Source organism: Abramis brama, assembly GCF_963993115.1.
Source record: "Abramis brama genome assembly, chromosome: 5".
NCBI lineage: Eukaryota > Metazoa > Chordata > Actinopteri > Cypriniformes > Leuciscidae > Abramis > Abramis brama.
In genome coordinates this window covers 23,231,037-23,352,932 of record NC_139967.1, presented here as the reverse complement: position 1 = coordinate 23,352,932, position 121,896 = coordinate 23,231,037, and the positions used below count along the sequence as shown (strand labels likewise).

The window sequence follows — 121,896 nt, the reverse complement described above, 5'->3', positions numbered from 1 at the left end:
CACACACACACACACACACACACACACACACACACACACACACACACACACACACACACACACACACACACACACACACACACACACAGACTCATATTAATCTAACTCCAAAATACACAGTTATTTATTGCAATGGCATAACTCTTCTGCTGTGTGTTGTTTGAGTAAAAGTTTTCTATGGAAACCTCTTTAATCTTTCTCTTGCTTTTTTCAGACTTGTCACTCTCATCCAATAATTTGGAAAACAATGAAAGTGGCAGTAAAAAGGAGGATGAAAGTGGTGGGATGGATGGTTTACGAAGAGATTAGCAAGGCTGCAAATGTCTTGCTTTCTTTAGTTTTTTTATTTTATTTGAGTAAACATGGTGCAGTATCATAATCTGAGTCAGCATTACTGCATGCATGCTCAGAGGGAAAGTCTATCTATGGAGCTCAACAATGTAATTCAGAAGAAAAATCCAGTCCAAGAAGGTTTGTGGATGCTATCTGACCTCACTTCATTGCTTTCTCTCTTTCTCTTCCTCTGTTCTCGCTCCACTCACAGCTGTGCTCTGTGTACTGCAGATCCTCTGTGACCTCATAAAGCTGAATCTCTTTAATATGGTTTTATATTAAATCTGGGCCGCTTTTATTCGACTCCAGACTCTTTAATCTTAAATCACTTAAATATTCACAGCTACACTGCTGCTGAATCGATTCAGCGCCACACACACATGCGCACGGTCTATAGCTGTCTCAAACTCAGGCAATGTCCTCTAACAATCCATGATGTATCTCTAAACGCAGACATTACTAAATAATGTAATAAAAGCATCATTACAATAGCGAACCCACCCACAAAGTCTGGAACAAGTTCTAAAAACAGGCACGCATTTACGCGCACGCGCAACAAAAACATTTGCCAAAAACACACGCACGCAGGCGCACACAAACACACAAATGCATTAAAAAAACACTGCAGTGAATATTCAAGTATGGGTCTGAGGCCCTTGGGCAGTTGAAATTAAATTATACAAATTAACTTAACAGAGAATCCAGCCCATACGGAGCCCAGAGAGGCTGGAATCAGGGTGCTAAGAGTTTAAGAAAACAGCAATCACACACACACACACACACACACACACACACACAGACAGAGAGAGAGAGAGAGAGAGAGAGAGAGAGAGAGAGAGAGAGAGAGAGAGAGAGAGAGATTCAAGTCTGTGCTCATGCAGAACATCTCTCTTTAGGAGTTTAGATCGTGGAGAAGATAATTTCAGTGGAAAAAAGGCCCAAAGAAGCGGCAACATGAGAACAGATCTAATGACTTTATCTCTAAGACTTCCACACTCAAAGAAAACTGATGATTTCACTGAGATAAAGGGCTACATCTACAACAAATGGATAAACAAGCCCAGCTCCTTTTTAGTAAATTCTACCCGACGATTAATAACGGCCTGGATAACTGGAGAGAGAGAGAGAGAGAGAGAGAGAGAGAGAGACGGCACTGGAAACTAAATGAGGAACAATTATTATTAGGCTAGTAAGGCTAGTAGCTTACAAAATTCAGCAAACGATATAACAATGGCCATGAAAACATTAGATTAGCTGAATGTTAAAATATGATTGCTTTATTTTAGTGAGTGAGAGAACGTCCCTAAACTATTTTTTTTAATATAGAAGATTAACTAATGATCAACCAATAAAATGTTTCGATTAGTCGCTTGACCTTTTAAAAATAGCTATCCTTTTCACTACAAAAAGTAAGTGGTATTTACAGTATGAAGTAGAGATAGGCCTATAGCCTACAGTGAAAAGTGGGTAAACTGATGTTGATTAATCTGCAAGATACAAGATACATACATTCAAACCCAACACACAATGAGAAAACACTACCTCCTACTGGCCAAAACTATCACCACACAGGCCTATGAGGGATGTGCACTAACATAGTTTACCGGTAAATGAGAGAAAATTATATACACGGCTTATTGGTTTGCCACAGTGCAGTCTCGAAGTCCATACATGGAGAACTTTCATCAGAATCTGAAAGATTCAAGTCTGTGCTCATGCAGAACATCTCTCTTTAGGAGTTTAGATTGTGGAGAAGATAATTTCAGTGGAAAAAAGGCCCAAAGAAGCGGACACATGAGAACAGATCTAGTGACTCAGCTCACAGACTTTATCTCTAAGACTTAATCCCTTAAAAAAAAACTGATGATTTCACTGAGATAAAGGGCTACATCTACAACAAATGGATAAACAAGCCCAGTTGCTTTTTAGTAAATTCTACCTGACGATTAATAACGGCCTGGATAACTGAAAAAATAATAATAATAATAATAATAATTCAGAGACATGAACACTCACATGAGCGGAAGAAACAGTTTGATATGTTTAATCAGCTAATCTATTAGAGTAACCAGACTTCCCCGTTTACCCATTTTTTGGTGTGTTGTGTTGTCCCTGACTAGAGCTGCCCCTGGAAATGTCCCTGTATTACAACATGCATGCAAATACTGAGAAAAGTATTTAGAAAAAAAGCCCAACAAAAAATGGCACTGCAACTACACTGATTACATGAAAAACTTGAAGGTGCAGTAAGCGATTTCTGAGAAACGCTGTTGAACGTGGATCGGACCGAGCACCACAATGCACTTAGCCAATCAGCAGTAGGGGGCGTATACACTCATGATGGGGGAGGAGAGAGTGAGCAAGAGAGAGATTTGAAGAAAGACTGTAGAAAGAGAGATAGCTGAGAGACATTACAAAAGAGAGAAGCTCATTAGAATATCACTGGAAAAAGAAGGGTTATGATCAGACAAGAGCTTTAGAACCCGCGTTAATATTAGAAAAGATTTCCAACGCTGGAGAGACGTTAGAGAGCGGGAAGACCTGGAAACAGACTCCAAGGTTGCATTGTTTCTGCTCCATACATGAATAACACTGGTTTTGCTATGTTTCACAGAACCAAGATATGCTGTTGTAATGTAAGCTATAGTAACAGGACAGTTTTGAGTGTCAGTGTTTGCCTGGAGCTGGTGTGCTGCTGGCGACTAACAATGAACTCTTGCTTGTATAACCTACTCTTGTGTACTGTATGTTCATTTTTTGTTCTTCGTTTGTCATCTTCACTTGCTATGATAAAGAGACATCCACTCTTGCATTGCATGTTTGTGCAATTTGAACGGAAGAGCATCGGGTGCGTTTTTTTGATTGAACGACTCGCTCATGCTTAGTTTCTGAATGAATCTGTTTTTGAATGAATTGTTTAAATTAATAATTTGGTGACTCACCCATAAAGCTGCATCCGAAAACGCATACTTCCCTACTATATAGTAGGCGAAAAACAGCATGTGTCAAAAGATGTCCGAATTCACAGTACTCATAAAAGAGTAGGCAAAAAGTACCGGGATGACCTACTACTTCAGGCGAGATTCTGAAGTGTGCACATGATGGACACTTTACTATCCCATGAGGCCACGGGAGAGGAGTTGTGAATGGCAATGAAGCAACGTAACTGGCACTGGTAGGTCACATGATAAAGACAACATGGCGAATGTAGTACGTCCAGATTACTTTTTTTGCGGTCATAAAGAAATGACTTATCCAAAATAAGTGTCTACTAAAGAGATTATGCGATTTTGGACACAGCCAATCACCTGTTTGATTCCTGAATTAATCCGTTTTTTAATGAATCGTTTGAATGAACAAACCACTGACTCACTCAAAATGACGCCACCTATTAACGTAACGATGCAACCTGGCGACAGAGTCTTAATCCTCATCACTAATGCAGTCAGTCTTTCTGGGACAGCTGATTTTTCTCCCACAACTGCTTCTCAGTCTGACAGCGAGAGCAGAATGAAATATATTCATTCACTAATAAATAAAAAACATTTCACTAACCATTATTTCAAAGTTGTAAGTTCCCAAAACCACCCCGTCTGATTGATGTAATCATTTGAAACTTGTTTTCATGTTGTTACTGAGGAGTTTGTAGAACTGTGACAGACCACATGGAGTAAATTTGTAATGTTTCTGAAGTTTTTCCCACAGTATTTTTTTCAATTAGTGCATTTGAGTTGTTTTGGAAGAAAAGCATCTGCTAAATGGTAACTACCAAAGCCCCTTAACAGCCCGAAACATCAAGACCAACATAAAACCCATGAGTAAATGTGAGAGGCGTTAATAGGTGTTGGCTACGGCAGTGTGTGGAAGCCTTTAAAGAGAAAGAGAGAGAGGAACAGCAATGAACAGAGAAAATAATACTGTTAAAAGACCTACAAAAGAACATGTCATAGAAAATGCCAGCAGAAACCACCCTAAATTCAGATGCAACCATGCTCCTGTAATACTTAAGAGAATCGTAAATATGAAAAATGTCTCCAGTAGAGTTGGTTTTATTAGGGGAGAAATGTAACAATGTCATCCATCCATTCTTCATCCATTCATTTTCGTTTCCATGAATGTTGTCTAAAACAAAATAAGACTGACAATCTTCTTTTGTTTTAGACAACATTCATGAACTGTTTTGTAGCATGTGCAGTTAGTCCTGATAAAACAAAGGGAACACTGAAAAACAGTTAAAAACATTCACTTGCTCAAACAAACACACGCTCAGATCAAGCCAGATGTTCCAACCCTCAAAAAGACAGGCACAGACGCTTCAGCAGTGCTGAGACTTCCTGTGTTTTCCAGGCATTTGGTAAGGTTCGTCTCATGCACAGCAGACAAAAACACTCTCACAGTCTGTGCGTCTTTCAATAGGGGGAGATGTTCCAGTCTCTTACTCCTCCCTCAAGGGAACTTCTTCTAGAGGTACTATTGCCTCCAAGGAGCCAGTGCTGCAATGCTGCAATGTTGTTATGGAGATGACAGTGTGCAGTAAGAAGAGAACAAGCACACACAGTTTCAATTTACTGCCATGAAGACGATTTGTACACGACACTGCTCCTGATGAAAGCCTCCTATGCAAAGAAAATGAGCCTGGGAGGCGTGTCAGAGCACATGCAGCGCCTACAGCGGAGTCACACCCACTCCATCTGACATCACAGCAGTCGGGTCCCTGACTGCTCGAATACTCCTCTTCAAGCCCTGATGAGAAAGAGAGAAACACTGGCTTAGAAAAGGACAGAACACTGTACACAGAGCAAATGGCGCTTAGGAGTCGACTAATTTTTGTGAATCAAAAACAAACATTTCTGAACCAATATCTCCAATAAGCTGGTTCTTCTTCAGAAATCACAAACACTTGCGAATCAGCTGGAGCAGTTTTCCCGACTCACTCAATATTATATACATATTATATATATATATATAATATTATATATATTATATATATATATAATATTATATATATATAGTCACGTGAATGCTTCACTTTGCGTGTCGGAATGTTTGAACCCAGACCACTATTCTACAGGTTTTTGGAAGTTTAATTCCATCTACTAACATTTTTATTTATATAAATAAGCCTATAGCCTATGTTCCATGATCATATATTCTGACACATAAACAGCATAGAAACCATAAAATAATTAGACCAACATTTACTTGCATCAAGCAACTCTGTTGGAATTTTTATAATTAGGATTAATATAATTGTTACATTTAATTTATTGCCACACTTTAATATGGGAATTATATTATCAGAAAACTGAACATTTAGCGTTGTCAGGCTTTTATTTGTGCTTAATGGATAAAACAACGGCGCTGCACACTCAGCTGCTCATAAACATGGCTGCTATAAATTTGACCTGCCACAAGATGGCGCTGTTTTCGACACTCTTGATGCTTAGAATCTTTTCCCGAAACATTCAGGGAAAGCCTCAGTGCTTCATGAGGCTTCATTTGCCCATCCCTAAGGCACGTGCATGACGTAACAGTTTTTACAAATTCCTATTTTTGTTGTTTAAATTGATGATAACAGTATCATTTTCAAAAACGTGCACTTTGAAACCCGATTTTAAAAGCTTCTTGTTTCAGGCCACCAAAACGCTGTTGCCGTGTAAATGAACGGCTAAAACGCATAAAAGTTTATCGTTTTTAGTTGAAAATGGTGTTGGTAAACAGCCCCTTATATAAACAAGATGAAAAGTGGCTAAATGAAGGACAGGTGTAGGTGATATGTTGTCATAGTAACAAACAAGGGTTGCTATGGAAACTAACAAGACAGCCATGGAAACAAGAGAAACAGGAACTGAACATAGGCACAACAAAACAAAAGAATATCAAAATAAAAGTCCATGAAACAGAGATACAGGGAATCATTACACTAACAAGACAATATACATTATATATTTCAAACATACAGTATATTTTGGTGTATATTGTTATCATTAATATTATTATTACTACTAGTACTATTATTCCCCAATATATCATTTAAAAAGGATGTCAATGAATGCCACATAACGAATTTGATTTGACTGGATAGTTAAAATATAATTATCATTAGTTTCCCAAGGAGCACAAAAAGCATGTGAATAGAAATATTTATGAGTGTTAAAGCTCTAGAATTTTGTCATTGAAACTTTGATTATGTAGATTACAAACTGCAGCCAATCAGCAAACAAGAAGCATTCATATTAATTTTTCTAACTGGAAAACAAGAACAAAAAAAGCATATCATATTATATTGTGTCTGAATGCTAGACGCGGCTCGGTGTCTAGTCCTGTGTGCTAACCGGCTTTACAGTACTTGAAATAATAAATCTAAACCAAACTGGACCAAGGACAAAAAAAGCTATTCATTTAGAAGACGAGGGAAAAGACCCAAGCCTGCCGTTATAATCAGTCACTTTTGTGCACAAGACGAAAGCCTGGCATGAGATTATTAATTCAAGCGCACAGTGGAAGTGATGAAAAATATGAAAACGTTGTTGTTCATTTGATTTGATTTTTGACAATACACGCTGTTGCACTCTTCCGCCAGAACTAGACTTGTTACCGAAGCCAGTAATTACAGTTTATAAAATTATAAATATGGATATTTTTCTTACAAAAATGGATCGCTTCGCTTCAGAAGGCCTTTCCCTGGAGCCGTATGGATTACTTTCATGATAGATGAATGCACTTTTTGGGGTTTCAAAATCCATTCACATTACCATTCACTCACATTATGAAGCTTGGAAGAGCCAGGATATTTTTTAAATGTAACTCCAATTGTGTTTGGCTGAAAGAAGAAAGTCATATACATCTGGCTTGAGGGTGAGTAAATTATGGGATCATTTTCATTTTTGGGTGAACTAACCCTTTAAATTAAGGGAAAATACTTAAAGACAGACTTAATGTTCCTTAAGTGGATGGTTAATTTTTCTCTTGCAAGGGTAGGCCTACCCTTAACCTTATAACTTTATCACTTAAGGGCTTTCATGCAACCAAGGACCAGACTGTTGCAACAAAGTTGGAAGCACACAATTCTGTACATTTACTGCAATAGAAGGGGTTGTCCATACAGTTTTGAGCCTTATAGTGCATGTACAGTGTTACCTGCGTTGACTGACGTTTACCTGCACAGAGAAAGCTGGGCAGGCCGGCATACAGCAGACGGTCGTTGTCAGGTAGGATGAAGGGGCAGCTAGCAGTGACCTCGCCACAGTAGCGCCTGCACGGAAGCCACCTTGCACACTGCCGTTGGGGAACCGGAAAATATTCCGCACAAAGCCAGGCTTTATACACTGCCTGAAACACAAATATTATCATGCTCACATTATTTATGCTAAATGTTTCACTCAAGCTTGTGGGTGGTTGGTATCACTACGTGCTTTCTAAAGAGCATTTACATCCATCTACACAACCTCATCCAAAGTGTTGATGGTAGAAACTAAAAGCGCCTCTCACCTGACACAGGTGTGTTTGCGAGCGCACTGAGTAGTCATCCGCCATGTATTTGCGCGTTATTACGTCAAACTCCTCATATTTTTCCTGAGCGTGTTGGTCGAGTCGGATGTACGCGTGAACACAAGCGCTGCACACGTCCCCGTCCTCCGGTCCGCCGCTGAACAGGTCATCAATGACACGCGCCAGGCTGCAGTTGAGCCCGTCCGGACTAGTCATGCTCTCCAGCAGGTCCGCTATTGTGAGCGCGTCGCAAAACGACAAGCTGAAATTCCGGAAGTACTCCAAAAACGCGTGTGGCGACACCGTGGGCACCGGTACAGAATAGGAGGAGCTCACCGAGCCGCTCTTCTGTCGGTAAAGCGTAGAGCACGCGGACTCCAGAGGCGCGCGGCGCCGCGCATCAGCCTCCACGCACTCTGGCCCGGTTTTTGTCAGATTGCTCAAGAGGACCCCGCAGTCCTCATCGCGAAGGCCCGTCTGGGCGTCGTGACTCGCGTTGCTCCACGTCCTCCGGTGAGTCCGGTCTCTCGAGCGGAGCTTGCCTCCCGCGCAGAGCCAGAGGTGATCGGACAGGAGCGCCGTGAAAAAGAGCAGCGATGCGAGGCTCATGCGCCATCTCTGCACCTTCTCCGGCTCACAGCACGGTTTGTCGATGGGTTCGGTCACGCGGCAGATTTCTAACTCAGCGTCAAGTTTCCTTCCACACCGCCAGGCGCCCGTGATCATATTTTAGAGGGGGAGACAAAGCGCGAGCTCACACGGGCGGGTCTCCTCCGCAATATTCCCCACCGCGGCGTTTACATGATGGCTCGAAGCACCCCTTTCACCTGCTGCTCAAAATGAATCTGCACTGCAAACACCTGCGTCTGAATTACCGAGACAGTGCATGATAAAGCACATGCCGCTAGACTCCATCACCTACCCCGCATCTCCTTGACAACACATCGTACGCAGCCGTGTCTTACTTATTCACGGGCATGTCTGAGGCGGCGGGGTGAAGAGCTTGTGCGCGTTTGTCTGTCTGTAGGGAGCTTGTCATCTTTCCGTGGTCTCCTTCACTCTGTCGCCATCTTCGCTCGCACTCAGCCGAACCCTGAGATGTTTTAATTAAACGCGGGGGTGTGGCGCGTGCGCTGTCGCGCGCATCCTTGCCGCCTCCATTGAAACTTCATTCACTATGCGCTCACCATTCAATAGCGCGCATCGTTGCCCACCCCTCGAGGAATCACCCCTCTCGCCTTCCTCGGGCGGACAGACACGGTTATGAGCGCAGAGCATCGTCAAAGCACTGAGGGAATGTGCCTTCTTTTGTCTTCCGGTCATTTTACGCTGTGATTGTGAATACCACTTGGTGTTAGCATTGGAACCATGCATTGTGACATGTTAACCGACACAATTTTTCATTCTTATTTTATAATAGTTTTATTATAATTTATAATTATTGAATATTGTATTAGCATTTTTTTTTTCATTTGGACTGGTAAATCTATTAATCCGTTTAATATTAGGCCTACCTAAATATATTTAGCCCCCCACACATACTGTTCTGATAAAGGAAATAAAACTGGGGTAAAATACTAGAAACTAGGGTAGCAATTTTTCAACATGGCAATAAAACAACAACAGCACTTTCCTCAACCCCGGTAGTAGCCTATACTGTAAAAAATGTTTTGGAGAAGTGTGGATTAATGGATTTCTTTTAAAGGATGTGCAAAGTGAAATAAGCATGAACTCAAATGGTTGCTCTAAGATTTACAGTTTACTTAATGAAAACATAACAAGACAGAAGATGTTAAATATTCTGAAAGTTGATACATTTAACCTGGAAAAGGGACACCTTTTGTCAAAATTCTTTACCTATTCTTTAAAGTGATATTGTGTTCAATATTCCATCAATATTCAATGATTTTTTTTTTCTATCATCATTTCTATAAGGGGGTCTCTCTCTCTCTCTCTCTCTCTCTCTATATATAGAGAGAGATAGATAGATAGATAGATAGATAAGCTTGCACACTTTTCACACTAGATGGCGCTAAACCCAAATAAGAGACTGCAGTGTGAAATTTTACAGCAGTAGAAGAGAAACAAGTGGACTGAGGGCCTCTGAAAAGTGTTGAGAGGAAAGGGTGGGATTTATCATCTGGACTTTTGATACTGTGCTATAATAAGCCTTGAGGGGCTAGGTGTGTTTCTGGGGCAGAGCTCTTTCCAGATCTTTTGCTGGTTTTAAATAAACTCTACATTTGCAAGCCCTGCAGGGCTTATAAAAGAGTTAGTATTCTCCTCAAACAGCATGTGTTTTGAGTGCTTTTGTAAAAGACGGGGGCTCCTCTGACTTCTTTTAAACCGGAAATCAGTGTTGAAGTTTGAGGTCATGTTAGTTAGTAGCAGATGCTAAATAGACTTTATCCAAAGCAAAATACAAAACACTAATTACAGGGAGAGTCCACTTGGAGCAACTTTTTAGGTCTTTCAGATCACGTTATCTTGGTGCAGTGGCCCGCAAACTTTGTCTTTTCACAGAAAAGCAGTTTACATGCCTTTTTTTCTGTATCTCTATAGGCGAATAGGATGTCCCTCTACATTGTGATTGACTTTGATCTATATTCTAGGCATTTTGTAATGGTACATCAAGACTCAGCAGACATCAGGGAAATGCTGCTCTATTGTAAATTTCACAATCAAGCCCACATGAAATCTGTGTGCACTGACATCTATGGAACCTTCTGTGGAATTCATTGTGGCCATATTCCATGTTGTTTTGCTTGTATGGCATCAGAATGCTGGCCATTCAAAAAGTTTTACACATCCCTGCATTCCTTTTTTTTTAATCAAATATCTTTTTATAAATTTTATATTGTTTTCAGCTCCCAATTTATAGTTTTCAGTCATGTGACTGGCGTGGCAAAAAATCCATAAAACTGCAGCACAGGCCTGTCAATTTTTCCACAGTTATTTAACACCTCTCAAAAGAAGAAAAACAAACACGTGAACAAACTAAAAAGCTTAACACATAAAACGCTTAATGTATAAGACAGTGATATTGAAAGTCCAAATTCAGTTAGACACCTTATTGATGATCCATACAAGAAAGCAGATGAACCCAATATAGTCTTTTGCATTAAGCAATATTTAGCATTTTCATTTGAATGGTTTTCTATGGAAAAACACATAATGTGCAATTTAGCACATTACTTTCATATTCTGTTTGCCTGTATATAGTATGCATCATCAATAAGGCGATGGATTGGCCCCCTGTCCAGGATGTTTCCCCGCTTTCATCCTCATATGCTGGGATAGGCTCCAGCCTCCCACGAACCCTAGAGAGGAAAAGTGGTACGGAGAATGAATGAACGGATGGAAGGTGTATGTTGAATTTGGACTTTTAATCAAGTCTATCAATTTTAATCAAGATTGGCTTGGCTTTTCGGAGATGGTGAGAACTGAGGGATTTGAAATGTAAAAGTGACGCTGAGATGGCGTTTTTATTACTCAACAACTCAGTAAGGTATTTTTATTGAACAGATATATTGCCATTGTTCATTTGGGAGTCACATTTGTGTTGTTCATGGTCAAAAGGTCTTGAGTCCCACAGAGGAGCTCCAGAAGGATAAAAGAAGGAATGCCGACAGTGCAAGTCAAGGACCAGGCCTGGACTTTGTTGTTGTTTTGTTTTAGTTTAAGCAGGAGTCATCCGTAAGGGGCTGCTGCATTACTTTCGTTTTGTTAATTATGTTTATTATTATTAAAGATGTTACGTTGATTGTTTGCCGGTTCCCACCTCCTTCCCTAAGCCCTGAACATCGTTACAGATATATATTTAGAAATTCTCAAAGACTGCTTTTTGTCAAGAATTATAATTTTTTTTGTTTGAAATGTTGATTTGAAGTGTCAGTTTTTCCATTCATTGTACTGCAGTCAAGCCTGAATACAGAGAAATACATTTTATTACATTTAACATCAAAATTCAATAAAATGTAAGAAACTGAACAGGAATTCTTTATCAGAATGTAATGCAGTTCGTTGTTATGGGAAGAAGGAGGCGGGAACCAGCGTACATTTACAGACTTTAATAACGTAAAATAAACAAATAAACAAATATAAAACAAAAGTAAAGGCAGATATAGTAAAACAGAAACAAAATACAACATTAAAAGGTCCCGTTCTTCGTGATCCCATGTTTCAAACTTTAGTTAGTGTGTAATGTTGTTGTTAGAGTATAAATAATATCTGTAAAATTATAAAGCTCAAAGTTCAATGCCAAGTGAGATATTTTATTTAACAGAAGTCGCCTACATCGAACGGCCCGTTTGGACTACATCCCTCTACTTCCTTCTTTAATGACGTCAGTAGAACAGTTTTTTGACTAACCTCCGCCCACAGGAATGCTCCCTCAACTCTACCGAAATTCGTTTATGTACTTGCGCACTTCTTATAACTTACTGTGTTTACTCAGCTCTTACGGTGATTTTCTGAAGTAAAACTGACGTTTCATCTTTTGTGTGATGTACAATAAACTTTATTAAACTCATCAGTATATGTTTGATCATCATTCGGACCTGGTCCGAAACAGCAGACTTGTAGGCTATTAATAAATAATGGATACATACAAGCAGATGACAAATACGTTATAATAACCGTAATTAAACTACTAAACTATACCTGTTCCATCTCTATACAGCACTCTGACTCTGTAGGCATTATTGTCCAACTCGAAATGAATACCGTTACTGAGAGTTTCTGATATTATCATCATTCCGTGAGATGAAATTGTACTGAGAGACTGAGCGCGAGCTCATGAAGCTCCGCCCCCTGTGCCGTGCAGCAGCAGCTTATTTGCATTTAAAGGGCACACACTAAAACAGCCTGTTTTTCTGAGCACCAAAAAATGACAATTTAAACATGCTGTAAAAAATGATCTGTTGGGTATTTTGAGCTGAAATTTCACATACACACTCTGGGGACATCAGAGACTTATTTTACATCTTGTGAAAAGGGGCATAATACGGGACCTTTAAGTCCTGGCCTGTCCTCTCTCGTCCTTCACTATCGTCGCTCCTCCTTTTATGCTTCAAATCCTCCATGAGAGATACAAGACCAGTGCGTCACGCAACCAGCTGAGGGACTCACTCGCGGTGCCATGCGATGGTACTGGACATCCGTTGGGGGATGGCTCGACGCTCCTCCGCCCCCTGGGTAGGGTTGCACCAGCAATTCATAAGTTCTTTCTTAAATTGGAACGTAAAGTCCACACTAGAGGCTTAGTAACTACTTAGTTTGTAACTAACTCTGAACTTTATTCTGTTGCACCATTTGTTTGTAAGGCAGAACGTAGCTAGTAGGTCGTAAGCTCTCTGTAAAGTAATGCGTAGTCGCATAATATGACGTTTCGTCATTTCCTCGATGATCCAATAGCAGCCTTCAAATACGTGAGCAGATGTTGTGTTGAAATGCTGTGAATTTCAGTTTATCCTTCATTCTTTTGCCTCACGTTACTAATGGTAAAAATAAGTTTCCATTTAATACGATTCTTGATCATGAATAGCATAAGTGTTTTTATATGTAACTAACATTCAGAAACTGTATTTGAAATGAAATGAATAAGGATCAATCAATAAATAAATATTGATACAAAAAACATAAGAAATTAAGTTTATTGATTATGACTGATATTTGACATGCACAACATGGACCGATGCACACAGCGGCGTGCTGTTTAGGATGGGTTCGTGTTAAAGATAGCCGCTAACAAAGTAATCTTTTCACATAATGTTCTCTCTCTTAAAATGTAAGCGAGTGTAAATGTCAGCATAATCTTATATGTCTAAAGAATTGAAGTCTGTCAGGTAAAAGAGCTTATTGATGCAGTTCAGTCTGTCTGATATTTTATTCCATCCGTTACTCCTGATCGGAGGCTGCCGTAAATATTTAGTTTATACGTAGAGTTACGCTTCAACTAAGTTTAATGGTGCAACGCAAAAATATTTAGAAGTGCGCAAGTCGTAACTTAGTGTCCATTTACGTCAAAACTAGGCTAAGTTATAACTTACTCACAGCTGGTGCAACCGGCCCCTGGTGGACAGCATTGGCTCCTCCGGTCGAGGGCAGCCGGTAGCGAGACCCCCATTCCCTGCTCCATCCCCATCATGGTGGACGGCAGCAGGTTCCAGCCCATGGCGAACGGGAGCGACTCCTCCGCTCCCTCTCGGATGGCAGCCACCTCTCCTCAACCCAGGAGCACGGCAGCGAGCTCTCCGTCTCACTTGCTGTTCAATCACTCCAGCACCACTGCCTCGGCCAGCCATCGGCGGTCACCGCTCCTTTACTGCCAGACCTCCTTTTAGAGACAGGATCACCCTCAGCAGCGATGGCTATCCGACAGCATGTCCCTCCTTCCTCCCGGGTTTCAGTACCAATGTAACGCAGTTCGTTTTTATGGGAAGAAGGAGGCGGGAACTGGCGAACATTTAAAGACTTTTAATAAATAAATAAACAAATACAAAACGAAACTAAAGGCAGCAGCCCCTCACGGATGACTGCTGCCACAAATAATAAAACAGAAACAAAATACAAGTCCACGCCTCTCCTCTCTCGTCCTTCAATGTCGTCGCTCCTCCTTTTGTGCTCCCACTCCTCCGTGAGAGATATAAGACCAGTGCGTAGCGCACGTGTAGCTCATCATCAATCACGCCACCGGCCTTGCGCACATTCGTGTGTGTATAACAGTGTGTCCTAGTGGAGTGAGCCCTCACTCCGAGGGGCACGGCACACCTTGGGATTGGTATGCCAAGGCGATGTCATCCACTATTCAGTGGGCCAACCTCTACTTGGAGACAGCCTTTCCCTTCTGCTGACAAGGAGCTAATGCTGGGCGAGCTTATGCCAAGTTGACAAGTTGTTCTAAAGCTCTGCGTGCAGTCCACATAAATACACAGGGCATGGATGGGACACCGACGCAAGGGCTGGGTCTGCCTCCTCCAGGGGCAACGCTTGCAACTTAACCACCTGGTCCCACTCAAGGCACGATTCGTTGACCGAAAATGCCTGCAGGTCCCCTACCCTCTTAATGGAAGTGAGCATGGTCAGGAGCACTGTTTTTAGAGACAGGATCTTAAGCACAGCTGACTCCAGTAGCTCAAAGGGAGCTCTCTGCAGTCCAGAGAGAGAGATCCCAGGAGGCGCGTTTTGGGAGGATTTAACCTCCTGGCACCTGTCAGGAACCTGATGACCAGGTCGTGCTTTCCCAGTGACCTACCATCAACTGTAACTTGATGTGCCACGATGGCGGCAACATACACCTAGCTCACCCAGTAGAGAGAGCTCTGTCTTGAGGGTTAGTGTCTACCACCGCCGGCTACTTAAGTCCTCCGCGTCCCATCCAGAAGCCACGTGGAAGTCCCAGAGATCTGAACGCGGGTGCAATGTGGTGCCCCCTACCTGAGAAAGAAGGTCCTTCCTCAGGGGAATCCGCCAGGGAGGGCCTCTCACGAAGAGCATCAGGTCCAAGAACCAGGTCCGGATGGGTCAGTAAAGTGCAACCATCAAGACATGTTCCTCTTCCTCCCTGACTTTGCAAAGTGCCTGTGCAAGCAGGCTCAAATGCATAATTACGCAAGCCCTGGAGCCAGCTCTGTGGCATCGTGTCTGTGCCGAGGGGTGCCTCGGTCAGGGAGTAAAAGAGCAGGCAGTGGGAACACTCCTGGGAGGAAAACAGGTCTACCTGTGCATCCCCGAATTGACTCCAGATCAGCTGAGTCTCAATTCTAACGAGAAGTGTGAGCTGTCATGACAGTGCGTCGGCCACACAAGTTGTGACATGCGACGTAGGTGTACACCGCCTTTGTGGTTGATGTACGCAACTATCGCAGTGTTGTCCGTGCGGACCAACACATCCTTGCCCTAAAGCAAGGGCGAGAGCGTAGGGCGAGTGGCAGTTCCAACAACTCTAGGTAATTGATATGCCACTGCAGTCAAGGTCCTGTCCAACAATAACGTGCCTGGACACTTGTTCTAAGGGCACTCTGTACCCTAAGAACCAATCATCTAACTGCGAATGCTCGGGACAAGGTGGAGGGTTCCACTCAAGGCCCATGCCCATGGCGGCTCGGGCAAGCATGGCCGTCAAACTCTGAATCCGATTCAGCATGAGTGACCACCCCAGAAGGGGGAAGCTCAGCTTCATCTTTCTCTCCAGTGGACAATAGCCCACACTCCGATGCAGAAATCGACATCTGGTCCTCACCCGGAGTACCGAATGACACGCTGGATACCCCTGAGAAGGGCCTGCCCCATCATCCGGCAGCTCGATGGCACACAACACACTGGAGGAGCGGGAGGTGCATTGGCCGTTTTTTGAAAACTTTGATTGAGGCAAAGGTGATTGAGGCTCCAAGTGAGACCCCATTTGTCAGTCGACATAACGTTGTAGTGACCGACAGATAGGGAACCATATTCATCTGAAGCAAAATCAAAACAATGTTCTTCCACAAAATTCATGCAGTTTTTTTTAACCACCAGAGGGACAAAAGTTTCATACTGTACCTTTAAAAAATAAATGGTGGGTAGTGGATAAAAGCCTTGTTTTGCCCTCCAGGTGGGTGTTCTAAGAGTGTGACATATCATGAAAACTATGAATAATCTTAGCTTTATTTCACACATTTGACCATGTATATATCCATTTTGCAGAAATTTGAAAGAAGGAAAAAGACACAAAACACACTCTTGCTAGTTATTTATATAAATCTTTTCCTCTGTTTCTCTCTTTTCTTCTCTCTTGATATGCATACTCTTTAGTTTTGTGCTGTGCTGTTGAGAGGCCTGAGAGAACTTTTGTGTGTTCGTTTTGTGAATGAATTACCCGACCCCTCCGCAGCTTTATCCAACATGGGGTCACAGTTGAGAGGGCATAAGTCAAACTTCAAAGATGAGATAAAGATCAATTGAAACGCACACCAACTAAGAACACTTGCTTGCATTTACTTACAAACGGATGCAGAAACCCTTAGTTTCACATGATATGCACAGTTTTAGAAGACGAAAGAGTTCAACTGAATCAATCACACATGGCAATAAAAATCTTATTCTAGTACCCTGAATTTGGAGGAGGATATTAATTGGCTGACACTTGTACACTGTTGTCGTGCCTTTGATTAGGGGTTGAACTGAATGTAAGTGCCCCCCTCTCCCACGCTACTGGGTTACTCATCATGACACCTGACCCTTGAAAGATAAAGGTCAAGTTGGGAATGTGCTGAGGTTTACAGAACACCACTTATCAGAAAGACACAGCTCAATCTGTGTTCATGTATGTCATTCTCAAAAACTAAAAGAATTAAGTGAAATAAGTATTTCTGGATATAAATCAGTGTAAAGTGTACTGTACGTGGTGCAAGTGTGTTGTAAAGAGAGTGGTGAAAGGCTGCAGTTTGTCAGAGTGACAGAAGAGGGCAGCAGAATCTTCATTACATACCTCTGTGTGGAATGTGTGTGTGCGCGTAATGAAATGTGCTGATTGATTTTGTGCTTCGGAATTCTCAGAAATACATCCAACTGCTTCATAAGGAGCCATAGAAACCGCAAATCTGCACCAAAAACACACATAAGTCAAAGCCCTTCAGTTAAACTGTTTCTTATAACAGTATTCGGGTTCCCTTCAGTCAGAACTGATCTCAGTCTGGTCTGTTAACACTTACAGCACATCCAGGAACTATATTTTAAACTGATTCTATTCTGTTGTTTTGCTTTCTCATATTAAAAATACTCCAACTTGACTTTTACCATTTTTGTCTAGCATATAATGTGAAGTAGTGAAGACTGTTTTAACAGTTTATTTACAGATATTAACCGTATTAAATTAGTTGTAGAGATTTATTAACCTTGGATTAATAAAGATGAAAAGCTAAAGGTGAAACTCTCTGTGACCTTCTCTTTCTTCTTGTAATCTCTTCAGATTTGTCCTTCGACAGGCACAGATACATTTGTTTGTTTCTTTGTTGAACACTAACATGATGTCGTGATGTTTATCTTTGGAGAAAAGTCTGCTTATATATCTGTTGTGAAATGAGATACATCAAACTCAATTATGTGAATTAGAAATAGCTTTCCTAATGTTTGAGCTGCTCATATTTTCAGGAAGTGTGTGTGGGTCTTTAAATGCCTGTATTTGTGTAATTCAACAATATATATTCACAAAAGTGTGGGGTCAGAAATATTTTTTATTGGTAACACTTTACAATGTGGTAAAATCTAGTTTTTTTTTCTGTTTTATTTATATATTGTTTTGCTTTCTTATTGTAAAGCACTTTAGATAAACTGTGATTGTTAAATGTTGTCTTTAAGTAAAGTTTGACTTGACTTGACACTTTACAATAAGGTTTCATTTGCAGCACAAATTATTTAAGCATTGATAATAATAAGATTTTATTTTGAGCAGCAAAACATAATTTTAAAATTTGAAAGGACCACATGACTGCCATAAAATAAATTACATTATAAAAGATTACATAGGCTATAATATGTAAATATGACTGGCCTAATAAAAACAATATTGTGACGCCACATTTAGATGTTGGTTGTATCTGAGTGGGCAAGATTTTTTGATAGAAAAAAAAAACTTCATCCATCTATATTATCCACAAAGACAATTGAGCAGGGCCAGTAGAAGCCCCCAATGTCCAAGCCATGAGACCCCACACTGTGATTCACAGATGGAGTTGAGTGATGGGCTGTCACAGTTTTCCCCAGACTCTCTCAGTACCAGCCATATTCATTGCATTAGTCTTTTAGACTTGAATTAATCATGTACATGATGCATGCACTAAAAAGGTGTTCCTGGGTCTGTTGTGTGGCCGTTCGGTGGAATATTCATTGTTTGTTTAGAAAATATATATATTTTTTCTTTTCACAAATTCAAAAAGAACAGACTATAACTGCTCCTTTTGAATATGCAAACTCACACAAACACAAGTGACACCTGTTAATATGTCAGACCCCAGACCTGTAAGACCCAACATGTTGTGTGTGTGTGTTTGTATGAATGAATAACAACAGTGTGTGTGCTTCTCTGGAGAACCGCTGTTCTGAGCTGATGTTTGGAGAGCCCGTATCCGCTCAGCTATACAAATACTGACTCACAATTATATTACAGGCTGTGCGTATGAGTGTATCTGAATGTGTGGTCCACGGCCCTGTACACCTTCCCCCAATGACAGAAAAATTGTCCTCTTTGCCAAGTTACATTAGTGTCAGTGCAAAGAGGAGGTGAGGTAAACCATGTGCAATCACATGGTAGATCAGATTCAGTGTGAGTGTTTGTGTGTGTGTGTGTGTGTGTGTGTGTGTGTGTGTAGGAGTGTGATGGAGAAAGATAAAGTACTTTACAATACAGCATCAGGAAAATTACCACCACATCCTGGTCTCTCTAAATTAAATGAGGTCTGTAATATCTGGAGAAATCCGTTAACATTCCCATTGATCTCAGTGGTAGTCGATGGTTGACAGGACGAAGTAAGCAATCGGCAAGGTGCCATCTTAAGCTTCTTTTTTCCCCAGGTCAATCACCTGAGCTGTAAATGCCATGTGACTAATCATTCTTGAGTTGATTGGCTGATGGCAGCACAAAAGCATGCAATGTCCAAAAACCTTCACTGAGCTGTCAAAGGCAGCAGACAGGCATTTGTCAATTTCATGCTTTTAAGTAACAAAAAGTAAGTAAAAAAAGTTTTCCATTTAATTTATTTTAAAATGTAATTTATGATGGCAAAGTTTTTTCAGCATCATTACTCCAGTCTTCAGTGTCACATGATCCTTCAGAAATTATTCTAATATGCTGATTTGGTGCTCAAGAAACATTTTTTACACAATTTAACATGCTCTTGCTGAATATTTATGAATGATTTAAAAATATAATGAATGATTAATTTCTTAATAAGTAAATACATATATTGCAAAATAAAATGTAAAATTGCTTGCAAAAAATACATAAATGAAGATATTTTTTCTCTTTTTCCCAGAAAAATACAGTAGTTATGGCATTTACCAGCAGAGCTTAACTGCTCATGCTAACTAGCCAACACTTGGATGACTATCAGCCTTTACACACACACACACACACACACACACACACACACACACACACACACACACACACACACACACACACACACACACACACACACACACACAAACACACACACGTATTACTATCGTTTTCAGGACATTTGGTCCCCATAACGTAGTATTTACCAGGACCACACACACACACACACATACTACACACACATCTCAGACAAAAGCAAGTAGTGTATTTAGAATGGTGCACACATGCCAAGAAATTACATTCAATGACACTTTCAATTAACTGTGTGTGTGTGTTTTGTTTTGAACTAGATGGTGTCTGAATTTAGACTCGGAAATGAAATGACACCATGCGTTTGATTTTAGCGTCGTCTTACTTGATCCTGAGCTGTCACATACTATATATCACAGAACTGGCAATTTGCTCAAGATGAAAAAAGAGAGAGACAGAGAGCTGTGCTGGTTGAGTAAACTTACTTTTACAGAAAGATACACAGCACAGACACTGCAGACACTACAGTCTTATTTTCATCTATGTTTCTTGAGGTTGACACACAAACCAAAACAACATTTTAATGGAAAACCATGAAAAAAAAACCCTGGTTTGAATAAGTGAATAAACGTGTGTGTGTGTGTGTATTCTAGAGACACACAACAGAGAACCATCTCAGAGAACACATATCGCTGTATCCTTTCCCACTTGTCTTTCCCTTTGACCCCTCGGTGCTGACAGATTCATCGTAAGCGGTTGCCTTCCTGCTAAGAAAACTTTTAACACCTTCTATTTGCACAGATGTAGGCATGCAATGCTCACCCTAATCGTCTTCTGTAGAAGTGCTGTGGCTTTCACAGCACAGAGATATATGTTACCCAAGATACCTAAATGAACCACATCTAAATATTTAAGACATTTAATACTGAATCATATGATCTGGACAACACCCAGATTTAAGCTCTGCTTTATCCAAAAATCATCCAGTGTGATCAGTCTTATTTTGATGGGAAATCGGGCTGTTTTTGTAATTTGGGGTTGCAGTTCTGACCATATTCTTTCGCAACGTGTCCAAGAGACTGGAGAGAAAAGATGTGGGAGGACAAAAAGACATTGTTATGTGAAACATGTTGATAAAAGACACACAACGGCAGTTTGTGCAAGATTGAGTATGTCTGTATCATCATAGTCTTCTCTCCAGAAATCTTATGAAAGGATCTACCTCAGAGGCTTTACATACTGAAAATCTGAAGGACTTCAAATCCCATGATACTCCACTGAAATAACAAAGGAGAGAGATGATCAACTGGTCCAACATGGAAAAACTCCTGCAGCTGAACGTATTAGAAAGACATAAAAGCTCATCTGTTCTTATCCTGGAACAGAGAAATATATATATGGTAATGAAGTTTCATGGTTTTGTGAGGTGACATTTCTATTAACATTTTTTTTTTAAATAAAGTCAAAATATTATTAAAATTATAACATATATTTTGATAAGTACTAAATTTTGCAATATCAAAAATATTAAAGTTGAGATGAAAAAGACGTAGCGGCAGATCTTTCCTTCCATATTGTGATGTACATCTGAGTGAAACGATTATCAAAAAAATGTTGAAAAAAGTAAAATGCCTTTACAACATAGGGCAATTTTAAAATATCAAGAAAGTATTTGAAATATTATTTAAAAAGTCAAAATGTGAAGTATTTATTTAATACATAAATAATATTTAATAAATAAAACTTTTTTTGTGTTTATAAAATGCATTAAAATATTATATATATATAAAAAAAATTAATCTATAATTTTTTTTTTTATATATTTAATTGAATAAACCTGGAGTTACATGATCAAAAGTAATTTTAAGAGGCAAATCATGTTGAAATAACTACTAACAACTGCACATAAGTGTAATAACGTGAGCTCTTCATGTGAAAAGTACTGTATGTCTAAATCAACACACACACATACACACACGCACGCACACGCACGCACACGCACACGCACACACACACATACACACACGCACGCACGCACGCACGCACATGCACACACACAGGCTATGTAAAATAAACACTGTGACAGATCTAATATCAAAGTATTTCTCATGAGATGAAGCGTAAGCTAAGGAAACCTTTCCGTCTGTTTATCTCGGTTTCCCTGTTTTTCTCGGTTTCTGTCTGACACACATTCCTTTGCATGTCTCAGTCTCTCTCTCCGTCTGTCTCACTCGGCTCTTCTGTGTATGAATGTGAGAGACAGAGTCTCTTTTTGTGTTTCTTTGTCTGTCTTGCTTTGTTAACTTTCTCCTTTTCTCTCACATTCACACACACAAAAAGCGAAGAATCGTGAAGCTCTGACCCACGGAAAAGTCAAAGACGGAATTAGAGGAGACTTCAGGAAGCAGCCGCTTACTTGGGATGCATAAACGCAGTGAAGCCAAAACCCCCCATTCTGGTCAAAACATCCAATTTACTCATCAAAGTGTTTAGGCTGCCGCTATGGCTGCGACAAGGCCAGAGAGGAAGATGACAGCGTTGTGCTTTGACTTCTACAGTGAAGGCTGAGGCTTTATGCATAACACAGCAGATCTCTAATAATGGCAAGCGAGTGGCGTGACGTGATGTGACTGAACCAGAATGCTCAGTGCAATGGTGTCACATCATGCCTAAATAAAGAAAATACATTATGTAAATAAACACTTAATGTAACCAGTTAATTGGGGCATAAATCCTCCAAAATGAGCTCGTTTTAAAGCGACGAAAAACATCTAAATGATACAGTGCAAAGCAAGTGCAATGGTTGATGGATTATACTTTCATATTCATTATATTTCCATACAGTTTTAAGTTGTTGACACATGCAGAGGGTGTTTTTCTACAAAATCACCACAGAACATAACCCATACTTACAGAAAGCAAATTGAGATTAAAAGCAAACTCGCAGTCTCTCTTTCTCATAGCTGGCGGCGTGTATTTGCGGTCCAGCACAAACAATGATCTTAATCCTCGGCTGGTTTTAGGCATGTTTATAGAAGTGAACTGCAGTGGTCTCTCTGTGGTTTGTGAAATGAAGCCTCTCCCTGCACAGGCAAACGCGTTCTGCCGTGAAATCTCTTCTCTTAATCAACCACAGACAACAAGAGAGGAGGGCCGCAAATAATAGTACACGCTGAGCACTGCAAAAACAAACATCCTGTCTATGGAGGACGCACATTCCTCCGTCCCTCATATCTTCCTATTTCTCTTTATCTCTGTCAGTATTTATTTGTCCTGAGACAGTGGAAGCGATGCTGTTTTTCAGCTCTTGTTCTCAGCATGTGCAGATTCAGCCCTTACTGTGCCATTAAAGGTTCAGTCTATAATGTAGCATTAGAGGGTGGAGCATTACCAGTAGCAACCCCTACTGACATAAAAGACCTCAGAAAGCCCCTCTTTTTTACTTAACTGTTTATTTTGCATAACAAAACGTATTAGGAAAGGGGGAAGCTCTACTCTGGGCCTCCATACTGGGGTTTAGTAATGCAGCCTACTTTGAGGAACTGAAGTATTCGTTAAACACTAAAGGCGACTTCATTAATGTTTAAACCAATGTAGGCTTGTTTGAACATAGTGTTCCTGTTCAAAATCATCCAATCAGCATGGTTTCGCGTAGATGTCTGATCAGCCTGATATCATTATTATTCATATGTATCATTTTACATGTACAAACTTACAATACTGAGAGCATCTAAAACATAAAAGTATTCACATATAGACAGCTTCAGACACAAATCATTTTGAGCCCCAAACCCTTACCACTTTTACAACAATATAAAAAAATGTAATAAGCAGATAAATGTACAGTGACAGTGAATTTAATTAAAATACACTATATGTTTTCAACATTATACTTGCATAAAGATTTTAATTATGGCCTTTTCCTCACACTAAGCTATCATTATGGTTTCTGACAACTTGGAATACAGCACACAAGTAAACGGATTACGTTTATGCTCATTTTTTGGTGCCTTTGTCATTTCTATAGCCGCAGCTGTCAAACAAAATGATTATTCAGTGTGACAATTAAATGATGACTGAATTTCCATTCGATATAACATTTTAAAATTTAGGCTTGTGTAGAGTGATAAAATCCTCAGAAATTAGTTGAATATGACAAAACAGAAAGAAACTATTATAATGTCAAATTACGAAAATGCGTTACATAAATGTGATGGTATTAAATATATTTAATGTCATTGTTAAAAAACAATAAATCAGCCTACTAATTCCATGAAATAAATAACCTAAAAGCATTTTTTATGGATTTTTAAAAAATAAATTAATGCTTTTATTTAGCAAGGACACATTAAATTTATCAAAAGTGACAGTAAATAATTTTATTATGTAACAAAAGATTTCTATTTCAAATAAATGCTGTTCTTTTGAACTTTCTATTCATCAAAGAATCTTGAAAAAAAAAAATGCATCATGGTTTTCCACAAAAATATTAGCCAGCACAACTGTTTTCAACATTGATAATAATAAGAAATGTTTCTTGAGCACCAAATCAGCATATTAGAATGATTTCTGAAGGATCATGTGACACTGAAGACTGGAGTTATGATGCTGAAAATTCAGCTTTGACATCACAGGATAAAAGACATTTAAAAAAAATATTCTGATAGAAAACAGGTTTTTAAAATTGTAACAATATTACAGTTTTTACTGTAATTTTGATCAAATAAATTCAGCCGTGGTGAGCATAAGATACTTCTTTCAAAACTTCCTTCCCCCAAGAATCTTTTGAACAATAAATCACAAACTTTTGAACAGTAGTGTACGTTTCAATGTCTATGTAAACATATTCAGTCCAAACAAGGTTTCAACAGAAGTAGGTATACTAATAAACTAGCGTGAGTCTTAGATTAATCCAGTGCTAATGCAACAGCCAACTATTTCAGCAGAGACTACAGCCAGACATGAAGCCAGCGACCAATGCCAACAGGGTTGGGAGCCAAAGCGAGGCCAGGCCCGAGCCCTGTTACAAACCCACACTCAAAGAGCTGGCTTACAATTCCCTACGCTGTCAAGTCCCTGTTGGATGGGGGAGAAAGAGACCCAGGGACAGCGAGACAGCAGCACATGTACGCAAGTGAGAATGGGTATGCTGTGAGAAATATCATTTAGTTTCCAAAGCAAACAGTCATCAAGTTCATGTACGGTTAGAACCAGGCAACACCCACACACACACATACACAAAACACTAAGATGGAGAACTATCTGCGGCCACAAAAACAATATCGTCCGGTATATAATGTGGTTAGCTGACTGAAGGGTTTTTTGTGTCTTTTCACTGTTCACTCAACTGTAAAATGATTTGAAATAAATAGAAAGCAATTCATTTAGCGGTTATTTAGATTCACACAAACAAACTGCTAATCTCTCTCTCTGCTTCCCTCCTCTTGTGTGAAGCTCCAGCTAAAGAGACAGGAGAAGGGTGTGTGAGTCTTTCCCGGAAGTGGTTGGCTGCTGGGTTGTGTCTCTGATTCCAACCCCAAGGAACAATCAGCGGGAACTTTTACACAGACACAGGAAATGAAGGGGTCAGGCAACGCTAACACACACACACACACACACACACACACACACACACACACACACACACACACACACACACACACACACACACACACACACACACACACACACACACGTCATGCAGTACTGCATGCAGCTGTTTGTAATTCACACTCTTGGATAAATAAGAAGGTTGGTTTTGGGATGTTTGGGAAATCTAAAGGAGCAGCTGTATCCTCTCAATATGAACAGAGGAATAAAGGTGCACACACACACACACACACACACACACACAAATGCTTTCTGGGTAATGAATATGAGAAACGTGAAGAATGAAAATGTGTATGTTGCTTTGATGAAAGAATGGAGAAAAACCACCAGATGAAGGAAATGTCCAGTGATGTGTTTTCTTTCTAAATGATCTATTTCATCCCAGCTCTCTTAATGAAGGTCTGAAATATGATTTCATCAGCCACGATAAAGAGAGAGCATTTAGAAATGAGTGCAATGTGTGTGTGTTTGTGGTTATATGAGATGCTCGGAGTGTACGCTGCTCTTGTCTCAGAGCCACTTAGCTCTGAAAACGGAGAAGAAAATCTATCCACCCCTTTTCCCCCTCCAACCCTGAAATCAATCTTTTGTGCAATGAGAAATTTGCATTTATTTGCTTGGTTACCCTCACTACACAAGTCATAGAAAAACATGGGATACTGTTCATGCAAATGCTGAAAGTGTCAACATAAAACATATATCATGTTGATACACTATATGCAAACAGACATTTGGTCACAAACTCTAACCCTGGGGTTTCAGAGATACTGAAAGGCAATGACAGAGTGGTCAGTTCTTATAATCAGACAATTTGATTTATTTTCTGAGTAAAATTCTCAATATTATATATGCTTCTTTTTGTATAATACTATAGCCATAAGAATGTGTGATGAACAGTTTTCAGATACTGAATATAAAGTATAAAGTCAACACATTCACAACATATTTTAACACAGCAGTATACACTACTGTTCGAAAGTCTCTTAATCTCACCAAGTATACAGTTATTTGATCAAAAATACAGTAAAACAGTAATATTGTGAAATATTACTAGAGTGTAAAATAACTGCTTTCTATTTTAATATATTTTGAAATGCAATTTATCCCTGTGATGCAAAGATGAGTCTTGCATTATTACTCCAGTCTTCAGTGTCACATAATCCTTCAGAACTCATTCTAATATGCTGATTTTCAAAAGAACAGCTTTTTCTGAAACAGAAATCTTTTAGTAACATTATAAATGTCTTTACTGTCACTTTAACTTTTCAGATAGCATTCATTTCTTTCAAAAATAATAATAATAATCTTACTCTCCCCAAACTTTTGAATGGTAGTGTATTCCCAGGTGAAACTAAACATTCAGATTTGATCCATTGGGAATAGATTGGATCATGAAATGGGATATAACGTTACATACCGTGACGTAGAAAGACCTGAATGTGGTTCACTGAAGTTTGCAGTTGATTATGGAAGGCACGGTCCATGTGACAGCATCTGAAAAGAAAAGATGTTTCAGAGCATTTTTTAAAAATATATATTTTTACGAAATTAAGACATTTTAAGAAGTTAGGAAATTGAAACTGAGATTTACCCCTAAAATAATCAAGAACTTGGAAGAAAAGAAGCAGCATCTGCATTTGCAGGAATCCCAGCCACGGGACGCACCTTATCAGCTAATGTGTCTGCTGCTTGTTGATTCTCCTGCACGGCCAACACAAAAAAAGACACATGCTGAATGCAACAACGGTGTTAAAGCCCATGACCCTGAAGCACCATTTCATTTACAAAGAATCACTTCAGAACTATTAACAGCCACAAAAGCAAGTGGAAACAGTTCAATGTTCACAAAATGTACAGTTATACTAACATACAAAATGGTCTTAAAAATGAATCCAATGAAGGACCACATTTTATAGCAGAATGAAAAGTGCTCTGCTGTTGCCTTCCAGCCACTGAGATTTCATTTGTGTCCATCTTTGTCATCAGTATCAGTGTCCTTACTGCCATTACACACCATATGGCCTGTGGGATGTTTTCTCCATCAGACTCACAGGTCAAATTATTCCACCATGGGATGAGAGCTACTAAAACAATTATTTATATTTTTCAAATATTAGTTCATTTAAATTCCAGACTGAACTTATTATTTCACGTCCATTCTATTTTAAAGCACATTTTTAAAAAATTACAATCGTGACCCTTTTGCACAATACAAGCAGGAATGTGAATTTTACATTCAAATTGTCTCTGAAGCTTTCATATGGTATGTTGGTAGACTTATTAATAATTAATGCTGAAAATATACTAAAATAAAACACAACTATCCATTTAAAGGTACACCAAATGGCAAATTTAAACTCCATGACTTATTTTTCCAGAATGTGATCTTACAGCTGCTTCTCCATTACTCATCAAACTTATCAGTGGCTCATCGCTCGTTTGAGTGAGTAAATTACAGCGGATATCTGATAGACAGCAAATTCCATTGAAAGACTTATCTGAAAGAGATCATAAGAGTATGTTATGTCTCAAGACAGTCAAGTCACAACCGATTTGAGGTGTGCAAGACTACAAGGGAAATTTACGATCACATGAAATTAACTTAGCCTAACTGCCTTTCCTCTCTAGACACAAACCTCAGTCTCCCTGTTTGGATATGGCTTGATGTTCTCTCTTATTTCCCTGAACAAATCATGGCAGACACACATGGAGGAGATGTCAAACAAGTTAATATCTGAAATCACACGAGTATGCAGGTGGCTAACTGTACATGTTTAACAGGGCTAGAAACTTGTTGTAAGTCATCTCCAGTCTACAATAAGAAACGGCATGTACACACACACACACACACGTCTGGTTCGCTACCTTTGTGGGGACTCTCTATCTCTATATAATTAGATATACTGACAGTATACAGTTCATCACAGTTATTTCTTTTTATGTGGTCTCTTAGACTCCAAAGACTTTTTTTTTTTTTTAGGATGTTTAAAGCATGTTAGCAAGTTGAAATATTGTGTATAATCAGTTCTCATAAGGTTAGAAAGAACCATTAGGCCTAAGTCTCAACTTGATACTTCAATGGTAAGTCAAGTTTTGAGCTATTAAAAGGCCCCATCGGGATCTCTCAAACCCCAAAGAGAAAATGAAGGTTTAGCGGTTTCACAGAAACAATGAAAAGTTTTGTGTTACTGTATCCTTCTTAATAACATTCATAGCTTTTCTAGCTGACTGATATCATCACATATACCGAAATGAAAAGGATCCTGGAGAGCGAATGAGAAGTTATCACTGATCAAATTCATTTAGGCATATATTGTATATATTAAAACCTCTCTTCAGCCAGCAGATCTGGAGTTCCTTGAATTATGTATGTATAAATATGTTTTAAAAGTAAACAGCAGAGGAACCTGAACTGCATGAGAATTTAATCAGTGCGCCAACACCAGTCATATTTCAGACGGAAAAACACGTCTGTTTTTCGGCTAAATATGATCTATTTTGATTAAAAACGGATTTTGATTCCAGATGTGTGCAAGTTCCACTTCACATGCCAGTGCATCCAATAGGCTCCTTGGGAAATTTTCTTAGTAGTTAGTGTCAGACGAATTAGCCTGTCTCATGATATCTGGCTTTGAACTGTAGTGTTTGGAGAGTTGCCCTCATAATTTAGTTAGAGTATAGTGTGTATGAAATATACTAAGCAGACTATTAATACAAAGAATAGATAAATGCTAATGTGAACTCTATGCAACCTCTTTTACACACACACACACACACACACGAAAAAGCTAACACTTCGAATTCATCTTTACTAATTGTGATGTGTTATTTATTAAAAACATAGAAACCCTTGAGTGGCTCATCACTGATGCCTAATGGGATGTACAGCTGCTGGACTGCTACTGAATCTGTGTTTTTAATTTTTTATTTACAGACATTTTTGTCTTTAATGCACAGAACAGGATACAGACAGGAAAGTATAAAGTGAAAGAGTGGAGGAAATGGGATCAGGAAATGGCACAGGCCACACTCAAACTTGTGTCCCCAACGAGAGCGCCACGTGTCACAAACATGCCACCGTTTGCTACTGCTGCATTTCCCAGAAGTCCTGCCATGGATAGGTTGAAGAGCAAGGCTTTGGATAAATCAAGTTGTTTATTCAAGTTTACAACTTGTGCCGTACTTTTATGAGACATTTACTCCACTGCTGGTTTTCAAATAGCCTATATGTATTTATTTCAGACATAAAACTCTCTCATCAGCACAAATCAAGTGGATAACAGCAGACAGAAGCTGAGCAATGAAGGTTTATATATGTGCGTCATGTGTTTTTATGTATGCGTGAGGTTAGTTAATCAGTAACGCTCCATAAACAGATAAGCTTCCACCCTCGGGATCTTAATCTACCTCTGCACCATTCACACAGGGAAATCTCTCAACATTCTCCCCCCAATCACATCTGCCATCCCACTGTGTTATTTAAATCTTTACATTACGTCAGAGATTCTAAAATGCAGAAAACGTCCAACTTAAACAACACAGAGCCAGACAGATGTGTGTGAGCCACAGAACTTGCGGTATTTACTGTTTTTGTACATAATGAGCTTGTCCAAAAGCAAATGTTACTGTCTATGTGAAAAAGACTGTTGATTTTTGAAAACATGATTAAAGACAAGAAAAATTTGGCAGTAAAAGAGATCTTTTTATCTCTCTCTCCTGTCTCCCTCCCTCTCTTTATCTATCTCTCTAATGTTCAGTTATAAATCAAAGCTCATTTGTTCTGATAGCGGTTCAAAATAAATTTAACAGAGCAGATTACATTACATTACATTACACAGATTAAGCATAATCACATGCAGTTGGTTATGTGGTATTTCTTTATACACTGATAAAGCAGATATCAAGCAATCTCTGGCCTTTGTGAGTTTTTGAGAAGAAAAAGGAACCTTACATAGAACCTTAAAGGGTTCTGTTAGGTGTTTCATAAATGGGGTTCCCATCATGGTATCATTTTATGGATTTAGTTTGAATTAATTTTGTTTGGATTGATTTTTATTTTTATTAAATTATATGAATTAAACAGCTCGTAAACATACTAATTTAAATAACCCGCTAATCATGAATTTTCCCCTTGTATTGAACCTTTTTGGCATAAAGGGTTCTTTAAAATTGAGTAAAAAAAACTTGGGTTTTCAAATGTAACATTTTGCTTTTGGAGAGTGTTGTTAATATAAACTACAGCAGTGCTAATTCATTAAATCATTAATCAGATGAACATTCTATAAATACACTAAAACTTAATACTGCCAAAATTTCCAAAACGTCATTCAAATTTGACAAATATTTTCTTATCCCTCATAATGAACATTATGCAGATAAACTGGTTTTAATATGAACTGCATCAATGCTAAATTGCTCATTGCATCATAAATTAACAATAATAACGGATAAGATATGAATCTAAAACTGCTGTCAGTTCCTTTCTGACACATCATTTTATTATATCCACGTATGTGTTTAGAGACATCATATAGAACAGTGAAATTGCTAGAGAAATTATCTATCCTTTTATGCCTTCACTCGAGACGGTGACATTTGAACTCCACTGACACAGTCTTCAATACAATTAGTTGTGGCCCCCACAAGTCACTCTTAATTTGCATAAAGTTAAACAATTCTCAACTTTCTCAAGTTGCTGCATGGAAACACCTACGATCGCTGTCGCACGTGTTGCAGGCAGGCAGGAAGGAAGGAAGGAAGGAAGGAAGGAAGGAAGGAAGGAAGGAAGGAAGGAAGGAAGGAAGGAAGGAAGGAAGGAAGGAAGAAAGAAAGAAAGAAAGAAAGAAAGAAAGAAAGAAAGAAAGAAAGAAAGAAAGAAAGAAAGGAAGGAAGGAAGGAAAGAAGAAAGGAAGGAAGGAAGGAAGGAAGGAAAGAAGAAAGGAAGGAAGGAAGGAAGGAAGGAAGGAAGGAAGGAAGAAAGAAAGAAAGAAAGAAAGAAAGAAAGAAAGAAAGAAAGAAAGAAAGAAAGAAAGAAAGGAAGGAAGGAAGGAAGGAAAGAAGAAAGAAAGGAAGGAAGGAAGGAAGGAAGGAAGGAAGGAAGGAAGGAAGGAAGGAAGGAAGGAAGAAGAAAGAAAGAAAGAAAGAAAGAAAGAAAGAAAGAAAGAAAGAAAGAAAGGAAGGAAGGAAGGAAGGAAGGAAGGAAGGAAAGAAGGAAGGAAGGAAGGAAGGAAGGAAGGAAGGAAGGAAGGAAGGAAGGAAGGAAGGAAGAGAGAAAGAAAGGAAGGAAGGAAGGAAGGAAGGAAAGAAAGAAACAAATAAAGAAAAATACAGAAATAAGACAAAATTGATTAAAATAATAAAAATGATTACATTGAAAAACAAATAATTGTATAGAAATAAATACATATAAAACAGTAGAACCAATAATAAATAAATAAATTGTGAAAATTAAAATAAGCAAGTATATTTAAGCAAGTAAATAAGTAAATAGAAGGAAGTCGGCAACTCTCCACTGAAGAAAGGAAGAAAAAGAAAAGAAAGGTGCGTGCATTAGATTAAATGCAGAATAATGAAACGCTTCCCCAACTGATCTACTGCAGAGAGATCAAAGTTCTGCTCTCCTCTTTCCTCTCTCTCTTTCTCCTCCAGAACAAATGGAATATTGCAGACAGTTTATCATTCCAGCGATGAAAGCTAACCTAAACTCACACAATGACCCCAGACCGACGAAGAGTATATCACTCTGTTTCTCTTCCCCTCTGGAGAGAAGAATCATGCGGCGTGATTTTGGGTCTCCTCCTCGCTGATATCACTCCCCCACCCCCATCATCACCCCTAAACACACACGGCCAGGTTGTTCTCTCATCTCCTGCCAGGTTTTTGTAATAATCCTGCTATTCAAATTTTTGGAATAGAATCTGTGTGTCTTCGTTCGTGTGTACGTGCAGTTACGTGTGGCTTCGCAACATTAAATGAACTCTCCTGAGGAATAAGACTAAGATAAGGTTGTCACAGATTCAGGAGAGAAACTTTTAGTGCATTATTAAATACAACATTCATAAATCATAAGACGTATGTGACACAGCTATGATGGACTATATAATATGCAGATAAATAAGGAGATGAGAAAGTACCTCTTCTAAATGACGGCTGAGATTGGGCTTGAGAGATGAAGTGGTACAGGAAATGAGAAACAAACTGTCTCTATTCAGTGTGGGGGCTATGAAATACTGTCCCATTACAGCGTCTCTGTCTACAGAACACAAGCTCTAATCACTGTCACTCCCTCCTCAATGTCTTAATAAACTGAAGACAGACAGAGAGAGAGGGTCTGCTGGGATTTAACTGAATCTGAAACCTCTCATAAAATATGAAACACCAGAGCTCGCTGCTCCCACTGAAAAATGGAACCGGGCAATTGCAAAAGCTAAAGAAACAAATAGAAGAAGAGAACATTGATAACATAAGGAAAGAAAAGGAAGAATGCTTCTCAGAGAGCATGCTGGGAGCTCTCAGTGGGGGTGTGGGGCCAGCGGAGGGGTGGGGGAAGGGCTTGTTTAATTGATGGATGCTTTGTCAGGGGCTGTGTGCATGATAATGAAGTCAGTTTTCAGAGACCACGTCACGTTGAGGCCTTTATTAAACAGGATTTTTACGGAAAAGTTGGAAACTTATTACTGATTCTATTTACAACTAGAACTGTGCAAATTCAACACACTTAATCTTATCTCTTATCCTGCACCAAAACATCACTCTTGTTCCATATATCGAATGTAACTGGTGTTTGCCTGTTTTTGAATGAGCACTGTGAGTGAGGTGGCCACACATTCTCTCTCTCTCTCTGTGTGTGTGTGTGTGTGTGTTTCAGCATTTTTGCTGGGTCCAGAAGCTGCTTATTTGGTCTTCTTTTAGTGTGGCCAGTATATTTTGGGCTTGTTTTGTCAGACTTTTTCTAGCGAGGTCTGGCAACATTGGCCATTGGACACAAAAGGAGTTTTAAAGTAGGCCTAGATTTTATTGGGGTTTTTTTTTACTCATGAAAATCTACTACAAAATCCAGTTTAAAACAATAATGCTATGATCTGAACAAAGACTAAAATAATCATAAACCATTTTAATATTTATTGTATATGATTTCTACACTCCTGTTCACTACACTCAGCAATGATGCATTAAATTGATCAAAAGTAACAGTAAAAACATTTGTATTATTACAACTTTTTATTGTTTTTACTTAATATTTTCAACACTGATAATAAGAAATGTTTCTTAAGCAGCAAATCATCATATTAGAATGATTTCTGAAGGATCATGTGACACTGAGGACTGGAATAATGATGCTGAAAATTCAGCTTGACCATCAGAGGAATAAATTACATTTTAAAATATATTATAATAGAAAACTGTTATTTTTAAAGTGTAATATTTCACAATGTTACTATTTACTTTAGCCTTATTGAGCATGACTTGTTTCTCTACCGATCCTAAACTCTTAAACTGTAGTGTATGCGTTTGATTTTAATAATTTCAGCTGTCCCACAGTTGTGTGATTTCCACTACAACAAACAATTTTGCAATTAATAAAGTTCCCCCCCAAAATAGTGTTCTTGTTTATAAAAAAGACAGCAGTGTCAGTGAAGATGATCCTTTATTTATGATCCTAAATTAGTCCATTTATAGGACAAATATTTAAAAAAAAAAGACAGTTAAACACATTTCTGCACTTTGCATCATTAAAACACCAGATAATCTGGAGGTGAGAACTGAAGTAAGAATTCCCATATGAATGTTGTTTTGGTGTAACAACATAAGTCGCCAGAGTGACGTTACCCTTATGAAACTAACCATTTGTTTATAAAAATGCTGATTTTTATTATTCAGTTGCTTCAGCTCAATTCTGATTTACATGTTTGCCATTTTTACAATACCAAGAGTCCTCAGTTCAGAAAGAGTGACAGTGGCAAGAAAAAACTCCCTGAGAGCAGGGAAGAGATATGTCTGTTATGCTACAAAGCCACAAATAGTCATTGTTTATGGTCACCTGTCAGAATCACCCTGTCCAAAGTGCCCGTGCATGCCAGTGTCAGTGGGGGATTGTGGGGCTAGAAGGAGGTTGTAAGGGTTTAAACTCATGTTTCACTTTGTGTGTAATCTTGTGTGTGAGTAACGGCTGCATATTTATAAAGTTGTGCTGATTTATTGTGCTGAGAATGTGTACATGTGTGCATGTCTGTATGATTTAGTAGTCAGGTCACGGACAGGTGAGACCCTACTCAGAGTAAGACGGGTCAGACAGGTGCAGTTTGTATAGAGCTGTTGTCTTTGACACAGCAGGGTGTGTGTGTGTGTGTGTGTGTATGCGTGAAACAGAGGAATGTGTTTTGATAAAGATAGCTGTAAACAGTGATAACCTGTCACTTGCCTGTCTACGCACACGCACATACACATCTGGAATGTTTGCAGTTAACCATGTAAATTACATTACAAGGCAAACTTAAAATTACACATTCGGCTAGAAGCTTGACATTAACATAATTATTCCCACGTCTCTTGCAGCACATGCAATACACACACTTGGCCTGCTGGGAGCGATAGACAGACTGAAGTTACAGGATATTTTTGAGGTTTATCGTGTTGCAGCTGTGAGATGACCTTGGTATGTTTTTTTCCAATGTGCATTTGTGTTCTGATTTTAAATCAGTTTATAATGACATAATGGCATAATGACATAATGGAGGTCATACGTTTCCACTGAACAGCCAAGTGACTACAGCCATGCCAGAATTCGCTGCACTCAATAAGCGGTAAACACTTAAGAGTGAGCACGATTAAACCGTATCGTATGAGATTTAAACTTTAGACTACTGTATAAGTCTACTTAAATATATCTATGCTCATCCACACACTCCCACACCTGAACAAACACACAAATATCCACACCTGCAAACACACACATATACACACAAGAATTTTGGGGTCTTTTTCAGGCATGCTAACCTTTTCCCTGACCTTCAAGGCTAAATTTGGAAGTCTGGATATTGTCCTTCCTCTACAAGAGTTTAATAAAAGAAAGCCTAATGGCTCTTTCAAACACACACTCACCTACGCAGACACAATTATAAACACACACACATTCAAAAAGGAAGGATACAGACCTCAGGATGTTTTATTTTTCTCTGTTTTGGCTGCTTGACATTAGCTATACTGTGCTTTTTGTGCCAGCATGCACAAATGTGTCCATTTTCATTAACCTCATGGTTCCCATGGTCATGGACAACTTTTAAGTCGTGATTTCAAGACCAGGAAAAAAAAAAAAAAACATTGTTCTAGTTATACTCAGCTCTAAAATATATATCCAGAGCTAAACTGATCCTTACATGTAATATTGTACGGGAATATATACGCACTACCGTTCAAAAGTTTGGGGTCAAACAAGTTTCTTATGCTCGCCATGGCTGATCAGAAATAGAGTAAAACAGTGATATTGTGAAATATTATTACGATTTAAAATAACCGTTTTTTATTTTAACATATTTTAAAATGTAATTTATTCCTGAGATGTCAAAGCTGAATTTTCATCATTATTATTCCAGTCTTCAGTGTCACATGATCTTTCAGAAATCATTATAATATGCTGATTTGCTGCTAAAGAAACATTTCTGTTCAGTGTTGTGTTATACATATACATATGCACACACATACACGAAGCTGAAAAATAAAATAAAAAATAACACCAGCCCACATCCCACCAGTACTTTGATGCCTAAAAAACAGGAAAAAAACACAGATGTTTTCTCAATTAAGAAAACACAACAATGCAACCACAGCTCTTATCTATCACTGTCAGGCACACACAGATGGAGTGAAGTTTGATGAAGTCATCACTCAAACACTTAGATAGTTTACCAGCTAATTCAGGATTAGCATTCAAATGTCCATCAGAGTAATGAGAGAAAAAGCTTAGCACTGCGACATCATTAGGCTTACTAACTATTCACTTCATTCTCTCTCTCTCTCTCTCTCTCTCTCTCTCTCTCTCTCTCTCTCTCTCTCTCTCTCTCTCTCTCTCTCTCTCTCTCTCTCTCTCTCTCTCTCTCTCTCTCTCTCTCTCTCTCTCTCTCTCTCTCTCTCTCTCTCTCTCTCTCTCACACAAACTTGTTTTTTTATATCTTTACGTAGACTTTACATAGACGTAATGGTTTTTATACTGTACAAACTGTATATTCTATCCCCCTACACTAACCCTAACTCTACCCCTAAACCTTCCCATCACAGAAAACTGCATTTTTACATTTTTAAAAAACATCAAATCTTGGTGTGATTTATAGGCTGTTTTCACCGTGGGGCCTGAACGAATGACATCACAATGTCAAAATTTTTCCATTTTATTATACTTGTGGGGACATTTGGTCCTTAGTGTAGGTTAAACAAGAACACACACACACACACACAGACACACACACACACACACACACACACGCGCACACACACACACACACACACACACCAGTGTAGAGGAGCCATTCAGATGTGAATGTCAATTCACAGTATTCTACTTTACACTAAAGGTACATTCTTCACTAGGAAAGATACATGAATGTCCATAGTTTAAGTAAGTGGTAAACAGGGCGTTATAAAATGGACCCCTTTGTCACCTACTGCTTATGTTTACATATCCATGTTAGAATGTAGCTAAATTTGCTACCTTAAAATCAATTATTAGGCCTACTTAACATGTAGGTTAATTTATTTAACTTTTAGGTTTATTTTGCCTCTCATTCTCATTCCCTGCCATATTTCAGGGTAAATAAAAAGAAGGTGCAACTGTACTGTGATCAGAGATAATCGTAATTTTGTCTATCATATAGAATAGTGTGCAAATTGTTCATCGGCGAGAGTATGATTTGCAATAACAACATCTCAGCCCAATGAGTAACTAAACGTACTAGCTAAAGGTCTTTAGCGGGCCAAAAACAAAGCCTTTAATATGAGTTACTGTCCACATCAGTAATACATCTGTCCAGACAGAGACAGAACGAGAAGAGGGCTGGTGATTAATTCAACTGTAGTTGTCAGTGATGTTCAGTGAGATACCACAGGTCATGAGTGGGTCCATATCATACCCTCTCACTCCCTTTTCTCTGGTGTCCTCCTCCTATTTCAGTGATCCACCTTTCCACATCCTCCTCCTCCTCCTCCCACCCTCCCTCTCTCCCTCTCTGTGTCCTTGGTGAGCACCGAGGCGTGACACTGTGTGTTTGACCTCAACAGAAGTATATTCTAAGTATAATAATTCAAACCTCAATCTATCCTCCTACATGCACCGCCCAACATTTATTATTCTGATTTAATAATTACATTACAAAATCAAAGAGTAAAAGATGATAAACTCGCATTTAGAGGGAGGAGGTAAATGAAACTCAGGCGGTCACGTTTTAACAAAATACATTAACCATTAACCATGAGTACGACTAAATTAACTATTAACTGTACATTACAAACTTGACTCTACATTAAATGATCAACCGCAACATTGTAGACACCCAACATTACATCTCAGATAAATCTACACTAACTGCTCAAAAGTTTGGGTCAGTAATTTTTATCTTTCTGAAAGAAATTAACACTTTTATCCAGGAAGGAAGCCTTATATTGATCCAAAGTAACTGTAAAGAGATAATATTGCAAAAAAAATCAACATTCATAATAATAAGTAATGTTTCTTGAGCACCAAATCATCATATTAGAATGATTTCTGAAGTATCATGTGACACTGAAGACTGGAGTAATGATGCCGAAAATTCAGATTTGACAATACTGTTTTTATCAAATAAATTCAACCTAGGTGAGCATAAGAGACTTCTTTCAAAAGCATAAAAAAAAGATGACCCCAAACTTTTGAACGCTATTTTAACTCTACATAACTAAAATATATCTGTGCAACAACTATCAAAATAAATACTTAGCTAAAAATAATGAAATCATTATAATAAATCTGTCCATTTCATAATGCTACCATAATGGCTCCTTCACAGGAAGGAAACCAGTCAGATCGCTGCTTTCCTTAACTTTCCGCTACCATTGATTGGATGGATATAAATACCCATATGACCTCAGATTCGCCCTTTTCAGGTCAAACACACAATCTAGCATATCTGAGATAGGCAGCTAGAATGCCGGAAAAAAAGACATTTTATGACATCTATGAGAAATTAGTTTTCATATTGTATCTTTGCTATATATCTGGCATTACTTAAAATATATTGTTAACATAGTTGCCTGAAGCAATTTTAACCTTGCCCAGCAGTTACTGGTTAATTTATTTCAAGGTATAGGCTAGTTCACTCAAAAATTTAAATTCTGTCATCATTTACTCACCCTCAAGTTGTTCTAAACTTCATTCTTCTGCTGAACACAAAAGAAGATATTTTGAAAAATGTCTGTAACCAAACAGTTGATGGACCCCATTGACTTCCATAGTAGGAAAAAAAAAATTACTATGGAAGTCAATGGGGTCGATCAACTGTTTGGTTACAGACATTTTTCAAAATATCTTCTTTTGTGTTCAGCAGAAAAAAGAGATTCATACAGGTTTGAAACAACTTGAGGGTGAGTAAATGATGACAGAATTTTCATTTTTGGGTGAACTATCCCTTTAAGCTATAAGCAAGTGGCAAATACATGGCTTTTCAGATGAAAGCATTTATGAAAAAAAACTTCATAAAATTGTCCATGTGTCCATGTCCATGCGAGTCCAATTAGTAATTTCATCATTTGCTAATTCATGATGCATTGATGAAGTCAAAACAAAGCAATATACATGCGTTCATGGTACTCTGATGAAAAATGCACATTTTAACGTAGACTTAAAAAGAACAAGATTGGCAGATACTCAGGTGAGTAAGAAAGAGAAAGTGATGGAACTTTAAAAAAGAATGAGGGAGAGAGAAGGGCAATTTTGTCCTCTTTTAAGAGAGGGAGTGTGTGCGGGGATGGGCAGTAGTAAATAATGTCTGACCAGGCAGACAGCAGCAGATAAAGTGCCTTTATCTGGACAGAGGAATTCTTGTGTTTGAACACACACTAACACACATTATACATGTTCCCACAATGTCACACACACTCCTACCTGTCACTCAGAATGATTGATGTGTACTCCGGCACTCCCAGGCCTTTGATAGGGAGGGGAAGAGGCGGGGCAGTGGGAGGGGGGCCGGCTCAATCTGTGACATCTGTCCCCTCACTTCTGAGGAACAAGAGAAAAACACACATGCAGAGTCCGAAATATACACATTCTGCCTTTTTTTGCTTCCTAAAACTGCTGTTAGGAGAGTAGCTTGTGCAAAAAAATGTGTGAATGTGGTTTGGGAGCTTCTTTGCTGGGTACACGCACATCTCACTGGCGAAACTACACCGACAAAGCAGCTCACTTTGAAAAGGCGAACTACTTTTCCCCCCTTTCTTACAAAAAACATACTCTCTCACACACACACACGCACCTAAATCCACAGCTGAGAGGCAGTTCAGCTCCATTTACTTACACACTGTGCCACTTAGACACGCTTTACTGCACCCACTAATGAACACATACAGGCTCACACACACACACCACGAACAGAGTGGGGTTAATGAACGACAGGGTCCTTTGCTTGCTTGGCACCTTTAAGCTTGTGAACATAATTGGCTTGTATTGTATTTCAGTCTCGTTAGAACAGAAACCTCAGACACAATAAGATTTTAGAGTGCTTCAAAAATTCAGAGCAGGTTCTTAGGAGTTGTGTTTTACAGAAATTTCATTTCACGTGACGCAATCCTCGGACACCGTTTACGTGTCTGTGTCCATATCTCTGTAGTCAGAAAGTCTAGACAGTTCTAAATAAGGTATTTTTGTACTTTTCGTAATGTTTAAATTCTCAATATTATTACAGACATTCGAAAATATGGTTTTGCTGAAAGGGAGATGTAGGGTTTATTTTTAACCCCACCAAATCTTTCGGTAAGTGGTGGAATTTCAAAACACAAATGTGTGTGTAAACGTTGAGTGAGTGATGTTAGTCGGTTCTTACGGATATGGGAGCTTTGTTCACTCTCATCTTGTTTTGTTATGTGCGCACACACACAAAAAACCATTTGAGGAGTTCACGGCCGGTATGGTGGGGTTAGAAATGAATGACAGGTGCTAAAGAAACAGGACAGTCGTTAGAGCTCAAGTTACAGAAGACACACACGCTCATTTGTACAGACACGCACTCAAAATCATACACTCATTAAAATATATACACAAACGCACATGTGCACACTGAAAAATGAATTATGTGTAAATTCTTTTACACATGCTGTGAAATCATCTCTAGCGTGAAACCATTGCGTTGCACATAAAACATTACAGTTATCTGTAATGTGAAAAGAGAGGGTGATGTAATTCACATGGCTCCCTCACAACAGCCATTCGCAATCACATCAACTTCTTTCATGATAATATCTTATCTATCACAGACTATAGCTGGAGGCAACACCACAGAAACAGAACAGAGAGAGAAAAGAGGAGACAATTCTGACTGATATCTGCAACCAGACATCTCAGTGCCAAAGTATTGGGCTCTATACAACCAGATACACTCAAAAACACAGTTGCAACATAATTACATAAGAAGCTAATACCAGCTGGCTGATGTGTGACCATCTTTCAAACTGGAACAAAATGACACACACTAGATTTTCCTAAATTCTTCTAGAGATACAGAAAGCTAGAGAGAGAGAGAGAGAGAGAGAGAGAGAGAGAGAGAGAGAGAGAGATTAAATTACAATGGAATTCTGGATAATTGTGTGTTGAGAGCAGTGTTCCGCTTTCTGTCCTGTGAGTGTGTGTGTGTGTATTCATTTGTTTATTCACGAACTGCGTAGTCAGTCCGCCGTGGTTTGAGAAGCTATAAAACTAATAGATTTATAATGACCATTGAAGAGCATTTCATCATGCACTCTCATTAAGCATGAAATGCATGTTCATCCATCTTATTCTTGTATTTCTCTGGACACAAAAGTAGATATCTGTGGAAACAGATTAAGCAAACAATGTAACATGCATACATGCAGTAGACCAACAGAATACAACCGAAATTAAAATAATACTAATATAAATAATAGCCTTTTTCTCCTCATACACTGCATTCTTGATTGATTATGAATGTTTAAGTCTATTGAACCTGACTGAGTTTATTATACTTGAGTATGAAAAGATTGTAAATCATAAAAACGTTTAGCATAACAACTGCTAGTACAGTCTTACTTTTGTTTTCGGTTTCAGATTAATGTTAACAATTCTAAAAATTCTATAAAACTTATATTTCATTGCAGTTTGCAATTTCCTCAAGACCTAGACGATTTTTTGCTGTATTTTTAACTTTTAAATATTAAATTGGCACTGTTTTTATGCCACTCATACTAAAACTATACAGTGACTGTTAATTTAACTTGTTATAACCAGATTCAATCCATTAACCTTTCTCTAATTCACCTTATCATTTTTTTTTCTCTGTGTAAATATTTTTAATGGCATAAATATGACCTCACATGTCCTCTCATACACCAAAACCCGATCTTGACAGATTTCTTTGCTGACAACATTTCAAAAGAATCCACAAATAAAGCTAATTATGCTAAAAACCGAGGAGTGAAAGACTGGAAGGTCTGCGTCTAGGTTTAGCCATTACACAATGCAACAAAAATCTCCCTGTTGAGACGTAAAACAATCACCAGCCGACTCTGTGTCTGAACTGAATGCAGTTCTGTGGTTAAGAGCAACCTGCATGCCGAGGTTAAAGGTTATTGATCGGTGATTGATCGGAATCCTGTCACGTTCAAATGGAGTATGTAAGTGCATCGTAGAGTCCATTAGAAATACATTATTTAAGAGTCAGGAAAGACGATCAAACCTGAAACACGGACACTCGTACAATGACATGAAATCAATACAGGATCCATTTGCCGAACATAATGGGTTTTTTAAACAATCATTAAGGGCACTTAACATGACTTTTATTTAGTACTACTTGATACATTCAAGCAGCACACACACACACACACACACACACACACACACACATTTTTCTCTTTCTCCAACCTGTTGTCTAAGAACAAAGGTATAGTAATGTGTGTGTGTGAGCACCACTGTCAGAGTGGAAATGAAGATCCGTCACAGTCGCCACCACAATTTCACGCCAAGTTTACCGGTTCAGAAACGCACACACACACACTTATTCACGCATAAAGACACAGAAGTTTTTGAGCCCATTGCTCACTTTGACAACCAGATCATCTGCCTATGGCTGTGTTCCCAGATACACATACTCATAGAGGACTGGTACACTGCATGCGGGTCCATGTGCATGTGTAGGTGTCTGGTTTTGCTTTTTTAACTAGCCTGTATATGCATGTGTCTCTTTTTGGTCCGAGCAAATGTTTTTGTTGTAATGCTGTGTTCTCAGTGTGTTGAGCTGGGCCTATCGGGGGGCTTTCTGGGTGGGGCAGTGTTGGATTGTCATTCATGATTCCCTACTGACTAGTGTAGGAGAGAGAGAATAAGAGAGAGAAGTGTGTGTGCTGGAGCGGGGGATGTGTGTGAAATTGGTCTATTATCTGCTTGAATATTCCATCAACACCCTCCTGAGTTCCTCCATTACAGTCATTCCACCTCCTCGTCTCACACACACACACACACACACACACACACACACACACACACACACACACACACACACACACACACACACACACACACACACACACACACACACACACACACACACACACACACACACACACACACACCTTCCCCAGTGAGACTATTCCAAAACATTGTTTAGTTAATCTACTGTATTTTGGACCGAATTCAACATTACACAATGTAAGGCCTTTGCCCACACAAACATGCACAAACATATGCACCTTTATACACATGCAGACATGAATGCAAACTTAGCTTAACTAACAATGATGTAGATTAAATTAGTAATATAATAAAGTTCATAAGGGCAGAGTCACGTTAAGCCAACATTACCACCCAATCAACTTTATCTGAACTTTTTGCTGCCTGGTAACAAGTGCTCAGACTTTAACACTCAAGCATGTACACAGGAAAACAGGGATAGATACATAGATTGACTGTATGTACAGTATGTACTACTTCACACTGTGATGCATATGCTGGAGTGACTTTTAGTTTAAGTTTGAAAAATGAATCTAGAAGTAAACATCAAAATAAACATTATACTGATAAAAAAAATATATATAATATATGTATATGTATATGAAAAAAAAAAAAAAAAAAAAAAAAAAAATATTATATATATATATATATATATGTCAGTTTAGTGTCATGTGAAAGGATCATGTGAAACTGAAGTAATGGATGCTGAAAATTCAGATTAGCATCACAGGAATAAATTACATTTTAATATATATAAACAGCTATTCAATTATAATAATATTTTAGATCAATATAAAAAAGCCTTGACAAGTAGGCTATAAAATACTTATTTCAAACACAAACACACACACACACACACACACACACATAGACACCCCCTACAAACAAGTATACATACAGTATATATGCATGTATGTGCTTAGTTACCATCTTTGTAAGCAAAGTTCAAAGTGCTTATGTGAGTATGTGTGGGTCTGTGTGTCCATGTGTGCTTTAGGTTTATTAGTAACTGTGTTCAGACAGCAGTGTGGACATATTAGTGAATAGTTGCTGACAAATGCATGGCAGTAATTTCTCCTAGGGTGTGTGTGTGGTTTTGCTCTCTCTGAGCTTGATGCAATACTTCAATTCAGGCTAGCAGTACTAAACGTCAGATCATATCAGATACACAAAGAGCACATTAAAGAAAAATGAGAGGAAAAAGAGGGCGTATGACTGGCTGAAAGGTCTCAGTAATAGTCAGGTTAAGGTGGGGGGTTATAATTAGCTCTGAGTACTGGTGAAATAAGAAAAGGTCAGATATTTGTACTTATGCAAAAGGACATGCAAACATTATAACACACAAAACTCCAGAAAGAATCACATGGAAAACACCTAAAAACGTCCCGCTGCTAACTACTTTTAAAGTCATCCATCTCAGAACACAAACTCCTCTTTCTGCCTTAAACAGATCACATGACTGCACATATATCATTTCTAAATGTGTGGCTGGTCTTTCAGACCTGATCTAAATGTGGGTAATGAATAAACTGACATTTCACACACACAAGAGCTCACAGAGTAAAAGCTACATCACACTCATGTTATCTAAACACAAGCCAGAGGACTAACCCATCTCAAGACATATGGCTCTCTGAAGAACCACACACACACACACACACACACACACACACACACACACACACACACACACACACACACACACACACACACACACACACACACAGAGACCAGTTGTATAGTAGACTGACAGGACAGGACACCATATGTCACTCAGAATCACATCTTACTGAGGGAGGAGGACACACAAATTAGCCATAGACCTTATTTACAGATAGTTTTGTTAGCAGACATGGACAAATGAAATTATTAAGATTGTACTGCATATTGTAACATGTCACCGTTTGTTGTACAGTATATTGTAATTATCTGCCAGTGTTCTACTAAAACAACAACAAAATAAAAACTAAAAACAAGTCCAAAAAACTAAATCTTTTACAGTTTGAAATATTAAAATGATTTTTATGGCCGATAGGGGGCGGTATTGACTACTGAAAGGATTTGCGTTATCTTTGTTTGACCATCAAATATCATTAGTGTCACTCTCTTGGATGTCTTTGGGATAATGATCCTAAATCTGTTATTAAACACTTGTACGGTGAAGACCCGTGTTTTCAGCTGTAAGCCGTTATGCGTTGTGAATGTAAAACTGACTTACGTATTCATATGACTCCAGATTAGTGCATATCTTGGCGAAAATTATAAACTGAGAGGGAAAACGAAAATGCAACCTAAGAGATAAACGAACCTAGGAGTAGCCAGAGTAACAAACGATCTCGCTAAACTACGTCTAAAGAAAATTTTTCGCCATAGTAAACCTGCACAAAAAAAAAAAAAAAAAAGATGACAGTGGGTATCTTAAACTCAACTAACGTTACTTTTCAAAAACGTCTTATCTTTAAAAGAATGACTAGACTAACTATAGATTTTTGTAAATACATCAGTCTTGCAGTTGCAGATGAACTTCTCCGAAACTCGCTGTACACAGAGGGACACCATGTTGTGACGTCGCCCTAAACGTGCGCTTCGATTGGTCCGTTTCTGAACGGGGCGGGGTTTAGCAGCTCGGTGGGAGTGGAGGTGATGGATCGCGAGTCACTGCGCTGTGAACGGTGTGAGGGACTGACTACGGACGCACCGGATCCACGGTCGAGCGCCGAACAAATCCAAACAAGATCCAAGGCTAAAAGTCGCGTCATTAACTCGCCGAGGAAGCGAGCACAGCGCCGAACTGCTGGAGTTTCCCCATCTTTTTTTTTATATATCCTTGAGACGAAACAGTGTGCTCCTTTTGGCACAGGAGCCAGCAGCGGACAGTAGCTGATACCCCGTCTATCAGCATGCACTGAAACGCCAGATCATTCAATATAAGCAGCCGCAAAACTCGGGAGTTTACTTCTCGTGCCTTTTTTGAAAGAAAATCCAAATGGAATTGGACAGATATTTTTGGCAGTCCTGCGACTGACAGTTAAGCTTTGTTCCTGGACACTTTGAACATGGATTTAGGTCGGTAAATTTCGGACAGAACTGTTGCATATCTAAAGCTCGTCTCTATGATCTGGGATCAAAAACGAAAGGAGTCTAGTTTTAAATCTGACACACGACCAGGAACGGATTTCTTCACAAACCCGAACCCCAACACGGGATTGATGGTCCTTATACCTGTGTTCGCGTCACTCACCCCCAATCTGGCGTGATTTGACCTTTTGTAAGGCTACTAGCTCACTAATAGATGACTACAATAAAACAGTCACGCGCTGCAGTCTACCTAAGTACAAGGTAGCAGCGATTTTGTTAATAGAGAAACGTTGGCCCAGAAGCCGCCTGTGCAACGTTGTGCGACAGCTTTTTTCCTCCAGGCAACGATAGAAAAATTGGATTTGGAAGTTGAGCCATGGAGCCCCTCCGCCTGGACGCCTAACCTACTCCTTTGCATGTGGTTCGGTAACCCGGAGTACAGTCGATCGAAAGGATCTTATCTTCTTGCTGGCTCGTGTCTCTCCGAGAACCCTGTAAGATGGCTGGAAGTGGCGGCTCGTGGAAATATTACCTCTGGATTCTGACAGCCATGTGCAGATACGCGTTACCCGCAGCCAAATCACTGGAGTCTGTCGTGTGGAATTCACAAAATCAAAAGTAAGTGCACGAGCGCGTGTTTAAAATCCCTCAAAGAGCGTATGAAGTGCATCACCACGGTTTCAGGTTGATGATATTACTTGTATTGATCATGAAATAGATATACAGTTTGAGCAATCCGATGTGAAAAGCTCCGTTACTCTTGTCACGGCTCGCTCTCCGGCATGATGACACGAAGCTCGCGCTGAGCTCGAGCCTGAAGTGACCGATCAAGCGCGCGCTCTCCCGGGATATAACACACAGCTGTCATACTCCACCGCCGCATCTCATCAACTCGCAAAATCCCTTGTTGAGCGGGGATTCGACGACAATTTCGTGCTTGTACAACTTCGTTAAATGTTTATGCGAAATATCATAGTTTTTTTTTTAAATAATCTCTTGGCTTTCTTAACTACGAATTCGGATACACAAATTTAACGTGTGGCCTTGACGCGGGCCTTATTTCTCCAGACAATAACCTACTTTTAAAAATTATAAATAGATCAGCTACTGTTCCTCCTTGTAGTTTTTAGCACGAAATTCTTTATCTCTATCGGCGTGTCCATCTTTTATTCTTTTCCCAGAATCCCAGAAGAGGCGAGCTGACTCTCCGCCACCGGCCTGCCCAAATCCCGGCGGCCCAGTGGCTCTCTGCGCCTGTCATATTGATCAAATCAGAGTTGTGTCGAGAGAGTTAATAGGTTTTTAAGCAGGGGTTTCCTTGACGCTCATAAAATCTCTCTGATTGCTGCTCATAAAACGTTCTAGGGAGCGTCCAACGTGTTTACTTAACCTGAATAATGGCTTAAGGCGCCACTGAAGCTTGACAGAATAACAGCTTGTTGTTTGAGTTTTGCATTTGCAAAACAAGTTATTTTTGTAAAATCTATATCGTAACTAAAAAGTTTCTTTTTATTTTGACTTTTTATTTGACTAACATGGTGGTTTGTCTTTGTTTTGAGCCTTTGTGTGCAGTGTGAAAAACTGGTTGTGTCTCAAAACCTAATGGTCTGCCTACACTGCCAGCAGTTTTTGGGCATCTAGACAGCATTTTGGGCACCATGGGCTCGTCGTGGTAGGCAGCTCAAAAGGGTTTGAGACACAGCCGCTGAGTTATGAGCGTAAACAGGGGGACGGGAATAGTGCACATGTGTTTTTCATCTCGTGGGGAATATTTTAATTAAGGAGTCTCTCGGTTGGGCTTGTAAAAGATGAGCAAAAAACTTTAAAACTTTAGCATGTGAGAACCCGAGGGTCGACGCGAAAACATAAATTGTGCTTTTAAAATTAAAACCGCACCATAACTTACGAATTAACTTAAATTTATGTTGTTTTTGTTTTTTCATATTTACTGTTCTCGTGCGAAAATTGATTGAGGAAGGGAAAAGTGGAAAACTAAACAGTTAACTGCTTTGAAACTGGCAACACTTTATGGAACTTTAAACTCATATAGTTAAACATTACTACATTATATAATGCGTAGCAAATCTTTAGTTAATTTACATCCAAATAGTTAGAAATGTTATGGACCATTTATGAATCAGCTACAACTGTAGGCTATATGTTAAGCACTGCATAAAGTTTTAAAATACTTTTTAAAGTTATACTTCAATAAGTTTTTTACCGAGTTCATTCATTCAGACAGAACATATTTATTTATTTATTTATTACTTTTAAATTTTAGTAATTCTTTTTTTTTAAATTTTTTTTTTATAAAAAACAATACATCTTGCAACATGCAAAGGCGCTTGGGTCCTCAAGACTGATTATAGAAAATGTAATTTTTTTTACTTTAATTTTATTATTTTATGTAGGAGCTAAACCCATTACAGAGATCTTAAAAAAAAAAAAAAAAAAAAAAAAAATCAGCCACATTTGAGCTTTGTCCTGCGAGAGAAAATTTCAGATCAATTGCTGGAGCCTCTCTGTGTTTCTCGTTGAAGCAGCTTTGAGCTCCACGGCACAGCAGATGCTCAAACTGGCCTGGTCTGTTTTATCACAGTTGCTGCATGTTGTTTTAAGTACTTAATGTTTATTTACTTACAGAATGTGTGTGTGTTTGCACCTGTGCATGAGCATGTGTGTGTTGTTAGTTACAAGTTCAGAGGCCCTAACAGTACATTGAGAGGAATCGGCTTTGAAAGAGTGTGTGAAGTCGAGAAAAAGAATATCAGAACCGTTTGTTGGTGACTGTTTTTGAGATTTACGAGAGACATGTGACATGTCTGCATATCTCAATCCCACATCTCATTAAAACGCAGCACAACAACTCAATACACAAAGATTATCCTAAGCACTCTCATAAAGGCATATGGGCCTCGGGCAAACACACTCTCCGCGCTCTATCTCTGCAGCGGACATATGGGAGCGTCCACCACCACTAAGTCCAAGTCACCCTTTAAACCTCTTACCAGACTCTCAGCTGTAAGGCCATCATACACACACACACAGCTCTCTTACCCATAATAATGTGCCATTTGTGTTTTAGGTCAGACCTCTCTCAGACTGAATGCGAAATATAATTGAAGGACTGTAAAATTAGAAAAACTCTGGCTGCGTTCTCCACCCCTCAGCACTCTGATATTTATATCAGCAAAACGCAAAGTTTACTGAATGCTGAAGCTACCGCTGCGTTTTCTCTGGAAGAAACATTTGGTGGAACAAGAGCTTTACTGATTTATTCTGTTGACACAATTATGTAAATTTAATTACTTCTAGACACAACTACACATATACGCGCTCACGCACAGACTTACTGCTGGTTTCAGATGTATAATTCTGTTCCTATCTGCATGGTTCACAGCTATAATTTGGACTGAGAAAAATGTAAAAGCGACACCCCTCCCCTCCCTTCCTCTGCCTTGAGGGAAGAAAAGAGAAGTGGATTCTGCTGGGAATAGAGAGAGAATAAAGTAGCTAATCATTGGGACAATTATCACATTGAGGCACAGATTTCAGGTTATGTCTTATTCTCTTAATGTGTCACACGCTATACACACACATAAACAACACAATGAAAACTCTCTTTACTTCCCAAGTAGGCTACCTCATCAAGTTCTTAGTTACAAATTAATATAATTTTACTTCATTCAAGTTCTTGGCAGCCACTCGCTTGTCAAGAAAACACTCTTGCTGTTTAGGAACAATTTTCTGATGAACGACTATGTATGAATGTGACTGTGTGTTTTGGCCATATTCCAGTGCTAAGGGAGGAGATGAGGAGCTAATTGGAAATCTGTCTCTCATTAGCTCAAAAATGCTACTGAAGTACTTTACTTATGTGTGTGTGAGTGTGTATTCAAGCGTACAAGTTCGCTCATTTACCCAACACTCTGTGGTGCACAATTAGTCTTAATCAGCAACTTCTATGTGCACATATAACCGTCTAAAGCAGCAGTTAAACATCCTGTTTAGCTCATGAACACTCTTTAAAAATGTAAAGATCAACTGCCTGAAAATTGTGACTTTCTTTTCCACAACAAAACAATGTTGTTCATTGACTTAAATTGTCTGGACAAAAACAGTTGAGACAGTCTTGAAAATATCTTTAAGTTCCACAGACGAAAGTTTGGAAATGACACGAGTGTTAGTAAATGACGAAACCGTTTTCTAGCAGTTGGTCTTGGATTTTCAATAAACGATTACACAATAAAAGATAATGACAAGAAAGCATATGATGGAGGCAAGACTCGGACCTGCATCCCTGTGAGCGATCCCAACCTGTTGTGAACACACACGCTGACTGCTTCGCCGCATTTAAAATGTAGAAATTTCTGAACGCAAGTTTTTTGAGTCTGATTATTGCAACATGAAAAGACATAAATGACCTTTGACCTGCTCAGGGATTATGTTGGTCTCAACTGCGATCAAAGTAACAGATTCATGTGTGACTGTTCAGGATCATTTAGGACATGTTTGGGCATATATTCAGTCGTCCACTGCAGTAATAATTATTCTCCGCGTCGTGTTACTTTCAATCATTTGTCTGTGTGCATTTACGGGCGTGTAGGCGTGAATCATGTGTGCGCGTGTTTGTGTATGCGTGAGTTAGTGTGTGTGTGTATGTCATGATCAGTGGTGTTATAATAGGAGTTGACAGTGAGGAGATTAACTCTGTCAGAGTTTCAATATGTTGAACAGCAAGAGAGGACTCACGCAGACTCGCACACACACACTTCCCTCTGTCTTAGCCGGCATTTCCACAACAGACCTGTTCCTCTCTGAAGTGTGTGTGAAGTGGCTTTTGTTCCACCGTGATAGCATTTCACGGTGTTGTGGATGTTTGTCAGTGTATGTGTGTGTGAGTTGCGTTCTGTTAATGCCATCTCCTGAGAGTCTAACTATAACGCATGTACATTTTAACGGGGATTCAGTTTGCAACTTAAAACCGTATTTCTGTAGTCGTTATATAACGCAGAGATTGAAAGCGAGAGGGGTTGGCGTGAAACCTAATTTTTATTGTACATCCATGTGTGTGCGCGCATGGAGAGCTTCATTAACAACAGTGCTTAAGTAACAAACGCACATTGTCTGTCCCTGACCAAGCATGACCGCTGGGCTCTCACAGCCTCCTCAAACGGCTCTCACACGCACAGACGCGCTCCGAGCCCAGCGCCCGTGTTGTTTTAAGGACTGTAATGTTTGTAGTTGTAGGGTCTGTTGGAGCACACGACGGAAGAGGAGCAGTGGCAGCTGCTGGGGGGTGGGTGGGGGGTGGGTTTACTTAGTTATACTTTAGGGACAAAATTGTCCCAGAAGTTAGCTAATTTTGACAAAACATCCCATTGGGGAGGTCCAGGACATCCTCAGAGGTCAAAATCATTTATAAATAAAGCAAAAGTAAATAGTTTGTTTTTTTTACTGTAAAAAGGCTAAAAGGTTTCTAATAGGGTTTGGGTTATGTTTAGTCTGTTGTAATCATAATTAGCTTTATTTATAAACAGTAGCAGTTTTTTTTTGCCGGAATGCCCTTGTTTAGATAGCTAGGTAAATGTGTAAGCAGTTTTTGGGGGGGATTTCAGTGACGTCTGCTAATTTTTTAAAAGGATAGTTCACCCCAAAATGAAAATTTTGTCATCATTTACTCACCCTCATGTCGTTCTACTCTAAACCTATGACTTCATTTCTTCTGTGGAACATAAAAGATATTTTGAGAACTGTCTTTTTTACTTTTTTTTTATTCATACAGTAGAAGTCAGCAACCAAATGGTAAGCAAAACTGTAACAACATGAGGTTGAGTGTTTTCAGTTTTGGGTGAACTATCCCTTTAAGGTGGTCTCTGTGGTTCATGAAAATGCTAATCATTCAGTGTCTTGATGTATATCGAGATATATATGGTATATAGTTTCAAAGGAATTCTATCTGATAACAACCATATCATTGTACCGCCTCATTTCTTTTTTTGTAAACAGCTAAAACGTTTTGTAAACAGTCCCACTATACTTCCTCCTTTGTCTTGTCTTTTATTGTGTACCACCAAAATGACACTATTGTGTATTTCAACTCATTTTAGAGGATTTAATTACTTTACCCAAGGCCTAAACTTCTAGGGTTACAATGAGAATTAACCCTAACCCTAGGGGTGAGTAAATGTAATCATCAGTTTTTTTTAAGTCCCAGAATGACCAAGCTGCAATGAAAGCAGAGATTGATTTTTACTCTCGGGCTCCAGTAATGGCAAAAGAACAATAAAAGTATAAAAAAATAAGTCAGTTTTACTCATGTGCTGTATTCCAAGTCTTCTGAAGCAATGTGATCGCTTTGTGTGAGGGACGGACCGAAATTTAAGTCGGCGTTCCCTGAAAAACATCCCCTCCTCCTAAGCACTCAAATATCTTTTACACGTTTAACCATTCAGAATTCCCTGCCTCAAGACACACCAAGTTTGAATATATCTTTTTGAATGAGATTTGAGAGCCAAAAATTTGTCTTTGTTCCTGACACAAAGCTGTCGCGTGGAATATAGTGCGAGTCAAATGCACTTTATGATAATTTGTCATTTTTGGATTAAATTACTGTTGCTGTACATTTATTCATCTCTTAAGATTTTTTTGTAATGCATAATAAAAATATTTTAATTGAATTTTAAATTGTAGTTAAACCCGCTTCTAAGTTATACCTAAAGTTTGCTTTGACTCTCACCTCCAAACTGCCATGAGAACGTGACAAGAGTTCATTTAGGCTGCTGGATAAAAGTCACTAGTGCTGTGATTTGGGGTGGGTGCTCGAATATATCATTGCATTTGGGCCGGATTCCTGTCCCTCTGTTTCCTCTCTCCTTCTTCTGATCTCCCATTATGCAAATACCTAGACTCATAAACGTCAAACAAAACCCGAGACGTTAAACACCAGTTTCTTTTTAAAGAGGGAGGGAATAGAGCACTGTATCATCACGATTCAACCATCTCATGAAAGATCTGACCATAATGTGTCTCTCCGTAACAACACACTCAGACTTCCCCTTTGTACAACAGCTGCAACCTTTCCTGCAAACTGACTTTGGATATTCGGATAGCCTGTCACACACACACAACAAACGCAAGTGTGTGAGGTGGAAAACGATTAGTGTTCTGTAAGGAGAGGTTTGCGATCTGTTTGTTCCTTCTGTTCTCCGTGTGCACATTCACACTCTCATGTTTGCTTTCTCTTTTGACTATGTGAGACAGTACGCACTGGTGGATTATGGGTATATATCTACCCTTAACACATTTATAGTCGTAGTGTAAACAAAGAGAGGCATTGCAAGTCTAGCAACTCAAAACCTGCTTAAATTCTGCTACGTATACACACAAACACACACACTCTAACACACAGCGGGCCATCAGTCACACCCTTTTAGAGTTCAAAGCTCCTCCATCCTTTTTATCCACTTTCCAGTCGACAGCTCAGACCATCACACTCACTAAACCCATCATTCCTTGCCGGCGTGTGTGCGTGTGTGTCCGGAGAAATGGTCACGCTTTCAGTCAGCTAAATGCCGCTATAAAGCATCAGAGAAGCTGAAGTCTCCAGCCTGCTTTCATCTCCAGCTGATCTGAGCTCAGCGCTCTCTGCATGCAGGTCCAAATCACAATAACCTTTATTTGCTCCAGCTGACCTGAGAACAGATCTCTCACACAGCGGTTTTAAGCTTCTTAGAGTTACCTGCCATTAGAAGACTTACTTCTGAACGCACACGGGAGATTAAACTCTCCTCACTGATCTTAGGTTTGGTTGAAAACACCCAAATATCAGGCTCAGGACGCCCACAGATAGATCAGACTGAAAGCTGTTTACTGGTCCAGGAGCTGTGGAAAGCTGCTTTTAGGGATACGTCTGAATCAGCCATTTTAAAGGCTCATTATTATTTAAAATGGAGGGTAGAAGGAGTTTAGAGCCATTATTGGTGAGACAGTGATCTCTGCCTGCAGCTGGACAGAACAAATGGAAAATCGAATTATAAAACAATGTTGAAAACACACTTGACACAAACACACAATTCATAAAACATGAGTGTGAGAGAGAGAAAGGGAGTTTGTTCATTTGCGTGCGTTTGGCTCTGGAAATGTCCTCACAAATGCAGTGAAACCTGTTGAAAAGTGGACTTTACTATATGAAAGGCTCATAAATCATGTTTATCTTTGAATCTGCTAATATCGAAAAGTTTGTGTGATGACTGGGGATGCACGTTAGACCGATACATATTTTCATGTAATGATCGATAATTGAGAAATGGACAATATTAAAATCCTATAGTGCTTTGTCTAAATATAATTAAAAGTTTGGAGTCTGTAATTTGTTTCTTTTAAAAAAAAATGAAAACTTTTATTCAGCAAGGATGCATAAATTTGATCAAAAGTGACAGTGAAAGAAAAAATCTGTTCTTTTAAACTTTCTATTCATCAAAGAATCCTGAAAAAAAAAATGATCACAGTTTCCACAAAAATATGAACTGTTTTCAACATGATGATAATGTTTCTTGAGCACCAAATCAGCATATTAGAATGATTTCTGAAGGATCATGTGACGCTGAAGACTGGAGTAATGATGCTGAAAATTCAGCTTTGAAAATTCAAAAGTACATTTTAAATGATATTAAAATAGTAAAATAATATTGTACAGTATTACAGTTTTTACTGTATTTCTAGTCAAATAAATGCAGCCATGGTAAACATAAGAGACTTCTTCTAAAAGCATTAAAAAAATCTTACCGAACCCAACATTTTGAATGAAAATAAAATGTTTTAAAAAAGATATGGAAATATTCCATGAAATTGTTTTGTTCTTAAAGGTAAATATTAGATGAACGTTAAATATAGTGAAACCAACATGTATATTTTTATGAAGATGAGGACAGGGGCTACTACATGCACTCATTCTGGTCCACATTACCATGACAGACATGCTGAAACACAAAAGTGTGATGATGGAGTTGTTTAGTTTAATGACAACTTGTCATTGTTATCGTGTTGGTTGTGGTTCCCAAGAGTCTCTCTATCTCTCCTATTATATTTCTCATAGGTGTAGATATCAATCAGTGATGCGGTCATAAATAACTACAAATGCGTTGACATCGCTATTTGTAAAATATTTTCCTTGTGTGTGTGTGTGTGTGTGTGTGTGTGTGTTTGATTTCTTTTGCTGTTTCTCCCAGGCATTTCAGAGTGAGGAGCTGTCGAACAAGTATAACCTGTGTGTGTGTGTATGTGTATGTGTGTGTGTGTGTGTGTTTGCAGTTGCTTTAATTGCTCTGAAATGTGAGATTCTGTGAGAAAAAAACACACTTGCACACTAAAACTGTTTATGCATCACTGTGACCTGTAACTTGTACACACACATTAAGAGTGCATATATTATTCTCTCTCTCTCCGTGCGTGTGTGTGTTTAACGGTGGTATCCTGGAGGAGCTCTGGAGGAATTCATACCTTTCATCTCACACTCAGACAAACACAATACTCCTGACAGTGAGTGGGAGAGTGTGTGTGTGTGTGTGTGTGTGTGTGTGTGTGTGTGTGTGTGTGTGTGTGTGTGTGTGTGTGTGAGAGAGAGAAGACGAGACGAGAGGGAGACAGACTTTGACAGAGAGAGGAGAGGCAGAGTAAATATGAGCATTTCTGGCTGTGTTTTTCCATTTGCACACTAAATATATATACTGTCTGCCATAGCAACTGTTACCACCGTGCCGTTGCAGTTTGAGCTCAGACAAAGACTTTTAAATTTGGTTATGAATGCTGTTATTAATTAAATTAATACCTGTGTTATAAATTACATTGTGTTATTCAGTTATTATTTTGAGAAACTGAGAAATTTTAGAGTTTAGAGATACAGCAATCGCAGTGTTGGAAGATACTTTGAAACTGTAGACTTAGGTTTAGTTAGACTGCAGTCAAGCTCAAAAAAGTTAGCTACAAACAGTAGCTAGCTTGCTGGTTCTTTGAAGGAGAAAAAAGAAGGAAAAAATATTAAAATTAGATGTCAGACTAGATCATTTCTTAGAAAATCAGGAGGATAGCTTAAAATTTATTTTACTTTTATGTTCACAAAACACCCAGATTTATATGATTCTGCCTGAAAGATGGTGATAATATTTATAATAATATAAATTGTAAAAATGTTATTGTAAAATTTGTAGTGCCATTACTAGTAGTTATTTACCCATTGAGTAATGCAGTATAGTCTTTCAATATTGCTATTATTAATATTATCATCATCATTAGGCATTTGTAACAAAATGAAGAGGTTCAGTAAAGTTGGTTACTTAAATTGTCGGTCACTTGGAGGCTAAAGTCATTGTTTCAGGGCTGAACAGATGCAAGATATCTTCTTGCACTACGGGAAGACCTGTCAGATGTCTTCCTGTAAGCTTGATGTGAAACTATCAAATGTCACAAGAAACTCGTACAGCAGTCCGACATTAAATGTGAACTGTCACAATTTTTCAAGTGTTGTCATCACAACTACAAAACTAAAAATACTGCAAACTAAAAATAGTTTTGTTATTCTTTTGTGGGATCCCTGGTGATTTCCACTCGTACCGTCAGCACCAGTCCTGGGTGATCGGGTCGAATGGAAGTGTTATGACGCTGGTAAACAGTAAAGTGGAAAAGTTCTTGTGAATTCTGTCTGTTCGCATGATGTATTTGCAGATCTTGATAGTTCAGTAGGGAACGTTAGCTTGACCCCTAGCCTCTAGCCTCTTTGAACTGGTGAAAGTAATATGGGTGAAAAACAGCAGCTAAAGACATTGAGGAGGAGAGCAGGAAACGAATCAAGTGAAAGAATGTACTTCTGTCTGATTGTGTGATGGGGAGTCATCATTTCCCTCCAAGGCCGACTGATAAAATCCAAGTGCACTGTTGCCCGTTGACAAAAAGTCCCAGAAATCCCCTTTGCTTGCATTCTGTGTTTCAATCAGATAGGATATGAAAGGAAATCTATTTAGATTAGGATTTCATGCAGGATATGAACCTTTCATTAAACTTTTAGCTGTGTTAAAGTAAGAAACCCATTCATAAATTAAATAAATACCGTTTTCAATTAAATCAGAAACTAAAATAAAAAATTGTTTTTGGGTGGTAGGTTTTGGCTTAATCTGTAGTAATTACATTTAGCCATGTTTAAAAACAATAGGCCTCAATGATACGCATGTGTGAGTGATGAGTGAGAGAGAGAGTGTGTGTGTGTGTGTGTGTACATAGCTATACTTCAGTTCAGAAGTCAGCTAAATCTGACATAACCTCAATTTGGGAATTGTGTTTATTTGAAAAAACAATATTTAAATAAAGTTTAAAAAAAATACTAAAAAAAAATGCAGTGTCTGCGTGCGTGTGTGTCTGTGTGTGTGAGAGAGAGAGAGAGAGAGAGAGAGAATTAATGAGGATGGGGGGCTCTGCTATGGAGATTCCTCATTTCTCTTAGACTCCATTCACTCATTTCTCTCATTCTCAACAAGATGCCCAAGGCTCTGTGTGTTTTTTGAGTGTGTGAGTTTGTGTGCAGTTGTTATTGTGAGTGGGATATGTGTAAGCTGTCTCTCTCTCTTTCTCTCTCTCTCTCTCTTTCGCAGACAAAGAGCCACTTGTAGGAGCTCTGCCTTGAGAGTGGACAATCACATGACCACCGCACTCTATACATACACCCGACGTCTCCAAATTGAGTGTGTGTGTGTGAGAGTGTGTGTGTCTGTTTAATGAGAGATAGGTGACTACATTTTCCTGTTGGATATGTTACACACCAAAAATAAAACTGAACTTTCCAGTCTTAAAATTGTAAAATAAGGTCTGTGTGTTGTGTATATAGAAGTAGCCGTTGTTGGTCCATTGTGGAGGTTAGACTTAATGCCAAGACATGTGATTACAGCCCCTTCTCAGAATGTAGGCGCTTGTGTGTTAAGAGGTGTCTGTGTCTATGTCTCTCTCTCTCTCACTCTCTCCCTCTCCCTCTTGAATGAGGCTGATTTGCATGGCTGCTGTATTCAGTATTTAATTGGTGCCATTCAGTCCTGGTCTAATCCCGTGTTCACTTGTTTAAAAAGCGAGGAGGCCTCTTATTGAGTGTGTGTGTGTGTGTGTGTGTGTGTGTGTGTGTGTGTGTGTGTGTTTGTGTGTGTGTAAGCTTGTGGGTCTAACTCTGTTTCACACAGTGCACAGAATCTGAAGTGTGTATGTGTGAGTGTGTGGATAATTACATTTACAATTTGAATTAAGACATCTCCCCCACTCTCTAATGTGCTACTGATTTAATTTAATTTTAAGCAGGAAATGGCGTTTGTTTATTATCCAAGTCTGTCTAGAATTTTGTTATTCTGTCTGATTCCTTAATTTTTTTTTCATATATATTTAATTTTTTACATTTATTTTAATTACACAGTGTAAAACACGTAAGAGTAACTTTCATGTATAATAGTTAATGAGAATTGTTACATTATATAAACCTGAACAGATCATCAATGCACATTCAAACTGTAAGAAATATATTATGCATCATATAATGGTTGTTACTGAGTTCGGAATAATTTGAAAGTTCTATAATTATTAATAACTATAATTAATTATGTATATTAATGTATTCTATTCATATCAAATATTTTGATTTAAAAGTTTAATAGTAATTAAACTTTGGATTGGAGTAAACAAGCCTTAATTAAAAATGAAATAACACTATGTCTGACCTATCTGACGCACACAACACAAACGCATGGCGCATTCACACACACACACACACACACACAGGGACACAAACTTCTTAACTTCCTCTAGGAACAGGAAGGGTTACCTAAACGATTATAAATTTGCTGGTGAGATCTTCTCAGAAGCAGCGCTGTGTGTTTCCTCTGAGCTTCCAACACACACACACACATTCGCAAACAATCCCTCTCAGGTCCTGCTTCTGAAATTCTCAGTCTGCAGCAGCTGCTGATTTGACAGGAAGTGATGAAGTCTTTTCTTCAAAGTTGAGGAGGTCAGATTCTTCCTCCTCCTCGCTCGCTTTCTTTTTCTGTTTCTGATTTGTTCAGTCATAGCTGGCCGTCAGAGGAAGGGCACGAGTTTGACATCTTCATTGATGGGGAAAAAAGAGAGGGATGAAAAGAGAATCTAGGAACAGAGGGATAAAAGAAATGGATAGACAGGAACAGAGAAGAGGCCGCAGACAGAGGAGGCAAATGTCACACAAAGAGTTTAACCCTGCAAAACTTCTTAAGTCATGCAAATCTCTTATTCTCTCACGCGTACACACAGATATTCTCTAGTTCTGCATGTCGACGCCTCAGATATCTGCTTTTATGAACTGCTACAACTTTTGACTAAAATCGTTAATCTCTGTGGCTGATCGCCTTCTACCTCATAATATGATACATTTTGCACATGTATATCACTATTTAATAAGTCAGAGATAATCATTAGTTATTTAGTATAATAAACCTATTATATATGTTTATTGGTATTTAGTGTTTTATTTTCAATAAACTACTCTTCAAAAGCTGGGGGTTAGTAGACTTTTGATGTTTTTGAAGATTTCAAATGTTTTTGAAAGAAGTCTCTTATGCTCGCCAAGGCGGCATATATTTAAAAAAAAACTCTACATTTGTGAAACATTACTATTTAAAACAACCGTTTTATTTTTGAATATATTTTTAAAATATAATTTATTCATGTGATCAACTCTTCAGTGTCACATGATCCTTCAGAAATCATTCTAATATGCTGATTTTCTGCTCAAGAACCATTTCTTATAATTATCCATGTTAAAAACAGTTGTTCTGCTTAATATTTTTGTGGAAACAGTTATTTCTTTCAGGATTCTTTGATGAATAGATAATTCAAAACAGCATTATTTGAAATAGAAATCTTTTGTAACAGTATAAATATGTCACATTTGATCAATATAATGCATTTTTGCTGAATAGAAATATTAATTTCTTTCAAAAAAAAAATTTTTTTTTGTTTATATATCCAATATCAACCTTTACCGTTGCATTAAAAAATCTCTAATATTATATTGGTTGATAACTGATATGGCACTCATATATTTTGCACACTATTGACATTTTAATCGCTTTTCTGAAATCCCTGAATTTACATGCCACACACCGTTTGCTGTGGTTTGTTTTCAAGTGACATTTTTTAGCTATTGGTGCATTTCCTCTCTACTCTTTTCAATGAGAGCACTGTAAGCTATCATAACTGTGTGTATTCTTGTTTATATAAGTCTGTCTTTTCCCATTGTTTCCTTTCTTCTCACTGAGAACATAATTGTGCTTCTCAATGGCCATAATCACTCAGTCATAATTGGATTTCACAATGCTGCACACACCTCAGACACAGACACAAGCATGTGAACGCACATACAGCATGTTTTGTGAAATAGACAGAAATCTGTCCCCAAGTAAAAGGTTTTTGTTGTTAATCCATCTGTGAAGATGTTTTGTGCGCTCTTATGTGTGTTAAACCAGCGAGCAGCCTGAAGCGAAGAGTGTGCGCACGAGAGCAGAAATAACCAGCAGAATTACATTATGAGACAATATTTGAGTTTGATCAGGGCCATATATCAGGGAAACATACGTTCTCCTGATGTGTTTTTGTATGTGTGCATGTCTTTTTCATTAGAGTTGTTTGTGTGTGTGTTTTTTGCATACGCTGTTGTAGTTTTAGGGGGTTTCTGTTTTTGTCTGTGCATATTTGTGTATGTAGTTTTAGGGCATGTCTGTGTGTGTTTGCTTTTGTTCTTGTGTGTGTTTGTGTGTGGTTAGCAGTAAAATGTGTAAAGGACTGTGTTGCAATCGTCTCTCTTTACAGACACATATTGATGGGGGTACACACACACACACACACACACACACACACACACGCTAGTCAGTGTTACTAAGAATGAATAATATATTCCCTGAATGTGCGAGCAGGGTTGATCAGCACATGAACAATAAATTATAAACTCTAATAAATTAAGTGAGATACTTCTCTTTCCCTGTCCAATAAATCCTAGTCAGCAGATTCAGCTCCATCTCCATCCAGCTCATTTCTGACTCTGCTCTTCTGTTGCTCTCTTTCTTTCATATTTGGAATTGTTTAATATTTTGAAATATGTTATTAAAAGGAAAAAAGAAACGGCGATAGTCCCTCTGGAGCATTTTGTGGAGGTTCTTGGCAGTCTGGACTCGGACGGCTATTTGAACCCAAGTTTTTCCTCTCATGATTGTGAAGTCCACAGATGCAGATTCTACTGAGATTCAGTCTCAGAGGCTTGTTTAAATGTGTTTGTGATTTATTGTAACTTTGTATGCTTTGTATTGCAGGTTTGTGTCTGGGAAGGGCTTGGCGATCTACCCGGAAATTGGTGACAAACTGGACATTATCTGCCCCAAAGGGGACATTGGGAGACCGTATGAGTTTTATAAACTCTACCTGGTGAAGAAAGAGCAGGCTGAGTCCTGCAGCACCATACTGGACCCCAATGTTCTGGTGACCTGCAACAAACCAGAGAAAGACATCAAATTCACCATCAAGTTCCAGGAGTTCAGTCCAAACTACATGGGACTTGAATTCAAACGCTTCACAAACTATTACATCACCTGTAAGTAACTCCAGCTTTTCTGTATTTGTCTAACCTACCTATACTTTTTTGGGAACAAATTTGCATTCATGCAGAAATATTTGAAATTTTTTTACCTTTAGGGGTGCAACAGATTGTTGCTAGGGCAGTACCCTTAAATGGACTTTACCCCTAAAAGTTACATATTAGAAGCCTTAGGGCCAGATTTACTAACAGCTTGCACCAGCGCAAACCCTGTTTTGGCATCAACTACTGTCAGGATTTACTAAAGACCTTATGCTTTTATAGGAGTTTTCCTTTCATGCGCAAAATTTATGGGAGGAGAGTATTTAAATGAATCATGCAAGGTGATTTAGTAAGGTTTGTGCTTGTCAATTTACTGTTATTTGTGCCATTATTTACCCAAAAAAGCATGTCTTAGACACTAATTTGCACTGGTCTCGGTAGATTGCGTTGGACATTATGGAAAGATCCGGCTGCGTCTGTGTTATTTAATTTGCACATTGTCAGTAGATCATGCGGAGAACTTTACACTCACATCGGCACATTTTTGGAATTACGCTCTCACGCTAATGTGCGCTGTTTAGTAAATTTGGCCCTAAGTCTACTGCCCCGTGGACAAGCTGTTGTACCCCTGAAGGTATTGCTTCACATACAAATAGAAAAGTATTAATTTACTTCTTAAAATTCTGTAAAGTTGTATTTCACAAGTTTACCAGCATTAATCTATTGTAACTACAAAGAGGTTATTTTAAATATAAAAGTAGTTATTAATGAGTCCCATTTTAGATAGCTTGCTAAACGTGTGTTTGGGTCAGGTTCTTGTCTACCTTAGGGGGTCCAAATGTCCCCAGAATATTAGTAAAACTGGAAATCTTATTGTGTGGACCAGCCAAAGGCCCTCAGACTATGTGATGGTATAGGGTAGGGTTAAGGAATAGAAAATGTCATTAGCGCAATATAGAAACAGTAGAAGTCAATGGAAAGTGTGTGTGTGTGTGTAATATATGGAAGCCAGTTTCTGCCTTAGAGTAAAAAAATAAAATGGGTATTTGAAATATTTTAAACCGAATCCCTTATTTTAAACTAAGAAATGAACTCACATTGTGATGCAAAGTGTGGGTAATTAAGTCACAAATAGAGTTAGAAAGGCAGGAACAGGCTTTCATAGTAATGGTAGTATGTTTGTGTAAATCTGCAAATGCCACAGTCAAGCTTTTGTGAAAGGTATGATTTTGAGGGATGATTTTCCAGTCACAAACAGCATGCAACAGTTGAACTGAGGTGCTGATTAATGATTCATTCAGAATTAAAGATTTCGAACACATTCAGCATAAATGCATGCTAAACCCTTAGCATACGAGATGAAAAGAGCAGGGAACAGCATGGTAAATGTAACACGCTCCTTTTCTCTTTACCCCGCTTTCTTTTTTTAACTCTTTCCCCAAGGATGGTGGGAGGTGGAGACACTTTCAGTCAGGCATGTCTCATTGGTTGTCTTGCCTCACTGAGTTTTTGGTCTCTTGGCCATGATGCCCAGACATGTCCCATAATCCACTTCACCTCCACTGACCCATCACCACAACTACACCCCCAGAAAGCAGCAGGGCTGCTATTAGATCCAGTAAAACACACACTCTCAATCTCTCTTTCACACACACACACACACACACACTCCCTAGCAACCAGCTCCTTTATCTTGCTCTGGTAAACAGGATGAGTCTGGTTAAAATAATTTTGCTGAAATGTGTTTGTGTTCTGGGTTCAGTGGTTTTTGCTGTCTGGTCATCTTGTTTTCACTGGTCATTCAAGTTAATAACTCAGCGAGAGACTTTAGAGCGTGACAGTTTCACACGCATCCATTCGCTCCTCAGCAAAAGCCTCTTGAGTTGTTTTTCTACAATGTGTGCTATTGGTATGTCGCATTTACTTTGTTTACATACAGCGAGTCCCTGAACTGATTGTACTTTGGCATAAGTATAGATGCAGTTTAATATAAAACTCCCCGTTTGTGTGTTAAATGCAAGCAAGATGTTTCCAGACATCTAAACTGACCACTCAAACTAGAATCCTTTTTAAAACACACACAAACTCAATAAAAGCATATTGAACTAATTATGCTCTCAAAATTCCTAAGTAAAAAAGCATTTACTGAGTAGATTTCTACCCGGGTTTGTCTGTCTTACTCGCACTACTTGTGGTTAAGGTTTATGGTGTGTTTTAATTATTACATTAATGATATTTTGTTAGCAACATGTTGTTGTGTGGTTTGATAATGAATAGTTAGTTATTAGCATTTAGCTTGTTGTGAATAGTGCCTGAGCAAATAGATGGAGCTGCAGACCTCATTAATACTGAAAAATCATTAGGGGTCGCTCTGCCCACCCGCCTTGAGGGTGTCTGTCAGGCTTTTTTAGCTGCTACAGCGTCACACCAGGTGCTTTTTATCCATCCACGAGAATCTGCTGTTTCTCCTGTCACTATATTAGACTCTTTCGGCTTGGTGTCAAGTTTCTTTCTCTCAACCTCTGTGCCTCTCCTGTACCCTCAGTATGTTGATTTCTATGATGCTGACTATGTTTCCTATTCCAGCAGAGCTCAACACTCACCATATTGTCATGCCACCCGCGCCGTACCCTAAAACGGCCCCTTTAATCCATTTTAGGAAGAACTGTCGAGCTCTTTGATTCTCTCTTTACAGTTCAGCTGCACCCTCCATTTCGTCTGTAATTTTAATTTAAATCTTTCAGGACGTGTTATAGTATAAATCTAAATTTAGGGATTTAATTTATTTGAATGATCGACTCATACTGTATATAGAAGGCTGCACACGTCCCAGGATTCTCAAGTTGACATGTAGACAATGTAGTCCCTACAGAGGTTCAGTGCATTGGCTCCAGAGGCCAAGTCAGCGCCTTGAAATCTCCTCGCTCCTTTCCTTTATCCATGTAACTATTTGTCATGTCGTCTCCAGTCTGTCTGCCGAGGTTCTTTGAAGCAGGCCGGGTCTGCGCTCGCGTATCTTTGTCTCAGCCTCCGAGTCATACATGTTAACTTTGTCCTCTCAAGCTGTGCCGCAACATTTAGCTCAAGTGCTCCAGTCACCTTATGCTGTTCCCTAAATTTTTTTTGTTTTAAAAATATCCTTTAAAAAACATAAAATTTGCAAAAGGGTGTAAAGTTATAAGACTTGTTTTCAGAGAATATATTTTGCATTCATTTTATTTCCCTTACCACACTGGCATTATTTAAATAAATCTAACATAAACATAAATCTAACAAAATTTGTTTATGCTTAAGGTTTGCAAAGTGAGGTTTATGCTCAAAACAATTTCAAACAATTAGCCATTGGGGTGAGAAAAATAAACTTCAAGATTAAATTGCATCTCAAATCTCTAGTATTCTCAAGTATTGTTGTTTTCAGACTCTGTCATATAATGTCTGTTACAATAATGTTTGCTGTAGTAAATAAAACTGTTTATTAGCATTGGTTTTTAGCATTGCGTTTTTAGCATTAGCATTGGACACATGAACAAAACTAATATTAACAACCCGATATAATTGAATTACTTGGTTTCAGGATGTTTCGATTTTTATTGGAAAACAAGATGAAAATACAGATGAAAAAAGTTTTTGTAGTGTGTGGTCCTCATTCGGGTAATACAAGTTTAACCAATGAAATAAAATGTCTTATTTCATAGGTTCCTTTGTAATCAAAATCATTTAGGCATGAGTAAAAAAATATGCAGTCCTTTTGACATCGCTTTTATTCATGCGTTAAGTTATGTGTGTTTTTATTGTTTGGGTATTTTTCTATGTCTGGACTGGGGTCAGTAAGTCTGTGCTTGGTCAGATTCTGTGTCTGTTTCTAATTGTGAAGAGAGATTCTGAGAATTCACTGTCTTTTATGGCCTGGTTTAATTCCAGTGTGTCTTCCAGAAAGACACTGTGCTGATCATGTCACTCTAGTGTGGATTCATGAAGCAGTACAGGTTTGAAATGGATCCTGGTTCATTGTTTGAGGGCGGCTTCAGAACCTGAATTCGATTCAGAACCATTTGGATGAGAGTGATTTGAGCTCTCGTGTTTCTCGTGATTTAGTAGCGTTTCTGCATTTTAGTGACCTGATCATGACGTTTACTTTGACAGAGATCAGCTCTGACCCTACATTTAAAGAAAAATTGATTTAGAAACCAAACCACACCATTTACTCATTCATCAAAATTTTACCTCTATAAACATATCTTGCTGAAAGATATCAAATTTTCAAAAAAGCTGTGTACAGTATGTATGTGTGTTTGAGAAGTTGATTTGAAAAGCATGACAATGGAAACAGTACCGTCATACAGTCAAGGGAGCGCTAAAGATGATGGAAAGAGAAAGAGAAAAAAGCAAAGGATGGAAAGAGAAAAAAATGGTGTGCAGTCACAGGATTTTGCGATTATAACTGCATGAAATGCACGTAATGACCAAATGAGGAGGAGTGTGTGGCTGCTAGAAAGGCTCTAATGGTTTATGCAATGTTTTCAGGATTAAGAGCGTTAAAAAGGGCTAAATTAAGGGTTGTTTAGGGTGAGCTTCTCTTCCGTGTGACTGTGTCGAGTGTGTGCGCGAGAGAGCAAGTATGCGTTCGGTTCTGTGTGTATTTTTGTATTAAGGCTGTGTCAGCAACATATGATTCTGATTTCAGACAGTCCAGCTTTGAAGTAATTCTGACCAAACCGCTGCACCAGAATGATGAGTGTGTGTGTGTGTTGTGTATGTGGGTCTTTGTGTAACCTCTCACCATAACTGTCTCTCAGGCCACAGCTGAAGTATGAAAATGAGTGGCTTCATTTCGCTGTGGTCGCTCTGGGGTGAGAGAGGTCAAATATCACATCGAGCTGTATGTGTATGTGTGTGTTAGATGCCTAATTTAAACTACCCCTTTAACATGCACAAAAACGAAGAGCAAACGGTTGGTTTTAGCCGCTTTGTAATGTGAGAAGAAAATGGCTCCTATTGCAAAGGGCTATTGGATAACAATCCAATATCCACCCAGCCTGATATGTTCTGCTCTCTGAAATGTTTAACCCGCTATTGCAAGCAGACGTCTAAAGCATGTTATAAATTTTACCTTTTGTAAAAGGTAAAGTTATGTCACACTGTTACACTAACGTTTATTATAGTAAAATTGATCTTTGCTGTGTTTTTAGTTATTTTAGTATTCTGACATGCACAAATTGGATATTCACTAAATTTCACAAATAATACTAACAAATAATATAATTTAACAAGTATATTTTAATATAAAAAAAAAAAACATAAGCTATTTTATTTAGTTTCTTTTCATTGTTGCAGCGTTGCCTCAAAAATCCTAGATGGTTGGGGCCACATCATACATTTATTTCTTTATTTTAATTTTCATATATATAAATAATAAAATGTAACTTGTATTAATCTTTTTTTTCTTTTTCTTTTTTCTTTGACTTTTACAATTGGGTCTGTTTTTTGCTGCTGTGTCCTTAAGACTTGTGTGGGTTGCTTTGCAGTCCAATAGATTTTTTAGCTTACAATTTTTAACAGGGATCTTGCTAAAACTTAACTTCAGGTGCCCGTTTCTAACGTTGAGATCTTCTGTATCAAAGATCTTCTGTTCTTCAGAGTGGCGGGTGCTATACACAGCCAGAAATAGCACAAGGTTTGGCAGACTTTCCCACATTTTACTCTTATCATTAGGTATTCTGGTGTTTGGAATAACAGTATCTATCCAGCTTCCTCTGTGTTACTTCACCGTGACTGAGAGGGCCAAGTTTCAGAACTCTCAATAGGCATTGTTGACGTGCAAATGTGAGGTCAACTGAATAATAAACTGCTTTTTAAATTATAGTCAGCTCTTATTGTAAGCATTCATTTTGAATACTTTATACACAAGAGTAACACACAAACACACTCTCTAAATCTGTGGTGCCTTGCAGACAAACACTGGCTGAATATTCAGTTCTATGCTTGTGGTATATCTGACCTCTTTGGCAAGTAAGTACTAGCACAAAAAGACATAGTCAGCTAAACAACTTTTTCTCCCCTTTGAGGCAGAAGCGAATGAGAGCGAAAAGGAAAGAGACTGAGAAAGAAAGCAATATAAGACAGGGAGTTCATCTTTCTTTGTCTTATGGGACATCGAGCACCAGGTGCACCAAACCGAGCAGAATTTCTGCTGTGTGTGTGTGTGTGTGTGTAATGTCACTCTGTCTTACGATGTGTGTATGGATGTGGTTGCTGTAGTAATGGCCACTGTCGCTGTAGTGATGCCCATGCGGATGTCCCAGTGGGCGATGAAGGTCAGTGATGCATGATGGGTCACACACTACCCATGGAGCTAACGCACATAATGAGTGTTTGTCTGGGTGTGTGTTAGAGACAGGGAGCAAGTGTGTGAGCCACATTAGAACAGAGACTAATTGACGTTTAATTACATTGCCATTTTGCACAGTCTCTGTTCTCTCTCTAACACACACAGGTTCAAATATGACGAGGGCAAGCGGGTCTTCAAGGCCAGGATCTGAATGAAACGTGCTCCTGTACATGTTGAATTCTGGGAGATCTGGATTACTGCCGTCGAGAACACACACACACTCTGCTTTCCCCTCTGCTTCATTAATCACAAAACGCTTTACACAGAAATGCTTTTAATATAGTCCGAATATAATAGGCATAATGGTTTGTGCTGGTGTTTTGAAATGGTCTAATTTGTGAGAACACAGATAGCCATCTTCGATCAGTAACAGAATGTGCTGGTCATTTTCTTCACTTACAGGTAATTTGAGTGAATGGGTGGCAGTGTTTACTAAAGAAAGAAAGAGCGAAAGAGGAAAGAAACGAACGGAAGAAAGAAAGAAAGAAAGAAACAGGAAGGAAATAGAAAGAGAAAGAAACAGAGGGATGGAAACAGAAATATATAGAAAGAAACGAAGTAAGGGAGGAAAGAAAGAAAGAAACATGAGGAAGGAAGGAAGGGAGCAAAGAAGATATAAACAAAGAAAGAAAGGAGGAATGAAATGAAGAGAAAGAAACAGGAAGTGATGGAGGAAAGAAACTCAAGAAATGCAGAAAGACATGGACAGAAAGAAACAAGCAGGAAGGAACGAACAAAAAGAAACAAGAAATATAAGAAAGAAAGGAACAGGAAGATATAAACAAAGCAAGAAAGAAAGTGGAGGGGAAGAACAGAAAGAATGATGGAAGAGAAGGAGGAAACAGAAATGTAAAAAAAGGAAAGAAAGGAAAAAATAAACAGAAAGAAGGGATCAAATAAACAAAAAACAAGCAGGAAGAAAGAAAGAAAAAAGAAACAAGCTGAAACAAAAGAAAGGAGCGAGTGGTTACATGATAGAAGTGTTGAATTCCATCAGTCCAGTGATCCATGCAGAGAGAGAGAGAGAGAGAGAGAGAGGGAGAGAGGGAGAGAGAGGGAGGGGAACAGCAGGCCGAGCCTCCTCTTGTTTCATTCCTCCCTTCCTAAAACCTCATGAGTGTATTGGTTCATTTTGAAGGATTTTCTACTGGAACAATATAGGATTTTTAGGCCCCTAAAACACACACACACACACCTTTATGATGTGCCCACTCAAACAAACACTCTGAACCTGTTGGCAGAGATGACAAATGTATGAATTTTTTTTTTTTTATCGGATTGAGTACTTCTGTTTGTATGTGGATGTAGAAGCACATGGAAGTCGGTGAGGTTGGATGAGTATTGCATTTTAATTTTCTTCCACAACACACACACACACACACACACACACACACACACTCTCTCTCTCCCAATGAGCTGCTCGTTCTGCGGATTTAAAGGTCGGCCGTTATGCGACTGCTGGAGCAGTGCAGCGATCTAATTGGATGAGCTTTTGGAATCAAAAGAAGATCTAATCTAGCTGTGTCTGATCTGATGAGTTGTGTACGTGTGTGTGTGTGTGTGTGTCGGAGTGATCTGTCACTGGCTCTCTGTGTTATGTCGACTGCATTAGAATGAACACTGACCCAAATCTCACAGACAAACACACATGCTCACCCACCAAAAGATTGAACCTTTAGCAGCTACATTATACATTGTCTGTCTGTCTCGCACAAAGCTGTTTTTCAGATCTTTCTGTGAGCGCAGTGGTCATTTCCCTGAAGGTTCAGCCCGGAGCTGTTGGCTACTGTGGCTAACTCACTCAGCGAGGCGTCTTTTCCTTCTGCTCTTTGTTTCAGTTACTCATCAATCAGAGACTTGAGGGAAACAGCACTGGGCTCTGCCGACTGAAACGTAAAATGTTACAGTTTAAAAATATTCGTTTTGAAAGCCTGACTCAGCTGTGGTTGTGAGCATTTGAAGTGTGTTCATTGAGGTCTGGATTCTCTTATTCTGTGAGACGTGATGGGAGAACTTCAGCTCAATCAGGGCCTGTCGTGTTGATTTAACAGCTGGATGATCATTTTCGAAAATATGGTACAAAAACCCGAGACATGATGCTGAATATTCAACGCATCCTTCGAAACTGAACTATTCTTCAGTACTGAATGTTAGAATCTTTAATATTTTGGAAATAGGGAGATTGACTATGAATTTTCAAGTATCTTAAGCCATTGTTTTGAATTATTTATTATTATTAATATTATGAATGATAATCATAATAAGAAAATTCCATACAAAGAGACTTGGATAATGATAATAAAATAATAATAACATTATTACAAAATCTATTACTATTATTTCCTTCTCATTTCCTCTTACCATTTTAATTTTCGCTTTATATAATATATATCCTATTATACTAATATATATATTACAGTTGTCAAATCGATCATTGTGTGTGTGTGTGTGTGTGTGTATATATATATATATACTGTCAAATATTGTAATATGTTTATATAATATGTGTGTGTATATATATACACAGGCACGCACGCACACACACATACATATGTGTGTGTGTGTGTATATATATAGATATATATATATCTATATATATATACACACACACACACTGTCAAATATTGTAATATGTTTATATAAAATGTGTATATTATATATATATATATATATATATATATATATATATATATATATATATATATATATATATACATATATATATACATATATACACACATACACATTATATTTTATAATGTATCAGCCATTTAATCAGCCTGGTGGATATATTGGACTATCACTATTTTTAATAACTCGTTGCAAAACTATGAAATGAAAATATTGGCCAAAAATACTTTAATAATACTGTGTTTTTCTACTTCAGGGATTGTGTGCGTGTTTGAGAAAAGATGAGGCAGGCATGAGATGGCTCCATGATGGCAGAAGAATGAGCATACAGCTACAAACAAACACTGATACACACACGCACACACACACACACACACATAAAACACACCCACACTATATGTCAGTCAATAAGAGATGCTAACTGGGGCAACACTATATTTATTGTGACAAGACTGAATATTTCATTCTTTGTCTCTCTCTCTCTCTCTCTCTCTCCCTCTCACACACACACACACTCACACACACACACAAACACTCACGCACACAAACAGAGAGGCAGATGGTAAATCCCCAACCCCTTCACATTTTTTAATGTGTGTTTACACCTTGTTTTAAACCTAAATCACGTTAATCTCCCAGCATGGTCATCTGGGATTTACATGTTTGTGTGTTGTGTTTATGGTATATTCTTTTTAGAAATACCTGCTGTGTTCTCAGTAATGATTTTGCACTTCGTGGAATTCAGTTCGACATGAGTCTGTCTAGAAATGAAGAGTCTAATTCAATCCATGCAGAAATTTCTTTCTTTTTTTTAGTGCACAGAGGCAGGAAACTATTAAGACCAAAATGTTCTGACCAGTTAAAATCCAGCAGTGATGTAGTGACAACAGAATGTGGCCGAAAAAATGCTTCATAGCCAATCCATCCCATTGCTAACAGTACACAGGGTGGGATTACCCTGCCTGTCTGGAATGTCTGTTGTGTTTTAGCCTGAAGTGAGAGTGTGCTGGAGTCAGGGTGGTGTGTGCGAGTGTGTGTGTGTGTTGAGCAGCACCGTGTGATGCTATTCCGTGGTTGGCACGGTGACAGGTTGGCATGGCGCTACCGTAAGGAGACTGGCACTCTGCCTACTGCCATACATCTCAATCTGCATGACATCATAGCAGCTCCTAGCAACCACACACATCACCCCTCCCCCATACACGCCCACAAAGGACCATTCACAATCACTGTGCCCTGGCCTTTCTCCCTCACTGGAGTCTCTCGCAACTCCTCCCTAACAAGGATACATACTTCTGCTCTAAAGTTTCATAGAGCCAATACTGGTCCAAAGAATGATAACTAGAAAAAAAAAACTTGCTCTTTAAGTGATGGCAATGTTGAAATTGAAAGCAAGATAGTCGGTATTCGCGGGATCCAAAAAAACAGCAACAACAACGAGGTTAGGGAATTAAATATTAAAGAGTCAACTGACTGATGATTTTATTAGCTGACAAATCACAGAATCTGTCATTAATGCAGTCACCTGATTATATGTGTTCCATTATAAATATCACTCTGTTTTGAAAGAATATTTATGTCTACATCTACAAAACTCTGTGAAAATGTATGTTTAATTACTAGTAATGGTTCATGGTTCATTCAAATCAGCCATAACTGAAAAATGATTTACAGTTCAGTGAGGGAGTTCATTGCAATATCCATAATGACTCTCAACGATTCACGCAGAACTAGTGATTCTGATTCAATCTGCTTACTCACAAGCAAACTGGTTCATAAGAGTCATTAGTTTGCAAAATGGATATTATGGTTCGCTCAGATGTAATTTGTAATTTTTGACTCTCATAAGTGGCTATAATTTTAAATTATAGTCACAGCTTTTTCTTTTTTGCATTTTCGACTCTTTTAGTTGTAGTCTGAGGACCTTATTTGCTGTTCCATTTGGAGGAAATGATGTTTTAGCTTTAGAATGTTTTAAAACAAATACTCGTAGTGAACTACGCCTTACTCCGTTATCCGGTGCGAACACAGTACATACACTGCTACTACAAAATGCACGAGTGTGCGAAATGGGACACACCTTTTATCTTTATATTATTCCTTGATTAACTTTAGCAATAAAACAGGAAACGCTCCTAAATTAAAATGATCTTCTTGTTTGTTTGAAGTGTAAAAACTTTTTTGACAGTTCAGGAAAAAAACATTCCTAATTTTAAAGTGACAAAGCCAGTGAGGAACTCATCATAGTCTGTGTGATAGCTGTGAGTGAGTGCGCATTTTAGTGAATAAGCATATTTTCTTATCTTACCTGTTCTGTAGTTCTTCATTAGTGCTTACACTTACACAAGCACACACTCAGCACTTCTCACTCACACCTCTTAATGAGCACAAACTAATGGAAGCTAATAATGTGTGTATGTGTGTGCGCGTGAACTTGTGCGAGTGTAATTGGGGGTTAAATTGAATGATGGTGGATCACCCGCTGTGACAATATCGGTTTATTTAACTACATAATGGGAGTGTGTGTTTGTGCATTTTGTATATATGTGTGTGTCTCTTTTGTATTGTATTGTTTTGTGGCATATTTTTCAAACTCACAAGGATCATTCTGTAGAAATTTTTGAGGCTTTTGGGCCTACGAAAGAAAAAGAGAAAATTCATACACATGGCTTTTCTTACTGCATTGCTCTCTCTCTCTCTCTCTGTGTGTTTGTGTGTGTGTTTTTGTGCATTCCCATGGGATCAGATTACTATCATAGGGACTAGTAACAGGAGAATACACTGAGCTTTTTTCATCTTGTCCATATTCTGAGACACACACACAAACGTTAGTTTGTTTTTGGATGTTTCTAAGGTAATATTAGGTTGCAATGTCTGATTTAAGGGCAGAATGAGAATTTCCTTAGCCAAAGACTGTGTGTGTATATGTTTGCATGTGCTTGTGTTTTGCGTTTGATTTATAGAGGCAAATTAGGGTTTCCTTTTCCTGCTTTGGTTTGCAGCAAGAACTCCAATCAAACGTCCTATAAATCTAAACCTAATTCACCCCAACAATCACTAAACCCCTCTCTGTCTCTCTCTCTCTCTCTCTCTCTCCAGCAACTTCTAATGGAACACAGGAAGGGTTGGAAAACAGAGAAGGTGGAGTTTGTAGCACGAGATCCATGAAGATCATCATGAAAGTGGGCCAAGGTGAGTTACACAAACACACACACACCTTCTTTATCTTCAGCATGTCCAAGGGTAAAGTTATTTAAGCCCCATTTGGTGAATGATTAAGTCAGCTGACTCATTATCCACCAATTAAATTGTAGTTGAACGTGATCCAAGTTAGCAAGTTAGTTACAAATCTCTAGGATTTGTACTCTACTCTAAGGCGCCTGTCTCGTCAACAGAAACTGGACATTTTAAAAATCTAAAGGAATACATTCAAACATATGCTGTACTGAAATTGATTTCCTTGAATGTTTTTTGTTATTAATTTGTTTATGTTTCAGATCCAAATGCACCAGATCCAGATTTAACGGACCTCCCAGACCGGGACCAGGACAATGAGATCAAGGAGCCCACAACCAGCCCTTCCCGCAAGATAGACCGAGGCCGAGAGAGAGACATAGATGGGAACGGATCCATAATGCCTGACAGAGGTGAGGAAACACAAATCATCTGTGTTTACGCCACTTGGTTTGGGAACATGATGGGGTTTTCCTACAAATGACATTGGGTATTCAGAGGACAAACTGATCTAAGTTCAGCAGTGGAGGTCTACCACAGTAAATCTCACCAAGAAAACCAGCAGATGAAATACAGCAATGCAGAGCTACTGCCTCCCTCAGGCAGGTGTGTGTGTGCAAGAGAAAGACAGGAGTTAATGTAGCATGTCTTTATCACGTCCTAGCAGCCATTAACCCACGGGAGGTCTAAACTTCATTAGGAGAGAAAGAAAGAGAGAAACAGAGACAGAATCATTAAGAAAGAACAGAGGGACTCATGCTGCATCTCTGCAGTGATCACACCACACAGATTCTTGAGGTCAGGTTCTTCTGCTCCGAGAGGACACTCAGACATTAACTGCTATTACATCTCAAAATCTGCTAGTCGGCAGGTTATCTGAACAACTAGTCGACTAATTGGTATAATTAAGCCAGGTTCTGGATCAAATGATTCCATTTGGACATGCTTACATAAGATTTTCAAAAATAGCTAGACAAACAAAACAAACCAGAATGCAAGGGTTTTATGGCACATTTTTAGCAGTTAAAGTCGGCATGAAATGTAATTTCATTGCATCTATTTTCTATTCGCATGTTATTGATATTATTGTGAAAGATTCAGCCGTTTCATTTTTTTAAAGCTTTTTTTTATTTCCACAAAAATATTCAGCAGCACAACTGTTTTCAACATTGATAATAATAAGAAATGTTTCTTGAGCAGCAAATCCGCATATTAGAATGATTTCTGAAGGATCATGTGACACTGAAGACTGGAGTAATGATGCTGAAAAATCAGCTTTGACATCACAGGAATAAATTACATTTTAAAATCATTGTCATTTGTAATAATATTTCACAATATTGCTGTTTTGATCAAATAAATGCAGCTGTGGTAAGGATTAAAATACTTCTTTTAAAAAATCATACTGACCCCAAACATTTGAACGGTTGTGTAGAGATTTAACCTTACTAAGGATGACAAGTTGACCATCGTGAACCATCCCTACTATTAAACTATGAATTCTTCTTAAATTTTGTTTTTAAGACATTGAAATACAAGGCTAGTTTGCAGTGCTAACAGTTTTGTACATGCTGGACTACCGTTTGGAAGGATTATTCCAGTCTGGGTGTGTGTTGTTTAGCTTCATACTGCTGTTAAATATACTTGACAAAGTGGATTCTATTGTCAAGCAAAAAGTGTGTATTCATAACGCCTATTTAGCTTCAGGAGTCATCGTTTCAGATGGCAGAGCAACAATAAACACAGCAACAGTTTTATTTACTTTAATAGTTGCTCAGTGCCAATGCTAACAAACACAAAGTTTTGTTTCTACAGCCATTGTCTGTTATCTTTGCCTCAGACAACAGAGAGCGACTCTAAACATTGATAATCAAAGTGTGTGTTGATAACATAATCTTTAACGATAAATTACAATGAAAAGAAAAACGAGTGTGCGCCATTCATAACGGCTTTCTTTTTCCCTCTCAGACACGAGAAACCAGGATAACAGTCCTGGTTCAGTGGAAGGAATTTTTGGCTCTAAACCAGCTCTCTTTGCTGCCATTGGAGCCGGCTGTGTCATCTTCCTCCTCATCATCATCATCCTCATCGTCTTGCTCCTCAAGCTTCGCAAGAGAACCCGCAAGCACTCGCAGCCCAGGGGCGGGACTGCCCTGTCACTCAGCACTCTGGCCACGCCCAAAGGAGCCGCCCAGGCTGGCTCAGAACCCAGTGACATCATCATCCCCCTGCGGACATCAGAGAATAACTACTGTCCACACTATGAAAAAGTGAGTGGTGACTATGGGCACCCCGTCTACATAGTGCAGGAAATGCCACCCCAGAGCCCTGCCAATATCTACTACAAAGTCTGAGAGAACGAGAGCGAAGCAACCGCAATAAGAACTTGTTTTTGTAAGGTATTTCTGACTCTTTTTTTCATTACCTAACCCCGTCTGCTCCGCGTGCAAGAGGATGGAGAGGGAGAAGTGGAAAGGAGGAATGAAAAAGACTACGTGGATGATATTCCTCTCAGATTTCCTTCCCTCTGTCCCTTTTCCGAACACTACACTGTGTGTATGTGTGTGTGCCGGTCGCTCTCGATGTGCGTGAAATGGTAGAAAACCTCCCCAAGTTGCGTGGCACTCAGGCACGGACTTCACTGCTGAAGAACAGCCGACAACCAATCACAGAGGGACACTAGAGTGACATCACAAAGCAGGAAGCTCTCATTCGTGTGTGGTTTTTGTACCTTTACAACTCTTTGCTTAGTTTTTTGTCTCTTTTTCATCTCTCACTCCATCAGTGTTTTGTTTTTATCAGTATCAACCCAAATCTTGCAGCTTTCACAGTCTCGCTCAAAGAAATGTCTTAAGCACTGTTACTAATGCCGATCTCTTTTTCACACACTCCGTATGTCCTCTCATCTCATTTCCTAGCATCTCTCCAGACACTCATTCATTTTACATGCTGTAGAGGCAATTGAACAAAAACACACTGACACTCATACACACACTTTGGTGTTCATGGGTCAGTAACAAACAGCCTCTCGGTGGAAAAGTGAGTGAGTGAAATAGGGAATTTAACACCAGTGTCAGACCTTCCAGAACTCCCAGTCTGCTTTTGTTCATTTAAGAAACACTTCAGTTGAAATCCTCTTTCCTCTCAGCCGAAGACAAGTAGATATCCGTTGTCAGTGATGCGTGAAGTGCTAATATTTGTATTTTGCCATTATTTTTTATCTCCCAAAGGTTTGTAGGTCAAAAAAATCTTAAGGGATTTGCCTCTACACCATGAGCCTATGACCTCTTTTCAGTCACAAAACATGCTAATGCATATCTTTGCATAATTTAGTTCACTAACGTCTTTTTTGTGTGTATAATTCATGTCTCGCTGTTTGGATGTAGACATGGACTCTTACCAGTTTGACCGTGTGTATGTAGAGTACCATGCAGAAGCCAAAAATCCATCGACATACACGTGAAATTATGCCTTCACCTCTCCATCCTCTCAGATACGCACATCAATTATCCCTGTTTGCATACAAACACACGCAGAAAAAAAACCCCGTAATCATCCACGAATCCTGGAAAATCTAGTGCTAGATCTATTTTTATATGGACTGCACGTGAAATGATAAATAGTAAACAGTGGCGGCAGGTGTGTTTACGCCTATGCTAATTTAAAATTAGCAGCATTTGCATCTGGCCTCCAGCGCAGCCAATCAGAGGAAGCCCGATATTTCTCTGTAGCTTTCTCATAAAATAGATTTTTGAAATTATATTTCGATTAGGGTTTATTGCTGTTGTTTTTTGTTGTCAATTCCTCTTAATTTAGTTTCTAAAGCCCGAGATTATGTAAATAATGTATGTTGGGAAGAAATGTTGAATATAAAGTTCCATTTTATTATAGACCCTGTTAATTAAAATATAATTAGGATTTTTGAAAATGCAAAAGCTTTTGTAAATAGTCTTTTTTGGAAGAAAGACATTTTGTAAGTAAAAGTTTCCTGTCTCATGGTTTTCTCTTTTATTTCAAAATAGTTTTTTCGTTTCGGTTGGTTTTTGATTAAGGAGACTTAGAGGTCCCTGTAGAACGGGTTTTAAAAGGTCAACGAAAAGAAGCATAAAGACATGCAAGTCCCTTCACATACACACACGCACATACACACACTTTATCCTCCCTATTACACAAGGGAATTATGGTATTTTTGTTTTGTTTTGTTTCATTTTTACAAATGCTGTGATGGAACCAGGTCAAATATTCCATGACATGGTTCAAGGAGGAGAGAGACAGTTATTACTCAAAAATGTTTTAAATACACACTCACACACACACACACACACTTACCATTCATTCTTATAGCACACAATATACATACAGTATATATAAACACCATTAGATACAGGGCAAGCACCAGCAAACTACATAAAAAAAAAAAAACTAAACTAAACCAGCAACAGCTTGTGCAACTAAACTGAATATTTATGTATGTTTGTCTGAGTGTTTATGGCAGATCAGGTCTTTACAATTGACATTAGAAGAGCACTTTTTGAAATTCATGGCTTTGTTTTTACCATTGAAATGCAGGGGTGCACTGACTGCACCAGTCAGCTTGTGAAAGCGAACAAGTCGAAGTATTGCACTGCAAAAAAATATATTTTACTGGAAAAAAGCCCCAAAAAATGTATGGATTTTTGTTTTTTAGCAGTGCATTAAAAACAGTTACCCCAATTTTGGCATCTCTGTACATTATTTAACAGCAAAAGCTATGAATAGTTTGTGTAGTTTATGGATCAGCGCTGCTGTAGTGGGAACTTATTCAGTGACTGACTGTCTTTTGCTGCAGGCTTTTTGCAGCTTAGCTTACACATTTGGTTCGCGGCACTCTTAGCAGCTGTAAGGAATACACTTCTTTGACGTTTGTCTGTACCACAACAATAGAGTGAGAAAAAGTCAGCCATCTTGTTTACCGGAATAGACTTGAGGCTTTGATTCCTCCCTAATGCTGCGGTTAGACACCTGTGATGTTGTGTGGATCTTTCAGACATCTGTTAATAGCATTTCTCCCAGTGAAGTTGACTTATTTGAGGAGAACTTATTCAAAACTCAAGCATTCACGCAAACATACGCACACACTCTCATAGCCCGCCCCTCCCCCAGCAAAGAGACAGATTGGTGGTGACTCTTGACCCTGTGAGGATTAACACAATATTATGAGAGACAAATCTAATGAGAAAACCTTTTCCCTGGCCTAGATTCATCCCCATCACACACAGTTCATCCACTCTTTCACAAAATGTACTTGTTCATAGAGCGGGTCAGTGCAGTGCTGAGGCCTTAGGCCAACCGCGACTCCCACAAAAAATGTTCAGAAAAAAGCTTGTGCTGCACAATGTTTCCTCCTGCTGTTGCTGATTTTTTTAATTATTATTCAGTGAACTACATTATATTTGTTATAATTTTCTTTTACTAAGATTTTGTTGCAGATTTCAGTATTATTGATTTAAGTTTTGATGTATGTGTTGGCAGTGCTGACGCCCCCGTGGCGACAGTGTTTTTTTTGTTTTGTTTTTTTTTGGTAGAATTCACAGTGTCCTCAGAGTTCCCCCGATATATGACACTAAAGCCAAGTCTCAGCCCTCAGAAAGCATTTTAAAAGGATAAATAAAGTTTTTTCCTATGGAAGCTGCTTGTCTCTTGTGTTTGTGACCTCTTGTCTATGTGATAGACTTAATGAGAGAGAATGAATGAATTTGCATGTGTTTTTGCAGCAGTCATTTTCTGTCCGATGTACTTATGCTATATATCGGTTTTTCTATCTTGAATACACACAAACACAAACTGTGCTGCTATTTCAAAAATAACAAGCTGTCTCAGCGAGTGACGTTCTCTGTGTCACAAATATTTCATAATGCCGCTGGGTATCTGTCCCCGGCCACTCAAGACTCGCACACTCTTGTTTGACTTCAGAGCATTAAAGTTTCAGTGAGTGACTGGACTGCGAAAGCATTCTGTCTCATGTCTAACGGTATTTGTGGAAGTCTTCTGTTGTCTGCTATCTTGATCCAGGTTAGCATTATGCTATATTAAAACTTTTGACAATATTTCTGATTTATCATGCAAATTTATTTTTGTTTGGCCATAAAATATTGACTTTTAAAAGGGATTTTAAGATTATGAGATCATCAGAAGACTTTTGCCAAAGGTGAACTTTTTCAAAGAGCAGAAATACCAACCCAGGCTCATTGGAAATACATGCATGTGGTGACATTTCTGCAAGCTGATATTACATTGCTTCTTGCACGTTTCGATTGAAATGTCCAATTAGTCGCTCTAAAAGCACATTTAGTTTTACCTGGAACAGATGAATGTGAATCTGGCCTTGTTTTATTATGTTGGTTGTTGTACAAATCCCAGCAGTGTGAAAATAATGTCCGGCGAGTGGCGCTAAAAGGTCAAAGTCCCCATGAAATCAAAATGGATTATTTTTTTTATTATGGGATATTACAGTATTTATTATAAATGATTTAACCGTGCACATCATTCTTTTTTTTTTAAATCATGTGCCGTTATCTTTACTTAAAACTAACTTCCCCTCCCTCTTGCAACAACATCTCTTCTCTGATGAAGTGTTTACTGGCACGAGAATGGGACAACCTGTCACTCACATCAGATCACAGCAATAGCAACCCACAATCCAACGACCTAATCAATTCCTGATGGACAAAATCAAGTCCCAAAGCTTCTTGTTTGAGAAGTTGTTTCACTGGGATATCACAATATGGAAGAAAAGACTATCGCAACTTCTGTTTTATGGCAACTTTTCAACATTTATCATAGTATTAACAAAAGCAAATGAGATAAAACACAGTTTCTAAAGTAACCATAACATTTTAACTTGCTTTTACATGTTTTTGAGCTCTTTTATCATGTCTCTGCATCAGACGCGCAATACTGTACCAGTTGAGCTAGCAAAAAAACGTATGCACAACCCATATATATGGAGCTGGTTATGTGATATAAATGTCAAAATAAATCAGTTTACAAATCATGCACTGTGGTAAAAGCGTTTTGAGGTGATAAGGCCCTGTCCCAAATGGCACACATCATATGCACTTTCGGTCTTGTGGACTTACAATGGCTGCCGCGAGCGTGTGTCCGTTAAGTCCGCGAGCACCCCCTTCGCGGTCGATATGCACCCTCGATGCGCACTTATGCCAAGCCGTAGGACTCGTAGGAAGACCGCGAGTGCTTAGGGTGCCATTTGGGACAGGGCCATAGTATTGCACAAGTAGCAATACATGAAAATAGGTCTTAATTGATTTATAATCTGCCTCCGTAATCATAATTTTTTGAAAAGGTATAAAAGTTGTTGCCGTTTTACTACCTCTAATGTTCATTTCAGCTGGATATCAACCAGAATCCTCTATAGGTACGTTTTTGAAATTTTGCCAAATCTTGGTAGAGGCATGTATAGAGCGCTGCAGTGATGTATTTTTGTAGGCCAACCTGGACGTTAGCATCACAATGGGTCATCATAATTTTCATTATTTTGTTTCGATTATAAACAAAACGAGGCTGTGAAAGCGGACTAATGCATAGATGAGTTTGATGAGTGTGATGACATTTAATGTCTCCAACAACGTCTGTAGTCCCATTTAGCCACCTGTTAGCAACCTTTTTCGACACGTAAAATCTTTAAAAAAATCACAAGTGGGGGTATTACAGGTGTGTTTCATGTCTTAGAATAAAACGTGAAAATATCTCGGGATTGTGTTAACCACAGACCTTATTTCAGCCATTTAACCAAAAACCCATTAAAAAAACCCCACATTGGCTTCAGGACGATGGAACTGGAAATGCTACAACTTATTTCTGGGTTTTGGCCTACAAAAATACATCATTCCTCCAGCACTCAATTTCCAATGAGCCTATGAGAACTGCAGAGCTAAATACTATGCTAATGCTAACTGCAATACAAAACGCGCCATACAGCTATTGGGGTGAAGTAGTTCTTACAGATGTAATGATAAACATGACAAACTATAGGTAAGCAACAGAGATACTGTATAATTGTATTTAGGAAGGACAAACAATTTACTATATTCACTAATATAGCACTAAAGTTTTGTGTGTGCGAGACAGAGACACAAGGAGAGACTTAGAGAGTATTAGGCTAGTCATGTGACAGGTGATCAATCTGCACAAGACTGATATTAGATTTACTGCCCACTCACCCCAAGTGCATTCTGGGTAAATGCCGTGGGCTCTGCAAGCTTCTATCTGCTACTATTACAGACCCCAGAGGGAGGGAGAGAGAGAATCTACCGAGAGAACCGGAGGAGGGAGTTCAACGGGTGAAGTTAGATATCAGTGGAAAGACTTGAAAACAGTGAAAGAAAGAGAAGGGAAGATATACGTAAATCTGTGAAAGATTAATTTTATTTTATCGTCTGTTTGATGATGCAGCGTTAGATGGAAGAGAACAATCAAGCCTGAGATCTCTCGTGTCGTCAGTAATCCAATCAGACTTGAACACTGAACTGCTCCCTGCAGCTGCCATCAGAACACACTTGATTATTATCCTGAGAAATGGCATCCTCCTGTTTCCAGACAAGTTCCCGCATCCTCATCATTTCACATTTCAAAATACTCAGTGGCTTTTCAAAAAAGTGCTTACTTTGGTTGGTTGACCATTTGAAATGTTTAAACCATTTTTAGCCAAATGTGACTGCATAATAAGGCCTCATTTTTTTTAACACACATTCATTATATTTATTATATATTAAGTATCATACAAAGTCTGTTTAAAAAAAAAAAGATACAGTATTATATGTATTAAATGTATTATACAGTATCGTTCAAAAGTTTTTATTTAGTGTACAGCACTTTTATTCAGAAAGATGCATTAAACTTATCAAAAGAGACAGACTTTTATAATGATTTCTAATTTAAATAAATGTTCTTCTGAACTTTCTATTCATCAATAAATCCTGAATTGTTGCTGTTGATCAATACCACATATAGAGAGATCAAAAATACAGTAAAAAACTGTAATAATGTGAAATATTACGCACGCACACACACATACATACACACACACATATATATACACACACACACACACACACATAGAAATGTGACGATTTCCCCCACTCTGCTGTTCGTTGGTCTCCCTGTGAAAGGTTCATATGTGAATTAGAGCCGCAGTCGGGGAATAACATAAATATTGAACTATAGCGTCTGCTACCTTGCAAAGCCGAGGAGGAGAGATTGATGCCTGGAGAGTAAGAGACAGACAGAGTTGGAGGTCGAGGGATTATACAGTTATTTCATTCTCTTCCTCTATTTTACTTGGTTTAATTGTTAATTATTTTTTAACGAGCTCTGTAGAAACAAGTCTTTCCTTCTCTAAATCACTGTTTCCTCCACTCTCCCTGTGTGTAGGACACTTTTAGCGGGAGCAGCAGGAGAATTCTCTTTCTCTCACTGTCTCTCTGCTCTTTCTGCCCCCTAACTCACTCTAATTCCCAGTGATCTGTAGGGGGGAAGTTTCAGGGTGGTTTCATTCATGTCCTCTCATTTGTCTATGTCAGTAGAGTAGCCGCTCTCTCTCTCTCTTATCTGTCTTTCGATTTTTTCCCCCCGAATACCTGGTTTTGCAACTTATAATCCAGTACACAAAAATGTTAACATATATTTAATGTATTTGTAATTATAATTAAGCCTGTACTTTAATTGTGTCAAAATACTTACCAAGATTATATAGATGTATGAGCAGAATATTTTTCTCTTTCTTTCTTACATTCACATAAGCGCACAACCATGTCTCTGAAATGTTATTGGTATCACGCCAAAAGTAATTTCTAAACTGTAAATCATTTTAATAGTCTAAAGGGTGTGTATCTGAGAAGGCTGTTATATTTTTGTGTGTGTCTGTGTGAAACATCTTTCCTTAGTTTTAAAGGAGGGTGACTGTATGAAAAGTGAGGCCGTAGTCGCAGAGGTTCATCTGGGAGTAGCTTGCTCCACTGCCTATTAAATCTTAATGTATTTATGATGAAGCCGCACGGACATGATAGCAAAAATGAGGAACCTGCTTTACTTCCTCACTCTGAGGCTGAAACACTCGTCCAGAACTTGCAGAACCTCACTCTTAAATTCTGTCTGACGCTGGAAAACCAGCCTGCTGGAAATGTGACCTAAATACCACACCACATGCTCACTGTGTCTCTCTCTCACTCACTCTCACTCTCTCTCTCTCTCTCTCTCACACACACACACACTGCCTGCTCGCTCCTAAACCAGCACATACAGCATATCCAACAGCATATAAAACAGATGAGAGATCATGAACTGTCCAGAGCATCTCTCTAATGAGAGAGTTTATGAGTTATACAGCAACCGACTGCACTGCATTCATATTTTGAGTGTCTTCCAAAAAGGATTTGTTGAGGTTAAAATAAGGTGTGCCTGATAATTAGAGCATTTATACTTGTTACGTAATTAAAAAGCACAAATGCATAAATATACATAAATATTATCATTTATAATCCAAAAATAAAAGACTGAAACAGAATGACTTATAATTTTCTTGGAGTCTGGCTGACTGAAGTCTTGGCCGGACTCTGACGTTCTGCTCACTGCATTTCATAATGGTGGTGAACAAACTTGAAACTCTAATTCAGGAATGACTTTCCAAATGCACTGCAGCAGGATTACACAAAACATTAAGCATATATAAATTAAGGTTTTATGTGGACTAAATATTCAGTTGTTGTCTTTTTTTTTAGGTTTTAGGCAAATGGAAAGATTCCGAGAGGCCTGAAAACAAGCAAGGAAAAAACGGTTCTTATAAATCAACAAGATTTGTGCAACTTATAGGGAAAAACCAAAGATTTATTCTGGATGTGAAACACGACCAAACCCTGTTCCAAATTAATCTTATCCCATATGAATCATCTCTCTCTCTCTCTCTCTCTCTCTCTCAAAGAGAGGTGCTCTACGGGTCAGGCCTTTTATTATGATTGCCATGTTGTGAAGTGGACTTCTACACATTTTTAAAGGCCGATGAACTGCAGTCATTTAGATTTCATTTCTGAAATAGTGGCCTTAAACAGATGAGTTCATGAACCGCCACTGCATCCTGTTTTCTGTGGAAACCTTTTGACGAATCTGCACCAAAGGACCAAATTCTCAGCAGAACACCCTGAAATTCACCAATCATCAGTCCATTTATGTTAATGCTGTTATTCGCTGTATATGAGACCCAGGCGGCATTGCTGACAGCCAGACTTATAAGCTCATCGTGGTATCATCTTGGGAGACCATGAGTGTTTAGAGTTTTGATGAGGTGTGTGTATGAAGTTAGATAAGGTTATTTATATGACTGTATAAACCAACTCGCCGTAATGTCAATGTGTTTTACACACACACACACACACACACACACACACACACACACACACACAGATCTCTGTGGATACAATCAGACTGCCAGGCTAGGCGTGTCAAAGTGAACCCAGCAAAGTGAAATCACTGTTTCAGCAGATTTCATTTGGACAATGGCTAATCTTGTTTATAAAAACCTGATATTATATTCTTAAAATATGCATCGCTTGCCATTGCCTGATTTCTGTGCGTTTGTGTATGAGATGATCACATTTCTTGTTTTCCTGGAATAGTTTAAGACTGTCACACAGATCTGCTCTGACTAAAACAAACTCTTGTGTTCTCTCTTTCCATTCACCCATCAAAAGATAAAAGGAAAGCGAAAACAACAAACTGATGTCAGAACACAACTCATCAGCCAAAGTAACACATTTTTGACTATTTACTTGATATATACAACAAGAAATATACAGTTAAGTACGTCATTCCTTCATTGTTGAACTCGAAAAACAGCGGAGGCTCTTTAGCACACATCTGAATGCAGATAAAAGTCACTTAGGGATGGAAAATACTCAAAAAAACAAAACAAAAAAAACCACACACTTAATGCACAGGCAGCACAATAATCATATTGGTTTTCATCAGCACATCATGGTTTAGTCTTTCCATTTTTATCTGTTCCTACCAGCTGATGAAATTCTTGATGTTGTTTTGCCTAGAAAGCATCTGCCAAGAATATGCACAAGTAATGATGATGTATGAAATTCAATTTGTTGGTAACTCTGCCAAAACAACCACCGTCAATAAATTTTCCCCTATAAATACAAGACATAATTGAAAGTTACATGTTTTAACCATCACACATCTGTTTAATACATAAAAATATGCATAAAATTAAATTATATTGTATAAAATAATGTCAAACTCTCTTGGCTGTGGTGAAGTTTGCTGTATGTGATATGAATTCAACGGAACGGAATGAAACAAAATCGAACAAAACAAAACAAAGCAAAAAAAAAAAACCCAACAACAACAAAAAAAGTCAAACTATCTTGGCTTTGGATATTTTTTGGTGTATGTGATATGAATTCTACTTTTGCTGCTGTGTCAAACTAGGTTCTACTTTAGTCCCTTGCGGACTACGAACCTCATTCATTTCCTCTATCCCTATTCTCCTCATATGCATTATATTAATTGGCAAACTAGTGAAATTTATTTAAAGAGAAAACTCTGCACCAAGGAGCTCATTTACCACTCCAGGATATTTGAATATTAATCACAATTAAGATGATGAATGGTACATGTGTGCTAGCCCTATCTGTGGAGATAAATAGCATTAAGCATGTGGCAAGCATATTAAAATTGTATTTCAGGATAAGGCAAATTAGCCAGAGAGCTGCTAATGTTAACTTGGCTGATGTGTTGCTGTAGTGGCTCAGGTACAAATCATCTGTCCTGCAGATGATGTTTGAGATCAATCCACAACATTCATGAACATTATGGGAGGTCGTACAAGGTTGTATAGCGGTGGAGTGGCGGCCAATAAACTTTAAAACAGTAATAAGAGGTCAAGGCGCTAGGAACATTAACTCCACCGGCTTTTTGGCCTGTAACTTTTAGGTATCACCAACAGAATATATTGGGTGAGGAGGTGCATGTTATGTTCCTCATATAAGGCAGCTGTTAACACATGCTTTACAACCACGGAAACTGCTGGAGCAAATGAGATGAAATTATAAATGTTCTGACAATTTTTCTGTTCCGATACTTTTTTTGAGCATACATCATTAAAAAAAAAACTCCATACAACAGAATATTGCGTTTTGGGTTATGACTCAGTGCCTGAAGCCATTATACAAAAAGGACATTGAGCTGAAGATATGATAAAATATGTTAAAATCCCTAGCGTTAACAAACAAGCAAAGTAAGAATTATGTTTGTTATTATATTAAAGTCATGATGGGGAAGTTGTGGCCTAATGGTTAGAGAGTCGGACTTGTAACCCGAAGAGTGCGGGTTACTCATTACCCACAACTGAGGTGCCCTTGAGCAAAGGCACCTAACCCCCAATCGCTCCCCGGGTGCCGCAGCAAAAAAATACGAATAAATGGTTGCCCACTGCTCCGAGTGTGTGTTCAAGACTCACTGCTGTGTGTGTGTGTGGACTTGGATGGCTGAAATGCCGAGCACAAATTTCAAGTATGGGACACCATACTTGGCTACACCAGAAGATTACATTTTGATGTTCTGAATAAATTTCAAGGTAAAAAAAATAAAATAACCCATGCTTGACCCTTTTTAAAAAATGTTATCAAACTGCTATTTTTGGCATTTTTAATGTTCAAATCTTTTGAATGCAGCATAATGTATTAAAGCTACAATATGTAATTTTTTTCACCGCTAGGGGACGCTAACCTCTTACAATAACAAAGGCGTAGGTTGATGACGTATAAGCGGAATTATGGAACTTGTCGTCATGCCGAAGGATCTAATAATGTTAATGGATGAGTGAATACATTGATGTTTTTAACATGACTGGTATGAAGCAGGTCGCGATTGCTAATGAGAGACAGATATCAGCGCCACACACGAGTGCCGCGGATATAAAGGAATAACGACATTTCATTCTACCGAACTACACGCAAGTGCTGAATTAATACTCACACAGGTCAGTTTATTAGACGAATGAAACTTGTGAGGTAACGCAGCGCTGTTTCACTTGGTCTGCACTATCACACTAAACTGCATTTGAGTGTGTTGAAAGATATAGGGCCCTATCTTGCACCCAGCGCAATTGACTTTGTACACTGACGCATGTATCATTCCTATTTTGCACCCGCGCAAAGCGCGCTTTTCCCTCCACAGAAGCACGTCGCTAAACTAGGGAATGAACTTGCGCTCCCTGGGCGGTTCAGCGCAAAAAAGGAGGCGTGTTCCGGCGCAAACGTTCCTTCATGCTATTTTGCAGGTTTAGAAAACAATTGCGCCACTAACCAGGAAAAAATAGTTTAAAGTCAGTGGCGCGTTGCGCATGTTATTCATATGCTATTTTAAGGGCGCATGCTTGGCCATAATCAATGTAGCGTGTGCACAACGCGCATACACTTTGATTCTCTCATCTACACAGAAGCAGCAGTTTTCATTTTTGCAAATCATACATTATTATGATAGATAGATAGATAGATAGATAGATAGATAGATAGATAGATAGATAGATAGACAATTTATTATAAAAGCATACATCTAGCTTACACATTTACCCAAATTATCATACACCTTTTTAACCGAAGTTAATTTGGGTGGGTTTCTCCATCCCCAACGTCCCTGACGAGAGCGTTGCTCTCCTTGGCTGTGAACCGCTCCTGGCGCGCGTCTGGCAAATCCGCCGTTATAATAGGAATCCGCTTTAGAGCAAAGCGCGTCTGCTCTTAAAGGGAATGTGAGATGACGCTCTGATTGGTTTATTTCACGTTACGCCCAAACCACACCTATGAATAATGAAGCTACTTCAGACCAACCCATTTTAGATTTGCGCCTGGCGCAAGAGTTATTTATTCCGCTGGGAAAATAGCAACAGCGCCAAGACCCGCCCACAAAGTTACTTGCGCTTTGACACTTGCGTTTCAGATCGTTAAAATAGGGCCCATAATGTTATTCTATGTATTAGTTTGTCTGTATGAGACTAGCAGTAAGCTAGATCAACATTAGAATAACATACTGATCATTTTCTAACATTTCATCATGTTGAGCTATATAACATTGATTTAGTTTTATGTACATTTGCTCACCTGTCTAATAAAGTACATGCAAGAGAGGTGTCTCTGTCAAGTCGAAGTTTGTCGCCATGGTTACTATGGCAGTACAAGCGGAAACCAGGGATAACACGGATATTACGTCATTGACAGGCGACAAGTGAACAGGGACCATAGATATATACACTAGATGTCGCCTTGGCTACGGCAGTTCATTGGAACGAATGCGTCAATAGAGCCGCCATCTTGGAACAGGGGAGCCCCTCCTCTTTAATGCATCAGTGTCAATGTAGGCAAAGGTCTAACGGAAATAAAATCACCATGAATCGTCATGAATGCAATTTTCTATTTTTTTTGGTTCGTTCCAACGGTCAGACATGTATTTATCATTGAGTCCAGAGAAAATTGAAGGTTTTGATATTAAGATAATCTACTTCTTTTTCAAAATATAATGCATAGTGCTAGTAGGCCTAAGTTTTATGTATAATAATCATGGATGTACTGTTTGAAGATTGACAGGGAGAGGACAAGCATACTATTAGGACTGTACTTACAGGTTACAAGCGCCACACTGTTTTTTTCCATTAAAAGGTTTGAGTACAATCGGTAAAAAATCAAAGTTAGGAACAACACAGTCAAAAGTGGGTATTGAGGATCAACTCCTGCATATTGTACATTTTAAACACAAGGGTTATTTCAAATAATATCTAAAGAGTACAGCACATTCACAGTTCATTTTCTTCCTCCAAGCAGAGAAATGTACACTTAACTTATAAAAAACAACGTGAAATGTAATCCCTTGCTGTCTGGTTTTTAGATTTCGTTCGTGTGAACATCCATACGCAGCACAAAAGTCCAGCATCATCCATGAATTCGAAGTACAGGCGGAGATAGCAGCGTTACCTGGCTACTTCCTATGACAAGACCCCTGTTCCAAGATGGCGGCGGTTTTGACGCATGCTTAGAACCCCAAGGCGACATCTAGTGTATATATCAATGAACAGGGACAAGCATTATTGAAAAATTATTTAAAATTGGAATTTCTCTGAAATTAAAAAGCTTTGGGAACTTTTGGGATATTGTAAGTACACAACTGCAGGAAATATATCACACTGTGCAAGTGATTTTTGGATATTTTATTACAAAAATCTTACATATTGTAGCTTTAACGACATAATGCAATAATATACTAACCATAATATAATCATTTATAATATAATAATAATAAAATCAAAACAAATCTCAGGGTGCACTAATAATTATAAAAAACATTTTTTTTTAAAACAATAAAGAAATGTATAAAGAAAAAAGTAACCAACTTCAAACTCTCATATTATTGTGTAAATTTAACAAGTACAATATTAGTTTACTTGTTGATTGAAAAAGTCAACATATTTTAAAAATATTACCCCCAACAATAATTGAGATGTCTAACCAAAGACTGAAAATAATAATAATAACAATAATAATTGAACGTGATGAGACTCTCCCTGATGGGTTTGACGGAAATTCGGGCTATAGTCACCTGATACATTGAAATGATGTTTTCACAATGGTCTCTGTTTGGCAGCTCTCATGCATGAGCTCTATTCTGAACTACATTCCAAAACAACCCCTGCTCATGGGAAAGGTGATGATGCCGTCTGTCTTGTAATGCTGCTCACATCATGTTATGAGAATCTATTTAGAAATCCTGAAATGAGCCTTTTATCCTTTTGTTTCATGTAATTTAGACTCAGTACATGTTCCACCACAGCCTTCCCTCTTTGATCTGACTGTTAACATTTAATCTTTACCATGTCCTCAGACAGCACAGAGTACTCACGCTGCTCAAACCTACGGTTACGCTACAGGAAACACATGGCATTTCAACCCAACACACAATCAACACGCAATACTAAGGAATTTTCTTAACATAATCCAGGGTTATTTTATTAAAGCATTATTAGCATTAAAACAATAAAATAACTTTAATTACTTGAACTAAAATAAACAAATATATAAAAAATATATAAATAACTTAAGATTATTTTATTTCAGCCAAAGCAACATTTAAGTTGAAATACTAAAATAACTACAACTAAAATCTAATTAAACGGTGGCCTACGCCAAAGACTTTATAAAATTATGCTTGCTGAGCTATTAATAAATTTACACTTGTTATATCATTTTATCTCCCGAGTCTTTCTGGTAGAACTGACTTTAGAGAGAACATTTACCTCTTATTTGTGAAAAAATATTTGAATATTTGATTCATGTTGTTCATGATACATTATCCACTGCAGTAATTTATATACAAACACTTTCCTCTGTTCATTTTTTAGCAGCAAGAAAACTGATTTCTTGTCTAATTAGTATGACATATTATTTTTTACTAGCAGCACTTCTTATTAATGATCAGGGTTTTTTTTACATTGTAGCCAGTTGTGCAGCTCACTAATGACGCCTTCTAGCGACCAACAGCGACCTGATGACCTGCGGGGCTAAAATCACACAAGACTGCGAGAGAGAGGGCGTAGAATAAGTCTGTTATATGTCATGGTATAATCTGAGCATCACAAATAAAGCCTTTAAAGCCATAAATGTGTCTGTGAGGAACACAGACGTTTTAATTATGAAGCAGCATCTAGAAACAGCCATAAGCCTTATGCTCTCCGTGTGTTTTTCCACTGTCTCCTTTCGCGTTCGTATGTAAATTGCATGAGCATATTTTCATCCAATTAGGCCCTGTTTACACCTGGCATTAAAATGTGTTTTGGATTACAAGTACACGAGAGAGGCACATTCCGGTTTACACCTGGTGTTTTAATCCGTCTCTTTTGTCCGCTTAAACCACTTCTGTCCTGATTTCTTCGAGGGGAGGGTTTATAAATGTATGGGATTTTCAGATCTTTCGATCTAAGGCCCTGTTTGCACCTGGAATTAAGATGCGTTTTGGTCAATCGTATCACATGTGAACGACGCCAAATACGAATGCATTTGACCACATGAGCATTTACACTACGAAAGCAATCCGGTCAAATGTCAATTCTGACTTTTTTTCTCAAAATTGTTTATATCACACAATTCTGACTTTATAACTCGCAAATGTGACATTATAATGCAATTCTGACATTATAACTCGCAATTGCATGTTATAAAGTCAGAATTGCGAGATGTAACCCCGCAATTCCGATAAAAAGTCAGAATTGTGAGATAAAAAGTCGCATTTACCTTTTTTTTATTCTGTGGCGGAAACAAGGTTCCATAATTTTGTGTCGTCCACTTGTGATCGGATCGACCAAAACTCGTTTTGATACCAGGTGTAAACAGGGCCTGAGAGAGAGATTGCTGGGAACAGAAGGAGAAAGAGAGAGTTAAAGTAGTTGCACTGAGGTGGACTTTTTGCTTATGTAATTTTCCTGTGTTTTCAGAGTAATCAGTCACATGGTATTTATGGCTGAGGTGATTAGCTCAACAATTGTGTCCAGTGTCTATGAGCAAAGATGACAGATTTCACCAATGATGAATGGGAATGCTAACTGATAGCTTGTATTATAGGTCTCCCTATTTATAGTGGAAAGACGATAGCTAATAGGAAATATTGTGCCTATATGATTTTACAGTTGCTTGATTCTGCCTCTTTTCTTTCCAAGTCACATGACATGAACTGGAATGGATGCTGTGCCTTTTATTAAGCTAAAGCGGTCACAGAGAGGTCTGTCCTCTGATAAAGCCTTTTTTCTAGCACTCTCAGTCACATAATATCAATGACAGCTACAGACATCTCTTTCTCACCCCTCACACTTTCAAATATACATACTGTTCATGAATATGGTGTTAAATTTGGTATTGTCAGTTCTGGTGCTACTAAAGCTTTTGATAAGAACCAAATAGCCTTGACAAAGAACACATTTGCCCTCAAAACAAACACAGAAAAATACAAAAAGAGCAAGAGAGAAAGCAGACTTTTCAACAGTGAGGTTTATAAAAACGTCCACTCACGAAAATGCTTTTTATTTTATTGTTGCAGTTTTAAAAATGAACATTTCTAAATTTATCTGTTCTTCTTTTACTTTAAGGCATGAACTCAAACCTGATGATCACATTTTTCCAGCATGACTTGAGAATGATCCAAAAAGCATATTGGGCTTCAGTGCTCTCTAGTCACATGGCTCATGTCATGTTTGTATTTGATTAGTGATCTAGAAATTATAATTGTTTAAAATTCGTATCTTTTTTTTTTTACAGTTTTAATTCAATTTTGAATCACATATTTTCAATGTGGACCTTCAATGTTGGGTTTCATGTTTTATGGGGACATTCCATAGACATAATGATTATTATACGGTAGACTGTATATTCAATCACTTAACCCTACACCTAAAGCTTTCTGCATTTTTACATTTTCAAAAAACATCACATAGTATGATTTATAAGCTGTTTTCCTAATGGGGACAAAAAAATGTCTCCACAAGGACAAGGATTTCAGATATTGCCATCTTTGTTGGGACATTTCGTCCCCATAATGAAGGGTTTACCAGGCTACACACACACACACGAATGGCTGTGAGACTGAAATGTCACTTGTGTCTCATCCTTTTGCATCAATCACAAACACCTTCTATTTCCCCTCCATCTGTCCTTTCCTATAGGCAGCTGCTGTCTAAAGAGCAGGGTTTATTTTCTGTGTAGCTGAGACAGTCGAGGTTTATACGTGTCCTAAAATCACTGACCCTAAACTACTGCTTGTGTAAATAAACATCTTTCTGGTCGGTCTCATCAAAGGGTTTTTGATTCAAACTACACCAAAAACTAAATCTGGAAATGGCTAACTTAAAAAACGAGTCAGTGAGCAAGAATATTGCAGATTATAAAGTCTGGAAGACTAGTAAGATCAACAGTTTAAAGAGTCTTTGAGGAACTAAAATAGAGCAGAGTGGCGTAAATATTTTGTTGACATAAAGGCATGAAAATGTGACATCAGAGCATTTTATCACAATGACATCTTTAATTAAAAATGTCCATGGGAGAGAAAACCACTGCTACTGCAGAGTGTGTTTGTGTGCGTTTGCCTGAACATTTGATCTTTCTTAAAATAACTGTATTTCAACTGATTTAAAACTAGCCTACTGTACAAACCGTTCATGAGCTTTGATATTATCTCTCAAACCTTGAGGTGTTTGCACATCTCTTGTGGATATTATGATTAATTAGTTTGATTCAGTAATTCAGTTTTCTGTGATAAAAATATGAAACTATCAGAAGTACTCAATATACAGCAGTGTGGCTGTTTAATGTTTAGTGTTTAGTGACAGTGGCTCAGAGTTTCACTTCTTCACTAGAATTGTTTTTTTTTTTCTTATCTTTAATATCAACTTTCAGTGCAAATCATGTCAGTGCAAATCCACTAACTTTACTTTAGGTAACTTTAGGTAATGGTTGTTAACATGCAGGAGATGAAATGAAGCGAAGATTTGAGTATGAATACCGAACATTCAGACAGGATTAGTAACTTGTGTGGGAAGGTATCTCTGTCTGCTTTCTGCTCTGTCACAATTGAACATATCAAATTCAAAGCAACACCATGAAACCAAGAACCCAACACTCGAGCATTTTCAGAAGGCGTTTTGAAAAATGCAAACAAAAGATGCTTGTCAACTAACCAGTTACTGAACTGGCTAAAGATGAGTATCACTGCTACACACACCTATGACAAGTACTTTCCTTTAAACTTTCCATTTAAGCATCAGTGTATGATACAGGTCTATTAAATCAAAGCATCCACGTGGCTCCTTTTGTAAATTTGATGACAATTAATTCTCACACGAATCGCTCTTTTGAGTCTGTTCTTTTAAACTAGTGTGAATCAGACTGAATCAGTCAGAGCGGTTCTTGAGTTAACTCACTGAATCAATTTTTTATTCCAAACGAGCTAGAAACCTGTGAACACTTCAACTCAAAGCTTGATGTTAAACTTTAATTAAAGATGATAAAATGTCTGGGAACATGCAATGACATATAAAAGCTGATGAATATTTTACATAGGCTATATAATAATCGCAGCAGACGAGTCCATCAATAGAACTAAGTACAGTAATGAACAGGTGTTGTTTATACACAGCAACAGTTTTATAAGTGTTCAGATTGTTAGAAGTTGATCATTATGACTTTATCTGCAGCAGCCGAATGTGTGGAATTTTAAAATGAATCAGTCGTCCTGTTTTAAAGTTCACAGTGGTTTAACTAGTCTGCCTTAATCCACTTTCAAAGTCACACTGCGAATTTATGGGCTACCCTCTGACCTTATGAATTACAAACACATGCACACACAAACACCCACACATACGAGAGATCAGAACCAAGAGGGAACATGTGTAGGCAGCGTGAGGGAATGGGTGCATGGATGATGTCCAGACTTCACAGGCTTCAAAAGAGAAAGAACAAGATTAAGTTTGTGAATGGAAAGGAAGACAGAGAGACGTGAATATATGAAAAGTAAGGTTTGCTTTATAGCTTAACCCACTTAACTTTTTCCTATTTTTCCATCCACATATTCATTTTTACTGACTTTATCACACTTTATCACTCATTTAGAATTGACTTAATACAATAAAAATAGCTGTACAAACACAATCTATTTCTGCACTGAAAAAAAGTGATAACCTGTAATTGTTACCTCAAGGAGTTACGTCTACCTGATCAATCCCTTTAATTGAGTTTTGTTAGAGTAACCCAAAGGTTCTCAACTCCGGTCCTGGGGACCCACCACTCTGCACATTTTGTATGTCTCCTTTATGTTATACTCAGTTCATGGAGCTAATATATACAGTACCAGTCAAAAGTTTGGAAACAGTACTATTTTTAATGTTTTTGAAAGAAGTCTCTTATGCTCATCAAGCCTGCAGTTAAAAAAACAAAAAAACAAAAAAAAAACAGTAATATTATGAAATATTATTACAATTTAAAATAATGGTTCTCTTTTTTTAATATACTTTAAAATGTAATTTATTTTTGTGATGCAAAGCTGAATTTTCATCAGCAAGTACTCCAGTCTTTGGTGTCTTATGATCCTTCAGAAATCATTCTAATATGATGATTTGATACTCAGTTATTATCAATGATGGAAACAGTTGTGCTGTTTAATATATTTTTTTGGAATACTTTTTTCAGGATTCATTGATGAGTAAAACGTTAACAGCATTTATTCATAAAAACAGCATTTATTCAAAATAAAAACATTTCTAACAATATAAATCGTTAACATCACCTTTTATCAATTTAACGCATCCTTGTTGAATTAAAGTACTAATTTCTTTTAAAAAAAATAGTTACTGTTCCCAAACTTTTGAACGGTAGTGTATATTGTTACAAAAGATTTCTATTCTAAATAAATACAGTTCTTTTTAACTTTTTATTCATCAAATAATCCTGAAAAAAGTATCTCAGGTTATAAAAAAAATATTAAGCAGCACAGCTGTTTCCAACATTGATCATAAATCAGCATATTAGAATGATTTCTGAAGGATCATAAGACACCAAAGACTGGAGTACTTGCTGATGAAAATTCAGCTTTGCATCACAAAAATAAATTGCATTTTAAAGTATATTAAAAAAGAGAACCATTATTTTAAATTGTAATAATATTTCATAATATTACTGTTTTTTTTTGTTTTTTTTTGTTTGTTTTTTAACTGCAGGCTTGATGAGCATAAGAGACTTCTTTCAAAAACATAAAAAATAGTAGTGTTTCCAAACTTTTGACTGGTACTGTACATATATATATATATATATATCTCAAGGTGGGATTCAAACTCAGGTCGCCGTAGGCACAGCTGCGCTATAAATTGGAGCACTGAACACAAGTTTGTTGCTCTGACAGATTCAGTAATATTTTAAATAAAATCAATTTATTTAGATTCATTAATTAATTTTAAATTTTCAGCGTAGTTTGGACAAAAAAGTTACTTCTTATTCTGTCATCATTTACTCAGGCTCATATTGTTCCAAACCTGCATGACTGACTTTCTGCTACAGAACACACAAAAAATATATTTTGAAGTATTATGTTCTCAACTGTTTTTGTCAATTCAATGAAAGTCATTGAGGCGAATAGGTCACCCCAATAGGTCACATCAAGCACTGAGGTTGTTACATTATAATGTATTCGTGCTTGTTTGTCTCATGAGTTCATGTGATGATTCATGTGGTGTTGCAATAGTTCAAGACAATAAGAGTGTGGCTCTCCATGAGAAATAAATCTCTCTTATAATATACAAGTTGAACCATTTAAAACCATGCACATTTCAACTCTTTTTGAGTTGATATAACTTAAAAGTCGGCATGAAACAGAAGTCTTTTCTCACCTACTGTGACATATTCATGAAAAACGGATAGTTTTTTCTCCCCTATTGTGACGTATATTCAAGCCAAACGGCTTCTCGAACTAAAGATTACGAGCACACATGAAAAATATAATAATGATAAACACAGATAAATCATTTAATAGAATTGTCAATTGTGCTTTCATGGTGACTTTACATGGTGACAGCATGTGACATTAAGTCATCCCAACATGACATTTTATGTTCAGTCAGCACTCATTATTTATGCTATTTGTTCAAATTACTTTGTTAAAATGTATATATATATATATATATATATCTTTATATATGTATATATATATCTTTAAAAAAAAAAAATGATATAACCTTGAACTTGAATAGTCTTGGATGTGCACAACAGATCCATCCCATATTTGGCTCCCACTGGCACAGTGTCCTCATTAGACAAAGTTTCTCTCTGCAGGAGAATCTAAAGCACAAACGCCAGAGAAGAGCATCTAAGACTCAGACAGAAGGAAGAACACTTTAATAAATCTCTACGGTCCATTCAAACACACACACGTACACACGTTAGACTCGAGTTTATGGAGGGTGACACACACACATGTGGCTGAGATTAAGTGATATCATGTATCAGCAGTGATGACTTTACCAGAACTCATATTAGTAGCAGGCATGACACTACAGATATCACATGCACACACAATGGAACACAGAACAGGGATTTTCCCAGCCAATCAATGTAGAAAGATACTCATGCTATCCATTTTTCAATTTAATTAACTTCAAAAAATGTTTGTAATTATGTGTGGAAACAGAAAAGGAAATCTTGACACAGTGCGTCTGTTTCTGTGTTTATGAATGCCTGCGTACATACGTATGTTTAATTGAAGGTCTATGTATATTTGCAACACATGCAACAGCTACAGTATGTCGATACTTGCATATTACATAGCTAACATAACACATAACATATTTTTTTTTGTACACACACGCGCACGCACGCACACACACACACACACACACACACACACACACAGAAAGCAAACACATCCCTCGTCTGTAAATCCATGTGTGGACTTGCATCTACTGTCGTTAATTATAACCTAATTATAGTCATTACAAACTAACCCTAGCACTATTTTTTTTTTTTTTTTTGGCATTTTTAATTTTTAATTAAGACAATATTTACTCTTGTCCCCCTTGGGACTGGCCCCACGAGGTAGTTTGGTCAGGTTGAGCTATTCTTCAGGGTATGTTTTCCGATATTTTGTCCCCACATGGAAAAAAATAAATAAAACTGCCTATGCGTGTGCACACATAAACACAACTGCTGCACACACACGCACACACACACACACACACACACACACACACAGGTTTTTCTATTCTTCTGGGGACATTTGCAGAAATTTCATCCCCTCAAGAAAAGCAAAACCTGCCCATGTGCGTGCCACCCACCCACACACTCACAAACAATATGTCAGAAACCTTGTTAACGCTCGACTAAACACCACTAAAGAGAGACCATGTAAATAAGAGCAGTTCATCGACATGGTACACAGAAAAAAGACACAAAGACAAAACATGAAAAAAATAAACATCAAAAAAGATGATTTTGTCTGAAAAACAAACAAACAATCAAAAAAAAAAAAAAAAACAATTTCATGAAGATCTAAATAATTTGAAACAATTTGTTAACTGGCCATTTTCAATTCATTTTTAAAGCAGTCCTGTGTCAGAATTATTAATGTTATTTTTAAGCTGACACACTTGTGAAAAGAGTTTTCCTGTTGGACCAGATCGACTGTGGTACTGTGCATGACAAAGACACTCATGTGAGCCACCCAGATATTACATTAATTCAAACGTACAGTTTTAGGTCACCATATTGTATACAAATGGAAAAACTCAGAACTCAGAGCAGCTGAGAGCATCAGTCCTGAGCTCAGTTTACAGTAGGACATTCAAGGGTGATTTTCGAAACCTCTAAAGAGTCAAATGCTTAGCTGATCATAACCAAAGTGTGCTTTAAAGTTTTGCTTCTGTGCGCTTACGAAACAATCTTAAGTTCTCATCAGTATTTCAGCCCAGAGGACATTTTATCTTACTTCTGTAACTAACACACACATACCCCCCCACACACACATAAAGCCCCGGAGCAAAGTCTAGTCTCAGTAATTAAAAACGTCAAACACCTTTAACTTAAAGCTGAAGAACTTTGTGTGTGTGAAACATTTCTCTGGTTGTTCCTGTTCTAACCTGTAATCTGAGGAGTGTATCTTTCACAATCCTTTAAACTGAGTAGAACAGCTGCCAACATGGATGATAAATCATCAACAAAAAAATGAAAAAACTGTCTGCTTTTGTGACCACAATTTACAAACGAGTTTTCAGTTAGATGTGTAAATATTTATTTTAAAATTTTGAGCAACTATAACTGTGAAGCCACATCAAGCGACGTAGTACAGTCATTAAGTGTGAACCATAAATGAACAGCTCACACATTTTTTTATTTAAACTTTATTTTTTCCTTTTCCTACCCTTTTTTTTCAGTGATACTGTAACTACACAATTGTCATTAATGAAAATAATGACATTAGGTGGCCCTGATTCAATTATTTTTTTAAATCTTTAAACAAAATAGTGCCAAAAATGTTAATGTTGGCCATTTAGTTATTGACCATAAGATGAAAATAAATACCGACATATATTCGTATTGAACATAATTATAATATTGGTGCCTCCCTAATTTTAAATATTAATAACTCAAAATGATCAAATACAAATGTCCTTGTGATCAAATTATTCAATTATGTGTTTGGTCAAAATATGTTCTTTCCATATGAATTTAAATATTTTACAAAAGTGCAGTTTTATGTGCACCAAGTAGTTTTTTTTTTTTTTTTTACTGAGAATAATAAATTTTCCTTATATACCATATACAGTATAACAATATGATATTAAATTATAATTTTGATTTTAATAATTATCCCATTTAATTTAATAATTATGTTAAAACAATGATATTTAATTCCAGTCTAGAAACTAGTTAACTTTACTTAAATGTTTAAGTTCACTCTTTAAGAAGGCTAAACAAGCTGAAATAGATTGAAAAATATATATATACTTCCGTGGAGAAAGTCATGCAATTCCTAGTCCACTTTACTTGAGTCAAATAAGTAGGTTTATGTTTAAATGCTATCAGTTTAATACTTTTTTAATGCTATCAGTTTTTTATTAATCAATCACGCTAAGTATATGCTGAATGTCATGGATTTAGGTTTTCTCTGTATGGTTATCACAAAAAACACAATTCACAACAGAGCAAGAGAAAGAAAGAGTGCATATGGAAATGATCACAGAGATGTGATGGTTAGACGGAAGTGGGGCTTTATGATGGAGAGGAGCCTACTGGAGTTTGTTCTCGTACATCTCTATCTACGGCCTGCATGGGGACGAGGCGAGGGAGGGAAAAACGCTTGAGACAGCACAACGTCTCAGCGGCAGCAGAAGCAGAGATGGTGTGCGTGCTTTATGGTAGATCGCTCTGCCATACGCGTTCACAGCATATAGACGGCAGAGGACATTCCGCTCGGAAAATACTTTAAGCTGAGAAACAGATTATTCCCATTACACTGACCTCCTGCCGCAACACCACAACGGCCCTCCTTTGGCTTCCCCTTGCCTCATGATTGCACACACGCACACACACACACACACACACACACACAACTTGCAAAAATCTCATTACACACTTTCTCAAAGCAGAATGAAAAAAGGTGATAACATATGTCATCTCACAGACGTTTGCAATTTCCGACAAATATGCAGATGTACAGGCGATATTGCTTTGGGTCGTGCACCGTGTGTTGAGGTTATTGTTACTCTACTGTTAAAACTGTTGAACTGCTTTAGTTCGCTGTGCTTTGGGGGAGAAAATCTGGATCATATCTAAAGGGAACACGCAGTCACCGTGTCTTTCTCACGGGCCGTAATCCAACTTAAAAAAATGAACACTCACACATACACCTCTGCAGGGTAAATTCTGGGCTCGGCTACAGGAGACCGAAGGGGGAAGTGTGGGATGATTGGTCTGATTAACAGTTAAATGGATCCAGAGGGCAGCACATCACTAAGAGTATTGTTACCCTATTTATATACAAAAACACATCCTGCACTTAGATAAGAGAACACACACACGCTGTTTATCTCTATTTGTTTTTTACACAGGATTCGGTGAACGCAGATCAGGATCGCAGAACGCCTTTCAGGTCTGTGGCGAGGCAAGTTTAAACTGTTTGAGTGGCATAGTGCCAGGTCAGGTTGGCACCTCATAAACTGCTGGAAGTGAATAGAGGTGTGCATGTGTGTGTGTGTGTGCATGTGTGTGTGTGTGTGTGCACGTAGGTGGATGAAATTTAGCTCTCAAAGATTATGGTTCAGCTGTAATTTTACCTTTTATTTTAATGCTTTATTTTGCTAATGGGGTTTCATGTTTAAGCAGCATTAATGACATGGAGACACCTCCCGAATGGAAAACCTGTGTGTGCAGAGAGTTATTCACGAACCATTGCATTAGCGAATGTGGCTGTCAAACACACACACACACACATACACACACACACACACGCATGCATGCACGCACACACGCACGCACGCACACACACACACACACACACACACACACACACACACACACACACACACTCTCTTTCGGAATATGTGTTGCAGGCTTTTATTACAGGAACTTTGTTCTCTGAAAGAATCTTTCTTTTTCATATTTTTATTTTAACTTTGCCCAATTTTTATTTATTTTTATTCATCTTTTGTTCTCTCTGTTCAGAGGAACAAGTGTAGTTGTGCTGTTATTCTGTCAATTTTCGCCAACTAAATAAATAATAAAGAAAATGTTCGGATCAGATTTGTTTTAAATCTAACAACTTTTTTTGCCAAATGAAAAAGGACAGAGACATATTTAATGATTTCAGCTGTACGGAAAAATGACAGAAATCCTGCTTCCACATCCAAAGATTACCATCACACACACATATAGTGAGAAGGTAATTGACTGAGTCTTTGCACCTGTTGTTAAAGTGGCTTGGAGGATCCGTAGCCAGTCACGTCAATACAGATACTCTGATACAGTCAGTCTCATCTCTTCTAGAGGACAAACCTTTTATGAATTCCCTAGTCATCCAAAGCACCATCTCTCTCCCTCGCTTTCTTTTTCGCTACGCTTGAGAAGGGCAAATTTCTGAAAATGTCAACACAAATATTCTAAAACCTTCTAAAAAAACGACAACTTGTAAGGATGATTTAATTTTACTTAACTTAAAGCCTTTATGTAGAATGTATTATAAAGGTGTTCATAATGTATGTTATAACGCATTATATCTTTTCATAAATAACTGTAACCAAAGTTAAAATGTAATATAATATTCACAGATTCCTTATTACATCTGAAATTGATTGTGTTTTAAAACATTATCCTTTCTAAAGGTGTATAATGTATTATAATTATGGTTACAACTATTCATGAGGCCATACAATGCATTATAAGGCATTATACATAAAGGATTTAAGTAAAGTGTTACTGGAGTGTTTTATACTTTATTTAACATGTGACATTAATTTAATTGTTATAACTTAACAGTTTATTCAGTCATATTGAAGAACAATTAAGGGTATTTTTCTGTCTATTTCTTATAACCTCTCCCTTTCTCGGTTTTGCATTCTTTGCCCATTTTTCATTATACGGTTTAGTTGGAGCAATTCTGAACACTTTCTTTTAAAGATTAAGATGTCTTCCAAGAACATGTCTCTCTTCTGCCTTCCTATATTCATATGTGACTATATTTGTATGTGTCAGTCCTAAATCAAACACAGAGGCATGACCAACCCCTGCTGGTCAAACCCAGGGATACACACACACACGCACACACACACACACACACACACACACACACACACACACACACACACACACACACACACACACACACACACACACACACACACACACACACACACACACACACGCACACACACACGCGGGCAAACACACACTCAGGGCCAAAACACACACTCAGGGCCAAAACACACACTCAGGGCCAAAGCCCAGGCAAGCGGAACAATTGCTGGCCTCTAGAAATCATTTAGAAACTCTTTTACATCAATTCTGACCAAACTAAGTAGTAGAAGTGCATTTAATAGTGTTCACATCTGTGTGTCTGTGTGTGTGTCATACCAATGAAAAAACAAACACAGCCATTTTTCCCTTCTTTCATGCTCGACTGCAGAGCGACGCAATTCTAATCCGGACTCACACGGTCATGAAACTACAGGAATTCGGTGCGAGTTTAATGCTGGACACAGACGCACTCACATCTGTAGCCTGTTACTGAAAGCAGAGAGGTTATTTCAACAGGGTAATGGAAATAATGGCCACCAACACACGTATGCTGACACAAAACACATTTACACACACACACACACACACACACACACAGAGCAGGAGGAGAGCTAGGAGGTACAGTGCCTCATGCTGACCTGTGTCAGTGTGATGAGGTGCAGTCATAAAGATAAAGATGGAATTTGAATCTGAGTGGATCCACAGGATATGTTTTTGTGTGTGTGTGTGTGTGTGTGTGTGTGTGTGCGTACGAGAGAGTGTTTCGCTACAAAAAAGGCCAGATTTATGGAAATGTCATTACAAATATACTAAAACCTTTTAAAGACGGTTTTTAATATGAAATGTTGAGAAAAGGTGAAGCTCAAAATGACTACTGTTGGTATAATTTAAAGCTGCAGTCCGTAGCTTTTTTGGGTTAAAAATGATCCAAAATACATTTTTGAGCAAGTACATAACCAGCCATTGTTCAACACTATCTGCTTGCCTTAGCTCGATTCAAAACGGTAAGCTTGTAATAATGTTTTAACTCCAGTGGTACTGGTGGATTTCCGTGGGAAATTCGAGCATGTCTTTGCGTCATTACATCACATCTGTACACATAAAGAAGGAGTCTCGGCTAGTAGGCTATATTGCGTGTGAGGATGTTGGAGGTGGAGATTTATAGCCTTTTCTCATAGCACTTGATATAATTAAACTTATCAATTTGATCAAAATTTCAAACGACAATCACCGCATGACAACTGGAGATTCACCCGCTGTAAAACGCGAAAGACTTCGGAGAAAAAAAGAGATTGCAACCGGCCCATGCGAAAACAAATATCGGAAGGGCATTAAATGTAGTCACGCAATGCTGATGTTGTTAACATTAACAATTTGAGAACAAAGTATAATTTGTACGGTTTGACGTGATAAGCGATTGTTATATTTAATCAGCGCGATTTACTGCAATGCTTTTTTCCCCTTAACATTAGCTGGTCAGAACAAAAGTGGATGTTACTTAGGCCTACTTGTTCAGGCGACATTTTCAGGTGAAAATTCTTATGTTGGTCATACTTCCAAAAAGCAGAATCTGTGATTGCGACAGTATCCACACCGGCACGGTGACTGACAGCCGCACATTCTCCTCAAAACATTGGATTCATCCGAATTATACAACATGTGACTATGTCAGATTGTTGCGTCTGCAGAGAACTGTGTTCAGTGCATTTAAAGTGCCATTTTGAATTGCAAAATGTGTGTAAAGCAGAAAATGTGTTAAGACTTTTGGAGACTTGAGAAGAGGTTTTGCTCTCTGCGTGTCAGTTTAAATAATTGTGCTGTGCATGTCATTTTAGTGTGTTAGCAATTGGAAAAAAACACTGTAAGACAGCTCGAGAGGTCTCTCAAGTGGTTAGGAGTTGCCAGTAGGGGCTTGTGATGGCACTGAGGAGACAGAGACGTGCGCAAATCTTTCAGGAGAGGAAGAATGTTTTTGAAATGTTTGACGACGAGCAGTTAATCAAACGGTATCATTTGGACAGAGCAGTGCATCATCTTTGTTAGTGCTTGTCAATGTTGGGCTGAACTTGCCTTTTATAATATGTTTCGAGTAATTCAGCAAGCAGTAGCCTAGCACTTCTTCCTCCCGCCAGTTTGGTTTTCTTTTGGAATCCATGATGGCTGATTATATCATAAAATCAAGGCTATATATGTAAATATAACTATAGGTCTGTTAACAGCACACCTGTTTAAAATGTGTAATTAAGACGTGGTGGAAAATGTGTTTATCTTTAATTTCCAGTGTGTAACTCATAATGTATTCTCATGAAAATTATTTATTGTCAAATGTGTGTTGAATATAAACTCCTCTTGGGAATTTCACCATTCAATGTGAATTTATCTGAGAATATTGCCTATGTCGTCATCCAAAATCCTGTTTGTGGCACAGCAAAGTGTCGTGAATCATCTCTCAAGACTGACACTGAAGATTTAGTTCCACACTTCACTTAAATTACGACTGAGATGCTTGATAACTAAATTGTAAATAATTTTTTTTTACTCTCAAGTCCATTCTTAGCAGTGTTCTTGTGAGTAATTCTGGTCATATTCTAATGTATACATTTATTTTATATATTTAATATTTTACATATAAGTGTAAAGTATTAAAGTTTAAACAAAAATCAATTACTGCACTCACTGGAAAATAATGTGCTTTATGTGGTTGTCAGAGTTATGTTTATTTCTTGAGGCTCAGTTTAGTCCTGATTAGTCCCTACTTTGTTCCCTTGATTACTAATTATGTTCACCAGTCAATCATTATGTCTCTCTGTGAATTTAAGTCCTTAGTTTCCTCGCGTTTATGTTGACGTGGTTGTGATTTTCTCATTTCTGTATATTCCTGAGTATTTGCTATTAAATATAGTTCTTGTGGAATTCTCCTTCGTTGTGTGATTTCTACAGCCGCCAACCCTGACAGAGGTAACATCTAAATTAATTGATTGAATTCAAAACAAAATCATTTAACACCACTCAACCGATCAATGTAAATGCATTATGTTACATCAGCAAAATATAAATGTAATGAAACAGGAGAATCAGGTAGACATCTGTTACTTCAACTAGCTTGGCAAGACACAACCGTGCCTGCGAGTTCAGGCTTAATAATTTTAATGTAAAAGGAGATGCTCATAAAACACGTTCAATCATGTGATCCAGCCCTTAGGTGTCGTAACACCTTAAAGCAACAGACAATGAACATAATCCCTCAGCCCATGAATCACAACTCACAGTCTGGGGAATTATTAGTTATTATTCCACTGTGGTTTCAGTCTTATGATCTACTCTGTCCAGCACTAACAGAGATTTTCATGTGGGGCGTCTTTAGTTGTTTTACAGTCACCATGTTGATTTGGTGTTGTAATGCGCATACTGCTTATTTATGTTGTACAACTTCTCCAGATGGGTCAGTGATTCAGAGCCTTGATATTATAAGACCTCTGCCGTTAAATCTTCCAAAGATTTCACACCCTCCCTTCAAAATATGCAGCTGTGGGGGATTATATGAAGATCGAAGAGGCTGATGTGAGCCTGTTGCTTGACGCAACCGGCAGTGTAAAAATACAACAGCTTGTGATTGGTTTGTTTAATGGATTCATTGGGAAAACAAAAGGCTGACATAATGAGACTACACCCACGTGGAAAAGAAGCCCTCGGCTGATATCAAAGGAGCGGATAACCAACAGAGGATTGGCAGAACTCCGGGTTGCACCCAGTGATTGTGTGTCTGACACAGATGCCAAACGTTGTGTTTACCCCACGCTGAGCGCCATCCATCAGCCACACCAGAGGTCTTCAGTGGCCTCCACCTACAATGACAAAGAGTCCTGGCGAGCATTGCAAAATATCTCGGAACTGTTTGTGATGTGCATGAGTGTGTGCTCCGATATCAGAATAAAAACGCTTCCACAAACCTGTGCTAAGTGGAAAGAAGACAAAGATGTCTCGAGTGACTCATCATTCATCTCTCAAGTGAGCCATTGTTCATTTTAGAAAAAGGGGGGAGGATGAAAAACGAGTTCACGATATGCATTCAAACGGCAATAATATTACTGTATGCAACGTTTATGGGCCAAGCAAAGACGACACATAAAATCTTAAGGATGTTTAATTCAAAAACACTCTAATTATACGAAGCAGGCCATCAACAAGCAGAAATCCTGTCATTAAAGCCAACGTGCCAATTAGAGCATATGTCAGCCATCCGAAACTGCTAACTGAGCTGCTATGGTAAAAGAGCAAGAATCAATAAAAGAAAAGTTCATGATTGCCCTTAAACGCTCAGATCACCACAAATGACTGTATGACTGTGCTGCCTGGATTACTGGAGCTTTTACTATATAAACTACGCATTTTTAAAATGCTTATCATCTTGTGGTAATGGATGTTTACAGTTAAAATGTACATACACACTACCGTTCAAAAGTATGGGCTCAGTACAACTAAAAAAAGAATCTATCTGTTTGTACGTTTAGCCTATTATTTTTATTTGTAAATGTTGATTAGCATAGCACTTTATAAAAAAGTGAATTAATGACATTAGCAAACAGCTCTACATTATGTAATGCTTTAACAGCTCATTAGATCAATACAGTTATATAATTGCCATTATTATATAATGTTTGCATTATATAAGTGTATTAATGACTTAATGAAAAGTAACTAAAACTATGAACTATTATAAAATTAACTAAAAAATACAACTAAAAACGGATAAGATTACTAACATATGCTTATGTAACAATACATAGAAAGGTGTTTCACTAGAAATGTATAATATGCTTGTTGGTACATTTGGTCCCCCCCACCCCACCCCACACACACACACACACACACACACACACACACACACACACACAAAGCGACAAGTATGACAGAGTGATGATATTTGAGGAAACTCTCAGAGGTAATAAAAGGGAAAATGAGTTCCATTGCACAAAATCATCATGATTCTTTCTTTCCCTCCTTCCCTTTCGATCTTAATCTCTTCCAAGTCAAAAGCAGCAGAGATGGCAGAATAATGAGCTCTTACCTAGTTTGAAAGTCCCTCTCACACACATACACAGAAACACACACAGAGAAAATAGCCAAGGCCTTGGCTGCAGTCGACAGAGACTTCAACAGCAGTGAGAAATATCAGTCTTCGCTTCTAAACGCATATAAAAAGTCTGGAAGCTCTTTTCACTGTCACATAGGTGTGTGTGTGTGTGTGTGTGTGTGTGTACGAGCAAGCGTAACACACTTTAACCCATCTGCTTGCCAGACACTACACAGAACCCACAGCAGAAATAACTTAAGACTAAATGAAAATAAATGCCCCTCATCATTCTCCATCATCAAATATATCAGCTCTCTCTCTCTCTTCCTCTGAGTGTGATGGGAGTTCAGGGATGTTATGCTCTCTCTTAGGACTACATCAATCAGCCGTGACCCGCCTGGTGGGCTCAGAGTGTGTGCTTGTGTTTTATCTTCAACAGTTTGCATCTTTTGAGATATCAAAGAGAGAGGAGGGAGAGTGGGAGAGGTTATTTAAACAGAGCGACAGAGAGAGAGAGAGAGACTACAGTATGTGTATGCATGTTGAGTCAGCACTTCTGCATTTTTTAAGTGAAATTACTGGACGTCTGTGGTGTGTGTGTGTGTGTGTGTGTGTGTGTGTGTGTGTGAACATGACCGGATTACTCATGTTCTGCTCATTCCTCTGCTGCTCGTCACTGTAAATCAGACATGTCTTAACTGAACCTGCAATTTTGTAATTAGTTTGCAATTGAGAACTAAAAAAGTAAAGGTAACACTCTGCTTTGTAATAACTTGTTTAAAATTCAGAACCTGCACAACATATTTGCTTTGTTGTTTTAGTTAATGATGTCTATAGAGAAACATCATTATCATAAACTGTGTATGGCTGCCAAGGACTAAACACCTGTCAACAACATTTAGATGTGTCTTGCCTATTCACATGCCTCCTATGCTTTTTCAGCCAAGTGGATTTTCAATGCAACTTGACAAAACATATGGAAAGCATATGGAATTAACTTAAATTAAAAAAAAAAAAAAAACCTGTGGAAATCAGCATTCACAAGTCTAAATTTGCTCATCTGCATTAAACTAAATTTTTGTCATTATCTACCCACCCTCATGGCAAAAAATGTCAAAGTTAATATTTCACACACAAAACAAAAACATGACAATTGGCTGTCAAATTCAGTTGCAATCTTTTATTTAATTTATTAAAAACTAAGGAAACTTCTTTAAGCAATATTACAAGCAAGCAAGAGTGCTGAACCTGCAATTTTGTAATTAGTTTGCAATAGAGAACAAAACTGGACATGATTGCGAGTTTGATATTGTCTTGACACAACAGTATAATAAACAAGAAGTTAATACCAAGTAACTTACATATGATGCTTAATATGGGAGTTACTTTGAAAATGTTTTGCTCTGCCAATGAAAGTATTTCTAAACCTATCCACAGCCAAAATAACCATTGAGCGTCTTTTGGCAACACACAGGCTTTCCATTCCTGAACGAAACAGTATTTTGATTGAATCACTTGAGTGCATGATTCAATGACTCACTCATAAAGCCAGTCACTTGCTTTGTTCCCAAATGAATCAGTGTTTTTGACCAAATCGGTTGAATTTATGATTCAATGTCTCTTTTAGAAAGTCACTTATTGCCACTTACCAATGTAATGATGTGTCTGGAAGGTCAGAAATAACTGTTATATAAAATAGATTGGGTCATATGCTCAAATGTATCACCAAACGTCAGAAACAACTTCTGGAAGCTCTTTGCTTGAATTTTACAAATAAATAAATGAACAAACAAACAAACAGATACATAAATAAAACTGAAACAGGGACCCTTTTTGTTTATGCACATTTAAATTCTGTGAAAGCGGAACATGAATCCTATCCAAATTGTCTGTTTCCTTTTAGTTACAGTTGTGAGCCAAATAAAAGAACTGCAGTGATGGCTGTGGAACACCTGTGGTGTGCCTGTATGTGATATGCCCATTGCACGGGAGGGTTCTCACTTTACGGCACACTCAGGAGTCTGTCTTGATGAATTGTCTGTGTAAATCAGAGCGGCTAAGTTAGAAACATCTGTGGCATGAAGATCTAACCAGCACAACTTCCCTTATGTCAGTGAAACAGTGGCACTTGCATACTCACAACAGATACCAATATCTACTTTCTGATGATCTTTTAATGAAATATGTAGCAGGCTGCAGTGATGTAAACTTTGTTTATAGTACGGCCTGCTACGGATTTCATCAAAACTTTGTTTACATCGCTTCAGCCCGCTGCAAATTTCACTTTGCTTACATCACTGCAGAAACGTGTTTTGATGCGTGGTGCGATGAATGAACATCATCTTCCTGCTATAAAGAGAAGTTGTTTGTAATTCTAGAACAGAGTTTTAGAGTATCAACATAACACATGCCAATGTCGAAAACTAAGGTTTTTGTAGTATATCCTTCTGGACATCATGGTTTCACTTTATTTTGATGGTCCCTTTAACACTAGAAGTGCCATGGCGGTCATTTTGACCGTTTTGAATTTTATATCTGCAATAACTTTGTTTAAAAAATAAATAAAATCAGAACTAATAAAAAAGATATTCAGAACAGAACAAGAATGAAAAAATAACTATAAACAAGCCAAAATTAAATACTTTAAAGCGAAAGTGAAAGTAAGCGGCGTTGGGCTCACGTAACTCTCTAATTAGAATCAAAATGTTTCAACATTTGCGATGTATTTGGATGGTAAACTATTCTTTATTATAGGCTTTGTACTTCACTCACGTTCCAATATCGACAGAAAAAATCATCCTCTTCACATGCGCAAAATGGTACGAATTGTAGGCTACTACTGACTATATAAACAGAGCAGTGGAATTTTTATATGTTAGGTTGACTATTTTATTATTATATTTTATTATGGCTATAATGAACAGGCTGCAATGTCAAGACTGCAATGCTGGAATATGGTGTGTGTGTGTGTGTGTGTGTGTGTGTGTGTGTGTAAGGCGCGGGCGCGATCGAACAGTGGAAACATGAAAACATAGGCTACTCCGTCATTTTGTTCAGGACATCTACGGATATTATTTATTTATAAATGTATAATTAAACTTGTTTAAATGTACAGTTTGGTGTTGTTTTGTTTTTAAAAGATATCCTAATACAATAAATGCATTAATCTCTCAATTGGGTATTTGTCATTAAAGATATAGAGTTTGGAATCTAGCGGTCAAAATGACCGCTTGCGGCAGTTCTAGTAGTTGTGGAATTCTGGCACTTCTAGTGTTAACACATTCCGTTGACTATAAGTAATGTTGCACATACATGTCTACTAACTCTCATTAGAGTGTTAGTAGAGTATTAGTAGACTGGTAGGGTTAGGGTTAGAATAAGCTGACATGTAGTTGCAAAGTTACTTATATTCAGTAGTTGGAGGAGCATCACAATAAAGAGTTAGCAGATATTGAGAAGACAGTCTACTAATACTCTAATGAGAGTTAGTTGACATGCAGTTACAAAGGTACTTAATGTCAACAGAATGTTCAAAAGGGACCATCAGAAGGGACGTTTTTAAGCTGTGGTGCGCATTCAAGCAGCATTGGTTCGAATCTGGTTTTCGGAATGTATTGTTTCCATTTCCCCTCTTTCCCTCGATTATTTCCTGTCTTAATTCTCTCAAAATGGGCTAAAATATAAAGTAGATTCTGTGTGACATAGCGACTTTACACAGACAGCCATTAAAGTAATAAATTCACATGAAAGGCCACGGTAGGTAATGAGAACCACAGTATCCTGCAAGCAGATGGCTCAAAAACATCATATCCCACTGAGAGAGATAAAGAATTCAAAGCCTTTTGAAACACCTGCTTCAGTTCAGCCTGCAATTGCTCAGTTTTAGCACGTCACCAACTGAGCTAATCAGAGTCTGTGCCCAGAGAGGTGTTTATGAACAGAGCGCTTCTGAAAAATCATCTCCTAATAAGAAGCAGAGAGGACCAACACATGTACGGACATTCCTAAACACGCTGTTGTGTTAACAGACTCACTGGCTTTCTGTCAATCTCTGGCGGTGTGGTAGTTTTATATTACTGCATTGCTCTCTGTAATGATCGATTCCGATTGGTTAATTGCTGTATTCAGTGGTCAGATATTTCATATTATACACTGAAATATCAGACAGTGCTTCTTTCTTGTCTCTTGTATTACTTTTCGTACTTGCTCTATTGTTTCATACAAAAGCAACTGTCACCATCTCACTTATCGATTTTAGTGGCCACATACTGTACACATTGCAGCTAAATTCGGTTGTCACTTCACCTTTTAGTGCTTAATTCTGTTCTGTACACACAGTTAGTAATTTATGGGAGTGACAACTGCATTTTACAACTGAATTAACTCCCAAAATTCAGGCAACAAAACTGGATCACTAAACCCAAATAACAAGCCCAAAGACGCTTATAATGTGTGGACATGACAACACTGCAAGAGAATGCTCTGCGAAGCAGCAAATGCAAAACATGATGCCTCCGTTGACAGTGGTTTGGTTAAAATTGTTGAACATAAGTCTTTGGTCGCTGTAATATTACGTTGTTCAAAAATAGAAGATAGCAAACACAGAAGAGCGATCATCAATAATCCAGCACCAGTTACTATCTGGTTGGCACTCCATAGTAGGCAGTGATATTGCAGCTTAACGCTGGTTGCCACCCATCACAAAACAGAAAAATAGTGTAACTAGTGTGTAGCTAATGTTGCTGCCAATAATTGGAGGAGATAACAGATGAAAGTGAGACTACCCGCACCAGGGAAAAAGGTTAGCTCGCCAGTGTGGGAGTTTTTTGGATTTTTGTTAGACACCCCACTCTGTAGGAAGTGCATATTAGCATTAAGTTATTTTTGTATACTTTTATACAGTTAAGTGTACAAACTCTTTTCCGCCTCCATACAATCGTATTTTGAGTGTGATTCAAATAAACAAAGTTACAGATGAATTTGACTTATAACATTATGTTTTTCTATAGATGCCCTGATAATATTGTTATTGTGAAATCTTTAGGCCACGATAATTGTGTAGTGAAAATCTATATATTGTGACAGCCCTAGTACAATGTAATGGATAGATTCTATCTTAGCAGAATCTTTAAGATAATATAGGTATAAAATAGTAAACTCAAACATGTCATGTCCGCGTATTTTTAAGAAAATATATAGATTCTAAAATATAAACTCAAAAGGTAACAATTTACAATAAGGTTCATTAGTTAACTGCATTAGTTAGCATGAATGGTAATTTCAATTACTAATACTTTATTAAAATTTTGTTAACATTAGTTAATGCACTCTGAACTAACATGAACAAATAATGAACAGCTGGAATTTTATTAACTAACGTTAACAAAGATTAACAAATACAGGAACAAATGTAGGTAACACTTTATTTTACAATGTCCTTGTTACATATGTGACATGTACTTACCATAGTAATAAGAGTAAATTATGCATAATTACATGCAATTAACCCTAAACCAAAACCTAATCCTACCCTAACCCTACAGCAAGTACATGTTGTTAATTATTATTACTCAGTACTTAAATATATAATTACACTGTAACATTTACACCTTAAAATAAAGTGTAACCCAAATGGATTGCTTATGGTTAGTTCATGTTAGTTAATTAATTAACTAATGTTAACTAATGAACCTTATTGTAAAGTGTTACCACTCAAAAATGTAATCTCCATATATTTAGTGATTTGTTGAGTATAGCCAGTAAGCATGATGAAACACATTATAATATCTCACACTGTAGGTGTGACCATGTGCCCAGGTGATTATCTTCGTGAAGTCATGTGAATATTTTATTTGAGTTTTACTTCCTTAACTTCATGCGTTGCCAGTGCCACCCAATGAAATCATCAGAACATTAAACCATGTTCTCTTTTATGTGAACCTGTCAGGGCTGAAGTGAACTCATAAGGGCCGCTCTTACTGATCTGGGAGCAGCTTGCTTTGATATTCCTCACTGGGTTGTCAGCAGAATGTGTCAGGCTTCTGTCTGCTCCCTCACAGCCACTGTTTGCTTCAATTGACTTCAAACCAGCTAGTCCAAAAATACAAAATGCGCACAAGACAAACAAGCCAAGAAAAGAACAGAAGGACAAGGAGACTGTTACAAAAGACCCGCTGTCATGCTATTCCCCATGCTGTGTAAGCTCTCTAAAAAGCTGTCTAACCTGTACAATACTGTGTTAACTCTGTCAATACCTTGATCTATGAAATCTGCAAAAATGACTAATTTAGGGATATATGCTACCACTAAAAAAAGAAAAAAAGAAAAAAATCACATTGTAATGCCCATTAAATGAAAAATCTGAACTTACTATGGTTTTTTTTAAAACTCTGGAAATATCTGACAGCACTGAAACGTTTCTCCCCCATTATTAGGAAAGTGTTGCAGGAATGTTATACTGTGCCTGCAGCAATGATGAGGAGGTAAGAATAGTTGACACACTTTTGCGAAGTCTGATGGTTTTCTCTAGAGGGACACTGGGACATCGCGCACACACACAGACCTCTTTTTCCCCCGGTCTGTTTGCCTGTGTGAGTGGGGAAGATCTCATTAGACCTTGATAACTGGGCATCCTGGCAAATAATGTATACAGGTGCGAGTGTGAACGTCAACTCGCTTTCATCAGGAGTATTTCGGTTCACTCAGTTCTAGGTGAATGCATATTCTATTAATATTAATACACTCATTTGCGTGCCTGAGTGGGACCCAATATGGCATCACCCATTTAATAATTAATTGGAGTTTTTGCATATTCATGAGTATGTCATTCCAAAGCACAAGGATTTGGAAGCCAACAGATGCCACTGAGATGTTTAGCTCTTAATTCAGGCCACTGAGATAAATTCTCCAATTTCTGTCAATGAGTTGATCTGCCCGAACGGTACAAACCAAAAAGACGAGATGAGAGAGAGAGAGAGCGAGCGAGAGTGAAAGGGACTGCGTGAGTCACTGGAATATCAAACTCTTATTAGAGCTTGAAATGACAGTTTGAAATGTGACTGGCAGATTGACATACTGGAGTTGCCATGGTGACAGAGAACAAGACAGAGACAGATTCTTTTGAGTAATCACTCACGAGGGTGTTTAATTAAAGTGACAGATTTCTGTAAAATATTAAAAGAGGGATGTTATTCATTTAAGAGTCTCGCCAGCCAGTTTGAGTCATGGAGGTGACACGAACAAGAAAATGTCTCGCTGTTTGATTCGTTGGTCCTGGACCAATTCCTGAACTTCAAACATCCCAGTCGGGATTCTGGCAAAACAACGAGCGTTCTGTCAGGCTGGGGTAGTCCAGACTGCGTTCGCTTACTTTGATGTGATCCCCAAAACTTGCATATGCCGAGAGAATGTCTGTGTAACTCTTCCAAGAGTCATGCCGTGGGCTCTTGGCTCCGTGTTCGGGCTGATTAAATGATGATCGGAGAGTTTTAACACTTAGGCTTGAGCTGCTTCTGCTGCTGTATCGTTCTCTGAAGCCAATTAAAGCAAAGCAGCAGATAATTACTCCCCCCATGAGCTTTAATACCAGGGTGTGCGAGAATGCTGATTAACTGCCCAAGTAACAACCCTGAGTGTGAGTGCGTGCTTGTGAGATGTTATCCTCTTTGTTCCTTGCTGATTGCAGCGTTATTGGTGTGAAAATGATGGTCTTCAATTGGCTATGAGGTGTGCTGTGGAGGCACTGCTACAGTACTTTGTTCTCTCGCTCCCTCTTGTGCACTTCCTAAGCTGATGGAAAACATTTATTACCTGTTGTTCAGGAATGCTCTCCATGCTCAAGCACATGTGCAGGCTTATTCAGTAAGCCATTCTTAGGTATTTTATGCACTCTCTGAACCCTAATTAGATTCAGGATTGCATCCTCGTCCCCATGAGGAAAGAACATTGGATTTTATAGAGAACATTGCGCTATCATAACTACATCTACGATCGCTCAGTATTGATTAAGTCCCCAGACTCCGCCATCAAACTAGCCTTACATGTGCTTTTGCACAGTGGAAACTTCATGACTGGCATATATTACATGAAGGATTTTGGATTGTCGGGCATGCTGATGCCCATTGTCACCATATTTTCCCAGTGATTTTGGCTTGGCACCTTTTCTGGTTGTAGGAAGTTTGATTTTGATTTAAAGCCAAAAAAGAAAATTCTGTCACTTTTTTTTCTCAACTTCATGTTGTTCCAAACCTTTATGCTGTTATTTTCTCAGTGAAGTACAAATTCAGAGAGGATTCAACGAATCTTTATGCAGCTCTTTTCCATACAAGATTCTGATAAACTCCAAAAAAAAAGTGCAGTGCATCATAAAATTAGGCCAGATGACTCACTGGTTGACGAACACACTGAAAGTTACAACTTTCGTCTGTTTGTCACACTATGCTTTTTCATGATTTCAGAAGACTTGGAATACTGCAAATCGTCTGGCCTAGTTTCTTCAAAATTTGGATCAACATAAGGTTATGGAAAATAATGAAGTTTGAAAAATTATTCATTTTTGAGCTCGCTATTTCTTTGATTTCAGGGTTCATTTTTCACCCAAAACTAAAAATGTAGTCATCATTTATTCACCTTCAAGTCGTTCCAGACTTGTATAATCCCCCTGCCCCTTAAGCAGAACACAAAAGATGATGTTTGAATGCTTCAGCTGTTTTTGCCCATACAAATTAAAGTCAGTGGGGTCCAAAAATGTTCATTCTTAATTGAACTATTCCAGTTAAGAATTCCAGTACCTTAGACTTACAGTAATCTCACACTGATCATCATCCTGCTTGTTACAAGGCAAAGTTTATTGATAACAAGCCTCTCATATATAATTAACAATCAAATATGTATTCAGATCTCAATAAACACTTCTCTAATACTTAAATTAGATGTACAATTAGGAATTCAGAAAACATCATTTAGAAAAAAATTTGTGACACAGACAAATTACCTTTATTTTAACTTTAACAGGAGACTAGCCAGCACTGAAACTGTAACAGTTGGTTGCAAATAAAGATGAGTGCAGGATCTAATCGCAGGCAGCGGTTTAGATTTAACTAAGAACTCAGGATAGAGAAAACAACCCCGTGTGCAAATTAATCAAATAATGAAAAACCATAGCAATGAACTGAAAACTAGAACACAGAACTAAAACACATGACAAAACCCACCCAAAACAGAAACAAACCCAGATGATGCCCTACACAAACATCATTTTTTAATTTTATTTACTATGAAAGCTTTAGAAATGCTTTTTGACACCAACTCAGCGACACCCTAACCCTGCTCTCTCTCTCTCTCCCTCTCTCTCTCTCTCAAACACACACACACCTTCTTAAGAATCGGGTCGACAGAGATGATCCAGTCTCTAATATGTTGTGATGACTTTCTGCCTTGAGGAAACTGACCTTTCCCCCTTGTTCTTGTTTTGTATTTCATGTTTTTAATCAGATGAAGAGCAAAGAGGGAGAAAAGCAAGCAAGAAATGAAAAGAGTAAAATTAACATAAAGAAGCTAAAACATGATGAGAGAAACTAATCTGAGAGTTCTCACATTTTTGATAAACCAAATCTTTCAGATTAACCGCAAAGGCCGGATCATCCTCGTTCCCGTTGGTAGATGGCATGACTAGACTTTTGAATGTTTTTGATTAGTTCTGTGTAGTATGGACTCATTTCTTTGTCTATTTTCATTATTGTTATTTTAAGCCATCAAGATGGAATTTGTTTAATGTAGTTGCTCATTAGTTGGGTAATTATGCGTGTTTAATCTCGGTGCTGATTGGCCCCCTAACCCCTCACTTCCTGCCAGCATTTAAACACTTCACCTGTCAATCAATTAATCTATTTTGAGAACTAATGACAGTGTAATTACCATAATTAACCTCAAGAGAGAGAGAGAGAGAGAACAGAGAATGGCAGAAATAAAGAAACGGGAGATTTGGAGAAAGACATCTGTACAATGATCCTGCATGTTCCTTTCTCAGCCATGTTTGAGTCTCTGGAAGGTGCATTTTCATTGGCTAGTGAATGCAGCATCACTGCATAATCTATAGTCAGTGCTAATCACGGTCATTACATTCCCTTTCTTCACTTGTCTTGAAGCACAAGTGTCTCCTATTGATTTTCACGGGAGCCTGACACCTTAATACTTGGTGATGAACTTGTTTTTTTGTTCCTGTGCCATTGAACACACAAATCTATTGTTTACCAGTGACATATCACATATAAAGGCTTTCAATTGGTTTTGTGAACTTCCTACATTCCCTTCTGCATTCTAGGTGGGTCTATTCCCAAATCTGATATGAATTCTTTCAAGCTTAATGCTGCTGGCTAAAAGCCTGACATTGAGAGGGTATGCTTGGTGTGCTCTTAAGGAACATTGTGTGAAGGGCCTGTGTGTGTGTGTGTGTGTGTGTGTGTGTGTGTGTGTGTGTGTGTGTGTGTGTGTGTGTGTGTGTGTGTGTGTTCATGCAGAGCCACTGGGACTGTCCTGCTGTTGGACACGAGCAATGAAATCCCTACTCAATTATACCAGTACAGCCTCCGGACACAAGGACACATAGACACACATGCCAGAGCCATATTGCATTAACCCTTATCAGACCCCATCCTCTCTAATATTAACCCTTCAGTGCTCACTTTCAGTTCATTAATGCCTCCAGGCCAAACTGCCATGATCACACACACTCACACAGACTCTCTGAACACCTAAATGAGGATACGCTACGACTGTTTGGAGCGTATTCGACTGTTAAAATATTTAGGGTTGGTAGGATTTTTTTATGTTTTTGAAAGAAGTCTCTTATGCTCACAAAGGTTAAAAATACAGTGAAAATTATACTATGAGTATTATTACAATTTCAAATAACTTTTTTATGTGAATATATTTTAAGATGTAATTTATTCCTGTGATGGCACAAAATAATTTTCAGCATTATTACTCCAGTCTTCAGTGTCACATGATCTTTCAGAAATCATTACAATATGCTGATTTGGTGATCAAGTAACATTCATCAATGTTGAAAACAGTTTAAGAGCAGCTTAATTTTTTTTGTGATAAGAGTTATGTATTGTTTTCAGCTTTGATGAATAGAAAGTTCAAAAGAACAGCACTTATTTGTTTATATAAAGTTTATATAAATATCTATTATTTGCAGGCTGCTTTCATTGTAATTCTGCTAAACCGCTTTTCTTAATAGCATAATAGTAATTGAAAATAATGAAATTGAAAATAACTACAAGGATTTAAAGTCTGGTTTAACTGGATATTCTTTTTTTGTGTGTGCTGAAAATATTGAGTGTAAAAGTTGTGGCACAACTAAACAAAACACTAAATATTAACTAAATATACTAAACCACTCTTGGAAAATTACAGTTCTTTGCCAAAAGGAACAACAAGCAGAGTCCTGCTCAAACGAACATGAACAGACTGCAATTTTAATGTTGCCAAAAGCATGCTCTGTTGAATCAGCAATAACCTGCTCAGAGACACAAACTCACACACATAGGCACACACTGATGCGACTGCAATAAAGTTATCAATTATTAAACACTCATATTTGCTTATGTATAACCATAACACTCACATTTGATCCACTGTATCACTGTCCTCATTCTCTAATGAGGCCTTTATTTAGTAAATAAATGAAATATTTTTATGTTAGAATTATGTGCACTCTACACCGCCTCGGGTCTTTCTGCTTAAACCATCTGACAGACAGAAGTCGTGCTGAAGACTTCTACTGGGATAAGAAGGTCAGAGATCTGTAGTGGCTTGCAGGGAAAATGTCTACAGAGATCAGAAAACTCCCCACTCTGCCCTCACCCGCTTTGACTGTTTCCAAGAAAATGGTTTCGCTTCTCATTTGCATCAGTTTTGATGAGATGAATGTTAGAACAAAACATCCATAAAAGAGAGAAAGAGAGAAAGGGTGATTGAAAAAGAGCTCACATCTGTAGAGGTTATGCTAAATGAAGGTTAAATTGGTTTCGCTTGTCACAGCGCATAAACAGCTGAGGATCCACTGCAGGGCACTTAGAAAATCCCAAACCACACACACGCACTCAGCTGATTGAATTTCATTGTTTTAATATCTAATCAACTCTACACAGATATTTCTATACAGATGCTGCATATTCATCATCCTAATCATCATTACACAGAGCAAATGTGTGTATACAAACACCCAGCATGCCCATCTGTGAATGAACCCTTATGAAAGCCCAGCTGCGTAGAGAGGCGGAGATGGGGGCATTTCTTCCGAAAAGCTTTCAGAATTTTCCAAATCCATTAACGACAGAATCCTGTAACTCGTCATGCGATCTAGCTTTGACGGCACATTATTTTAGGCATCATCTTCAATGAGAAATATCATTAATCTTGCACCGCTCAGAATATTGTCCATCAAAACATCTCCAGAGTCATCAGATGTTTTGTCGAGCTTACGCATTCTGGGCTTTGTCTCAAGGTCGGTGTGTGTGAGGGTGCATAATCACTGTTCCTAAGTGCCCTAGAGAGGGATGTCAGCTCTAAACACTCAAACGGATACTGACAGCGTGTTTACCCGCTAAAACATTCCTTAATGCTCTCGCAGAGAAACAAGCGCATTCTCCAAAACCCTCCTACCGACAGTCAAGCCCCTAATCTCATGTCTTCTGCTGTATTCCTCTACAAGGTGAACCTTGTTTTGACACAAACAAATCAGCTCTTCGCATTTATCAAATAAGGCCAGTAACTGCTGTTTGTAGACTGATTAAAATAATCACTACCTGCTTTAAAGTATCAGCATTATGAACGTGAAGGATCTCATTTCGCTTGACTGCGTCTTTATGGACTCCTTCATGGATGATATGAAGAGAATCCAACAGAATTTGGCTACAGAATTGTTATGCGTCATGACAACCTCTACAACAAGTGCACTGAACTGTAAAGGTGCCTGTGTGGTATCTTAAAGCCTTCATTCCCAGCATATATTTCATACCCTTGGTAATCAGCTTGGCTCTGTCCCACTATGGAGCTGTATCCTAGAGGCATGCCAATCTGAATTTTGATCTGGATTAGGCATCATGTCAGCTGCATTCCTGAAAGTGAACTGTGCTCTAGAAAGAGGCAGCACTGGCTTGTCAAGGTCAGCTGGCTGTTACGTATACAAACATGAACTGATTCATCATGGTGGATTAGTTGATGCTGGGTTTGTTTTTGACATAAAAATTTGAGGATGTTTTTTTGAGGGATGTTTGTTTTCCTCA

General features: G+C 38.1%; 2 protein-coding genes and 1 long non-coding RNA gene across 4 annotated transcripts; 1 reads left to right on the top strand and 2 right to left on the bottom strand.

Moving 5' to 3' along the window:
- Nucleotides 1–4,366: 4,366 nt before the first annotated feature.
- On the bottom strand, nt 4,367–9,403 carry nalf2 (NALCN channel auxiliary factor 2). Of its 2 annotated transcripts, none has more exons than XM_084114281.1 (3): nt 7,825–9,403; nt 7,474–7,665; nt 4,367–5,076 (listed from the first exon to the last, which is right to left on the bottom strand). In XM_084114281.1, the coding sequence occupies exons 1-3, from the start codon at nt 8,548–8,550 to the stop codon at nt 4,999–5,001; spliced, it is 996 nt and encodes a 331-aa protein (XP_083970407.1). In that variant the 5' UTR covers nt 8,551–9,403; the 3' UTR covers nt 4,367–4,998. The 2 variants fall into 2 exon arrangements, with proteins under 2 accessions (XP_083970407.1, XP_083970406.1); XM_084114280.1 differs by having other exon boundaries at nt 7,494–7,665; nt 7,825–9,395.
- A 10,956-nt stretch (nt 9,404–20,359) lies between these two features.
- Nucleotides 20,360–23,002, bottom strand: LOC311082526. Its single transcript, XR_014606136.1, has 2 exons — nt 22,805–23,002; nt 20,360–21,267 (listed from the first exon to the last, which is right to left on the bottom strand). It is a non-coding gene; the product is annotated as an uncharacterized lncRNA (long non-coding RNA).
- A 22,859-nt stretch (nt 23,003–45,861) lies between these two features.
- On the top strand, nt 45,862–79,834 carry efnb1 (ephrin-B1). Its single transcript, XM_084114831.1, has 5 exons — nt 45,862–46,901; nt 61,652–61,929; nt 74,033–74,125; nt 74,431–74,580; nt 76,136–79,834. The coding sequence occupies exons 1-5, from the start codon at nt 46,783–46,785 to the stop codon at nt 76,519–76,521; spliced, it is 1,026 nt and encodes a 341-aa protein (XP_083970957.1). The 5' UTR covers nt 45,862–46,782; the 3' UTR covers nt 76,522–79,834.
- The last annotated feature ends 42,062 nt before the right edge of the window (nt 79,835–121,896 follow it).

Coding starts and splice junctions, on each gene's coding strand:
- nalf2 (XM_084114280.1), bottom strand. CDS start 8,550: ATGATCACGGGCGCCTGGCGGTGTGGAAGGAAACTTGACGCTGAGTTA. Junction 7,666..7,824: donor CGCAAACACACCTGTGTCAG/GTGAGAGGCGCT, acceptor TTTGTGTTTCAG/GCAGTGTATAAAGCCTGGCT. Junction 5,077..7,493: donor GCCCAGCTTTCTCTGTGCAG/GTAAACGTCAGT, acceptor CTTTCTCATCAG/GGCTTGAAGAGGAGTATTCG.
- efnb1 (XM_084114831.1), top strand. CDS start 46,783: ATGGCTGGAAGTGGCGGCTCGTGGAAATATTACCTCTGGATTCTGACA. Junction 61,930..74,032: donor CACAAACTATTACATCACCT/GTAAGTAACTCC, acceptor CTCTCTCTCCAG/CAACTTCTAATGGAACACAG. Junction 74,581..76,135: donor ATCCATAATGCCTGACAGAG/GTGAGGAAACAC, acceptor TTTCCCTCTCAG/ACACGAGAAACCAGGATAAC.